The 136,303-nt window shown below is 51.5% G+C and overlaps 4 protein-coding genes across 4 annotated transcripts; 2 read left to right on the top strand and 2 right to left on the bottom strand.

The window, feature by feature from the left end:
* Positions 1–3,539: 3,539 nt before the first annotated feature.
* Positions 3,540–16,401, top strand: PEX19 (peroxisomal biogenesis factor 19). Its single transcript, XM_081891920.1, has 8 exons — positions 3,540–3,699; positions 6,322–6,431; positions 8,257–8,422; positions 11,747–11,832; positions 13,188–13,349; positions 14,382–14,558; positions 14,652–14,696; positions 15,227–16,401. The coding sequence occupies exons 1-8, from the start codon at positions 3,630–3,632 to the stop codon at positions 15,311–15,313; spliced, it is 903 nt and encodes a 300-aa protein (XP_081748046.1). The 5' UTR covers positions 3,540–3,629; the 3' UTR covers positions 15,314–16,401.
* A 1,812-nt stretch (positions 16,402–18,213) lies between these two features.
* Positions 18,214–44,158, top strand: DCAF8 (DDB1 and CUL4 associated factor 8). The gene is made up of 14 exons (XM_081891557.1): positions 18,214–18,366; positions 22,097–22,173; positions 28,362–28,432; positions 31,598–32,289; positions 33,128–33,268; positions 34,770–34,864; positions 35,944–36,054; positions 37,800–37,872; positions 38,927–38,984; positions 39,310–39,417; positions 40,258–40,388; positions 41,263–41,382; positions 42,320–42,436; positions 42,879–44,158. Exons 3-14 carry the CDS (start codon positions 28,384–28,386, stop codon positions 42,996–42,998), a joined length of 1,815 nt encoding a protein of 604 aa, XP_081747683.1. The 5' UTR covers positions 18,214–18,366; positions 22,097–22,173; positions 28,362–28,383; the 3' UTR covers positions 42,999–44,158.
* Positions 44,159–48,335: 4,177 nt separating this feature from the next.
* On the bottom strand, positions 48,336–102,577 carry PEA15 (proliferation and apoptosis adaptor protein 15). Its single transcript, XM_081892102.1, has 4 exons — positions 102,390–102,577; positions 58,337–58,510; positions 54,011–54,166; positions 48,336–52,900 (listed from the first exon to the last, which is right to left on the bottom strand). The coding sequence occupies exons 2-4, from the start codon at positions 58,506–58,508 to the stop codon at positions 52,836–52,838; spliced, it is 393 nt and encodes a 130-aa protein (XP_081748228.1). The 5' UTR covers positions 58,509–58,510; positions 102,390–102,577; the 3' UTR covers positions 48,336–52,835.
* Positions 102,578–111,070: 8,493 nt separating this feature from the next.
* On the bottom strand, positions 111,071–135,404 carry CASQ1 (calsequestrin 1). Its single transcript, XM_081891766.1, has 11 exons — positions 134,709–135,404; positions 126,940–127,024; positions 124,702–124,802; positions 123,831–123,942; positions 121,137–121,210; positions 120,748–120,878; positions 117,302–117,347; positions 115,801–115,855; positions 113,831–113,931; positions 113,494–113,568; positions 111,071–112,333 (listed from the first exon to the last, which is right to left on the bottom strand). The coding sequence occupies exons 1-11, from the start codon at positions 134,949–134,951 to the stop codon at positions 112,169–112,171; spliced, it is 1,188 nt and encodes a 395-aa protein (XP_081747892.1). The 5' UTR covers positions 134,952–135,404; the 3' UTR covers positions 111,071–112,168.
* Positions 135,405–136,303: the final 899 nt, after the last annotated feature.

The raw sequence follows: 136,303 nt of genomic DNA, 5'->3' as shown, positions 1-136,303 counted from the left end.
TGTGGGTGTAATGGACTGTTATGAAGAGTCCTAACTTGCAGCCTTTCTCAACCAATGGGTCCCCAGATGTTGTTGAACTACAACTCCCGTCACCCCTAACTTTCCGAGCACAATTTAAAGTGTTGGTGCTGACCTTGAAAGCCCTAAGATAAAGGTCAAGGGACCCCTGACCGTTAGGTCCAGTAGTGGCCGACTCTGGGGTTGCGGCGCTCTTCTCGCTTTATTGGCCGAGGGAGCCGGTGTACAGCTTCCGGGTCATGTGGCCAGCAGGACTAAGCCGCTTCTGGCAAACCAGAGCTGCGCACGGAAACGCCGTTTATCCTACCGCCGGAGGGGTACCTATTTATCTACTTGCACTTTTGACGTGGTTTCGAACTGCTAGGTGGGCAAGAGCAGGAACCGAGCAATGGGAGCTCACCCCGTCGCGGGGATTCGAACCACTGACCGCCCTAAACAGCCTTCCCTGCGAGAAGCCAAGTTACAGGGAACCAGGCAGAGGGCCTTCTCGGTGGTGGCACCCACCCTGTGGAACACCCACCCACCAGATGTCAAAGAGAAAAATAACTACCAGACATTTAGAAGACATCTGAAGGCAGCCCTCTTTAGGGAAGCTTTTAATGTGTGACATTTTAGTGTATTTTTGGTCTTTGTTGGAAGCCGCCCAGAGTGGCTGGGGATACCCGGCCAGATGGGCAGGGTACAAATAATAAATTATTATTATTATATTATTATAGCTAGCAAGGCCAGAGCTCAGGGATGATGGCAGCTGTAGTCCAACAACATCTGGGGACCCGCAGGTTGAGAACCAATGTAAGGGATGAAGTGAGAGGGTCTCCCTGGAGAGGAAGGATTTGAGGAGGGGGCTGGGAGCTCCGTGCCCACTTTGGGGGGAGCACGTGACAGCCCCATCTTCGCCTCAGCTGCTCAGGAGACCCAGGGCAGGAGACCCCTCAAAAGTGGGCTCAGGCTTTGGCCTGAGTAGTGGGCCGCAGTTGCCGTGGCAACCAAGCCCTGGCAGCACCCTGGCCCATTCTCCAAAGGCCCCCCCACCCCCGTAGGGTGGGCCGCCCATTGCCAAAGCAGCCTTCCAGGGGGCTCTCTCGGTGAGGCGGGTTGTGGGGCGCCGAAAAGGAACAGCAACAAAATGGGTTTTTCGTTGTGATTCCTTCCATCGTCCCACCAGGAGTTTGAACACTTTGCAAGCGACTTTCAGTGGAGGGGGTGTCCCTAAAAACACGCAACTCAGGGTGTCCAAAGGCGGGGGGGAGCCCCTCTTCTCCCCCCTGAGCTGATGAAGATGGAAGATGGTGATGAAGACACCTTGGGCAAAGGGGGAGGAGGAGGAAGGCGTCCCGGCTGGGAATATCTAAGCCGTGGCGTCCAAGCTTTTTTCAGAGGGCCAGATGTGATGAAATGAAGGGCCATGGGGGCCAACCAAAGTTGTTGACCTCTTTTTTAGGATTGAAGTTCTTGAGGGTTTTTTAGGATTTTACCCCGGATTCAACCAACCGATGGGCCGGATTAGGCCCCCGAAATGGACTTTGGACATGCCTGATCTCATGCAACCACCACAGCTTCCCTGAGCTCCTTAGAGGAAGATGAGAAGGATAATTTCAGAGGAGGTCCTGCTCCTCTGGCCGGTTCCGCAGTACGGTTGTTCCATGAGTGTTGGAAGGGAGAAGCCTCATTCATACTGGCAAACATGATTCAAACAAGATGGGATCTGCCTGAGATAAGATAAAACCCCCAAGTGTGTTTTATAAGCTGGTCTCCGACCGTAATAAATAAGTTATCTATTTATCTAAACTTCATTCGCAATAGCCAATGGCCATAGCAACAGTAAAACATTACAGTATACACAGAAAAGGAAATTTGATATAAGAGCACAATTTAAAGTCCTGAATCAGCAGTCAGTGGCCCTTATTCTGATTGCCCCAGCTAGGAACCTAGCAGCCTTTGCTGTTATCTGCTCTTTTTGATGTGAGCTCCTTGGAAGAAATGCAAAGGAAGGGAGGGGAGCAGCCCTGGGTTCAAAGGCGTCCTGGGGGTTTTTGACCCTCCTCTCCCAGCTGAGGCTTTCCTGAAAACGAGTGTGTTTCGCATCCCGACCCGACTCCCCCTTTCGCCCGCCTTGCAGAAGCGACTTGCACCCTGGGGAGACATGGATCCCTCCCTCCGGGTGCCTCCAGGGAGTTCATCTCTCGGCCGAAGCGGATCCTTCAGCTGCGACCCCTACGCTTGCAGCGGGTTGGGCTAAATGACCTTTGGGGGGGTCCCTTCCAAACTACGATTCCTTCCCATTATAATCATATTTGGCTTGTTAACGGAGAAATCTGAGGGCTCCCTTGGACGAAAAACCAGGACACCAGCCAGGAATACCAGAGCAAAACAGCAGCCAGTCGGCTTGGTCTTTATGGAAAGCTGTCACAACAGGACTCCCACCTGCCCCCAGGTGGAACAAGATGGGAGCCCCAAACAAAAGAGCCCCCAACACTTTTATTAGCTGCTAATCCCCATGTTTAGGGACGCAGGTGGCGCTGTGGTCTAAACCGCAGAGCTTAGGACTTGCCTATCAGAAGGTCGCCGGTTCGAATCCTCGTGACGGGGTGAGCTCCCGTTGCTCAGTCCCTGCTCCTGCCAATCTAGCAGTTCAAAAGCACATCAAAGTGCAAGTAGATAAATAGGTACCCCTCCGGCGGGAAGGTAAGCGGCATTTCCATGCGCTGCTCTGGTTCGCCAGAAGCAGCTTAGTCCTGCTGGCCACATGACCCGGAAGCTGTACGCCGGCTCCCTCGGCCAGTAAAGCGAGATGAGCACTGCAACCCCAGAGTCAGTCACAACTGGACCTGATGGTCAGGGGTCCCTTTACTAATCCCCATGTCATGCCCCCCAAACTACATCACTCATACATCACGGGTACATCACGAAAGGGGACGTCTGGTGGCCGTAATCTGAGCATCCTGGACCCTGCCCCATGGTCCCCCTTGCCCTCCACCAAACACCCATGGAGTGTAACAAAAGAGATATTTACATTTCCCTCTTTCCCAGCCAAGTTCATCCCACCCTTTTGTCCTCATCTGGGTTTGTTATTTCTGGAATGGCTACCTGTCTGGCACTCAGGTATCAGGATGCCAGGGATTATCCCTCAGGCAGAGGGGCTGCTGAGGAGCTGAGCTCACAGGTCTATAGGAATTTCTGAAGTTTTCCCAGTGAGCCAGTACAGAGATTTATCAGCGAATTCTTACATTTGGTATTGTGCAGCAGGGGCCCTTTGAATAGATAGGAGGAAACTGTGATGAAGTGTTTTGTGGGGACAAATCACAAAAGTAATGGTGCTGGTTTTGGTAGTGGGCTGCATGTGCATGATATCTGCTGGAGGGGCAACCCCCCCCCAAAAAAAACCCTATGCACAAATGCTCGCCACGAGAAGCTGATCCCTGCTCAGAGTAGACCCATTGGGCTCCGCGCGAAGCGGAAGGGCCCCGATCCCGGAGGGCGGAGCTGCGGCGGAGGAGCGGAAGGGAAGGCGAGGCTCCGGCTGGCTCCGCCCGGAGAGGAGGAGGAGGAGGCGGAGGCCGAGGCTTCGTAGCCGCTTTCCTGCCCGGCTTCCCCGCCTCCTCCCGGCAGACATGGCGGCGCCCGCCCCGCAAGAGCAGCAGCAGCAGCAGCAGGACGCGGAGCTGGAGGAGCTACTCGAGAGTAAGGAAGCGGGAGACTCCGGGGTGGTGGGGGGTAGAGGGGGACCCACCTCCGAGCCACACGCAAGCCCCGCCCCGAATCTGCCCTCTTCACTCCCCCACCCCCTTTCACACGATCAGGGTCGCGACACGCGTGTCAGGCCGTGGGGTGAGAAGGGTCTGGGTCTGCCCCACCCCGCAGGGGGGCAGGGAGGAAGAGAGCCTCCCCGCAAAGGACCTTGACCTTGGGGCTGCCGCCTGCCAGGCCTCCCCGGCTGGTTTGGGGGGGCAGCTGCGTGTAGGTGGGGGGCGAGGCTCCCCCCTCAATCCCCCACCTTCCCCCCAAAGTGTCTGACACGGGGGTTGACCCCTCCATGCCTCCCCTGTTCACACATCCCAAAGAGAATCCCCGATGCGGGGGCCTTGAAAGAGACTCTCCCCACATTTTCTCCCTAAGGGGGGCTGCCCCATATGCTGCTTATTTCTCCCCCCCCCCCCCACTGGTTAGAAGCCTGTATATGTGTGCGCGCACGTGGGAAGGTCTCTCATAACGTGTCCCAGCAGGAAGAGTCGAAACCCTGCCCCACCTCCCCAAATTAAAATAAATGCCCTCTTGGCGGAGTGGACAGAGACCCCCATCGCTGGGCACAGTGCCCCCCTCCCCGTCCCCACATGACGCTCTCCCCCTGGGGATTTTAAAGCAGAGGTTGCATGGCCTTGTAAGATTTAGCTGAGATTCCTGCATTGCAGCGGGTTGGCCTGGATGACCTCTGGGGGTCCCTTGCGACTCCACAGGTCTAGGGTTTCGGCATGGGCTGGCTCAGGGGGGTGAGGCTGCCCTCGGGCTCCTCTGTGGCAGCAGGTGACCCTCCTCCCTGGGGGCTCACCTGGCGCTCACGACTGACGTTTGTGCCTTGCCCTTTCTTGCTGCCCTGGCAAATTCAGGATATTACAATATAAGCCCTTAGCAGCTTAGGACCAGGGATCATCTTACGCCATATACGCCCGCTCTGCTCAATCAACACAATCTGGAGAGCTGGCACCCATTCTGCAGCCGTAAGAGACCAGCATCTTAGTGTGTTGGCAGCCACCCTGTGGAACTCCCCGCCTCTTGACAGGGGCCTTTGCTGTGCTCTTTACAGCGCCTGCTAGAAACATTTTTGTTTAAACAAGACTATCCAGATAGGCGGAATGTTTACATGTGTCTTAATTGTTAGCTTATTGTTGATTTTAATTATTTTTTTAAATGTTTCCAACAGCTGTTTTTAACCGTTTTTCCCGATAACTTTATTGTTTTGCTCTTTATGAGGATCAGTTTTTTAAAACACCATCAGCGGTATATCGATTTTATGAATCAATACCTAAATAGCATAAAAATAATATTACCATGCGCGTTTTGCTGTGGGGCACATTTTGACCCACCTTTTCCCCCAAGGGGGTGTACGTTGCCCCCCCTCACTTTATTCCCCACGGCCATCTTGTGAGATTGAAAGGCAGCGGTCACACTCCTCCCTGGCGGAGCGGCAAGATTTGAACCCGGGCCTTTCCCAGGACCTCATTCAGCAGGGATTGTTGTTGTTGCTCAACACAAGGCGGGCAAGGTGATCCTCTTGGGTGAGGCAAGAGTCTGGAGGTGGTTCTCTCTTTCAGTTGCATCACTGCTTTGAACTTTTATCTCCTTTCGTAAGGACTTTAGTGTGTCGGAGAGAATCGCTGCAGATTTTCTGTCATTTTGCAGCCCTGCCAAATTGAACGTTTGGGCTCTCCATTCTTTTCAAAAACCCGCTTTTGCTTAGGCAAACTGGAGCCAGGATCTGCCTTGAGCTCAACAGGGGCAGGATCCTGGCCTCCGTGTCTCCTCTTCCCACAACGCCTCCTCGCACTCGCTCCTTCCTTCCCAGGTGGAGTCTGGAAAAGAGATTCTGCTCAGGATCTGGGCAGTTTCAGGAGGAGATTGGAAGCGGATGCAGCAGTGACAAATCTGTGTTCTTTTATGTATCTATATTTCCACCTACGTCCTGCAAAATAAAAATAAAATAAAAATAAAATAAAAATAAAAAAATAAATAAAAAATAAAAATAATAAACAATTAAAAATAAAAATAGTAAAGAAAGAAGTTGTAAATAAGGCACCTTGGAGCTTGAAATTATAACATTATTTATCAAAACGTGGCAACATTTGGCCGACTCGGCTGCTGATCGGTTTTGTATAACTTGTATTTTGTGTGTTTATTTGGAAAATAATCACTGTGACTTTGTGTTGCATCAGTCAGCATCATTATGCAACAGATGAAATGTGTGCAAACGGTTGTTCAAAATTTTATTCTTCCACTGCTCCCTTATTTTTATTCAACGCCCCCCCCAGTTGCTGCTCCCACCCCCGGATCATTACAGTGCCCCCCTAGGGAGTGATATTGCCCCCTTTGGGAAACACCGGGGTGGGGGGGTCTTCCTGAACCATTGTGTGCTGGGAAGCCCCCAGAAGGTGCCTCTTCCTGGGCCCCCCAGCAAAGAAACCCCTCTCTTGCCTTCTGGATTTCGGGGAGATGGTACCTGCTCACGTCTGCTCCCTCGGGAGGGGGTGGCTGTTTCAATAATGCCCCCCCGCCTTGCATCATCACTCTTCTTTCTCCCCCCCCCCCCAGGTGCCCTCGATGACTTTGATAAGGCCAAGCCAGTCCCATCGCCGCCCCCTTCAACTGCCTCCGTGGGGGACGGCAGCGTCTCTGAGAAATCGCCTGGAGATGCTGCCAAGGTAGGGCAGGGGACCTGAGTGCCCCCCTGGGAACGTGGGGATGTGTGGGGCAGCTGGGGGAGAGAGGGCAGCCCCTTGCTCCCAAGCAGATGGGCCTTGGGGGTCTTGGCTCGGCAGGGGTTGAGGGTCGCACAGGGACAGGACCTCAGAGAATCAGAGAATCCTAGAGTTGGAAGAGACCCCAAGGGCCATGGAGTCCAACCCCCTGCCAAGCAGGAAACACCATCAGAGCACTCCTGACACATGGTTGTCAAGCCTCTGCTTAAAGACCTCCAAAGAAGGAGACTCCACCACACTCCTTGGCAGCAAAGTCCACTGTCAAACAGCTCTTACTGTCAGGAAGTTCTTCCTAATGTTTAGGTGGAATCTTCTTTCTTGTAGTTTGGATCCATTGCTCCGTGTCCGCTTCTCTGGAGCAGCAGAAAACAACCTTTCTCCCTCCTCTATGTGACATCCTTTTATATATTTGAACATGGCTATCATATCACCCCTTAACCTCCTCTTCTCCAGGCTAAACATGCCCAGCTCCCTTAGCCGTTCCTCATAAGGCATCGTTTCCAGGCCTTTGACCATTTTGGTGGCCCTCCTCTGGACACCTTCCAGTTTGTCAGTGTCCTTCTTGAACTGTGGTGTCCGACTGCCTGTTGCTTCTTCTCCCTGTTGCTGAAACGGCCCACAGCTTCTTGACCCTGAGAACAATTTGCAGTTCCCACTCTGTGAAATGGGTCCATTGGGCCACACAAGAACGTGTGCAGATGTCAGAGAGGGCTGAGTGTGGCGCTGATTTGAGCTCCTAAATAGCTCCTTGCCCTGCTCTCCTCTGGTGAGTGAGTTTTGTTTCCAGGCGAGTGGACAGGAAAGTTCTTATTTTATATTTATATATATATTTATTAATTTTTTAACATAGAAGTTCCAACAATCATTTAACGTAACTTCTTATCTTACACAGTAATTTAGACTTCCGTCAACAACCTCTAAAGATTTTCCGTTCTTTATCACGTGTTCTGCATTTCTTAATTTCTTATTACTTTTAATTGTCCTTAACTAACAATTCTCTTCATTATCTCTGCAGTATTTTGCAAAGTCCTCCTTAAACAACTTCTTGCAGTCCTCCTAGCGTAATCTGTTTATCACAATTGCTTTCCAAATAGTTAATATATTTACTCCAGTCCTCCAAGAATCTCTGATCCCGCAGGTTTCGAATCCTTCCTCTTAATTTATCTAATTCTGCATCGTCCATTAATTTCATTTGCCATTCTTCTTTCGTCGGTAATTCTTCCTACTTCCATTCTTGTGCGAATAAATATTCTTGCTGCTGTTGTTACATATAAAAACAATTTATAATCCTGTCTGTTAATATTCTCCCCTACAATGCCAAGTAAAAATGCTTCTGGTTTCTTAGTAAAGGACAGGAAAGTTCTTAAGAACAGATTTATTTACCATATTTTTCACTCTATAAGACGCACCAGACCACAAGACACACCTAGTTTTTGGAGGACGAAAACAAGGAAAAAAATATTCTGAATCTTAGAAGCCAGAGCAGCAAGAGGGATCTGGCTTCTGGGATAGCTGTGCAGCCTGCATTCGCTCCATAAGATGCACACACATTTCCCCTTACTTTTTAGGAGGGAAAAAGTGAGTCTTATAGAGCAAAAAATACGGTATTTTCCTTTTGCTCCTGGACTTAGCCAGCTGCCTAGGCAAATGTTTGGTGGGCTATTCATGTTGGTCGGTCAGGGCAAGACTCAGGGCTTCCCCTCTGCTTTAATCCAGGGGGGGCTGAGCCCCACTGCTCGTCTCACCCATTTTGCTTTTCTCTTCCTAGGATTCCCTCTTTGCCTCGCAGGAGAAGTTCTTCCAGGACCTCTTCGATAGCGAACTGGCCTCCCAGGCTACTGCCGAGTTTGAGAAGGCCATGAAGGAGTTGGCCGAGGAGGAACCCCACTTGGTGGAGCAGTTCCAGAAGCTCTCCGAAGCAGCAGGCAGAGTCGGTGAGCGAGTGGCTTTGGGGGAGTTTCTTGAGCTCCTCTTTCTTCGCCCCTCTTCTTAGCGGAAAGCCAGGCAGGGTCTGAACTTGCTCTCTCCAGCTGGACATTGCTAGAAAGAGAAGAGTCTAGTGCCCAGATCAAGGGAAGGGATAAAAAGGTAAAGGGACCCCTGACCATTAGGTCCAGTCGTGGCCGACTCTGGGGTTGCAGCGCTCATCTCGCTTTACTGGCCGAGGGAGCCAGCGTACAGCTTCCGCGTCATGTGGCCAGCAGGACTAAGCCACTTCTTTAAGCCATGCACGGAAATGCCGTTTACCTTCCCGCTGGAGTGGTGCCTATTTATCTGCTTGCACTTGCTTTTGAACTGCTAGGTTGGCAGGAGCAGGGACCCAGCAACGGGAGCTCACCCCATCGTGGGGATTCGAACCACCGACCTTCTGATCGGCAAGCCCTAGGCTCTGTGGTTTAACCCACAGCGCCCCCCGCATCCCAAGGGAAGTGATAGTCCCGCTCTATTCTGCCTTGGTCAGACCCCGCCTGGAGTCCAGTGTCCAGTTCTGGGCACCTCCGTTGGAGGAGGATTTTGAAAAGATGGAGCATGTGCAGAGGAGGGTGACTGAGATGGGTCTGGAAGCCAAGGAATGGTTGAGGGAGCTGCAGATGATAGAATTCCTACTCCGTGATTGCAGTTATGGGATTGTTCTCTATCACATGACAGTATATGTTTTGACTCCACCGAGAGGGAAGTGACGGAGGCAGGATGTTTGTTTTACTGTGTTCCGTGAAGAGGGACTATTGTCCTTTGTTCTTTTTCTCTTTGCTGTCTGATGCTAGAGAGAGAAGGAGCCATGTTGCAGTGCTCCGTGTGTGTTTATATGTAAATAAAGTAGATTAGCCAAAATGCTGGGTTGCTGAGGTCTGTTACGTGAAATGCACAAACTCTGCGGATCCCTAAGTGTGCCGGTGTTTGTTGGCATCGGTCGCTGTGATGTTCAGGCTGAAGAAAGCTTTTGAAGCTCCCGAACGATCGACCAGGAGGGAGGGAACATGCCAGTTGGGCATGTGTCTCTGCCAGGGTCCTACTCGAGTGTAGGACAAGCTCCTGACAGCTTAGCCTGGAGAACAGATATCTTAAGGAGGAGGGAACATGCTTCTTTTCTCCTGCTCTGGAGGGCTGGACTTGCACCCATGGCTTCAAGTTACAAGAAGGGAGACTCTGACTCAACATCAGGAAGAACTCTCTGACAATAAGAGCTGTTCCACAGTGGAATGGTCTCCCTTGAAGGTTGCGGACTCTCCTTCCTTGGAGGTTTCAAAGCAGAGGTTGGACGGCCATCTGTCAGGGATGTTTGAGCTGGAATTCCTGCATTGCAGGGGGCTGGACTAGATGAGCCCTGGGGCTCCCTTCCAACTCCACAATTCCCTGAGACAAGATCCCAAAATGTGCAGTGCCGCCATCTCTGGAGGACACATTTATCACACATTTATGAAGCAAAGCTAAGGGGCCTCCGTCTGAACATGAGACCCAGCACCTTTCATGCTGCTTTACATCAATCAAGAGATCTTACCGCTATGCTGTTACTTAAATGAAAAATATGTGTTAAAACTGACACTTTGAAAGGGGCTCTTTGAAACGAATGCTCTTCAAAACACACACACACACACACACACCCCGGACTCCCACTGGTTAGCTAAAAATACCTCACTGCCCCAAAGAGATCCATGCATTTTCTAACCTGCATGAGTTCAAACTGGTGTTGCTTTGAAAATGCTGTGTGGGCTTCCAACTTCTGCTTAAAAACCTCCAATGAAGGACAGCTGAATTTGAATGAATGAATGAATGTTATTATTATGGCCACAGACCAGTTCTGGCTCACTTACAATATCAGGAAAATCACAAAACACAGCAGGAATACATTGAATTGCAATTGGGTATAACAGAGACAATTCGGATATAGTGGCAGTTAAAAATATACATTAAATCTTGATCACTAAAATAGAACCTAAAATTGTCATTTAAAACCTTAATCATTTTGGTAGTTCCCTAAGTTTTATGGCAGTCGCACAGAATTTGGCCCGGAGAACTGCTGCTGTTGTTGCTACACGTAGAATTGCAGAACTATATGTGGGGACGCAGATGGCGGTTTGGGTTAAACCACAGAGCCTAGAATGTGCCGATCAGAAGGTCGGCGGTTCAAATCCCCGCGACGGGGTGAGCTCCCGTTGCTCAGTCCCTGCTCCTGCCAACCTAGCAGTTCGAAAGCACAAAAAGTACAAGTAGATAAATAGGTACTGCTCTGGCGGGAAGGGAAACGGCGTTTTCGTGCGCTGCTCTGGTTCGCCAGAAGCGGCTTAGTCCTGCTGGCCACATGACCCGGAAGCTGTACGCCGGCTCCCTCAGCCAATAAAGCAAGATGAGCGCCGCAACCCCAGAGTTGGCCACGACTTGACCTAGTGGTCAGGGGTCCCTTTACCTTTACAGTTGGAATCACAGCTAAAGGTTCCTGGCACGATGCCCATCCAGCCTCTGAAAGAGATCTCACCCACCACCTTCCGAGGTTTCCTGCTCCACTATCCAATGGCTCTTACCCCTGGAAAGTTCTTCCTGAACTTGAGTCAGAATGCCAGTGTTGCCAAACTTCAAGCAACTTTTCCGACAGATGGATTTGGGGCACCCGGGCAACTCAGCACAGAATCGCGACCTTTGCCATGGCAGCTCATGGATGTTTTGTGGGAACCCCTTCTTCCCTCAAGCGAGTCTCAGGCCCTTGGGGTCTCCAAATTCCCGTTGCAGGATTTCTGGTGCCCTTTCAAAATAAAGACGGGGGAGCGGTGAGGTTGCATCCCTTTTCAGGCTCCTGGGTGAGAGCAAAGAGGCCGAGAGGGCAGGTGTGTCAGAAGCGGAAGGAACTGAGGCTGGGTTCTTTATTTCGTAAAAATTGTACACTGCTTGATTGTGTAAACAAACGACAACCCTCAAAGCGATTTACCAAAAAGATAAAACAGTAAAATCAAGAAAAAAATCACGACAGTGCTTTAAAACTTACATAAGTTGAAATATCAGATCAGATTAAAACTGCTTCAACTTTCTCAGGAATTACGTATATAAATGTGTGTGTGGCTTTATATTTTTGTAGCATTTGTTCAAGTTGTTAGTCGTCGCTTTAGCTTTTCGTGCACCACTGAAGAGATTTATATATTTAGGAAAACTTACTAAGTGGTGTAGAAATGGTCTAAATATAGAAATAATATTTTTTCATTTGAAAACCAAATGCATTTTCCTCTCCCGGGGTCTCTTAAACACTTTTCTCCCTCGCTTTTTTGCAGGAAGCGACTCCAGCTCCCAGCAGGAGTTCACTTCCTGCCTGAAGGAGACGCTCAGCGGCTTGGCAAAGAACGCAGACGACCTCCAGGTAAACCCCTGAACCCCTTTCTGCCTCCCTGGCTTCTCCGAAACGCTTCCTCTGCGTTTCCAGTGGCGGATCCACTCTGCAGACCCCGTTTCGTCGACGTCTGTCCCGGTTGCTGCTCTAACTGCAAGCAGGGAGAGCGCTGCTGCTTCTCTTGCACCCAGGGCCCGCTTGCGGGATTCCCTTTGGGGCATTTGCTTGGCTGCTGTGAGAACAGGAGGCTGGGACTAGACGGGACGCCGGCCTGATCCAGAAGGCCAGGCTCCCCATGCGGAGGTCTGCTGTGATAGCAAAACCTCCATGCCCAAGAGCAATCTACCACAGAATAACAGGTGGCGGGGAACTGCGGAGCTGCTCTTGTGCTCAGGGTCCCACTTGGGCTCCCAGCTGGCCACTTTTGAGAAATAATAATAATAATAATAATTAATTTATTTATACCCCACACATCTGGCTGGCTTTCCTCAGCCACTCTGGGTGGCTTCCAACCGAATATTAAAAACAATACAGCGTCAGACATTAAAAACTTCCCTAAACAGGGCCGCCTTCAGTTGTCTTTTAAAAGTAAAATAGTTGTTTATTTCTTTGACATCTGGTGGGAGGGCGTTCCACAGGGCGGGCGCCACCACCGATAAGACCCTTTGCCTCGTTCCCTGTAACCTCACTTCTCGCAGGGAGGGAACCACCAGAAGGCCCTCGGAGCTGGACCTCAGCATCCAGGTTGAACGATGGGGGTGGAGACACTCCTTCAGGTCTACTGGGCTGAGACCATTTAGGGCAGGCATAGGCAAACTCGGCCTCCACATGTTTTGGGACTACAACTCCCATCATCCCTGACAACTGATCCTGTTAGCTAGGGATGATGGGAGTTGTAGTCCCAAAACATCTGGAGAGCCAAGTTTGCCTATGCCTTGTTTGGGCTTTCAAGGTCAGCACCAACACTTTGAATTGTGCTCGGAAATGTACTGGGAGCCAATGCAGGTCTTTCAGGACTGGTGTTATGTGGTCTCGGCGGCCGCTCCCAGTCCCCAGTCTGGCTCCCACATTCTGGATTAATTGCAGTTTCCAAGTCACCCTCAATGGTATCCCCATGGAGAGCACATTGCAGGAGTCCAAGCGGGAGATAACCAGAGCATGCACCACTCTGGCAAGGGAAAGCCCCAGAGCAGGATCCTCCCTTCCTCCATGAATCTGTCTGATTCCTCTTTTAAAGCCATCCGAGTTGGTAGCCTCCTATGGGGCAGTGGACTTAGAACGTAGCTGGCAGGGCTGGAGGCCATCGCTTGCCTTTTCCTTCCGTGAAGACGTTGGCTTCCTCTCCCGGCCTCCTTAGCAGCCGTCCCCCCTTCCTTCTCCCGCAGAACTCCAGCGTCTCCGAAGAGGAGCTTGCGAAGACCATGGAAGGCCTTGGCTTGGAGGAGGGAGACGGCGAAGGGAGCCTCCTGCCCATCATGCAAAGCATCATGCAGAACCTGCTGTCGAAAGACGTGCTCTACCCCTCCCTGAAGGAGATCACCGAGAAGGTAAGGCGTAACCCGGTGGCAGAGCAGCTGCCTTGAATGCAGAAGGTCCCAGGATCAGCCCCTGGCATCCTAAGCAGGATGGGAGAGGAGAGCAGGTGGGCTCAAGGGTCTTAACTCAGTGTAAGGCTGCTCCCTACATTCCTGGAAAAAACAACACTAGAACCATGAGGAGGGATGCGGGTGGCACTGGGGGTTAAAGCACAGAGCCTCTTGGGCTTGCCGATCAGAAGGTCGGCGGTTTGAATCCCCGTGATGGGGTGAGCTCCCGTTGCTCAGTCCCTGCTCCTGCCCACCTAGCAGTTCGAAAGCACGTCAAAGTGCAAGTAGATAAATAGGTACCACTCCGGCAGGAAGGTAAACAGCGTTTCCGTGCGCTGCTCTGGTTCGCCAGAAGCGGCTTAGTCATGCTGGCCACATGACCCGGAAGCTGTACGCCGGCTCCCTCGGCCAATAAAGCGAGATGAGCGCCGCAACCCCAGAGTCGGCCACGACTGGACCTAATGGTCAGGGGTCCCTTTACCTTTACCTTTTGAACCATGAGGACTAGGGACCTGCTTCACTTTTAGTGGAAAGGGCCATCGCTCAGTGATAAAGAGCAAGCAGAAGGGCCCGGGTTCAGTGCTTCTCCAGGTGTGGCTGTCCGAGAGATACCCATCTGAAACCCTGGAGACCCACTTAGTGTAGACCAGGGGTCAGCAACCTTTTTCAGCCGTGGGCCAGTCCACTGTCCCTCCGACCATGTGGTGGGCCAGACTATATTTTGGGGGGGGGAAACGAACGAATTCCTATGCCCCACAAATAACCCAGAGATGCATTTTAAATAAAAGGACACATTCTACTCATGTAAAAACATGCTGATTCCCAGACCGTCCACAGGCTGGATTTAGAAGGCGATAGGGTCGGATCTGGCCCCTGGGCCTTAGGTTGCCTACCCCTGGTGTAGACAGTCCTGAAGAAGATGAGCCCAAATCGGGCTTCCTACGGTCCATGCAGGAGCAGCCTGGCCCACCCTCCCCTCTTTTCCTCCCCCAGTACCCGGAGTGGCTGCAGAGCCACCGCGACTCCCTGCCACAGGAGCAGTTCGAGAAGTACCAGGAGCAGCACAGAATCATGGGCAGGATCTGCCAGCAGTTTGAGGCCGAGCTGCCCACCGACGGCGACACGGAGCACAAGGCCCGCTTTGAGATGGTCCTGGACCTCATGCAGCAGGTGGGTAGCGGGGAGAGGGCACGGAGGGCAGGAAATTGAGCCCCTGCCATGGTCTCCTTCCTGATGCCGCTGCCTCTTTTGTCTGCCTTCCAGCTCCAAGACCTCGGCCACCCCCCCAAGGAACTGGCAGGAGAATCGGTGAGTTTGGGCCGGGGGCAGATGGTGACCCGTTTCCCTCTCTCTCTCTCCTTCTCCCCTGTCTCGCCGGCATTCCCTTCCTTCATTCCTCCAGATGTAGCTGGACCACAGCTCCCTTCTTAATTCTGCCCACACCTTTCCTTCCTGCAAGCCAATCAAAGAATTGTGGGGTTGGAAGGGATCCCCCAGGGCCATCTAGTCCAACCCCCCGGAATCGCGGCGAAAGCATCCCTGGCAGGTGGCCAACAAACCTCTGCTTGGAAATCTCCAGCGAAGGAGAACCAGCACTCAGACAGGGCCCAATCCTCTGCCAAACGGCTCTTGCTCTCAGAAAGCTCTTCCTGAGGTTTAGTCAGAATCGCCTTTCTTGCAATTTGTTGGTTAATGTCCTGCCCTCCGGCACAACAGGAAATAGTCCATAGAACCGTACAGTTGTGAGGGACACCTGCGGGTCATCTATTCCAACCCCCTGCAATGCAGGGGTCCCGGCTAATCTCCCCCTTCTCTCCATCTTCTTCCTCCTCCTGCAGCCCCCCGGCCTGAACTTCGACCTGGAGGGAATGAACCTGCCAGACGCAGCCAGCTCGGGAGGAGGAGACCAGTGCCAGATAATGTGACCCCACAGAGCGAGCGGACCGGGAGGAACGCGGCAGAGGGGTCCCCAGAGGGGCGTTACTGTGTCCGGGGTTGGGGGCGCTGACTCTCTCCCCCTCCCCACCTCCTTTTATTTTGGTTTTCTTCAATCACCAGGTGCCTAAAAGGGGCTGGGCTGACTGTGTTAATACGTATGTGTGCGGGGGGACTTTATAAGAAAAAATCCAAGTAGGATGATACAAGTTAGAGGCTTTCAGAAAGTCTCAAGGGATGTAAATGGACATGCTGCTGCCACCTCTGGGGTCCTGGGGTGTGTGTGTGTATGCGGGGGTGCAAGAGAACCCCCTCACTTCTTTCCTTTTCCTTCCCTGCCCTGGACCGACTCACAGATTGAGCTCAGCTGCCGTGTGTGTGTGTCAATTGCTCCCCTGGTTAGCTCTTGAGGGAGCCAGGCAGGTGAAGGGGGGATGCTGGGGGGGTCAGAGAAGGAGACTATCCCGCCAACGGACCACCGTCTTAGGCCTGCAGTTCTCAGTAACAGCAGGTCCTCCTTTTTTTGCCTGGGGTTCCCTGGAATCTGCCTTTTGGAAGCTGGCTGGCGCCGCTCCTTCAAAGTTCTGTGACGGTTTTGGGCCACGCAAGAAGTGTTGCCACTGGACCAGGATCCCCTCCGCACCTGGCAGGGAGGAAGAGGCCCCACCTGAGCCCCAATGGGGATGCCTGGCCGAGGCCATTTTCAGAAAGCACTGATTTAAATGGAGGCATTGAAAACGTCCCTGCCCCAAACAGCTGCTGGGTGCCCTCTCTCCCCACTTTTCAGTACTAACCCTCCCTGCCCCTCTGGTTAACACTGCCCCTCTCTTGGTGCCCCTCCATCTCTGGGCCCCCGGGAACTTGGGCTTGGCCAGAGAGAAAGCCAGGAGAAGTCAGTCGGGGGCGACGGGCGACGCCATCTTCATCCCTGCCAGGACTGGTGGGGTGGGCTCTGGGGTTTGATGTCTGCTCTCCTTCCTGAGACTGGCAGAACCTCAGAGGGAGGGGTGTGTGTGTGTGTGTGTGTGTGTAAGGATAATTATTAAAAATAAAGGTGGAAGAGCTGATCCTGGACCTCTTTTTGCTTCCCTGCGTTTTCTTTTGATGAAACACTGTGTTTGTGCAGAGAGAGAAGTCAAAGCTTACTCCGGACACCCTGTTTTGTGCGAGAATAATATTCCCTCCTCCTTTTCCTCCCTGCTTTAAGAGCCGGATGATGCTAGGCTCACCTCCGAAGGCGATATTGCAGAGCTAGAAAAGGTTCATACGATCCAGGGGTAGAGCAGACATAGGCAAACTCCTGGCCACGGTTTGGATATGGATCTTCTTGACATTGAATACAGACGTCCACGTCTGGAAAAGAAAACATGGCTTTCGATATATACATTAAACAACCCTTAGCATTCAAAACCCGTAATTTTATTACGTACATTTTGTTGTAAAATTTTCGATTTTGTTGATATTTTGACAAGTTTTCCTACATACAAATCTATGGTGCGGCCGCATTTGCAATACTGTGCCCAAGTCTGGTTGCCTCACCTCCAAAAGAAGAGGGTAGAGCTGGAAAAGTTTCAGAAAATGGGCAGCAAAATGATCACAGGAAGGAGTGAGTCCCCCGTGAGGAAAGGCTGAAGTGTTTGGGAAATTATAGTGTAGATAAAAGTTTTAGTTGAGAGAAAAGGTGAGTGATAGGTATCAGCATGATAAAAGTTTATAAAATTATGCCTGGCATGGAGAAAGGGGAGAGAGAACGCTTTTCCTCTCCCTCTTGTAACTCTGGAATAATAACAATAATTTATTATTTATACCCTGCCCATCTGGCTGGGCTTCCCCAGCCACTCTGGGCGGCTTCCAACAAAAGATTAAAAATGATTAAAACCTCCGTCATTAAAAGCTTCCCTAAACAGGGCTGCCTTCAGATGTCTTCTAAAAGTCTGGTAGTTGTTCTTCTCTTTGACATCTGGTGGGAGGGCTTTCCACAGGGCGGGCGCCACCACCGAGAAGGCCCTCTGCCTGGTTCCCTGTAACTTGGCTTCTCGCAGGGAGGGAACCTCCAGAAGACCCTCGGAGCTGGACCTCAGTGTCCGGGCAGAACGAAGGGGGTGGAGGCGCTCCTTCAGGGATACTGGGCCTTTGAGGCCATTTAGGGCTTTCAAGGTCAACACCAGCACTTTGAATTGTGCTCGGAAACATACTGGGAGCCAGTGCAGATCTCTCAGAACCGGTGTTATGTGGTCCCGGCGGCCGCCCCCAGTCACCAGTCTAGCTGCCACTTTCTGGATTAATTGTAGTTTCTGAGTCACCTTCCAAGGTAGCCCCACGTAGAGCGCGTTGCAGTAGTCCACGCGGAAGATAACTAGAGCATGCACCACTCTGGCGAGACAGTCCGCGGGCAGATAGGGTCTCAGCCTGTGTACCAGGTGGAGCTGATAAACAGCCGCCCTGGACACAGAATTGACCTGCACCTCCATGGATATTCTGTGAAGATGAATGCGGGGCAAATAACAGAAAGCCCTCCTTGAAACAACCCAGAGTTGAACTGCGGAACTCTCTGCCACATGAGGCAACCTGGAAGCCTTGAAAGGACTGGAACCTAGAAATAAAAATGGGGGAGCCTGATCGTGGTGGTGGTTGAACAACAACAACATATTATACTATATAATAAAACAATACGATATATTTTGATTATTGGTTTTATTGTTCTTTAGGAGCTGCCGCTCTGCGCGCGCCTCTCTATGGCCCTCCTTCCCTCCCCTCTCGGCGCCTCTCCCCTTCCAACCCGGAAGCACTTCCCTCGCGCGTGCGCCTTCCTCCCCCCTCCCTCCTTCGGGGTCGGTTGCCTGGGAAGTGTCGCAAAGTGTCGTCGTCGGGGGGCCGTAAAGCGCAGAAAGGGAAAAAAACACACAGCCCAGCTCGGCGGCGGCGGCGGCGTCCGGGGAGCATCGGCGGCTGGGCGGCCCCATGGCGGCGGCGGCGCCGGAGGTGGTGGCGGCCCCCCGGCCTGGAGGCGGCGGCGGAGGGGGAGGCGGAGCGGCCTCCAGAGGTGAGGGGGGAGGGGCAGGGGGAGGGCGCTTGCTTCCCCCCCCAGAGGGCGGCTGAGGCGACCGGGAAACCCCCCCCCCCGAGAAGGAGGGGGAAGGGAAGGAAGGGCAGAAAACGGGGGGGGGGAGGAGAAAAGGAGGAGAAGGGGGGTTGTTTGTTTGTTTGTTTGTTTATGGTGTCGCCCCCCCGCCTCCTTTCACCCCTCCAAATTGGGTTGAGAAAACGCCCCTCCTGGGGGAAGGAAGAAGGACCCCCCCCCGAGAAGGCCAGGAGGGGGAAGGGGAGAAAACGGGGGGGAGGGGCCGCTCCCCTCCCCCCATAGAGAATGCCCTGCAAAAAGGAAGAGGGTGGTTTGTTGGTTTGTTTATGGTGTCGCCCCCCCCACTTCTTTTCACCCCCCCCCCCAAAGTTGGTTGGGAAAACGCCCCTCCCGGGGGAAGGAAGACGCGGGTGGGGGAGGGGAGGAGGCGTTTTCCAGGAAGAGCCCCTCCCCCCCCCAAGAGGAGGGGGAAGGGGCCGGGGGGGTCGAAGGGGCTCCCCCCCTCTATATGTCTATTCCGTCGGGGTTGCCCCCCCCCCCCGCGTGGCCCTGGGGTTCCCTTCCCTGCTCCTTCTGGCCTCTCTCTCCCCCCTTTGCCCCCCTTTCTGCTTCGCCTCTCCATCCCTGGCTTGTGCTTAGTTCTGCCATTTGCCCATTCTCTCCCTGGTCGCTGCTATTACTCACTTGCCCTTAAGGTCAAAACAATTAAAACACAATAATATTAAGAACAGGTTGCAGCCGCTTCCAGTCGCCAAAATGAGGTGGAGCCTTAAAATATACATCTGTTTCTAAGCAGGGCCAATCTCTCTCTTCATCCGCCCTCGTAACTTTATCTCAGTTTATGTTCAATCTCTGTCGTGTATTTATATCGATATTTATTCACTCATATCTATGTTTATCTATGTCACCTCTCTGTTTATCTCTGTTAGTCTGCTTAAAAAAAAATCCTTCCAGTAGCACCTGAGAGGCCAGCTAAGTTTGTTCTTGGTGTGAGCTTTTGTGTGCATGCACACTTCTTCTGATACACTGAAACAGAAGTTTCCAGACCCTTCTATGTAGTGGGAGGGTGGGGAGGGGGATTACTCAGAAGGGGGGTGGGAATGGTGGATTGGTGTGGTAAACCTGTTGGCGACTGTTAACGACTGCAATTGGTCTTAGAGGAAAAAGCAAGGGGTGAGATGGCTAAAAATAGCTTTATCATGTATAATGAGAGAAGAATCCAATGTCTCTATTCAGACCAGGTCTCTCCATGGTTTTAAGTTTGGTGATAAGTTGCAATTCAGCAACTTCTCTTTCCAGTCTGTTTCTGAAATTCTTTTGTAGCCATGTTGGTCTGCTGTAGTCAAAACAAAATTTAAAAAATTCCTTCCAATAGCACCTTAGAGACCAGCTAAGTTTGTTCTTGTTATGAGCTTTAGTGTGCACGCACATGTGTATCTGAAGAAGTGTGCATGCACATGAAAGCTCATACCAAAATCTTAGTTGGTCTCTAAGGTGCTACTGGAAGGAAAAAATTTTACCTGTAACTAGTTTCTGTTCATCTATTCATCTGTCATCTTTATCTGTACTTATCTTCCTACATTTAATCTCTATCATTTCAGCTAAAGCTGTCCATTTATATTTTATCTTTCTGCCAGCTATATCATTTCTCTATATATTCATCATATGTTTATATTTACCTTTTTTAGCTATTCATATTTAATTGTATTTATCTTTAGCTTAAGTCTGTTTACATTATTTTTTCCTATCTTATCTTTTTTATTCGTTCGCTACACTTTTGTCCGCCAGGGAGCTCAGGAGCTCCCTGTTTTATTTTGACAACAACCCTGTGAGTTAGGTTAGGCCTAGAGAGGAGAGACTAGTCCAAAGTTCATGGGTGAGAGTTCTAGCTGAACAGGGATTTGAAGCAGATTAATGGGCATGGCTAACTTAGATCCATTAACATTTTAGTTCAGTGGTTCCCAGTTAGCTAAGTACTGAGGACCCCTTGTTTTTCAAAAGCCAATCCGTGAATCCCCCTACTTTCGAAATTTTTGATATCTCTAGGTAGTTTTTGTTATGTGAATGGTGCCATGGACTCCTTGGGTGGGTTATGTGGACCCCCACCCTGGGGCCTGCGGACCACCAATTGGGAACCACTGTTTTCGTTAAATACAACTCAGAGCTTTCTCAGCCCAATTCTGGTTTTTTATTAATACATCAGCACCTCACATTTCTTCCAAGAAGTCCAAAGTAGAAAATATGGTTCTCCCTATTTTTCCTCCCCTCGCAACAACCTGGTGAGGAAGGTGACCAGCTGTGAGAGAGATTCCTTCAAATCTTGCACTCCAGTGAAATCCACAATATGGTTCTCAACTTCATGGAAGTTATGAAAATACATAATTTAGGATTGAATATATTTAGTAATGTGTACATGGATATGAAATAATTAGGAGCACATTTGTTTGCAATTTGCCATCCTTTCCGCTTCTGTGTGTATATCTGTATATGTGTGAGTGGAGAGAGAGAGAGAGAGAATGCACACAGAGAGATCTGCACACATAAACAGATTTATATCCCACTTTTCAGGGTGAGAAAACTTTCTTATACAATGACTTACAAGAGTTTGAAGCAGCAGTGTACAAAGCCCGAAGGCAAGAGTTGTTGGTCCTTAAGAAGAATTTCCCAGTCCATACCTGGCCAGAATCTTAAATCTTGATTAGGACCAAACCAAAATGTCACAAAAAGCAGACAAGTCTCCAGAATGGAGACTGACTGTTAAATGAAACAGGAGTTGGAGGAGCTGAAGGTGGGTGGGAGGGGAAGAAAAAATTTTAATGGAATTAGTCAGGATCTTGAGGTCTGCACTTGAGACTCTGAAGAGAAACCCGAGTATTAATAATATAATTTTATTATTTATAACCCACCCATCTGATCGGGTTACTCCAGCCACTCTAACATAAGTGAGCATTGATACTTAAACGTACATGTCTTTGCTTACACATAAAAACTGTGTGTTTGCATCTGTTGCTTTTACACTTAGTTCAAAAGCAATGCAACAGTGAAACCAAGTCTCAAGAAAGGGAGAGAAGAGGGAGCAAGAGAATCAGTTATCTGTTACCCCGAACCTATTAGTGCACGGGCAAAATAAAACTGAGATAAATTAGGTGTGGCTGTAAATTTATTGATCCTTAAGGTGCCACAAGACTTGTTCTAACCATATGTATGAATTTCACTCCCTGTAAATTTCTCCTCCTGTCTTTATTTGCAAAATGGGCTCTCACAGCCGCTTTGGATCCCTGTAGCAACAGGAGTGCTAAGGTGCATCATCGGTGGACCATCAACTGCCTGAGCCTTGAAAGTCATAGAATCAAAGAATTGTAGTTTTTGGAGGAGCCCAAAGAGCCAAAACAAAAAAATACCTTCCAGTAGCACCTTAAAAACCCAACTAAGTTAGTTCTTGGTATGAGCTTTCGTGTGCATGCACACTTCTTCAGAGCCATTTAGTCCAAACTCCTGCAATACAGGAGGAGTCTTCCAACTGAGAGAGGCAACTCCACACAAATAAATGTGTGACTGTTTACCTGTTTCTCCACCAGCCACCCTTAACCCTGGTACTAAAGAGATCCTTTGCACTAATGTGGAGACCTTTCAGGAAAAGCAGGATTGATACCGCCCCACTTCAAATTCCATCTTCTGCTTTTTTCCCCAGTCTGACGTCAGTTCTACAGCGCCAGTTCCCAGAGAGTTCCTGGATCTACTCCTGCTTGAAAAGGGAGTCGGGGAAAGGTAAGTTTCTGCCTTGAGGCTCCTTAGTCCCTGCCCAAGAGCACAAAGCAGGGAGCAGAACGTTTGGGTGTCCAGCGTTTCTGGAGGGTGGCTTGGCATCCCTCCCAGATAAGTGTGTCCTTCAGTGCTGTCCCACTGCTGACCGGTCCAACTTACTTCACGTTAAACGCTTACAAAATTGGGAGCGTTCATCTTGTGTTGGAATGGAAATACAGCCTTAATAGATGCGGAGGCCTTTATCCAGTGACTACCACGAATGATGGGTGTGTGTTGTTGTTCAGTGTTTCGCTGGTGGTGCTGCTCTTACCAAATCGTGCGTCAGTAGAAACCCAGAGGCAGGATTGGAGCGCAAGAGCATTCTCAGTTGGTATTCAGAAGGACTACTGCCTCCGACTGGGGAGGGTGGACGCAGCTGTTGTGGCTAGCAGCCATTGATAGCCCTCTGCTCCTCCTCCTCCTCCTCCGTGAATTTGTCCTGCCCTTTTTTAAAGCCATCAAGGTTGCATGGTGCGTGGTTTCTGTAATCTGCTAATTCTGCGGATGTTGAATTCTGTGATGTTTTGCTAGGGTTCCTCCCTATTTTGCTTTTTATGATTTTTTTTTACGATAATCTTTATTGTCATTGTCCCATACAGAACCACAAAATTGAAAAAAACTAAATCAGACATTCAAAAATCAACAAGCCTGCTATCCCAGCCGGATTAGCCCCCTAAAAACTCTGATACCCCATAATTAAATGCAATATACTCCCTTAGAGACTCCTTAAAGGTAAAGGGACCCCTGACCATAGAGACTCCTTACACTGCATTTAAAACCAAAATCACATTTGGATAGAAACTGTTTCTCAGGCGGCTAGCCCTAGTCTTTATAACCCTGTACTTCTTCCAGAAGGCAGAAGCTGAAAGAGATCATTTCCGGGGTGTGCACTATTCTGCGCTATCTCTGCAGCTTTCTTGTCGCACCTGGAAGCATAGATTTGATCCAAGGCATTTATATCCCAATCTTCAGCAAAAGGGGTTCTCAGAGTGAATTACAAATATTGGTGATAAGACGGTCCCTGTCCTCGGGCTTGTGGTCTAAAATTCACAAAGGAAAAGGAATTGGGAGCGAAGAGGGGGGAAAGCAAACTCTGGTGCTATTCCCTAGAGCACGGATAGGGAACCTCAGGCTCAGGGACCCCCCCAGACCTCTCCGTCCAGCCCCTGGGACTCTGCCCTCACTGACCTGTGCTTTGCACCCTCCTTGAGTGTCTTTGCCTGGCCAAAATATGCCCTGGGTCTCTGGTAATTCCTCCCATTTGCCTGCATGGAGAATAGAGACGGGTTTGCGTGTAGAAAGTCTTTGGCGATCGCTCACAGGTGAGTAAGATTGTCTTCCACGAAAACGGTCTTAACAGTGAATCCGTAAGTGACTGTGGAGGCCAATTCTGGATCCACACATCCTTCCACAGTGGGGACATAGGTTTCTGGGCAGGAGTTGATCATGGTGAATGTTTGCTAAAGGTCAATTTGCATTTGCTGCTCCGCCTGCTTTTACTTCTGACCCTGCCCACTGGCTCATGGCCCCCAGAAGGCTCCCTAGAAGGGAATGTGGCCCCTGGGCTGAGAATGTTCCCCGTCCCTGCAATGACCAGCTGTGGCCTCCCATCTCTGTCTCTCTTTCCCTCTCCTGCCTGGTGGAGGGATTTCAGGCTGCTACGTCCCCTGGTAGGGGAGCCTTCAGGGGAGAGGGGCTTTGAATCCCACCTGCCCTTGATTCTGGGGCTGAGCAGTGGCTCAGGGCAGGGGACGGCCCTGACTTCGCCTGGGGAATTCCCCCTGGAGGGGAGCGTGGCCTTGGCCTCGGCTGCCTTGTGTGATGCTTCCCTCCTCCCCTGTTGCCTTCTGCTCAGGCCAGGGCTCCTGGTTGGGCCTTTTTAATTCTTCCAGCAGCCAAAAGCCCTCGGAGCGGCTGCTGACCTTGGGTGGCCGCCCTCCTGCTGCCTGTTCCCTCCCTTATCTGCTTATGAGCAGTTCTGGGGCCCAGCCAGGATGTCTCAGGGCCTCAGCCGGGCTGCCTCCACCTCCTCTAATCGCTCCCTGCGCAAGCCATAGCTTCCCTTTCCCCCCCTTTCCTCTGGGCTTCCCTTGGCACTTCTTCAGAGTGAAGCTGTCCAGGGTCTCAGCTTCCCCAGCCGCTGTGGGGATTGGCCAACTGGCTCTACTGATCCCACCCCCTCCCAGACAAAAAGAGGGAGGGGCAAAGGAGGAGGAGCTGCAGGTCAGCTCAAAAGGGTCCCGGGTCTTCGGATGCTGTGACTTTGGATTAGTTTCAGTTGAAACCAAGGGCCAGTTCCTCTTGTCGGTGACATTAATTCCTCCCCCCACCCCCAGCATTGGCTGTGGAAAGCCACATGTCTGTTGCCCCACTTGGCTCTTCACCAGGGAAGGTGGAAGCTGGGGTTCCTGCATGGCAGGGGGTGGACTAAATGAACCCTGGGTGCCCCCTCAACTCTTCCTCTGTGCTGCCTCTTTGTCACCTGCCCCCAGCCAGCAACTCTGATGCCCGTCTCACTCTCATTTCCATGTGACAGCCGGCCTGTAGAAGAGGGTGAATCAGCCAGATAATAGTCACTTTCGCTGGCAATTAGGCCAGCAGGAAGTCTCTTCAGAGCCGGGCGATACCTCCTGCCCTTTGTCGTCTTCTTGAGCCCAAGTGACTTCCCTTACACCTCACTCTGAACTTCCTTCCCCGCAGAAACGGCTGAAGGCTAACCCCCACGGGGTCTCCAGAGTTTATGGCCAGGTACCAAGGAGCTGGGCTGCTCCCTCGGTCTGCTCTCGATCGCTGACGGGCCTCTTATTTCAGAAAACAAGCAAGAAATCCCCCATGCTTTGTAGATTAACTTAGTGCTTCTCCTGCCAGTTATGGATTTACTTAGCTGGCAAATGTAGGAGCGTTCTTTGTACATGAGCAGGATGAAATCCAATACAGTGGCTTCTCCGGTTGCGGACGGGATCCGTTCTGGAGGTCCGGCCAGATCCTAAGGTTTCCACAACCGAAGGACCGCTTCGGCGTACGCGGCAAAATGCTGTAAAATACTTTGGGGTTTGCCGCTTACGTATCCTGAAGTTTACGTAAACGGAGGTACTATATATAATAAACACAGCACCAGCAGTGTTGCCTCTTCATAAACCAGGTTGGCAATGAAAGAATGAATGCTGGCTGTTTTCGGATGCATGCTGGAAGTCTCGGGTGAAAGACACCTGTGTCGGGCCAGCAAGATATAGGAGAGAGTGGCTGCTTTGGGAGTTTTTTTGCGGACGGTGCATGGCAAGGTGCCACCCTCTGGTCATTCAGATGTTGGTGGGAGAGGGGGCATCGGAGGCAGATTGTAACACTCAGGTCGGCTCATGCAGAGGTGTCCCAGGTAGCCAGGCTCTTGGCAATTGGGGCTCTCCAGGTAACAGCCGGCACTTCTAGTTGTGCCTTGGAGCTCAGAGCGCCAGGCATTGAGGAGCTGCTTGTTTGAACCACTTCTTGGACACTGCAGGAAGGGAAAGTGCTCTTGTTCCCGGGTCCTGCTTTTGTGAGGCATCTGCTTAGACGTTGGACTAGGTGTCGTCGTCCGTCCGTCCCCCCCCCCCCGCCTGATCCAGGAGCCAGGCTCTTCTGATGTTCATATGGAACCTCCAGGTCCAGGGGTAGTCTATCTGGATTTGTAGGGGCATTTGCCCACGCAGAGAACAGGAGCCTGGACTAGGTAGGCCTCCTTGGCCTGATCTTACATTCTTGTGTTGTTATGTGCCGGGGGGCAGGGAGGGGTTCTTGCCTTCACCCTCTTCTCAGGCAGTTCCTGCAAGTTGTGGAGTTGGCCACAGGTAGTAGTAGTAGTAATAATAATAATAATAGTAATAGTAATAATAGTAATAGTAATAGTAATAAATTTTATTTATACCCTGCCCTCCCCAGCCAAGACCGGGCTCAGGGCGGCTAACAACTGATATAAAACAAATTGATTGAAATACAACTTAAAAACAAGATTAAAATGCAGCCTCATTTCAATGGAAACTCAAATCAGAAACGTTTTTTGGGGATGAAAACATCAAGTCTTCACCAAGGCCAACTATCCAGACTGGTCCTACGTGGGCCAGAAAAAAAGCCAGGGAAGTCCCTAAATAGGAGTTCCATCACAGAAGGAGAAAGGAAAAAGGAAAGAGGGGGAGGGAATCAAATTGATTCCAAGCCAAAGGCCAGGCGGAACAACTCTGTCTTGCAGGCCCTGCAGAAAGAAATCAGATCCTGTAGGGCCCTGGTCTCATGAGACAGAGCGTCCCACCAGGCTGGAGCCAGTGTTGAAAAGGCCCTGCCTCTTGGTTGAGGCTAATCTGACTTCCTTAGGGCCCGGGACCTCTAGGGTGGTGCTCTTTATGGACCTTCAGGTCCTCTGTGGGGCATGCCCCACAATACCTTCCCTGCAGAACTACCCCCCAGATAAGGAACTGGGGCCTGTGCTCCTTTTGGGGAGCTTGAGGAACAGTGCCAGGCCTGCGTCTTCCACTCTGTGTGCCTCTCCTTGCAGATGGCGCCTGGCACTTGGTCTGCACCACCAGAGCCTCTGTTGAAGGAAGATGCGATGGGCGGCTGTGATGACTCACCTGACCCCCTGCTCTGTGGGAAACGGCTGCGGGGGGGGATGGGGGTGCAGGAGGAGGAGGTGGTGGTGGCACCGGGCCTGCCCTCCGCCTTGCTCCCTCCCAGGCTCTGTCATCTCTGTGCTAATGCAAAAGTGACAGCTGACGGGGTGCGAAGAGGCACTTTCAGGGGAGGCGCATGAGCTCAGAGCAGATTTGCTTTGCCGGAAGAAGGTCCCAGAGTCAGCCGCCCCTGACACCTCCAGGTGGCGCCAGGGGAGACCCAGGGCAGTCCTTGTGGGTCAGCACAGGAAGTCCTGAGCAAGGCAGGTCAAGGGCCTGACTCTGTTTCCAGTGTTTTCCAAACACGCATCTTAGGTATTCAAAGTCTTCAATGAGGAAGGAAGCTTCAGAGCAGTATGTGGACCCAAAATGTTTTTAGGCCCATAAACCCACCCCCAGTATAGCCCCTGCCCTACAGAAAAGTATTATTCAAAGTATTGGTTTGCGCAACATGCTAAGGAAGGTTACGGCACAATAAAAACAGTCACAATTTATTCACAATCTCGTTGAAGCTGGCTTAATTGATTCACCAAAACAGATGGACTTCATCCAGTGATGTCAGCTTTTCAAAGCCCAAAAGTCATTTGCCCCTCTAGCACCTCTTAGCCCCCCCTAGGCAATCCCACTGCCCCCCGAGGGGGATGCTATCCTCACCCACTTTGGGAACTTCTGGCCTGGAGCTTCCATGCTTCTATAGCTGAGAGAACCAGAGTGTGAGAAGGTTTCTGGGAGGGAGAAGTTTTGCTAAACCAGCCAGGGAGCTTGGGAGTGGCACCCCGGGGCGCTGGGGGGGGGGCGGTTGGCTGCCCCACCACATAGGAAACGAGCTCATCAGAGAAATAACGGGAGAGTTTGTGTGTGTGCCGAGGGAGCGTCCTGCTCTAAGAGGCTTGGAGGCCCCCTTGGTCCTTTGCATTCCGTGCCGGACAGAGTGACTGTTGGGGAAGGGCAGTTGGGCCCAGGGTCTCGGGGGGGGGGGCTTCAGGAGGAATGGCTGCGTTGTCACTGCTCCTGCTGGCCTCCTCCTCGCGTTCGCAACCGTTGTTCCGGCTTTTCAGCTAGTCAGTTCTTCCCCGCTAAGCAGGTGTACTTCTGAGGGTGCTTTTGGAAGGCCCGAGTTGAAGTTCCTGGTGGGCCAGTTGATTTAGGGGATGCCCTGGCCCCAAACAATGCCCAAGCACTTTCAAGGCCACCCTTGGGTCTTCGGATTGGGGCCTGGGAACGAATGGGGAGCCGGGGCCTCGTTTTGGCCGGGGAGCCTTGCACAGATCATGGCCCCCAGCAGGAGGGAGGAGAGGGTCCAGGTCTTTCTGGCGGCCACGGATCAGCCTGCCTCTGGGGGCCAGCACCCCTTAGCCTTGCCTGGGGGGCAGTTTCAGCAGGCTGTGCCCCTCTCATCTCCCAACAGAGGCTGAGCCCCATGCAGAGCAGCTTCTTCCACACAGTTGGGTCCCCCTTGTTGGCTCTGATGTTTACAGCCTCCTCCTTTTCTCTCTTTACTGAACCTCTTAGGGCGAATTCACGAAAAAACGCGATGTCAGACGCAGGAAGTAGCACGGATGGGAAAACAGATTTACCCAACGGTAAGAGGAGCAGGGTGGAGGGACTACTGAAACTTATATTGGCCTGAGTTCTTGGTTTGCTTTTTTCCAGTGGCTTCCAGCCACGTCGCTTTGGACTTGCAGGTCCCTGAATTGCAAGACCCACAACTTGCACATGGGCTAGATTCCCACAAACCTTCCCAACACATCCCTGGAGTGCCTCCTGCATGTGTGTTTCTGACACAGGAGAAGAGCCTTCTCACCCGCCTTGTCCAGTGAGCTCAGGATTCCTCGCAGCTTGACCAGAGAGAGGTTCTGAGCTCGTGTTTCAGGCTGTTGTGGATGCAGAGTCGCCAGGAGAAGTCAGAGCCGCAAAGGCTGGGCTGGAAGAAGAAAAGCCCTCCCTTTTGGTTTGGCACACGCCCACTCTTGAGTGCAGTGTCCAGGCCTGGGCAGCGCAACATGATCTCTTTGGCTCTGGGTTTTGAATCCCAAGTTGCGCGGTGGCGGCGGCAGCAGCTCCTAAGCTGAGTCCTTGGAGACTGCTGGATCTGGCTCCACAGTGGAGGTGGTGAACGCAATAGGTGCCCACCCAGGGGTGCGTGTGTCCCCTCACCGAACCCATGGGTCCCATTGCTCATACTCCCAGTTTCTTAACCCACCCCAAAGCAGCTCTGCTGTGTTACAGTCATACCTCGGGATGAATACTTTTCAGGTTAAGCATTTTCAGGTTGCGCTCCACGGCGACCTGGAAGTAACAGAGCGCGTTACATCCGGGTTTCGTCGCATGCACAGACACTCAAAACGACGTCACGCGCATGCACAGAAGCAAAAAAATGCGACCACACATGTGCAGCCGTGTGTTATGTTCGCTTCAGGATGCGAACGGGGCTCCGGAACAGATCCTGTTCACATCCAGAGGTACTACTGTATCTGCCCCTCCAGCTGATCTGGGGCACAGCCTGGCCGTCAGTCTTGGTGGTCCTGCCCCCTGGCATTGTGGCATGCAGCACCCCTCTGTCTCTAGAGCTCCATTTGCAGCCATCCCGTCCACAAATTATATAATTTTAGAGGTGGAAGGGACCCCCTGGAGGTCATCCAGTCCAACCCCCGCAGTGCTGGAGAATCCAGGTGCCCCCTCCCCGGCCTCTGCTTCAAAACCCAGTGAAGGCGAGTCTGCCATCTTTCGAGGGAGTCCTTTCCCCTATCAAACAGAAAGTTCTTCCTAGCATTGAGTCGGAATCTCCTTTCTGGTTTCCTCTCCTGGAGCAGCAGAAAACAAGCTTGCCCCGTCTCCCTCCAGAGAGTTGGAGGTGGCTCCCATGCCACCCTCAGCCTTCTCTTCTCCAGGCTAAACATCCCCAGCTCCCACGGCTGCTCCTCCTTCATCATCACGCCGTCTCCCAAGGCCTTGTCGCCAGACCCATCATCATCTCGGTCACCCTCCTCTGCCCACCTTCCAGCAAACACGGCCCTTTCTCTTGCCTTAGGGAAGGGCTGTCGTAGCTCCTCGGCAGGGCACCTGCTTGGCATGCAGAAGGTCCTGGGTTCAGTCCTGCTGGGGCTGGGGAAGCCCCAGAGAGCCATTGGTGGCTTCCAGTGTAGAGAACAGTGAGCTAGGTGGAGCCCAGGGACCCCGACTCAGTTTAAGGCAGCGTCAGCCAAGTCAGGGCGAAGGGGAATGTTTATTTTCTGAGGGAAGCTTTGGAGCTCAACGGCTGAGCCCTTGCTCTCAGTCGTCTTTGGCTGGGAAAGTTCTCCTCGCTTAAAACCCCAGCGAGCCATCGCTCCCTGTCAGGACGGAGAGTCCTGAGCTGGCCGGACCTGATCGGGTGCAGGAGGCAGCCTTGCTCTGTTCTTGAGTGTCAGCCCCAACAGAGTTCGTGCCGAGCGGACGGAGCCTGGCGGCACAGAGGGCAAACAAGCAGAGCGGCATGACGCGTCTCGGGTGGGCGGGAAGAGTGTTGGCAGCTCTGCGGATCCAGCTGGCAGCGAGGGAGTGGATCCATCCTCCCTCGGCAGCTTTCCCCCACAGCCGGAGCAAAGGGGAAGGTTTTTGAGTTAGCCCCCCCCCCCGCAAGTTCTGGGTTGCAGCTCAGCCCCTTCTGACCGACTTGAGGAGCTGGGACTCTGACTCAGCCCAGACGGCGTGGAGATGACTCCCTCTTTCAAACAAAACAATGATTTATCGATCGCCTTCTATGCCGCCCTCTCGATTGACACAGGAGGTAACGGAAAACAGCTTTAGATGTTTAAAACAAGACTAGCAAGTGGATAGTCATGACAAAGACCCATTTATCCTGCGAGGAAAGCCTCTTGGGGCAAAAAGTGAGCACCTAAGCAGGGATGTTGTGCCACAGAACAGGGGCAGTCACCCTCAAGGCCCTGCTCTTCTGAGCTACTAGCTGAAGGAGCTTCTGAGATCTTCAGAGTTTGCAGGAGAAACTCACCCACAGACTGCCCTGATTTGTTGTGTGGATAAGGGATGAGGCAGTCTCTCAGCTCACCTGGTCCTGGGCTGTATAAGGCCTCATGCTTTACTACCGGCACCTTGAATTTGGCCCGTTAGACGAACGGCACCCAGGGCAAATCGCACAAGTCAGGTGTTAAATGCCGGCAGTTGGTTTTCTCCACAGTTGCAACCTCTGGACCAACCCCGGGGGTAGCCCCATGTTAGAGACATAGGGGTAATCCAGAGCAGTTCCTTTGGAGCTTTCCTGCATTGTGGGGGTTGGGCTAGATGACCATGGGGGGTCCCTACAGAACCTGCAGTTCTATGAGTATCCACAGATATCGAGCGTGGTGCTGTTTTCTCCAGCCTGAGGCGGAGAGGGGTAGGCAGGATGCCAGAAAAAGAACTGTTACTGCTTCTTGAGCAGCTGTGAGAGCGATGTGGCTGTGGCACCTGTCACCCCACTGATCGCCAGGGTTGATTCAGTTGATCTGGCGGGTGCCCCCTTCCTCCCTCCCTCCCTGCGCGCTTGGTGGAAGAGGATGGCCATCCCTGATAGAAGGAGTGTTTTCAAGGGTATACGATCGCTGCTTCTTGAGCCATCCCCTTGTGGTTTGATAAACCTCTGCGGTGCTGGGGGCGGTCCCAGACTTGTGCTGCCTGAAGCAGTCTAGCAGGGGCTCCGATGGGAACGGAAACCTGGGGTGGGGAGGACGCTTTCCTGCGGCTTCACCACCTGCCTCTTCCCTGCGCAGGAAGCTTATCCAGCAGCCCGGAGGAGATGTCTGGCGCCACGGAGGGCCACGAGACGTCCTCGGGGGTGGAGGTCGAGGCTTCTGACCTGAGCCTGAGCCTCACGGGGGACGAGGTGGGGCCCAACCGCACCTACACGGAGAGCTCGGCAGAGGAGAAGGACTCGGACAGCATGGACGACACGGGCCACTACTCCATCAACGAGATGAACCGCACCTACGACCGCTCCCACTCGGAAGAGGAGGAGGAGGAGGAAGAAGAAGAAGAGGAGGAAGAGGAAGAAGAGGTGGAGGCGGCCGAGGCCCAGCGGTCCCGCCGGCGAGCCCAGCGCAAGCGTCCCAACCGGGACCGGGACTCCTCGGACGATGAGCGGGCCCTGGAGGACTGGGTGGCCTCGGAGACGACGGGGCTGCCTCGGCCGCGCTGGCGGGCAGTGGAGGCGCTGCGGGAGAGGGCTCTGGGCTCCTGCGCCCGCTTCGTCCACGAGGCCTGCGGCGCCCAGGTCTTTGTGCAGCGCTTCCGGCTCCAGTACGGGCTGGAGGGCCACACGGGCTGCGTCAACACCTTGCACTTTAACCAGCGCGGCACCTGGCTGGCCAGCGGGAGCGACGACCTCAAGGTGGTGGTCTGGGACTGGGTGCGGAGGCAGCCGGTGCTACAGTTTGAGAGCGGCCACAAGAGCAACGTCTTCCAGGTGAGGGGGGCTCCTTCGCCCAGCCTTGTGGTTCCTTGGTTGCAGCATGAAGCAAAGAATTCAGAGTATCGTAATAGTAAAAGGGGGAGCAGGCAATTTGAAAGGGCGTAGATGGATTAGCAGCTCAAGACCTGGGTGAAGAGGAATGTTTTCGCCCAGTGCTGGAGCCACTGCAGGAAAGGCCCTGTGCTCATGCTGCCCCCCTCTGGACCTCTCATGGAGGAGGCACGCAAAGGAGGACCTGGGTCAGTCGATATGGGGAGATGCAGTCCATGACCTATTGGGGTCCTGAGTCTCTCAAGGTTTTGTAGGTCAAAAGCAGCACTTTGAATTGAGCCCGTAAACAGGCACCCTTTGCTGTATGCTCTGACCGCCTTGTAAGCAACCTGGCCACCAAATTCTGCACTAGTTAAAGTTTCCGAACCAGGGAGCCCTGTGCTTTTCAGTGGGGCAGGGCTCAATCGAACCGTGGCTTAAGCCCACGGGGCCCCTTCCTTTGTCAGCCAGTACTTCCAGGCGTTTGAGCTGCTGATTAGTGGGTTTTGGGAGAGGGGGTGGGCCCACACTCCTGCTAGGGGCCTTCCCTGTTCTAGCAGCTGCTCCTGGGCAGGCCTTGAGTTCCTCCAGCTCCCTGGGTGTCACTCAAAGCCTGGGGAACCAAACTCTCCGCCCCCCTTCTGCATCTCTCCCCCTGCCTCGCTTCCTGCGACCTGGAAGGACCCCTCCTGGCTGGAGGGTGGAGTCACTCTGGGGTCATTTTGTGTGCGGGGAGGGGAGGGTCTCCTTGTCCATCAGCGGGAGTCTCAGGGCCTCCTCTTTCTCTCTCCTGCCCTGCCAGGCCAAGTTCCTCCCCAACAGCGGGGACTCCACCCTCGCCATGTGCGCCCGGGACGGCCAGGTCCGCGTAGCCGAGCTCTCCGCCACCCAGTGCTGCAAGACCACCAAGCGGGTGGCCCAGCACAAGGGGGCTTCACACAAGGTGAGTGGGCCGGCTGGGGCGGAGGGAGGCCAGGCAGCCGGGCAGCGGGCTTCTAGTCCTGGGGGAGGGGGCACAGAAAGCGAGAGGGCAAGAGCTTGGGCCCATCTGCAGACTTTGCTTCCCTAAGGGGTGGTGGGGAAGGTTTGACCCAGTAGAATTGATCTGAAGGCCATCTGTCATGGATGCTTTGCTTGAGATTTCCCGCATCACAGGAGGTTGGGGTCCCTGCCATCTCTATAATTCTATGAGCCTTGGAAAAAGCCCCTTAGAGACGAAAGAGGAGGTGGGAAAGAACAGCACCCCTCCATCTTCCTCTTTCAGCCCTCTCCAGGGATTGATGCGGGGCTCATGAGCAAGGGAGCAGCGCTGTGGGGTGCTATGGGGCATCACGGATGCCAGGGGAAATTCTCGAAGATGCCATTTTGCCCAGGAGCCCCAAATTATCAGGCCCTTCCTGGTGTCAGCGGCACTGAGGGCTGGGAAGGGATGTAGCCTTGCAAAAGGGCTTCAGGGATGTTTATATAGCTCGGAGGGAGATTTCCCCCGCTTTATTTATTTTTCTTTATTTCATAAACATTTGTACACCGCTTGATTGTAAAAAGAAACAAAAAAGGCCTCAAATTGTTTGCAAAAAGATTAAACAATAAAGTAAAAAGAATTGCAACAGTACAACATGCAAAAGTTGAAATACTTAAAGAGGGTTGAATTTCTAATCACCTGGTAGGCTTGTCGAAACAGAATGCTTTTAGCAGGCCCTGAAAAGAGGGCAGTGCTTGCTTGGCATCAATAGGCAGGGAGTTCCAAAGGGCAGGTGCTGCCACACTAAACGATGGACTTGGTGTTTGTATTATGTGGCACACCTAGTAGTGCCATTTCTGTCGATTGAAGTGCTTGTGTGGGCACCTGTGGGATGATCTTGCAGGTAAACTGGTCCCAAGTTGTCTTTATTGACTGATAGTAACACCTTGAACTTGACCTGGTAGCAGATCTCAGAGCAGGGGCGGTGCACGTTGCAAAGGCCTCACCCCTGCCAGCAATCGTGTCGCAGTATCCTGCGCTAGCTGCAGCTTCCGGATCAAGTGCAAGGGAAGCCCCACAAAGAGTGCCTTGCAGTAATCCAGTCCAGAAGTGACCGGTGTGTGAACTGGGGTGGCCAGGCTTTCCGGGTCACGAATGGCTGTAGCTGCCAGCTGCAGTTGGTCAAAGGCACTTCTGGCCACCGAGGCTCCCTGATCCTCAAGGGACAGTGCCGGGTCCAGAAGCTCCCCAAACTGCGAGGCTGCTCCAATTTCTCAGACCCGGGAGCTGCTCACCCACACTGCCTCCATCTTGCTAGGAAGTCTTTGGTCCTCGAGTTGCTCTGGCCTGGCAGCTTCTTGGGGATTGGCAGCTGGGCAGCGGGTCCCAAGGGAGTGCTGTCTGAGGGCACACAAGGGGGGATGGGGAGAGGCCTCGCTGCAGCTCCCCCCCTCAAACCAGCCCGTCTCTATCTCTCTCTCAGTTGGCTCTCGAGCCAGACTCCCCCTGCACTTTCCTCTCAGCTGGCGAAGACGCCGTGGTCTTCACCATTGACCTGAGACAAGACCGGCCAGCTTCGTAAGTGTCTGGGGCCCCCTCTCATTCCTCTAACTCTTGGACTGCCCCCCCCAGTAGTTCTCCTGCCCCTTTCCCTACTTTAACCCCAGCCCCCCTTGTTCCACACTCCCTCTCTGGATCAGTCCACCCAAGCTCTTCCTGCTCTCTTGAGCCACGGTTTGGGCTCCTCTGTCTTAAAGTTGGGCTGGTTTCATTTCAATAAGTTGTCCAGATGTGGAGCTCCCCCCCCCACTCCGCCCCTCTACTGTGGTGTTTTTTTAAATTTTTGTCTCAGATTTCAGTGCTCCGCTTCCATTGAGACTGGGGCCAGATCCTCCATGTCCTGCATCTCTTTAGGGTTGCTCTTCTCTGGGGTGGGGGGATTTGGGTTCAGATTTTTCCACCTCTAGGCTGCTGAGCATTTAGGGTGGCGGCTGTTTTCCTCCCGCTCTGCCTTCCTGGCTCCACTGGAGCTGGTGCAGAAGGGCCCCCCTCTCTGGTTCTCTTCCTTGGAGCCAGGAGCCAGGAAACAACTCCTTGCCACTTTTGAGCAGGACACGGCTGGGTCCATTGGGGTCTCCATGCTGGAGCCTGAAGGGGCGGGTGGGTTTTCTCCATCGGGACCCATAAGCTGTGGGGGGGGAGGTGTATTTGTGTACCGTATTTTTCGCTCTATAAGATGCACCAGACCATAAGACGCACCTAGTTTTTGGAGGAGGAAAACAAGAGAAAAAAATATACTGAATCCCAGAAGCCTGCAGTCGCTCCATAAGATGCACACACATTTCCCCTTACTTATTAGGAGGGGGAAAGTGCGTCTTATAGAGTGAAAAATACGGTATCTAGCCTTCTATCTCTATATCCCACCTTCTTCTAAGGAGCTCAAGGTGACAGAGCTTATTTCTGCCTGCAACGACCCTGTGAGGTCGCTTCTGCTGAGAGGCAGTGAGTGGCCCAAGGACACAACTGGGGAACTTCATGGCCCAGTGGAGATTTGAACCCTGGTCTCACCCAGCTCCTGGCGAGAAGGGGGTGAGGAGGCTCTTTCCACAGAGGTGAATTCAAGCCCCCTCCCCTCTCTTTCTGGTTTGCATCTTCAGGAAGCTGGTTGTGACGAAAGAGAAGGAGAAGAAGGTTGGCCTCTACACCATCTACGTGAACCCGGCCAACACCCACCACTTTGCTGTCGGGGGCAGAGACGAGTATGTCAGGTGAGACCCCTCCTGCCGGGCGCTCTCTCGGGGACCACTGAGCCCGCCCCCCGTCTCCTAGAACCCCGCTGTTCAAGCGAAGGCAGGGGAGGCCGTTGTCATGGCTGGCGTTGGGGTGAGGCATTGGTCCACTTTGGGGTTCTGGGGGCCTGTGGGGTTGAGGGGAGGGAAGCGTCTTATTGGCTGGCTGTTGGGTCCATTGTGCCCCCCTCTTGGGCACCCGCGTCTCCCTCCTCCCGTGCCCCCTGCGGACATGTTGCCAATGTGCAAAGGGATAATAATTTATTATAATAATTTTATCATTTATACGTCACTCATCTGACTGGGTTGCCCCAGACACTCTGGGTGGCTTCCATTGCATATACAGTGGAAGCTCAGGTTGCGAGCAGGATCCGTGCTGGATGCACGTTTGCAACCTGCAGTGTTTGCAACCCGCAGCAGCGCGTCTGCGCACGTGCGGGTTGCGATTCAGCACTTCTGCGCATGCGCGACTGCCGAAACCCGGAAGTAATCCGTTGCAGTATTTCCGGGTTTTGGCGGGTGTGTAACCCAAAAAAAAACGCAACCTGAAGCAGCTGTAACCTGAGGTACGACTGTAAAAACATAATGAAACATCAGTCGTTAAAAACCTCCCGATACAGTCCTGCCTTATGTGTTTTTAAATAAAGAAATTGAAATGGCATGCCTTTCCTTGCTCTAGGCGGGTGCCTGGATGTCGCTCTCAGCCACCTGCTCGCTGCGATGTGACCTTGGGGCAACAGCCGTGAGCAAGGGAAGCCGCCCTGAGCAACTTACAGGCAACAGCCCCAGTGGCACCCATGAGTCTCTCTCTCCCCCTCTCCCCGGGCACCTTCCCTATTAGGTGGGGAGCTCCCTGCGTGACACGATTCCAGTTATGCGCACGGGGGCATGGAACATATCCCCTGCGTAAGTGGAGGGACGCATGTAGAAGTAAACGAGGCTGCTGCTTTGCATAGTGTCTTCTTAAAACTGCAGTAATATCCAAGGCAACACAATGACTAAGTACAACAATGCGATGTCAATATAAACTCTTTATATAATCTATGCAGAACATTAAACAGTATGAAATATATGAAACATGCACTCTCTGCAAAACCAAATAAAGAATCTGACCCATTCCTTCTTTCAGAGACTTGCATAGTCTTACAAAGACTTTCAGAGACTTATAAGACTTGTTTATTTGGTTCTATTTTTTCAAGAGAATCCATCAAGAGTGCATATTTTGTGACTTTCAGAGATTTCTGTTTATTTGGTTTTGCAGAGTGCATGTTTCATATATTCCATACTGTTTAATGTTTTGTATAGATTATATCAAGAGTTTACTGTATTTTTCGCTCTATAAGACGCACCAGACCACAAGACGCACCTAGTTTTTGGAGGAGGAAAACAAGAAAAAAATAATTCTGAATCTCAGAAGCCAGAAGAGCAAGAGTGATCGCTGCGCAGTGAAAGCAGCAATCCCTCTTGCTGTTCTGGTTTCTGGGATAGCTGCGCAGCCTGCATTCACTCCATAAGACGCACACAAATTTCCCCTTACTTTTTAGGAGGGAAAAAGTGGGTCCTACAGAGCGAAAAATACGGTATATTGACCTAGCATTGTTGTATTTGGTCGTCGTGTTGCCTCGGATATCACTGATAATTATTTGCAACACAGGGGTTTAATTGTTTTGGTTACTTCTTAAAACTGCAAGCTGACCCCCTTTTCCCTTCTGGCGTTTCCCCAGGGTCTACGACCAGCGGAAGATCAACGAGAACGAGAACAACGGTGTGCTGAAGAAGTTCTGCCCTCACCACCTGGTAAGGGCCCTCCTGGGGTCCATATTCCTTCTTCCCTGCCAGGGTCTTTGCCCTTCGTCCCCCAGTCCTGCGGTGGTTCTGGTAGCGGGAACACAGCCTTCAAAGAGCACCCAAAGAGCCTGGCTTATGGATCAGGCCAAGGGGGACCCGCCCAGTCCAGCCCCCATGGAAAAGCTCCCCTAAGCGAGTGGGATGCTGGATTGTTATGGGCTGCCTCTCTGAAATCTTAGCCTGCCTGCCCCAGGTGCAAAAGCTGCCTCTGTGCTCAGCCCACGTGGCTCTTTGGCATAAGAACCATAAATAGCAACACTCTAGAGCAGTGTTTCCCAACCTTGGGCCTCCAGCTGTTTTTGAACTACAATTCCCATCATCCCTGACCACTGGTCTTGCTAGCTAGGGATGATGGGAGTTGTAGGCCAAAAACATCTGGAGGCACAAGGTTGGGAAACACTGCTCTAGAGGTCCCGGGCCCTAAGGAAGTCAGATTAGCCTCAACCAGAGGCAGGGCCTTTTCAACTCTGGCTCCGGCCTGTTGGAACACTCTGTCTCTTGAGACCAGGGCCCTGCAGGATCTGATTTCTTTCTGCAGGGCCTGGAAGACAAAGTTGTTCCGCCCGGCCTTCGGCTTGGAATCAACTTGATCCCCTCCCCCTCTTTCCTTTTTTCCTTCTGTGATGGAACTCCTATTTGGGGACTTCCCTGGCTTTTTTTCTGGCCCACGTAGGACCAGTCTGGATAGTTGGCCTTGGTGAAGACGATGTTTTCATCCCCAAAAAAGTTTTTGATTTGAGTTTCTACTGAAATGAGGCTGCACTTTAATGTTGTATTTTAATCTTGTTTTTAAGTTGTATTTCAATAAATTGTTTTTACACCTGGTGTTAGCCGCCCTGAGCCCGGTCTTGGCTAGGGAGGGCGGTGTATAAATAATAATAATAATAATAATAATAATAATAATAATATTATTATTATTATTATCATCATCATCATCTGGGGCTGGAGGGTCTTTGGGAAGGCGCTCTGCTGAGCTTTTCTATGCTCCCCGATTCCTCCGTAGGTGAACAGCGATTCAAAAGCCAACATCACTTGTTTGGTCTACAGTCACGATGGATCAGGTACGTGGGGCAGAGGGGGAGCTCTCGGGGGGGGATGTTGGCTCCCAAGCTGGGAGGGTTCCTCTTCTGTTTTGTTGGGGGCCAGGACAGCCCTTGACCAGGAGAGCCTGGGAGAGGAACCTTCCAGGGTGTCACGGACAAGGAGGCGCAACAGAGTGGGGGGGGGGTTGCCCTGTCCCAGTGCCCCCCTCCCTGGTGAAGGCTGGGAGGTTGTTATGTCTTAGAATCTGCTGGCCGGCCTCCCCCCCCCCCAGGCCAAAGAAAGCTCTCCCCTCCTGCCATTTCCCAGATGCAACTGAGCTTTCCCCAATGTGTCTTGCTGCAGAGCTTGTGGCCAGCTACAATGACGAGGACATCTATCTCTTCAACGCGTCCCACAGCGACGGAGCCGAGTACCTGAAGAGATACAAGGGGCATCGGAACAACGCCACAGGTGCAGGAGCAGCCTCTCTCCCCCCCCCCGGCCGCCACCCCTGGCAGGGGGAAATGCCCCCTGACCTTAATGCCCTGTGGGGCTGGCAGATCGCCTGGCCTGGCCTTGCTCAAACCCCAGGCCCTTTTGCTAACGTTGAAAACTTCCAAGAAGGGGCAGGTCCGAGCTAGGTATATATATGTAGGCAGGCAGTAGGCTCACGACTTACGTGAGGGTTATATTCCGGGGGGCTGCATGCAAAGGAGAAGTCACACAAAGTCGGGAGGACCCAGAATGCCCCACATCTCTGTGTGACTATCGCTCCTTGGGTAGATTGAGGCTTCTGGAAGGCTGTGGCTGGCTCCCAGGAAATCTCAGGTGGCCCCTTCCGACTGGTCCCCCCCTCCCATTTATTTCCCCTCCACCCACGCAAAGCTGCGGTTTCATAAGTAAATCACATGTGAGTTGTAGTGTTCCTGTAAATGTAATTATAAATGCATTCTCTGGCCAAAATGAGATTGATTTTGCCAGGGACCAAGCAGATAAGCAAGTGAGGAAGGGATTCCAAAGTCATCGTCCCCCCCAGCATCACCCCCACACTCCCCAATCGGCCCCTGCCCCTGTTCTCTCCCCACATGGCCCCCTTGATGGCCGCAGGGCCCAGAGTCACAGCTTTCACGGCGCCCCCTGAGCAAGGGAAACTCTCCTGGGAAAGGAGGGAAGGAAGGGAAATGCAAGGGGGAGGCAGGGTCACCTGGTCCCCCAGTGCAGGGGGGGCGCTGCTGTGCTCTTGCCAAGAGGTGGCACTGGGGGGGCAGCGGCTTTGCCGGGCACTCACCCAGACCACTTCTCTGCCTGCAGTGAAGGGCGTCAACTTCTACGGCCCCAAGAGCGAGTTTGTGGTGAGCGGCAGCGACTGTGGGCACATCTTCCTGTGGGAGAAGTCATCGTGTCAGGTGGTGCAGTTCATGGAAGGCGACCGAGGAGGCGTGGTGAGGGGCGGGGCTGGCCGGAGGGCTGCTTGGACGGGGAGGGGGCACGGCTGGGCAGGCTTGGTTGAGGGGGCGGGTAGAATTCAGAAGGCCTCTCCTGTTGGCTCCTGGAAGAAATGGGTGCAGAGCCTGTCAGCATCGCCCTTGAGCCAGTGCCACCAACTGGACTCACACACTTCAGCCCCGACTGGGCCAGGCGAGCTGGGTAGCACTTCCAGAGACCACCTTCTGCACAGGAACAGGTCAAAGTGCTGTGGACTCACAGCTTAGAGTTGTGAGCACCGGATTCACTTCCACAAGAAGACAGTCGTCGCACAGCAGAGTACAGCAGAGCATAAACGACTCGGAGAGCAGCTCTGTAGAATATCTTCTTTATTCTATCTACAACTATAATACACAACTATATACAGAGCTAAATAGGTCTAAGCATAAATGAATGCTGCACTGCACTGAGTGTCTGCAGCTGCTCTTAGCAGCAACCTTATCTATACACACAATCTCTAACACTCGGTCTCTCTCTCTCCGACACACTGACTGACTCGTTAGGCTGGAGCAGAAAAAGTAGAGAGCAGAACACCGCCCCTCCTCTCTGGAAAATCACCAGACTCAGCAGATTCTTGGATATGGGAGGGGTGAAATCTCCTCAGAGCCCACCTCTTTCCTGAAGCAAATCTGCCATCCCTTCTTATCCTTTGGGGGGGGGACACAACACACCATCTTTTCTGCCTCCCCCTGCATGTCTACTTTTGGACTGGCAGGAATGCAGGACAGAGCAGTGACTCCTCTGCTACCTTCTTGCCCTCTCAGCTGTTTCTGGGGCGACCCAGAGCCACAACTCTGCTCCAGAAAAAAAGGTTTTTGGATATTCTTTCAGGTCAACTGCCTGGAGCCCCACCCTCACCTCCCAGTCTTGGCCACCAGCGGTTTGGATCACGACGTCAAGGTCTGGGCCCCAACGGCGGAGGTGCCCACCCAACTCACCGGCTTGAAGGAGGTGAGGGCCGCCTTCTCAGCCCCATGGAGACTCAAGGGGCCCCTGCTGGCCAAGACCCTCTCTCCTCCGCCCTGCAGTCTGGGGGAAGCTAGCATGGCGGGTGGGGTGGGGGCTTCCAGTTTTGGTTGGACTCCCAGGGGGGCCAGGGATGAGGGTGATGGTGGATGTCAGAGGAGACCACATAACACCGGTCCTGAAAGACCTACATTGGCTCCCAGTACGTTTCTGAGCACAATTCAAAGTGTTGGTGCTGACCTTTAAAGCCCTAAATGGCCTTGGTCCTGTATACCTGAAGGAGCGTCTCCACTCCCATTGTTCTACCCGGACACTGAGGTCCAGCTCCAAGGACCTTCTGGCGGTTCCCTCCCTGCGAGAAGCCAAGTTACAGGGTAGCAGGCAGAGGGCCTTCTTCATGGTGGTGCCCTCCCTGTGGAACGCCCTCCCGCCAGATGTCAAGGAAATAAACAACTATCTGACTTTTAGAAGACATCTGAAGGCAGCCCTGTTTAGAGAAGCTTTTAATGTTTTATCGTATTCTTAATATTAATATTATTAATATTCTGTTGGGAGCTGCCCAGAGTGGCTGGGGAAACCCAGCCAGGTGGGTGGGCTATAAATAATAAAGGATGCTGCTGCTGCTGATGTCCGGAGGGCCAGGGATGCTGGCTGGGAAGGAGGTGGCTTGGGTTGTCCTTCCACACCTCTCTGGGTGGCTTCCTGTGCTTGTGGGAAGCTCCTCAGTACTGGAGCCAGTGGCCATTCAATGAAGCGGAGGATTGGAAGGTTCAGGACAGATAAAATGCCGTCCCTCTTCACTAGACGGGCCACTGAGTCAGCAGGGACACCCAGGACCATCTAGTCCAACCCCCTGCTGGTTCTGAATGGGCCCTGGGCAGCCGAGTGACCCTCTCCGTCTCCTCCTCCTCGTCCTCCTCAGGTGATAAAGAAGAACAAGCGAGAGCGGGATGAGGACAGCCTGCACCACACGGACATGTACGAGAGCCACCTGCTCTGGTTCCTGATGCACCACTTCCGACAGAGGCGGCACCACCGGGTAGGGCGGACGGGCCAGGCTGAACCGGGGGGGGGCAGGGGGGAGGACGGCGTGTTGGGAGACTGGGAACGGGGGCCTTGAAGCTCACCCCATGGGGGTTTCGGTCGGTTGGGAGGGCGTGGGGCTGCTCTCACTGCCCCCCAGTGGGTGATGGGGACACAGGAAGTTGCCTTAGGCAGAGTCAGGCCAATGGCCTATCCAGCTCAGCACTGCTTACCCTGACTGGCAGCAGCAGCGGCTCTCCAGGGGATCAGACCCGAGGCCTTCTGCATGCCGGCAGGTGTCCTGCTGCCGAGTTGAAGCCCTGAATGACGCAGCCGTGGGGGAGCCTGTTTTGGCGATGGGCTGATCCTGAGTGCGCTGAGCCCCCTCTGCTCTCCCCCCCCCCCCGCCTCCAATATGGGAAATGGTCACAGCCCCCTACTCTTCCCTTTCCCCCCAGCGCCGAAGAGATCCAGGCACCGGGGCGACGGACAGCGACTCGGACGAATCCCCCAGCTCCTCTGACACGTCGGACGATGACGAGGAAGGCCCGGATCGGGTGCAGTGCATGCCTTCCTGAGACCCCCCCCCCTCCGAGGATGAGGAAAAGGTGGGGGCGTAAAGAGTGTGCAGACTTGAATTGGCAACGAGATGCCCACCACTTTGAATTGCCATCTATCCCCCCTCCCTGCTTTTTACTGAAACACCAAGGAAAGCCCCCCCTGCCCCCCGCCCTCCTTGTCGCTTGCCCTCCCCCAGGGGCAACCTGCTTGGCATTAATTGCACTTGGACTTTGCTTGAGGGGGGCGGGGGGGGACACACACGGGACGCCCTGGGATCCCCCTCTGCTCTCCCCCTCCTCTCTCTCTCTCTCTGCCTCGGTTTTGGCATGGGGAGGAGGGAGGCCTGCCCCCTTCCACCCCCCACTCCCCCAGAGGCATGGGGTGGGGGGAGTGGGAGGGAAGGGGCTTGGTTGCTGCCCCCCCCAGCCATTCCCTGTGAAGCTTTCTTTTGAGTAAGCTGAGTTCGGGTTCTGCCTCCCTCCTCCTTTCCTTTAAGATGTTGGTGTGAGCCCCAAAGGGGGCCTTTTTTTGGAGGTTTTGTGCTTTTTTCTCCCGCCCCCCCCTCCCGTTTTTGAGGAGCGCCCTTGCTTGCCTGCTTCCAGGATGAGCAAACTTGGACTCTTTGCTTTATTTCTGATTACATTTTCTTTTTCTAGAGGGGGGTGTTCTTCTCCCTCCGCCTCCTGTTTTTTGTGTTCTTCCTTCAGCAGAGTTCTAGCGGCATGAAGAGCCCCCTTTTGCAGTCTAGAGCTTGCCTTGGCCCCCTCGGACGCCCCTTCGCCCAACCTTTTCGGAGAGTAAAGGGTTTTTTTGTTTTTGTTTAAGAGAGGTTTAAATGCAGAGGAGAGACATGGGGCTGATTCCCCTCCCCCTTTTGCGGTGGGGAGGGGGGCTCCTTCGTGCCCTACGGAGGGGGGGGGTTCTCGTGGGATCCCCTCCATTTGCCCGAAGGTTCTTTGTGTTTCATTTGCCCCACTCCCCTTTCCTTTAAAAAATAATCTTAATTGTTTTCGAAAACAACTGCCCTTCCCCCCCTCCCATCGCTGTTTAGAGGCCTAATTTTATATGTATTAAACAAGACAAGAACCAAATTAAAACTTGGATGTTATCAAGTTAAAATTATTGTAAAAGTTTAAATATATATATTATATAAATGCAATAAAAGAATTGAGAGACAGGCCTGGCTGTGTGTGAAATGGGTCCGCTGGGAGCCTGGCCAGAGGTTCCTCTTTGGCTCCGTGGGGCTGGTTGCCTTTGCCCTCCTTGGGACAGGAGGTAGGGCTCTGGCCCCCCTTTCTGCGGCCTTGTTCGCCTAATAGACTGCACAGGCCTGGAGGAGGCTTTCGCCTCAGCCGTCCCCCCTGCTTCCTCCTGACCCTTCCTTGCCTTTGTCCCGTCTTTCCTAAATCACCTTTTTACTTTTTGCTTTGCTGGCTGTGCCAGCACTTGTGTCCCCCGTTCAGCTCCTTGAGTCAGCTAAACTGCTGGAGCATCTTGCCTTCGTGATAAGGACATCTTTGGCATCAGCAATATCGAGATCTTCTTTCCAAAGGCAGCCAGCCAGCCAGGGGCTGAACTCTTCAGCCTCGAATCCTGGTTTGGTTTTGCTTTTTTGGGGGGTGGCATCCCATAGGAAGAAGAAGAAGAAGAAGAAGAGTTTGGATTTGATATCCCGCCTTTCACTCCCTTTAAGGAGTCTCAAAGCGGCTAACATTCTCCTTTCCCTTCCTCCCCCACAACAAACACTCTGTGAGGTGAGTGGGGCTGAGAGACTTCACAGAAGTGTGACTGGCCCAAGGTCACCCAGCAGCTGCATGTGGAGGAGCGGAGACGCGAACCCGGTTCCCCAGATTAGAGACTACCGCTCTTAACCACTACACCACACTGGCACACTAGGGATGTGGGTGGCACTGTGGGTTAAACCACAGCGCCTAGGTCTTGCTGATCGGAAGGTCGGTGGTTTGAATCCCCACGACGGGGTGAGCTCCCATTGCTCAGTCCCTGCTCTTTCCCACCTAGCAGTTCGAAACCACGTCAAAGTGCAAGTAGATAAACAGGTACCACTCTGGCGGGAAGGTCAACGGCGTTTCCCGTGCGCTGCTCTGGTTCGCCAGAAGCGGCTTAGTCCTGCTGGCCACATGACCCAGAAGCTGTACGCCGGCTCCCAAGGCCAATAAAGTGAGATGAGCGCCGCAACCCCAGAGTCGGCCACAACTGGACCTCATTGTCAGGGGTCCCTTTACCTTTACCTACCCCATAGGGGCAGTGCAGAGTTTGCATAGTGGGAGAGGACTCAGTAGCTGTGCCCACCCCCTCCCTTCACCTGGGGTCAAACAGACTAACCCCTCATTTTAAATGTATTTAAATGTATTTTAATATTGTGTTGGAAGCCGCCCAGAGTGGCTGGGGAAACCCAGCCAGATGGGCAGGGTATAAATAATAAATTATATTATTATTATTATTATTATTATTATTATTATTATTATTATTGAGAGCCTCAGGCTGGCTTTTTTTGGGAGCGAAAGAGTGAGTTCTTCGCTTTGTCAGAGCAAGATGCCTTGGACGCTTTGGCTGCATCCAGAGATCAACTTGGTTCCCAAAACAAATTAATACCCAAACAGTAAAGGCGAAGGGAGGAGCGTGTCGCTGGTGGCCTCAAGCAAATTATAGACTCACAGAGCTGGAAGGGGCCCTCCCACGGTCATGTAGTCCATCCCACCGCAATGCGACGATCACAGCTGAATCATCCCTGGCAGGCAGCCATCCAACAGATGCAGCCCTCAACCCCCACCAAAAAGTTATCTTTGCGGATGGTGAAATGGCCCTTTCGGTTCCTACACACAAACACCCCCCTCCCAGTGCCCAATGCTGCCTGGCATTGTCTTCCTCCTCTTCCAGTTTGAGTATGGGGGGCGGGGGGCTTAGCTTACTTGCACCAAACACCCAGGAACTGAGGGGGGTCCTTCTATGCTGTTTGGCTGCAAGGGGACCTCAGGAGGAACAATCGCTCCCCTTGTCTCCCTCTCCTCCTCCACCTGCTTAACAGAGAGGGGAGAAGGTTTTTTTAAAAAAAGAAAGAACACAGTCATCACGTACACAATACCTTTGACTTTTATTTCCATGATTAGCACAATGACTCTCATTACATTTTGGAGAGAAAATTCGAGGGTGGGGTCAGGGGAGAGTAATCAAAGCAGGAGCTTTTATTCCTTTACTCTAAAAAAACAAAACAAAAACCCTTAAAAAATTAACTTTGCAGTTATGACAAGTTTTGATTAAAGAAACATTTTTCCTTTTAAAAAAAAAAAAAAAAAAGCTGCGAAGAACATCGCCGCTTACAGGAGAAGGTAGGAATGAACAGTGCAAGTCAGCAATCCACTTGGGGGGACGGGGCACCCATTTGGGCGCAGCTCAAGAGCTTGGGGGGGTGGGGGCTGTGGAGACCCCTGACCCCTTGTGTTGACTTGGAAACATGGAATTGGAGAGCGGGTGGGTGGGTTGCAGGCGGCCGAATCCAGAGAGCCCTCCCCCTGGTCAATGCAGGACTTGGGCTCTCCTTGAGAGCTACTCCTTTTAACTTCCTTTCTGCTGGGCAGAAAGACTGCCATCCATCACTTCCACTGAACTGTTAAAACACTCGCTTCAGTGGTTTTTCTGAATCTGGAGAACGGCCCCGATCCAGCGCGGTGGAAGCGAACCCTGCATCCCCCCCCCCCATTTCATTAGGAACACTTAACCCACAACACTCTGGCGGCATTTATTTAGCACCCCTGGCTCACTTCCTTGTCATTGGCCATCCTGGGAGTACTGGCTTCCCCGATTTTTTTAATGTACATTTTCCATTTATTGAAGCTGGCAGTGTTTAGCCTAGGCATAGGCAAACTCCAGCCCTCCAGATGTTTGGCACTACAATTCCCATCATCCCTGGCCACTGGTCCTGTTAGCTAGGGATGATGGGAATTGTAGTCCCTAATATCTGGAGGGCTGGGGTTTGCCTGGAACAGATTTTTTTCTTGCCGGTGTGGCTACAGTGATGGAGAGTGGAGTTGCCATGGGGGGGGGGCAGGCTATCTTGCTGCGGGTGAGGAAGACTGGCAAAGGAAAGGCAAAGCTGTTCATTTGCAGAGTAGTGGGAGAGACCTCAATGGCCATCTCGACTAGCCCCCCGCAATGCAGGAATTGGAGGCGAAGAATCCCTGTCAGATGGCCATCCAGCCTCCTTAAAAACCTTCAAGGAAGGAATCCATAGCAGAGGATGGTGCAAACAAGGCTCAGGGGCATTTCAGCCCACGAGTAAAATACCCCAACCTGCCCATAACAGCCAAGTTCATTCACTTGCAAGGGGTGGCGGCAAATATTTTCCATTGGTCCGCTTGATTTGAGTGATCACAAGAGAGGCCTGCTTCTTACCCCGACTTTACACAGAATACTGCCTTTTTCAATAAATCCTCACAACAACCCTTTGAGGTAGTCCTTCTCCCTCCACCGTGTATTTTTGGCTTAGCCAAATTGTATGCAAACCAAATACCCCATCAGCTATACTGAAGTTATGCTTATTTATCGTTTTGTTCAAAGAAACACACTTCTTTAATCAAAAATTGCGTTGAGTTAGAAACTAATACTTTGTTACAGTTCCTGTTTGCTGTGGTTTTGTTTTTTGTTTTGGTCCACTTGACAAAAAAAGAAAGAGAGAATAAGTTAACACTAAACACTCAATATTATATTTAATATACATATATTTATAATATATATGTACACACAGTTAGCACGGTCTGAGCATCAGGGGTCAGGGACAGCTGGGGAGGGAGGAAGTAGAGAGAGCTGGCGGAGAGGCAGGATTGGGGCCTGGCTGTTTCCTTCCCCTGTTCTGGCTCCTGGAGCTTCTGTCCGGCTGCAGCGGACTACAATTCATCCACCTGAACTTAACACGGAGGGCGGGTTTGTACTATTTTAAATCTGAGACACCAGAGGTGGCACACTGGTTTGACTGGTAACATTCTGTCTGCGTGGAAGCTGCCTCTTTGTGCTCATCTTGGAGGTGAGAAAGTGTTGTGGGGTTAATTTAACATTACAGTCATGCCTCAGGTTACAGATTGTGCAATTTTGGGTTGCCCACTGCACAGAACCCGGAAGTACCGGAATGGGTTACTTCCGGGTTTCGGCGCATGCGCAGAAGCGCTAAATCGCTCTTTGCGTATGCGCAGAAGCGCCAAATTGAAACCCACCTGTGTGAAGATGCGCGGGTCACAGGTTGCGAACACTGGGTTGGGAATGTGCCTCCTGCACAGATCACGTTCACAACCCGAGTGTCCACTGTATGTGCAAAGTTGCTTTTGTGTGTATGTGTGTTTATATATATATATGTGGCTTGGTGGTAAGAGGTTCTTTTAAACATTGCAGGGCCTTGCTCATTGGTGGCTCAGCAGCAGAGCACATGCCTGGCTTGCAGAAGGCCCCAGATTCAGTCCCCAGCAGTGTCTCCAGTAGGGCTGGGAATCTCCCCTGCCTGACATCCTGGAGACCCAGGGTGTGTGTGTGTATATAGCGCAGCCACAGCTGGAGGGCCACACAGGGGTGTGTCTGCCTCTCCACCCCTAGCCCTGACCTAGCAGAGAGCCTCCTTTCTCTCTGGCAATGTCACTGGCCTTGCAAAATATTTGAGGCGTATTCATCCGGAGACCAGGCAAGGGCTGCCCTTTAAGAGCGGCGAAGGACTTGGCCATGCCAAGGGTGGTGGGCATTTAGCCCCGAAGCAAGAAAAAAAGTGTTTTCTGCATCCTGTGATTCTGAGCTGCCTCCTAATCAGCCCCTTTGTTCTTCGCTTTGTTTTGAGCTGTTTGTTCGCTTTTTAATTCCAGCCTCACCCCCCCCAACCACCACCCTGTTTCTTTTTTGACACTATTTATACCCGCTGCCAATTTGCTAATTTGCAATGACATCACCACCACCAACTGTTCAGCTTTAAACATCAGAAGTGTGTGTCTGTGGGGTGTGGGTACTTAAGGGCAGCTGAACCAGAGACCACCCTTCTGCCGAGGTTTTGGCTTTGAGAAGGCAGAGGCTTCCCGGGGCTGATTTTTGTTACGGTAGGACCTTGGAAGGAGTCGGGGGGGGGGGGAGAAAGAAGGCAAAGGCGGCAGTAGCAGCCCCTTCCCCTCCTGCGCAATTTTTGCACCTCCAACAGCGTTTGCTGAAGTGCTTCTGCACGTCTTCACACAAAGGCTTGTCTTAGGAGGGCACCAAGCAAGTGCAAGCAGCCCAGAGCCCTCCCCAGTGTCCCTGACCCCCTTCTCTCTGCTACCGCTCCTCATAGCTTTTCCTCAGGACCCCAGACTCTATATATATCTTGATTTGAAATGTGGTTGACCTCTGCAAGAGCAAGGAGGCTGAGAAGCCCCTTCCAGAGTCCTGAAATTGCTGAATCAGAAGCAACATCTAGTCCAAGCCCCCACATCTAAATCGCAACGAAGGCATCCAGGACAGATTGCCCTCCGCTTAAAAACCTCCGGCGAAGGAGAGTCCACATGCTCTGGCCCATTCCTCTAGGCTTGGCCCAATCCAGAAGCGTAACAAGCCTGGTGCTGAGAGCCCGGCTGAGTTTGCCATGCGCCCTTGGAGTCGTGTCCAGATGTGCACGGCCAACCTTGCGAGAAGGTGCTTTGTGGTGCATCTTGGAGACGGGGCCCCACCATGCCAAACTGAAGGCAGGCAGGGGGGGGTGCAGAGTGGTTGTAGGGACGGCAGCCTGCCTCTCTCGAACGGGGGCCATTGCCTGTCTCTCTCCTGCCGCTGACCCCTTGCCTTGCTCCAGAGGAGCCCTCCCCACCCCACCTCGCTCCCCCTTTCCGCCAGCTCTCTGGACTTCTGAACAGTCATTGCACACCAACACGCACCGAGGGAGTTTTGTGCCAGGAATGCATCTGGTTGGGCAGGAACGACCCACTGCGGCCGAGATCCTGACCCAGGGAATGGGGGGGGGGGGAGAGATTGAAGGCAAGGCTCAGGCTGTGTGTGGTGGGAAGAGAGGCAGCGGGATTGCCAAGGGGGTGGGAAGGGGAGACCTAAACAAGATGCCTTGTAAGAAACACAGACCTAGCCCACCTGTTGATACGTAACACAAAAGAACACAACACTACCTGCAAGGGGGAAGGGCAGAAGCAGGTGGTCTCGTTTTAAGGTGGGGGGGGCAGGGAGAAAAGAGGAGGAAATGCCACCTGGCCAACAACACCAGGATTCACAGCGCAGTTTTTCAGCGTTAATTAAATAATATATATATATTTCCTTTTGCAGTCTGATGCAAGTTCCACTGTTTGGGTGGGTCTCTTTTTTAAAAAAACAACAACTGAGAAGCGTTTTCCTCCCCCCACCCCAGAACAGGTGCAGTTAGTTTAATGGCAATATATGTGCAATGGAAGCTGCAGCAGAGAGACGAACGCAGCAGCCAGGATCACAGCTTTGGGCGCCAGAAACAGTCATGTGACCCCCCTTCCCTCCCTCCTCCTCCTCTACACTCCCAGCAGCCATGTGAGGCGGGGAGACTGTCTTAATCTGGCTCCATCTGGAAACAAACTGGGAGGGGAGACAGAGAGAAGCAGACAAATCCCACTTGCCTCCTTGCTGAATGTGGATTACTGTTTCCCCCTCCCCCATTTGTTCCTTAAACATTTAAGCCTGCTTACACACACACACACACACACACACACACACGCGGCAGCTACTCGGCACCCAAGGGGGCTGCAGGGGGAGGCAACACGTATTTCTCTGTAAGCAGAAATGTGGCCCCTCAGGACTTCCCTGATTTACTTAAGACACGGGTGTCTCGATGATCGTATGCAGGGATGCAGGATGAGTGCATGCAAGCAGTGTCACCAGCTCTCTTGGGTCTGGGCAGGTGGGGAGGCTGCTGGTAGCCTTGGGTGCTGCAGAGGTGCCCCTGTTGCAACCTGGGAGCATCAAGAGGCCTGCCCTCCACATCAGGCTGTCTCCTGGGTGTGTGGAGGGCCAACAGGCAGGCAGGCAATTCCACAGGGAAAGCCTCAAGGGTCCCACCATCCCCATGGGGAAGAGGAGACCTCCAGGCCCCCGCCCAACCTACCAGTCCCCCCCTCATCTATGACAATGCAGCCACTGAGCAGAACAGCAAGGCGGTCCACGAGCGGAGGAGTAGAAATCACGGCAAAGAAAAAGACGTGGCGGTTAAGGGTTGGCCCCCTGTGGAAATGGCCTTCCGCTCAAGGTGAGCCAGCAGGCAGGGGGTGCGGGGGGTGGACTGAATTGGGGCAGAAGTGGCACCAAGTCAGTCCCCTGAGGAAGGAGGAGGAGGAAGGGGTCAATGTCTCTGGCGACAAGGGAGGAAGAGGCACCCACGGAGCAAGTTGAAGGAGAGGCGGCGGCAGTGGCACAACCAACACCGAGGAAAGGCACAAAGTCAGGGGGGCAGGCAAGGAGGCTGGCAGGCCAGTGGGGGTGGGCTGGTGTGTGTCCCCCCCCCAGGTTGCCTCCTGGTGAAAGGCCTGCTCTCCCACCCCAGGGTTAGCACGGACTGGCAGGGAAGGAGCAGACCCCCGAATTGAACCTGGCTCTCTCCACACAAACTTTTGTTCTCCTCTCTCTCAAGCTGTACCCCCCCCCAACTCCTGCTTGTCCCCCTCCCTGCTCAGCAGGTACTTAGCACCCCTGCCCTGGGACTCCAGCACCCTAGCCCTCCACCTCAGAGATAACACCCTGGGAGAAAATTTAAATGCCCTCCCTCCGCAGCTCGCCTCTGCAACCAGCTGCTCCCCCTAAAAACCCTTTTAGGATGTCTGGCTCAGCCGAAATAAGTCTTGGCAGTTTGCGCGGCTGAAGGGGAGTGTGGCTGCCGCGACCTGAGATGCGCAAATCTCCAGTGCGCCGCTTGTTCTGTGTGTGCATTGAGTCGGGATGTCAGCAAAATCTTAAACTGCAGTACTTGGCTGACTTTGGAGGGGTCAAGAGTGGTAGCGAGGCCTCACGGGCGACTGGCAGGGTATATAGCCGGGGTGACAATTCTGGAGGGGATACTGCAGGGCCCGGTTCTATGGCCCTAGGGGGGCCCCCAGCACATCTAAGCAACTAGGGGCCCCCTCAGGCTTTCCCACTGCAGCCCCACAAGCAAAGCTGCTAGGACTTCTTCCTAACCCTTCTCCATCCTGTTCCCTTCCCCTCCTTGCTTGCTGAACTTGCCCCTCGTTGCCCAGTCCTTTCTAACACCCCCCCCCCAAATCTCTCCCCTGCAAACTGATGCCTCAATGCCAGCTCTGCACTGGGGGGCTCCCAGTGGCTTTTTAAAACCAAAACACCCACCCACCTGATCTCATCTCCCCCTGTCCAACTTCCTCTGCCGATCCTCACCTCTTCCTTAACAACAACAAGGACAACGACAACAACAGGCCAAGGCTCTTGATTTTGTTGGGGTGTCAAACTTGGGGGGTCTGCCCCTTCCCGGTGGGTGGGTGTGTGGAAGGGAGGGAGTGGCAACTGGGGAGAGGTGGGTGCCATGTTTGCATAGCAACAGTCCTGCAGCCCCCTGGCCGCCCCCCACCCGTCCCAGCAGCCCTCCCGAGGGTTCATCCACACCAGTCAGTGGCAAGGGGGGGATATGTATGTGGGGAGGAGGGGTTGGGGAGGGGGGATTGGAATTAAGACTCCATTAGTGGCCAAGGCTGCTCCCCACCCCAGTCCCACAAGACAGGCGGACAGTCACAGAGAAAGAGCGGGATGTAGCCAGAAGGGACAGCTGGAACCGTCAGGGCACAGTGGAGCAGAGGGGTGGGTTGGTGGGGGGGTCATCCTCCTCCCAGCTGCTCCCTTCCTCCCCCCTCCCCCCCCCCACTTTAAGCTTTTTTGGGTGGCGGAGCCAGTTTGATTATCTCTTCTTCAGAGGGCTGCCGGATGATGTCTGTGGGGAGAAAAAGAAGGGAGACAACATGAGAACAACGTAGGAGTCACCTGGTGGGATTGTCTTATCCTTAAAGAGTTCTGAGTTGGTGGCCAGAAATACATCTTGTGGCAGAGAGTTCCACAAGCTTGTGCGGACCTGTGTGAAGAAACTGCGACCTGAATCTACTACCCAGTCTAATTTCTATGATTAGGACTTGAAGGTTTCCAAGTGATATTTAACAGATTGAAAACCTAAATGCAGTCCCTATAAAGACGGAACCAGTGGAGAGCTTAGGGTCCGAGGGGCCCCACATGCAGCCCTCTTTGGGGGGGGGCTGTTTGTTCACTTAAATACATGTGACTATTAACAGCATGGCTTATCTTTTTTACTATGATTAAACTCAGTGTTTCAAAGGTATCCTCTCAGCTAACGATGTATGCTAGCAACTGGGAGCCACTCAGCCTTGCAGAACACTGTTTCTGGGCTGCGTATAAATCTGCCTCAGAACGGAGCAGAGCAAAACCAAATTATTGCTTCCCCTCCCATCCTCTTCCTCATGTTAGAAAGCTGTACCGTTGGCGCCCTGAGTCATGAAAGGGGCAGGTCCACGACCTGCTTTTGCCTAGCTGCCCATCTTTAACCTCAGAGTAGAAAAACTACGCCCTGGAAAGGTTTCCTGCACAACCAACCATTTATCTCCCCCACGGCTTCATCTTGCCCCTTGTGAGCCAGGGAGGTTTGGGGATGGAGTTGTTGGCGGACTCTGGACAAAAGCATCCTCTGTCCACCCCCCATCGCCCTTGGGCGGACGTGGGGCATGTCCCTGCCTTCAGGCTGGAGATCTGAAGCTGGGTTTCTCCAGCTGTTCAAAGTGGGTCTGGAAAAGGGAGGGGAGACCAAGTTCTCCCCTCAAGGTCAGATGAGAAAGGCGAGTCTTCCCAAAAACCAGCCTGCTGAGCCTCTGGAGCAGCTGCATCCCGCTGAGAGAAAGATGGACAACATCCAGCCCCAACCCCAGGGTCTCCATGCAGGAAGAAGGGGTGAGACGAGACCCAGGGGCGGCTACAGGGGGTTTGGGATTTGGGGGTTGCTGAGGGCATGTGGGGGCTGAGCAGGGAGGCCCCCGACCTTTGTATTTCTTGGCACTGGGGATACGGGTCAGCTTTGTATCCACTTCATCCTCCTCAGAGATCTTCAGCACTTGGGTGCGGTACTCGACCACCATGGTGAGCAAGTCAGGGCGGCGGGAGATCTCAAAGATGTGCTCGATGTAGGAGAGGTTGTCTGCACAGGAATAATAATAATAATAATAATAATAATAATAATATTTATTATTTATACCCCACCCATCTGGCTGAGTTTTCCCAGCCACTCTGGGCGGCTCCCAATCGAGTGTTAAAAACAATACAGCATTAAATATTAAAAACTTCCCTAAACAGGGCTGCCTTCCGATGTCTTTTAAAAATAAGATAGCTGCTTATTTCCTTGGCATCTGATGGGAGGGTGTTCCACAGGGTGGGTGCCACCACCGAGAAGGCCCTCTTCCTGGTTCCCTGTAACCTCGCAGGGAGGGAACCGCCAGAAGGCCCTCGGATCTGGACCTCAGTGTCTGGGCTGGACAATGGGGGTGGAGACGCTCCTTCAGGTCTACTGGACCGAGGCCATTTCGGGCTTTAGAGGTCAGCACCAACACTTTGAATTGTGCTCGGAAACGTACTGTGAGCCAGTGTAGGTCTTTCAAGACCAGTGCTACGTGGTCCCAGCGGCCGCTCCCAGTCACCAGTCTAGCTGCCACATTTTGGATTAGTTGTAGTTTCCAGGTCACCTTCAAAGGTAGCCTCACATAGAGCGCATTGCAGTAGTCGAAGTGGGAATAAGCACAGGGAAGGAGGTCAGCTGTGGGGAAACAGGAAGGCAGTGGCAAGTGCCCTGCCTGTTGAATCGGCTGAATTGCGCCTGCCTTGCCCCGCCTGCAAAGATGAAAGGGCTCGGGTTGCCCTGCCTCTTGCATCCCTCCATGATTTCAATGCAGACAATCAGCGCAGGGACTTCTTTCTTTCTCCTTCTCCCCCCTGCCCCCCCCGGCCGCCCCCACTTAGGATGGCACCATGTCAAAAGCAGCCCACTGTTTCATGCTAATCGTCACCTGAATCCCACACCTGTTCCATTCTCTACGTGTGAATTTAACTTGACTCTTTGTGTCTGTAACATACCAACTCCCTCTCTCTGTGTGTGTGTGTGTGTGTGTGTGTGTGTGTGTTGGTGCCGCTTTCCTCAAGGTGTGACTGACGACTGCGAACCTCTCTGGAGGCACGGGGCTGTCTTGCGTGGGCACAGCATGGCAGTGTGAGTCTGTTCACGATGTTGCTGGTGCGTGGGCAGAAAGACCAGTGCAGAGGTGGATGTGTGTGCATAGGAGAGAGGAAAGCAAGCAACCAACAGCAGGTTGCATTGCCCTGAGAAAACAACTTTATTTTTTTAAAAGCACAAAATGACATCATCCAGCTCCACAGCACCATCTGTAGCCTTCCTCCACAAGAGCAGCTCAGGGTAGGGCTCAGCCTTGTGTGTGTGTGTGTTGGGGGTGTCTCAGCTCAAGAACATGGAAGGCTGAAGTGGGCAGGATGGGTGCAGGGTGGGGAGACCAGCAACTCTGCACAAGAGCAAAAGAGAGCTGGGATGCAGGTCTGGTTGTGAAGAGCATCTAATGCGCTAGGGCGATATTTAGATATATTTGGATATTTGTCCTTCTGTGCCCACAGCAGCTTCTGCTCCTGTTTATCGTCATACTATCCTTGTTGAATGCTGAGGACACAACTTTTTACCCCGGCCTTTGACACCTGAGATGTGCATTTTTAGGGCTCACCCTATTTTTGTGTGATTTCATTCTTCACAGTTACAGTGGTACCTCGGGTTACAAACACTTTGGGTTACAGACTCCACTAACCCAGAAGTAGTACCTCGGGTTAATAACTCTACCTCAGGATGAGAACAGAAAATGCACAGCGGCGGCAGCAGGAGGCCCCATTAGCTAAAGTGCTACCTCAGGTTAAGAACGGTTTCAGGTTAAGAACGGACCTCCAGAACAAATTACCGTATTTTTCGCTCTATAAGACACATTTTTCCCTTCCTAAAAAGTAAGGGGAAATGTGTGTGCGTCTTATGGGGCGAATGCAGGCTGGGCAGCTATCCCAGAAGCCAGAACAGCAAGAGGGATTGCTGCTTTAATAATAATAATAATAATAATAATTTATTATTTATACCCCGCCCATCTGGCTGAGTTTCCCCAGCCACTCTGGGCGGCTCCCAGTCAGTGTTAAAAACAGTACCGCATTACATATTAAAAACTTCCCTGAACAGGGCTGCCTTAAGATGTTTTCTGAATGTCAGGTAATTCTTTATCTCTTTGACATCTGATGGGAGGGCGTTCCACAGGGCGGGCGCCACTACCGAGAAGGCCCTCTGTCTGGTTCCCTGTAGCCTCACTTCTCGCAATGACGGAACCGCCAGTAGGCCCTCGGCACTGGATCTCAGTGTCCGGGCTGAACGATGGGGGTGGAGACGCTCCTTCAGGTATACAGGACCGAGGCTTTCACTGCACAGAGATCCCTCTTGCTGTTCTGGCTTCTGGGATTCAGAATTCCGCCCCCCCCCCTTGTTTTCCTCCTCCAAAAACTAGGTGCGTCTTGTGGTCTGGTGCGTCTTATAGAGCGAAAAATACGGTAAGTTCATAACCAGGTAAAATCATAAGATTTTTTTATGTTGTTATATTTAGTTGTATTCTCTGTGGATTTGTCCAATCCTCTTTTTACAGCATCCAAGTTGGTGGCCACCCTGCTTTCTGTAGAAGTGAGTTCCCTTGTTTAACTATGTGCTGTGCAAAAGACTCTCTTTTATCTGTCCTGAATATTCCAATTTCCAGCTTCATCCATGAGTTCTAGGGTCATGAGAGGGTGTTTCCCCCCCTTGTTGGTGAGTGGTGTGTGTGTGTGTGTCTGTGTGTGTCTGTGTGTGTGCCACCTGGCACAATCTCTTCTAGAGCTGTTCATTCCTACAGCCACATACGCGCACCTCCCAAACACACACCCATTTTTGTAATGGGCACCCCACAGTTGCACTGAGCCCCCTGAAAGAGGTGGAGGTTTGGGCTCCTGGTTCTGTCGCACAACTCGGCATCCACACCTTCTCCCTGCGCTCATGCCCTGTCATATGGTGCCGGGTGACAGGTCTTCATCTCCCTGCCCTAGCCTCCCTCCTGGGGACAGAACAGAAGTGATTGCAGAGGTGCTTTGTTGGTCTGGAAGTGTCAAGCCCTTGGATGAGATCTGAACCCTGAGCGGACCTGCCTGGCTGGTGCCTCTTTGCTGAGTCACTGGTTCTCCCGGGAGCCCAGCCGTCCGTTCCTCTTGCCTGGAGCTGTCACAGCCAGGCGGGCAGGCGGGCTGCTCCTCCCCGCTCCCCAACCCTCCTGGAACCTCAAGCCTGCCAGCTCTGAGTCACTCAACTTGATTCTGCTGCTCTTGCCTTCCTTCCTTTGGAAGGAAAGCAAGGTGAAAGTGGCGGGGAGAGAGGGCTGAGCTGCTTATTGATATGTCGGCATGACTTGGTGTACAGATTCTTCTCCCCTGACCCTCTTCACTGTGTTTGTTTTAATCCCATAGATTCAGATACAGTGGTAGCTCTGGATGAGAACGGGATCCGTTCTGGAGCCCTGTTCGCATCCTGAAGCAAATGCAACCCGCGTCCGCGTGTCTGCACGTGCACAGGTCTCAATTCAGCACTTCCGCACATGCGCATGACATCATTTTGAGTGTCTGCGCATGCGCGAGCAGCAAAAACAAAACACGTTCTGTTACTTCTGGGTCGCCGCAGAGCGCAACCCGAAAATGCTCAACCCGAAGCTACTTCAACCCGAGGTATGACTGTGTAGGCTAGGTGCAGCCGGGGGCACCAAGTTGCCCCCCCCATTAAGGGGGGCCATGTGATTCATCACGTGATGCCACCCAGGATGTGTGGGACATGCAGAGGGTGATCTTTGGCCTCACTCATCCCAGCCTCATCTTGGGTTCCCAGGCAGAGGCTGGGGCCAGCAAAGGCAAAGATCACATCCCAGCACCCCAGCACCCCAGCACCCCACCCTCAGCTCCTAGGCCCCCATCCTGAGTGATAGGCTGGTGCAGAAGGGGCCTGGGGCTGAGCACACTCTCTTCCTCTCCTGCTCCTGCTCCTCCTCATCTCCTTCTCCTAAGAGCAGCAGAAGAGCCTGCTGGATCAGGCCCAGAGCCCATCTAGTCCAGCATCCAACCAGATGCCCCCATGGGAAGTCTACAAGCAGGATTCGAACACAAGAGCCCTCTCCCTTCTCCAGTTTCCAGCAACTGGCCTTCAGAAGCAGTGCTGCCTCCTTCCATGGGGCAGAGCAGAGCCATCTCAAAGGCCAGTGGTCCTGCTCACCTTTGTCCAGTTTCTTGTGCTTTTCCAGGAAGCTGAACCAGTCCTTGCTGGTGGTGATCTCCTCGTTCTTTTCGCTGGGGATGTCCTCCTTGCAGGCCGACTTCAGCTGGTCCAGGTCTTCGTTGGTGATGTTCTCAGCCAGCTCCTCCAGAAGGCTGCTGTATTCTGCCATCTCTGCAAGGGGTGAGGAAGGGGGAACAGGGCGAGTTATAGGAAGGGGTAGGCAAGACGTCACACCTGCAGGATCTGTCCACTAGGACCCTGATATCTACCAGCTGGAGCCGGGTGCAAATCACACACACATTGAATGAAAGGACCCTGAGCCTAGGAGTTGGTTTGGACTGCCGAAGTGAAAAGAGCTTGCAACCCTTTGGCATTAAAAAATAAATTTAAAATCCACTCATGGTTACCCAGCTTTTCTTCAGTTGTGCAGCATTTGGGGAGGGAGGTCAGAGGTCAAATGGGAGTCAGAAACCCTTGCTGACTTTGTGCAAATCACCCAGAGACCCACCAGCAGATCCCTATCTACCTTCTGCACATCCCTGAGTTCAAGATCCAGATGCAGCTGATTATTATTGTTATTTCATTTAGATCCCATCTTTCCTCCAAGAAGCTTGAGGAGGCATACATGGTTCTCCCCTTTCCCATTTCAACCTCACGACAATCCTGTGAGGTAGTGAGCTTTGTTACGGAGTGGGGATTCGAACCCTGATCTTTCTCTGGTCCCTAGTCCAAAACCTGAGGGCCCTGAAATGGCCAGTGATGAATTCCTGTGCTCCACCTTGGAATCTGGCTTTCTGTCATCAAATACTGTGTTTTCGTTCTTCTTTCCTAGCGTTCCTGGAAACCAGGTACGGTTCTTCTTTGTTCTACTTTGTGTGCCAATTGTTGCAGCTGGCTTAGCATGTTCTTAACTGACCTTCCTTTGCTAGGGAGATGGTTTCTTAGCAGCCTCAAGGTCTATGCTTTCTCCGTTGGGAGATAGCTGGCAATCGTCCCCTTCCAAGTTTGGGGGAGAAAGGACCTACAAGTGCACAGACCCCAAGCTCAAGGGAGAGAGGGCAGCTGCATGGGGGGTGAAGAAACAGGAAATTGGAACAGGCAAGACGCATGACCCTGGAGTGGGGGAGGGGAGAGTTGGAGGCATCTTGGAGTGCGGTGAGGTTCAGGGGTCTCTGTCCTGTATGGGAATGCCTGACGTTTGCCTCCCATTCAACATTATGCTTCAGCCTTTGTAAATAAATCAAGCACAGTGGTCCCTTGGTTCTCAAACTTAATCCGTTCCGGAAGTCCGTTCCAAAACCAAAGCGTTCCAAAACCAGGATGCGCTTTCCCATAGAAAGTAATGCAAAATGGATTAATCCATTCCAGACTTTTAAAAACAACCCCTAACACAGCAATTTAACATGAATTTTACTATCAAACGAGACCCTTGATCCGTAAAATGAAAGCAATCAACAATGTACTGCAGTCACACAATCAATCAATCAATCAATCAATCAGTAGCTGAACTGGGTTTCACATAGTCACAAAAACAAACAAAAAGAGCCACAAAAACACAAAATAAATAGCAAAACCAGACAGACCTCAGCATAACCCTCAAAACGGAAGTGTGGCACTCAAAACGGAGCACGTTTGGCTTCTGAAAAAGGTTTGCAAACCGGAACACTGACTTCCGGGTTTGCAGTGTTTGGGTTCCAAGTTGAGTACCAAGGTACCACTGTATTGCAGAAGGCTGCAGACACACTGTGCGCATTGCACAGCTCATGTGAAGTATGCGGCTCCCCACCCAAAGAATCCTGGGAACTGGGGCTTGCAAGGAGGCTCTGAAGTGTAGCTCTGCAAGAAGCTGTACACTAGTTTGACAGGTGTTGCTATACGATGTTCCTGATAGGGATGACACTATGTACTGGATCCTCAGAAATCTTTTGCCTCCTCTCCGGGGCGGAGAAGGGTGGAGAGTCATCCATCCCTTCTCCAAACTGACCCTGCCTGGAATTGGTGAATTTTACTTTCTCTGATAAAATTCCTCCTCCTCTTTAGCCTTTCTAAGGGACTGTCCACACTTCCCCTTATTCCGTGCCTCGAAAGCACAGGGCCCAGACGTTTTCCACTTGTCACAGGCCCCAACAATTTCTCCTGGAAAACCCACTATGGTAAAGGTAAAGGGACCCCTGAGCATTAGGTCCAGTCGTGAACGACTCTGGGGTTGCGGCGCTCATCTCGCTTTATTGGCCGAGGGAGTCGGCATACAGCTTCCGGGTCATGTGGCCAGCATGTCTAAGCCACTTCCGGCAAACCAGAGCAGCGCACGGAAACGCCGTTTACCTTCCTGCCGGAGTGGTACCTATTTATCTCCTTACACTTTGACGTGCTTTTGAACTGCTAGGTTGGCAGGAGCAGGGACCAAGCAACAGGAGCTCACCCCATCGCGGGGATTTGAACCGCTGACCTTTTGATCAGCAAGTCCTAGGCTCAGTGGTTTAACCCACAGCACCACCTGCGTCCTATTTAGTGCTAAATCGGAGCAAGCATCAATCAGGAGAAAACCCAATCAATGTTCGCTTCAATTCAGCAGTAAGGAGTGGGTTTTCCCCCTGGAAAGCAGCAGGGCAAACAAAAATCTAGATGAGCCCTAAGTGTTTGCTGAGGTCAGTTTAAGGTTGGCAGGCAACCCAAGACACTCTCCAGTGCAGTCTTTCCCTCTGGCTGTTTCTCACCCGAAGGAAACCAAACTCAGGTTGTTCTGCCCTGGAACATCTCTCCCCCTCTCTCCGTTGCTGCTCAGTCGAGTGTAGAGCACACAACAAATATCATTAAACTGATGCTGATCCTCCCAGTGGAACTATTTGGTCAGGCAGAATACCGGCTGCCTGGTTTTTTTGTTTTTGTTTCAGATTGATTTGCTGCTGATCTGTGAAGCTGCAGCCATTCTGAAAAGTCCTGCCATTTATGAGGCCTCCTGATGCAAGCCTGTACTTTTCAGTGTGGTGCGGAAGAGAGACTCCCGTTCTGGAACGGTGGTTTATGGGAGACTGGAATGTGCAACCACCAGGCTCCATAATCAACACCCACACCCTGCATGCATGTGCTTTTGGTTCTCTATTACAGGTAAAACAAGAACATCTGCTTTCCTTTGACAAACACTGGAAAGAACTGGGAGAGTTTCTAAGACAACAGAACCAAAAAGCTCCCCACTCCCCACAAATTCACAACCTGAAGACAATTCATAAAAACAGCACAAACGTTTTTTCAACAGGGTTTTGTTATGGACTGCGATTTGGGCTTGCCCAAGACATTTTTTTCCTGCTGGAGGCAAAGGTTTCGGCAGCTAACTAGACTGACCACTGCCTCTTGCTTCAACATTTATGACCGGACAGAACTCTCCCCACTGCACCTCAGAGGGCGAAGGATTGGCTCTGGGGGCACAAGCAACTCTATTTACCAACACATCACTGCTTTCCATCAACATCTGCTGCCAGAGGCAGCCACCTCACTCAACCTCCTAATGGAAGGGCTGGCTCTGCTGGCTGCTTTTCTTTTAAAAAAGGACAGCCCTTGGCATGTGTTGTAATTTTATTCTGCATTAAACACTCCAACCACAGCACAGAGCTTTAGAAGGCTTGCTGGGACATCAAGGCCTTGGACTTTGGCCTCCTAGCTAGAGAAAAGCACTTCTGCATCTGTATGAAAGACAAAATACCTCTCCCCCTCCCTATTTGGAGCTTGTTTGCATAGATGGCTTGGTAATGGAGATTAGTGTGTGTGTGTTTTCTCCTCATTTAAAAAATGAGGGCACTGGGAAATATAATTCCCAGACAGAGACATCACCCAGCTTTGCAGGGCTTTCTAGAATCCCTGACAGTTCAGGGACAATGAGCAATTTGGCCTTGGATTTGGAGAGAGGGGCTCATCTGTGGATAATGAGAACTTATTTGGAAAAGAGGAGGGGGCCGGGAGGTATTATTGCAGCAACAGCTGGGTCTCTGCTAGGGATCTCCAGCCACAGGCCTCAGGATGGAAGGAACTGTGGAGGGAGCAAGGAGAGGGAGCGAAAGAAACTGCTACCCTTCAAATGCCTTTAGTGCCACAAATGTCGAGCATCTCAACAGGTACTGTGAAGTGTTTACTAGCTGCATTCAAATAGGAGAACTCTGTGGTCCATCCAAGCATCACCTCTCCCTGCCCCTGCTCATTAGTATATGCATTCCTAATTTCATCAGTGCTTCCTGCCACTGCCCCCCCCAAAAAAACCCAACACATCCCAAAAAGTGCCGACAAATTCTGAAGGGAAAACTAAACCACTCTGCCCAAACCCGAGTCTGATTTGGGAACCTTCAACAAAAACCAGAGGAGTAGTCTGGGTCAAGCTGAATGGTCCAGGAGTCAAAGGTCAGCTGGATGAACTGTAGGGGGGAAGTTACAGTTAGGTAGCCGTGTTGGTCTGCCGTAGTCGAAACACAATAAAAAAATTCCTTCCAGTAGCACCTTAGAGACCAACTAAGTTTGTTCTTGGTATGAGCTTTTGTGTGCATGCACACTTCTTCAGGTGCACTCTCTCTCTATATAAGGATCTGCTGACTTCGGTTTCAGGGCATCTGAAGAAGTGTGAAGAAGGGACGCGGGTGGCGCTGTGGGTTAAACCAGAGCCTAGAACTTGCTGATCAGAAGGTTGGCGGTTTGATTCCCCACGACGGGGTGAGCTCCCGTTGCTCGTTCCCTGCTCTGCCAACCTAGCAGTTCGAAAGCACATCAAAGTGCAAGTAGATAAAGAGGTACCGCTCTGGCAGGAAGGTAAACGGCGTTTCCCTGCACTGCTCTGTTTTGCCAGAAGCGGCTTAGTCCTGCTGGCCACATGACCCGGAAGCTGTACGCCGGCTCCCTCGGCCAAGAAAGCGAGATGAGCGCTGCAACCCCAGAGTCGGCCACGACTGGACCTAATGGTCAGGGGTCCCTTTACCTTTACCTTAAGGTGCTACTGGAAGGATTTTTTTTATTTTGTAGGGTGGAATTTACAGTCGTACCTTGGAGGTCAAACGGAATCCATTCTGGAAGTCCGTTAGACTTCCAAAGCGTTCGAAAACCAAAGTGCGGCTTCTGACAGCCAATCGGAAATAGTTTGCAAACTGGAACACTCACTTCCGGGTTTGCGGCATTCGGGAGCCAAAACATTCGAGAACTAATCTTTTCGAAAACCAGGTTACTACTGTACATGGTTTTGGTTCCTCCACTCACTACCATGAGAGAAGAAAACATAGATTTTTTAGCATTCAGGACTGTCTCTACTATTTCCAGCAGGTTTTGCTTGTTCTCTCTCTGGGTTTTGTAACGTTGCTGGTACAGGAGGAACTAATTGATTTGTTACTCTATGCAGTACAAATGAGAAGAATGGGTTGGAACCACACCTTCCACTCCCCCAGCCCAGCCCAGCCCCCCCGCCGCCTCAGTCCAGTTTGTTGTTTGCTATCTCATTGCTGTTGCTTGTTAATTCTCCTCAAATCCAGTGATTAATTATCCAGGGATTTGGGAAATACGGCAGCTGGATTTCCAGACAGTGTTTGTCAGATTAAGGCAGAAGCTCTCAATCCACCAACCTCAATGCTCGTTCTGGTTATTAACTAACATTTGAGGGTGTTTTTGTAAAAAAATAAAAATAAAACAAATGCAGCCATGACTTAAGATAGAGAAGCTTTTGTTCAGCAGGTGGGAGAAGATCTGGAGTGGTAAGGAAAGTGGATTATCACGCCTAAACAGCCTTGCTCCAGAACGCAGATCACCTTGTAGGGAACAAATTTAGTTACACAAGCTTTTGCACCTCTCTGGAGAGCCACATTCTTACACAACAAAGGAATAAAGCCATGTTATATGTGATCATCTCCTAAAACTTCATCACTGTCATAACTCCTGTGTACGGTGAAAATACAGGGTGGCATTATTGCACCCTTAGGAAAAGCACAATTCATGTGCGGACATGTATACAAACCCCCACACAAAAGCACACATTCTTTGCCCCCAAGCATTCACACAAATGAATCCTTCCCTTCCAGACTGACAGAGCTTGGCCCCCTGGTCTACCGAGGGACAATTGCACCTCACTTTTCAATGAGTGACCCAAATCTACAGCCAATTGCATGGGATTTGTTGGCTGGCTGGCAAGCCTCAAATCTCAAGTATTTCCACAGCGGCACAACATGTGCCATCAATCTCCTGCATCTTCAGAGCCCTTCCCGACCGGAACATGCTCATTAATTAATTCTCTGCTGTGCAATTAAACCTGTGCCCTGGGCACAGCTAATCATTCCAACACACACAAAACCACAAACACATTTTATTCCTTTTTTGTTTTGTTTTGTTTTCCAGAGTGCCACCCCCGAGTTAGTGTTGCCCTTAAGGGGCACATTCTGTACTCAGTTCTATAACACCCTGTTGAGAACGTAAGCACCTAGGAAGGGCCTGGCTGCTGAATCAAACCAAAGGGAGTGGGGCATCTAGTCCAGCATGCTGTTCTTACTATGGTCAACCAGATCCATACGGGGAGCAGGAGAAGAGCAATATCGAATAGGCCATCACTATGATGGAACTGGCTGCCACCACCACCACATGGTTCCCTTCTTGCTCTCCCCTCAGTCTGAGTTCAAAGTGTCCACAGGGCCAGTCCACTCCCATTGATCTTCTCTTGGGGGTGAATTTGAATTTCGTTCTTCTGTCCTGTGGGCCTGCCAAAGCCAGCACCACCCGCTCTTGGGGGTTGTTGTTGTTGTTCTTTTAATAATAAAAAAATCAGAGGCAGAGGTTTTCACGGCAGGGAGGGATATGGCCACAAACCCCAAACCATTTTCTGTTCATCTGGCTGCTTGGGGGGGGGGGCACCACAGGGCAAGAGACAGCAGTGAAAAGATGGACCATTATCCTACCCCATTGGTAGGCAAACTAAGGCCCGGGGGCCGGATGTGGCCCAATCGCCTTCTAAATCTGGCCCGCAGATGGTCCAGGAATCAGGGTGTTTTTACATGAGTAGAATGTGTGCTTTTATTTAAAATGCATCTCTGGGTTATTTGTTCATTCCCCCCCCCCCAAAGGTCTGAGGGACAGTGGTTGGCCCCCTGCTGAAAAAGTTTGTTGTCCCCTGTCCTACCCTCTGTCCTACCCTCTGGTCCCCTGTTCTCTCTCTCTCTCTCTCTCTCTCTCTCTCTCTCTCTCTCTCTCTCTCTCTCTCTCTCTCTCTCTCTCTCTCTCTCTGTCACACACACACACACACACACACACACACACACAGGCCTGTCCTGTTTTGGGATTCTTGTCGTCTTCCCTTAGGAAGAGGAAATTCCGGCTGTTCGTTTGAAGCAAAAAATCTTCCCAGATGGCTGCCCCTTCCTGAAACAATGAATCGCTGATAGAAAAGGGGAGAGATCCTGGCTCCAGCCAGTTCAAATGGTACTTCCACTTTCCCCCCATCACTCCAAGCTATTTATTTACGCCTTCCCCTTTGCACTCTGTATTCTGGGTGTCAGGCAGGGAGCAAGCAAGCAAGTGGGTTGCTGTGGTGTGGGGCCGCTCGTTTCTCTGCCTGCCAGCCCCACTTTATCCCCTTTCCAAGGGCTGGGGTGGCATGCATATTCCCTCCCTTGCTTATTCACGCCTTTTCCTCTGGCTCCCCCACCTTTCTTATTTAGCCCCCCCCCCCCTTCTCTCTCTCTTTCTGTGCCAGGGGCATTCAGCAACCCTTCAAGAATAACAAACTGCCCACACTGGGCCCGCTGCCCATTTCCCAGGCCCGCTGGGTGGTATGAAGAAAGGAAGAAGCAAGCAGGGGATAATGGCAGGGAGCGAGTGGAGGCCCGGGGCTACCAACTGGCCAATAAACAAATTGGTTGCAGACAGCTCCTGTGCCTGGAAGGGGCTGCTGGAAGCAGCAGGTGAATCTTTCTAATGGCATGGGCAGAAAACAACAACACTGGTTTAAGAGCATGGGGGGGGGGGGGAGCCAGTTTGTTGTTTTTTAAAAAGTTTATAGGAACACAGGGCTCCTTCGGAAGTTGGTTGTCAGGTGTGCATGCAGGAGCCAGGCCCTGTGACTAGTAGGGCTTCGCAGGACTGGGGCCTTCCTAAGTTTGTTCTGGAGAGGCAAGGTGCAGCCTCACAGGTGAGGCCACTTGGTAACTCACAACACCTGGTGGCAAGAGCCAGGAAGGGATATAAGGTCAGCATTTCCCTTCGGCTCTTGGCCACAGCAACACGTTCCCTGCCTTGCTTCCTGACCCTTGGACCCATGGCTTCTTGACTCCCGGCTCTCTGACCCTCGGACTCTTGGCTTCCTGGCTTCTGGACTCCCGTTCCTGCTCCCACCCTGCCATCTTGCCCCCGGTCCCGACGTCTGCTGCCGGGACTTCGCCCGTGAACTGGACCGGGACATTGGTGGAGTCAACTTCACTGGAGGTTTCAAATGCAGGTTGGAGGGCCACCTGCCAGGTATTCTTCAGCTGTCATTTCTGCACTGCAGGGAGTTGGTTGGACCAGGTGACCCTTAGAAACACAGAATCGTAGAGTTGGAAGGGACCTCTGGTGGCCATCTAGTCCAGCCCCCTGCAATGCAGGAATCTCAACTGAAGCTTCCATGTCAGACGGCCATCCAACCTCTGCTTAGAAACCTCCAAGGAAGGAGAGCCCATTCTCTTGTGGGATGTCAGGAGTGCGTGCAGGATCCAGGCCCTGGGACCAGTAGGGCTTCGCAGGACTGGGGCCTTCCTAAGTTTGTTCAGGAGAGGCAAGGTGCGGCCGCACAGGTGAGGCCGACTGGTAACTCACTGCACCCGGTGGCAAGAGCCGGAAAGGGATATAAGGTCAGCATTTCCCTTCGGCTCTTTGCCACAGCAACACGCTTCCTGCGTTTGGCATTTTGCTTCCTGATCCTTGAACCTCGGCTTCGTGACTCCTTGCTTCTTGATCCTCGGACCCTTGACTTCATTACTTCCTGCTTCCTGATCCTTGGACCCCTGGCTTCTGGACTCTCGTTCCTGCTCCCACCCCGCCATCCTCAGACGAGACTTTGATCGCCCATAGACCGGACCGTGACATGGGAGTCCATTCCACTGTTGGAAAGGTTAGTTGGGACCTCCTTTCTTGTAACTCGAATCCATTGGTTTGAGTCCTACTCGCCTGAGCTGGGGCCTGGCTGCTGGATCAGGCCAAAGGGTGCCCCCCCATTGTAATTCAGCATCCTGTCCCCACAGTAGTCAGCCAGATGCCAGGGAGCTTGCCCACAAGCAAGACCTGAGCACAACAGCAGTGATTCCCAGCGGCTGGTACCCAGAGGCATGTCTTGGAGAGCCTAGCCGTTGACATGAGGCCTGCTTGTTTCCTAGAGAAGGTGGAGTCTGTGGGAATGTGAGTTTCTGCCACCTCCAGCATTGCAGATTCTCCAGCTCTGCTCATTCTCTCCCCTCCTCATGCACACAACTAAATCTTACAGGATTGTTAACAGAAACCGCGCCTTCCCATAGCTGGAGAAGGAGGAGAGCAGAGTCCAAAAGACCACACAGCCAGGGCTCATCCTGCACGCTTGACATAACCTACTTCACAGGGTGGTTGTGAGGATAAAAGGGCAGGCCATGAATATCACCCTGAGCAAATTTGAAGGTGGGTCAGGTTGTTTTCCTTTTTTAAAGTAATAAACTATTGGGTGATGTTCCCAGAGCTCCCTGCTGTAGACAGAGTGTTTGATGCTCTGATCCAGAGAGGAAATCCTGTTGCTGTTGTTTCTTTAGGCCTGGTATTTTTTAAAGCCGCCTCTCTGCCCTGAGGCACCCAAAGTGACACCATGATGATTAAAATTCAGCACAACCCCATTGTGCAAATGTTCATGTGCATGCTGGATTTGTACTTAATACTGATATGCAGCCTCCAAATCTCCACATTCAGCTCTTAGGATTCTTGTTGACATAATTTGCTAGTCTATGTGGAGTACTGGGGGATTTGTGGCCTAGATTTGTCAGGAACAGGGGCAGGGAGAGATAGATTTGTGGAATTGTGGGTGGAAACATAATTCTAGGTCATCTGAGGACTTACGAGACCCCAAACCCACTTTTAAATCCCAACTTGCAACATTAAAATATTTCAGTGCATGCATCCGTCTTTCTCTTTTTCTCCTCCTCTCTCTATCGCACGGGTGCCTAACCTGTGGCCCTCCAGATGTTGCTGGACTTCACTTCCCACCATCCCTGGCTGCCAGGACTGAGGGGAGCTGGACTCCCCTAACATCTGGAGGCTCCAGGTTAGCCACACCTGGTCTCAGGTGACCAGGCCCAGAGGAAGGGGAGACTCCTCCAATTCTGTGAGCAATGGGGGAACTTTCAGCACACATCATGTGCCACATCAGGAAGAGATGAAAAGTTGCATCCAATGAAATAAACGCTGACAGTGAATTAGACGGGTGGCGTCAAGCATTTCCATCTAATTCAGCACCATGTTCTCATGGTGAGGAGAGAGACTCCATCAGGCAAGGCCTCCTTCCACCTGCTTTGCTCCACCCTCTCGTCTCTGCTTCTCAATTTGTATTGTATTTTATGCACTGTGGTTTGCCATTGTTTTATTGATTATAGTTTAGAAATTATTTATTGTAACTGTTGAATGGATTTCTGCTTAACTTTTATATGTTGATATTATTATTTTATACTACTATAATGTTGGATGTTACTTTTTGATGTAGGTTGCTTATTTTAAAGTTTTGTTTTATTATCACATTTTTGTATTGCATTAGATTGCTAGATCTTCAGCTTGTAAACCGCCTTGTGTATTGTAAGATAGATGGTATACATTTTTTTAAAAAATGATGATGATGATGAAAAGAAGCCCACCACAAGGAGTCAAATGGCTCTCACATGCCTGAGTTGCAGGTTCCTCTGAACATGGAGTTGACATGGTTAATCGACCCCTTTGCTTCTTAATGAAATTGTGGCATCCCCTTTTAAAATAAGCTTAAGGAAATTAAAATGGTGGTGGTATTGCCCCTGGTGCAGCCCATTGAAGGTCCTATCACAATGCTTTTGCTTTTTCTGATTTATTTATATTAGTATTTATCCACAAACGAGGCCCATATTTGCTGAACTGGGCTTTGCTAAGAGTGTTTCCCTCACACACTCATGACTTGCGTGGCAATTTCACTTGATGGCTGAGGGGAAACGCTGCCTTCCAGCGACAAAGAATGGCTTCCCTCAGCGCCCCTGGACTTCCTTCAGCAAGTTCCCTGCCTCCTCCGAGAGGCACGTGGTCGTGATTCTCCTGGGAACGAATTCCTTCAGCTTAGGGACACTTCATAATAAGCAAAAGAGGAAAAGCTGCTTTGAAAAAGAGGACATTTCCTCAGGAAAGGAGACGCAGAGGAGCTGGGTGGGAAGGAGAGCAGCCTAACTTGACTTCATCTTCCGGCATCTCTGCAGAGGGGGCTCCAGGCAACATGGCGGATCCTGAGGAGAGTTTAATTCCCAGACAGAAGGCAGCAGGATTTGCCATGCAAGCCCCCTCGCTCAGTACAGATGGGAGAGGCAGAGGAAGGGGATTTTGTTGAGACTGAGGGGAAAAGGGGAATTCGGTTGAGGGGGGGGGGGAAGAGAGGGGAATTGCTCAGGAAAACAGCAGCACAGTTCTAGAAGTTTCCAGGGTGCCTTTGCTTCCTGCTATTTTATCCCCACTGTTGAAATAAAAAATGTAAGGTCTTATATATATGATAAATGTTCATAAATGTACCAACCAAGCGCATACATAGATGTGTGGACCACATGTCTGAAGCAGCGCAGGAAAACAGTCCTGAAACCATTTTGACTCCCAAACTGACCAAATGACTTCTCTGCAAGGTCAAGGAAAATGGAAAAGCCTCCCCACTGTCTTTTCCCTCACAAATCCTGTCTTAAGGGCATGCCTGTGTTTGAATAGGGAGTGAGCCTGTGACCTGGCTCAGGAACTAGGTATTTATCAACCGGCCAGGCTCCCCAGGCAATCCTGTCAAGTGACCATTCAACAGGTAACCTGCCAGACAGGAGGGAAACAAAGCACTCAGATTTCTGCTGTAAACCGCCTTTTCTGTGATGTAGGTATGATGTATGGAGGGGTGGTCTTGAGCTCCAGGGCAGGGAATTTAAAATGTCTATATAAGGGTGGACAGACCTGGATTCTGGGTTCCTCCTGCTTTCCTGCGTGTAAGGGGAGCACCCTGTTGCAACAGTTCAATAAAGATCAGACTTACGAGCTGCTTTTCTTCTCAATATTCTCTGGCTGGCCTCTGTTATTTTCTCCCACCAATGGAGAACCCACAAAGGACTCTCTAAGGGCTCTTGTGTTCCCCATAAGGGAATAAGGGCAGATTTCCATTTATTACACTGTAGAGACAGGTAGATTCGATGGAGTATTTCCAAAAGGAAGGGAAGAGTTTCCTCCTTATAAAAAGCATTGCCAATTCTTGGGTCAGAAGCCTGGCCCTTAATGAACATGAACTAACTGCTAGAGGGAATCCTTTGGGGAGGCTTGAAGGGGTGAAGACTCAGAAGCCATTTATAGAAGAGGAGAACTTTGTTGGGAGGCAATAAAAATTTGAGACTGCGATTTCTTAGGAAATAAGTAGCAGCGGCCTTGCTTCATGTTCCTTTATCTACAGAAAGGTTCAAAAATGAATTCTGAGGGGAGGTTTTTCCCCACTCACAACGTCCCAGACCTCACTATTTAGTTCTCTCAGATGCCATTGAGAGGTAGCTGAGAGGGGTTTATTTTGTTGGACAAGAAGTGGTTTTTTTAAAAAAAAATAGAGGCAGTTTTCTCATAAAGAAGGAAGCGGGGGGCACCCTGTATTTATGGCAATATAGCTCCCTGTTCCTTGGAAGAAAGGCTGTTGTACATAAAGAAATAAATGCATCTGCAGAGTGGCTCCAATACAGTATATATATTCTGAGGGAAGGCTAGTTTCTAGCCAGGCTTCCTTCATGACTTGTGGAAAAGGCCATTTCCCCTAAATTCATGAGGGAAAACTGCACTCCAGGAAGGGAAACTCCCAGCGTTTCTGTAATCAGGAGAGAAATAATAACTATTTATTTTATTGTTATCATGATTTGCCGAAGAATTTCTTAGCTCTGTGCAAATAGTTTTCCTTTTCCTCTTGGTAAATGACAGGCAAGCCCTTTTGTTCTAAAAGCAAGTCCATGAGCGCTGAGGGCAGCCGTTGCTTGCAGATATGGACAAGCGGATTCTCTGGACTTAGAGACCTTTTGCAAATGGAGGGTTTTCTTCAGAAAGAGGGAAGACACCCTAGAAAGTACCCCAGCTTTCAAGGTGTCTGCAGGGCTGCTATTGACATCTCCGCAGTGGTTCCAAAATGCAGTCTGAGGGGAGGCTAGTTCCCAGTCACATCGCATTAGGAGCCTCTGCAACTTTAATTTCTCTCTCACACTCCTGCCTTGAGGAGGAAGGAAATACTCAGAGGTTGAGTAAGGACAAGGCCTGAGGGATGCATCCAGTGCTTTAGCTGCATTTTTTCACTACAAAAAGCTTGTTCCAGTAACCTCGCTGCGTATCTGGTTGGAAATAGCACATTGGGGGAGCATTGCTTGCTTTTATTTTATTTTATTTACTTGTACACTCAGTTGATCTTACACGCTGTGCAAAGAGAGATGTGCTTGAGCAAAGAGTGAGGGAGAGATGGATGTGCAGCTGTAGAGGCTTAAAATGTTGAAGCAATTTTTATCTGTTTTAGTATTTCAACGTTTGTATGTTTTAAAGTAGGGTGGTTAATTTTTCTCCTATTTATTGTTTTGTCCCTTTGTAAACTGCTTTGATCTTACACGCATGGCGCTTATGTATACGGGAGGAAGTAGCATGACCCAAAAGTCCATAAGAAGGGGAAATTATGATGATGAAGTAACTCCAAATGGAGCAAGAGCCTGATTTGTTGTGTCTCCCCTTCCAGGGCTACTGAGGAGAGGGAGGAATCGTAAAGGGACCAGAAGGTGCTCTAAACCCAGCAGCCCAAAGTATGCCATGCCCTAAGCCACAGGTTTTTAGAATATACTGTATATTGTTGTTTAGTCATTTAGTTGCATCCGCCTCTTCGTGACCCCCTGGACCAGAGCAGGCCAGGCCCTCCTGTCTTCCACTGCCTCCCTCATGCTGGTAGCTTCCATGACACTGTCCCACCATCTCATCCTCTGCTGTCCCCTTCTCCTTGTGCCCTCTTTCCCAACATCAGGGTCTTTTCCAGGGAGTCTTCTCTCCTCATGAGGTGGCCAAAGTCTTGGAGCCTCAGCTTCAGGATCTGTCCTTCCAGTGAGCACTCAGGGCTGATTTCCTTCAGAATGGAGAGGTTGGATCTTCTTGCAGTCCATGGGACTCTCAAGAGTCTCCTCCAGCACCAGAATTCAAAAGCATCAATTCTTTGGCGATCAGCCTTCTTGATGGTCCAGCTCTCACTTCCATACATCACTATTGGGAAAACCAGAGCTTTAGGACTGGAACTACCCCCTGCCTAAAACCCCAGAGGACCACCAGCAAGTCAGTGTAGAGAATCCTGAGCTGTTTCCGTACAGAATAATAATCATGTCTTCAGCACTCCAGATGTTTGTCATTTTCAAGTCAGTAACCTATTTTAAGCCAGTTATTGCACAGGCTGGCGAATGCAATGCATCAAGTAACAATAGACCAAATAACTATTTATCCTCCTCCTCCTCACTTTTTAAATTTGGTGTTTCGGAGCCTCTATGTAGGTCAGGCCCTTCTTGTAGTAATAAAATCTACGCTCAGATGCCTACGTTGACAGAAACACTCATGGCCTGGTTAACACATGTTTGCTTGCTGCGTCCCCCATGCAGCCAATTAACTCAGTGTGCGCGCCTGTGTGTTTAAACATGTGTTTTGAACAGTTCCGATCTATTAACACGCCACAGTCGAGGCACGCACAGAGAGAAAGCCGCAACGCGAGGCTCAGCCCTTCATCTGCTTCTGAGGAAGTGGCGGTGCCTGGTGCTATCAGACCAGCTGTGCCTTCTTCTTCTTCCTTCTGTTTCACACCCCTCCCGGGACACGACTTTACTCCTTGTTAAACCCGCTCCTGGGCAGGCTGTGGAAATAAGGCGATAAGAAGAGCCAAGGGGTCTAGCATCCTGTTCTCACAGAGGCCAACCAGATGTCTCTTTCCGGAAACGCACAGGCAGGGTTCAAGAGCACTCTTAGAAGCACCGCCGCCCGAGACTCACTGTCATGGCGAGTAGCTATCAATAGCTTTCCCCTCTGTGAATCCCCCCAGTCCTCTTTTAAAGCCATCCAGGCTGGTGGTGAAATAAAAGAATTAAGGTCTTATATATATAATAAATGTTCATAAATGTACCAAGCAAACATGTACAGAAATGTATGGGCCACATGTCTGAGGCAGTACAGGAGAGTAGCCTTGAGCCATTTTGGCTCCCAAACTGACCAAATGTTTTCTCTGCAAGATCAAGGAAAATGGAAAAGCCTCCCCATTGTCTTTTCATTCACAAATCCTGTCTTAAGGGTATGTCCGTCTGTGTTTGAATAGGGTGGGCCTGTGACCTGGCTCAGGAACTAAGTATTTATCATTACTTAAGACTGACCAGGCTCCCCAGGGTATCCAATCAAGAAAGCATTAATAGGTAACCTGCCAGACAGGAGGTAAACAACGCACTCAGATTTCTGTAATGTAGGTATGATGTGTCTGGGGGTGGTCTTGGACTCCAAGTTGGGCAATTTAAAAGGTCTATATAAGGGCAGACACACCTTGGTTCTGGGTCCTCCTCCTTCTCCTGCGCGTGTGAGGGGAGCACCCTGTTGCAACAGATCAATAAAGATCAGGCCTACTAGCTGCTTTGCTTGTCAATATTCTCTGGTTGGCCTCTGTTATTTTCTCTGACCGATGGAGAACCTGCAAAGGACTCTGTAAGGGCTCTTGTGTCCCCCATAAGTGAATAAGGGCAGATTTCCATTTATTACGGTGGCCATCACCGCTTGCTGTGGGAGGGAGTTCCGCAGTTCAACTATGCACCGTGTCTGATGAAACACTTTCTTTTATCTGTCCCGGCTCTTCCAACGAAAGATGGGACACTGACAGAAGCAGCTTGTAGGATGTGTGACTTTGTACAAGGTACACAAAGGCTGCGAAACAAATCTGTGTGTCAGTAACCACAGTCGATGTAACATATGGTAAAACTGCAGCCCTATCTAGGTTTACAGCGATGGTGATAAGAATACCGCTTGCTATCACGGCTTGTTATCAAAGCAAGTGACATAATCATTGCCCATCATCATGTGAATGAGGTTCATTTTACGAAGCTGCCTGCAGGATCAGCGGTAGAGCTTGCTGCTACCCTCAGCCGACTGGGGCACTTCTCTTTTTATTGCAGATCTTTTAACTGGGTTTGCATCCTGACCCCCAAGTGTGTGTGGGGGGGCACTCTAAGACTAATCCTATTTTAAGGCCATCCAAATTGGGGGCTGTCACTGCCTCCTGTGGAAATGAGTTTCATAGTCTAATTAAGCACTACAGGGCCCCTGAAAGCCAGAGCAGGAATATATTAATCTTCAAGGGAGGGGAGTACCTTGCAAATATAGCAGCCCTATCAATAATTATTGTCTTATCCAGACCTTTCCTTCTTTCTTGCTCTACAGCCTGGATTTTACACTTCCCCTTTCCTCCTCCTCCTCCTCCAACAGCTTCTTCTTCTTCTTTGGCCATCCCTTGTAGCCGAGTAAGATTTTCTTCCATAAGCACAGTTTTAACAATGAGTCCGTAATTGACTGTGGAGGCCAATTCTGGATCCGCACGTACTTCCACAGTGGGGACATTGGTTTCCAGGTGGGAGTTGATCACGGTGTGGATTTGCCAAGCTTGCCTTCCTCTTGGCACGTTTCTCCCTTGCATCCTGAGTTCTAGTGTCTTCAAAGCCCATGACACCTTTGGTCAACTGGAGCGCTCACAGGCCAGTGTTTCCCAGTTGTCAGTGTTTATACTACATTTTTTAAGATTTGCCTTGAGACAGTCTTTGAACCTTTTTTGTTGACCACCAGCATTATGCTTTCCATTTTTAAGTTGAGAATATAGTTGTTGCTTTGGAAGACGATCATCAGGCATCCGCACAACATGACCAGTCCAACGAAGTTGATGTTGAAGAATCATTGCTTCGACACTGGTGATCTTTTCTTCCTCCAGTACACTGGTATTAGTTCGCCTGCCTTCCCAAGTGATGTGTAAACTTTTTTTGGGAAACACCGTTGGTGGAATCTTTCGATGAGTTGGGAGATGGCATTTATAAGTGGTCCATGTTTCACAAGCATACAGTAAGATTGGCAGTACACCTCCAACAGCACCCTGCTCTCAGACACCAACAATTTCTGAATGGGGGGATTTCTAAGCGCCTCTGAGCTACCCTCCCTCAGCTCCGGCAAAGGATCCCGTAGCATTAATTAATGGAGACACCATCCATCCCCCATGGGAAAGGAAAGTCAGGGGAGGAGAGTCACCAGCAAAGGAGGATATAAACAGACACACAGGGGACAGTCTGTAATTGCTCTCACGAGCTAAAGCGAGTTGCAAATCGGAAGTGTCCTGACTCAGCTCATTTAATTTGAGAGATACCAATGTTTCCGAGTCACATAAGAGGCCTTGCATGTTGTTCTCGATGTGGAGCAAAATATTCTTGCATGCTCAATTACTTAGCATCCATTTAGTTAACTTGGCCCGGAGCCAGAAATGTTGTGGGCGGAGGGAACATTGTGAGTCAATGGAAAACAGTAAAAGACAGATACAAATAGTCTTACACGACTGGATAATTTAATTTTAAAGAACCTTATTTAATTTGTTTGAGAGCTTCAAGTCATTTGCCTGTGGACTGGCCTCAGACTTAAAAGAGTGATAATAATAGCAGTCATAGGGAATTCTCAGTAGGGAATTGTTTTTGAAAATGCCCCACACCCCTTAAAAAGACCTACCTAAGAATCCATCATCGATCATTTGCCAGATTCTCAGAGAGTAAAAGACTTCGCAATGGGCTATTTGAAAAATATTTTAAACCCTGGCCACGCAGGTTGCTAGAACGATGACACATGCAATGATATCCAGGAGATAATTTTGTATCAAGCCTTAAATCCAAAAGCCTAATGTTGGTGAGGAATTGAGTTGCTCGCGTGTGGCTCCCTTTAAGGATCCCTTTTGCAGTTCTAGTTCTTGGTTTGCAGTTCTACTTTTTCGAGATGGATAATGAGAACTCCACACATTTCAAAGGGAGGCAGACAATCAAACACACTGTCCTGATAGGGCCATTTTTTTTCCTTTTCAGTTAAAAATAAGTGTAAATTGGTTTTTCTAGTTTGGCTTTCTCAATTTCATTGTAAAGTAGAGCAGCCACTGAGAGGATCTGGAAGAATTAAGCCTCTCTCTCTCTGTCTGTTTCTCTGCTGGCCTGTAAGTTTCCCACCAGCTGGTGGGGGCTTTTTGGAAAAGATGCAAAAACAGGCCTGCAAGGGATTTTGGGTGACAAATTTCAGAGCTTTAAAATTTGCATCCTCAGAAGCAAGGAAGATTCTGCTGCAATAAACCCATTTTAGACTTTAATAATGTGCCGCAAGACTCTCATGCACACTCTCTTTTTTTAATAAGGCATTTGGTGAGTTTCTAAACTTAGAAGTCCACAAAGGAGATGATGATGCATTAAATTCCTCCATGCTTTACACTCTCTCTCTCTCTCTCTTTTGGGATCGAAACAGCTGCTTCCATGACTTGCAAAGGCCCCCAAAGTCACGAGCAAAACTCAATCGAAGTACGGTATCTCATTTTCCCTCCATGAACCAAGCTTTCTGTGGCTAATTGCTGCGCCTTTTCCTTCCCATGGCTGTGTCACTGTTACAAACCCATCCATAAGGAAGCTGCTTTATACTGAGTCAGACCATTGGTCCATCTTGCTCAGCACTGTCTACACCATGAGTAGGCAAACTAAGGCCCAGGGTCCGGATCCGGCCCAATCGCCTTCTAAATCCGGCCCGCGAACGGTCCAGGAAACAGCATATTTTTACATGAGTAGAATGTGTGCTTTTATTTAAAATAATAATAATAATAAATGCCTATCTGGGTTATTTGTGGCGCATAGGAACTGGTTCATTTTATTTTTATTTTCAAAATATAGTCCGCCCCCCCTCCAAGGTCTGAGGGACAGTGAACCGGCCCCCTGCTGAAAAAGTTTGCTGGCTCCTGGTCTACACTGCCTACCAACCGCTCTCCGGGGTTTCAGGCAAGGGAGTCTTTCTCACCTGAAGATGCCACCAGGAACTGAACCCAGGACCTTCTGTGTGCAAATCAGATGTTCCCCCGCTGAGCCACAGCTCTTCCCCCATGCTTCTGAGTGGCAAAGGAAACGCAATAGCCACCAGCTAGGTGGCTTACAGGGCTTGCTAAATTGTTTGCAGCATCACAGAGTGCTGGGGAGTGAAGCTCTATCCACGGGCAAGTTTTGGACCCAGCCTAACTTATTATTATTTATTGAATTTATATACCGTCCTATACCCAGAGGTCTCATAAAAGGTAAAGGGACCCCTGACCATTAGGTTCAGTCGTGGCCGACTCTGGGGTTGCGGCGCTCATCTCGCTTTACTGGCTGAGGGAGCCGGCGTACAGCTTCCAGGTCATGTGAGCAGCAGGACTAAGCCGCTTCTGGCGAACCAGAGCAGCGCACGGATATGCCATTTACCTTCCCACCGGAGCAGTACCTATTTATCTACTTGCACTTTGACATGCTTTCAAATTGCTAGGTTGGCAGGAGCAGGGACCGAGCAATGGGAGCTCACCCCGTCGCGGGGATTCGAACCACCGACCTTCTGATCAACAAGCCCTAGGCTCTGTAGTTTATCCCACAGCTCCACCTACGTCCCTATACCCAGAGGTCTCATACATACTCTTTTTTTATTGGCCACGATACAGTGGTACCTTGATACTCGAACGGCTTTGCTCCTGAACAAATTGGCTCCCGAACGCCGCAAACCCGGAACTGAGTGTTCCGGTTTGTGAACATTTTTCAGAAGCCGAACGTCCGATGCGGCTCCTGCAGGAAGCTCCTGCAGCCAATCAGAAGCTGCACCTTGGTTTTTGAATGGTTTTGGGAGTCGAACGAACTCCCGGAGTGGATTAAGTTCGAGAACCAAGGTACCACTGTAGTCCCCAAAATATTTAGCATGCACAAGGTGTTGTCTGTCTTTTGATTACTTTCACAACACGGCCGCGATTATATATCCATTTTCCGGTTGGTAAGAACTGTGCCTTGTTCCAGCACCTGTGAACAAGGTCCCCTCCCCACAGCACATTTAGAACACATAGCTCTGCCCCCCCCAATAATCCTTAGGCCCTGTAGCTTATCCCTAGCAGAGCTGCAATTCTCAGCACCCTTGACAAACTACAGACCCCAGGATATTTTGGGTGTGTGCTTGTGTGCACACTGTGCTCTAAATGTCCTGTGTGGACGTAACCCAAGTCCTTTTATTATGGGGTGTGTGGGGAGGCAACCCTCACAGGCTCAACACCGAGGAACTGCCAGCAAATGGGAAGACTCAACCAGGCACTTGCCATTTTTTAAAAAACAAAACCAAATTGGCCTCCATTCATGGCTCATATGCAAAGCAGGTCATCAATATGCATGAGGGGGTTCATTCATGAAAAGAAGTCGTTTTGCATACACAGCAGCTGGGCTGCAGCGCAGGGAGGGGAAAGAATTGTGATGAGAGCAATTATTTTTCCCTGTGTCCTGCCAAGAATATTTTCTCACAGACTCGAGAGAAAAGAAGGAAAGCTGGAGTTGGGGGTGGGAGGGTAGGGAAATAGGAGCTTTCATAGCTTAGGTTGAATATAATCTCCCTTCCCTCCTGACATCATAATTGTCACCACCACTGCCGTCATTAAAGTAATAAGAAGAGCCTGCAGGATCAGGCCAAAGGGGCCCCATCATAATTCAGCATCCTTTTTCCACAGTGGCCAAGCATTTGCCTCAGTGGGAAGCCACAAGAAGGAGCTGAGAGCACAATGGCAGTTTCCAGGAACTGGTACAAAGAAGCATCACTGCCTCTGATTCTGGAAGAAATCTAAGGTTTTTGAATAATATATATATATATATATATATATATATATATATATATATATATAGCACCATCTTCTGTAGCTGGGTGTCTTTAACAAGGGTCTTCATGGGCTGTTGTTTGTTTGTTTGCTTTTCTTTTGCTCTTGTGATTAGAGCAGGCAAATAGGTAAAGAACTGGGAGTTGGTTCCCAAATCACACTGGACAGTCAATGTAATTTCTATAAAGAGGCTGTGGATAAAAGCTGCGCCCATTTTACAGACAAGAACTCCAGAACACAGGAAGAGCCTGCTGGATTAGGCCAAGGAGAGTCCACAGAGTCCACCATCCTGCTCTCACAGAGGTCGACCAGGTGCCCCAAAGGGATTAGAGGACTAGAGGACTCTCTCCTCCCCCCCTGCGGGTTTCCAGCAATTGGTGTTCAGAGGTATTTGGGCAATACTTTGACCACCTCATGAGAAGAGAAGACTCCCTGGAAAAGACCCTGATGTTGGGAAAGATTGGGGGCACAAGGAGAAGGAGATGACAGAGGACGAGATGGTGGGACAGTGTTCTCGAAGCTACCAGCATGAGTTTGACCAAACTGGGGGAGGCAGTGGAAGACAGGAGGGCCTGGCATGCTCTGGTCCAGGGGGTCACAAAGAGGCCGACACGACTAAACAACAACAACAATGGCAACCTAAGGCCCATGGGCCACAAGTGCCCCACGGGGGGTCACTGTATTTTTGTTTTTTTATGGAAGCCACCCAGAGTGGCTGGGGAGGCCCAGCCAGATGGGCGGGGTATAAATAATCAATTATTATTATTATTATTATTTAACCGGCCCATGAGCCGCCTCCAAACTGAGCCACCTGCTCAGCAAGTCCCCATGCGCTGCACTAAACCGGCTGAGCACGGCGCAGGGACTCGCTTCCACGGTGCCAGAAATTGCATCTGCGCATGCTCAGATGCCGAAAATCATGTCTGCACAGACGCCGATGCCAGAAATCGTGTCTGTGCAGACGCAGACACCGGAAATCGCGGCCACACGCACTCATGTGCGTTCCAGCCCACGGAGGGATCTCTGCTGAAGTGAACCGGCCCAGGCGAGGTAAACCTTGCCAACCCCTATACAGTGGTACCTCGGGTTACATATGCTTCAGGTTACAGACTCCGTTAACCCAGAAATAGTGCTTCAGGTTAAGAACTTTGCTTCAGGATGAGAACAGAAATCGTGCTCCAGCGGCACGGCAGCAGCAGGGGGCCCAATTGGCTAAAGTGGAGTTTCGGGTTAAGTACGGACCTCTGGAACGAATTAAATACTTAACCCGAGGTACCACTGTATTAGGGTTTCTGACTGTGGAAGGCAGGGCATAGCCATATGTGCCCAGAGAAGAAGCCAGGCAGACAACGAGCAGAAAGAGGGGAAGTTTGGAGACCAGAAGTTTGCGGGCATGTGTGTGTGTGTGAGAGAGAGAGAGGGGGGGGGGGATTTTGCAAACGCAAGGGCAGATAATAGACCCTGTTAAACAGAGAATGATGGGTTGAAATGAGGCTGGGACTTTAACTGACACATGAATAGTTAGGTGGGGGGAGAGGGGTGGGACAAAAGCCAGCATGTCATGTGGGCAGGGAGAGGCTCCAGCCGTTCTCTTCCTTGGACCTCCTTTCCCACTTCAGCAATTCGGAGAGCGGATTTAAAACCGCTAGTCCCAAATTGCACACGAAAGGAACGTTAAGAACTGCCCTGTCAGGATCAGGCCAGCGACCCTGCAAGCCCAGCATCTTGTTCCCGCGGGGGGCCAACCAGTTGCCTGTGGGAAACACAAGCAGGATTCGGGCACAAGAGCAACTCTCCCCTCCTGTTCAGTTTCCAGCAAGTGGTACTGGTAAAGGATGGAGAAATTAAGAGTGTGCCTAAACTGGAGACGGGGTGGGGTGGGGTAAGGAGCAGTGCAGCCAGGATGGGGAGGAGGGGAAGGAAAGTGATACAGCGTGAGTTTATAGGAGCAAGAGAAATCACCATGGCAACAGCTAAGCTTGACATGGTTATGACTCTCACTTCTGCTTTGCCTTTCCTTCTCTCAACTCAAAGCACATCTCCTTTCCAATTAAATCTGAAGTCCTGAGGAGTCAGGGACATTTTCGGATCACAACTCCCATCATCGTCGTCGTCGTCTCTGAGCACTGGACCTACTGGTGGAGATCGGGGGCCAACATCTGGAAGGCGACAGATGTTCCCCATCTTTATTTCTCCCACTGGCTGCAGGATGGGTGTGGAAGCAGTTTTAAAACGCCAAAAGTCAAGAACATAAGAAGAGACTGCTGGGTCAGGCCAACAGCCCGTCCAGCCCAGCGTCCTCTTCTCAGACTGGTCACTCAGGTGCCCTAAAGAGAAACCAGCAGGCAGAATTAGGGCACAATGGCCATTCTCCCCTCCAGCAACTGTATTCAGAGGCAATGCTGCTTGCAATGTGCAGGCATCGTGGCTATTGCTATTACTTTTTATTATTATTGTTCTTGTTTTTTAATTTCGGTGCTGCCCTTCATCCGAAAATCAGTTTTATAATATTAAAACACAAACATGCCATGATACCAAACAAAAACCATACCCCCACAGTTTAAAAGGCCATTGTTTGTTTAATTAGCAAAAGGCCTGGGAGAAGAGGAATGTTTTTGCACCTAAATATATGTAATGCTCCTGGGGGGAGCATTGCACAAACAGGGAGCCACAAGAGGAAGGGTCCTGCATTCTCCATGAATTTGCCTAACCCTCTCTTAAAGCCGCCCAGATTGGTGGCTATTCACGGCTTCCTGTGGGAGAGAGTTTAATAGTTTAACTATGTTCTGCGTGGGAAAAAATCACTGTCTTTTCTCCCAAATCTCCCAGCATTCAGCCTCATTGGATAGTCACAAGATCATAGGTCCAGCAGGGCAGAAGCAATTAAACATCTCTACTGATCACTGCTAACTAAGATCATGGCCACTGGTCCCATCACCTCCTGGCAAATAGAAGGGGAAGAAATGGAGGCAGTGAGAGATTTTACTTTCTTGGGCTCCGAGATCACTGCAGATGGTGACAGCAGTCACAAAATTAAAAGATCCCTGCTTCTTGGGAGAAAAGCAATGACAAACCTAGACAGCATCTTAAAAAGCCGAGACATCACCTTGCCAACAAAGGTCTGTATAGTAAAAGCTCTGGTTTTCCCAGTAGTGATGTATGGAAGTGAAAGCTGGACCATAAAGAAGGCTGATCGCTGAAGAATTGATGCTTTTGAATTCTGGTGCTGGAGGAGACTCTTGAGAGTCCCATGGACTGCAAGAAGATCCAACCTCTCCATTCTGAAGGAAATCAGCCCTGAGTGCTCACAGGAAGGACAGATCCTGAAGCTGAGGCTCCAAGACTTTAGCCACCTCATGAGAAGAGAAGACTCCCTGGAAAAGACCCTGATGTTGGGGAAAGATGGAGGGCACAAGGAGAAGGGGACGACAGAGGACGAGATGGTGGGACAGTGTTCTCGAAGCTACCAGCGTGAGGGAGGCAGTGGAAGACAGGAGTGCCTGGCGTGCTCTGGTCCAGGGGGCCACGAAGAGTCGGATACGACTAAACGACTCAACAACAACAACTGGTCTGTTATGGTAGACACCAAGCCAACCCACCCCACCCACTTTTTCTGCTGAGGATGGCAAGGCAGAGCATCATGCACACTGCAGATGGTCGGACTAGATGACTCTTTGTGCCCCTTCCAACTCTATAGTTCTGTTTCTCTAGTCCGGTTGCAGTGACAGCACACCCGGTCAAAGGGGCAAATTTTGGCTCTCTTGCAGCAAGGGCACCTAAGGGAGAACAGCTCCCCTGTATCATAGTTCAAAAAAACTTCCACCATAAAGCTAAGAAACCCTCTTTCCGTCCTTGGCCCACCCCTGTAGCCGAGTCCTTGGCCTTCGTCTCTGGGGCAGGGGTCTCCCCGTGGCCTTATCTGGAGGGTGAAGACCTCTGACCTTTCTCCATGAAGCAGTAATTTAATCTGAGACACAATATGACTGTTAAACAAGCCGGCCTTTGACCCCTCTGCCTGACACCCTTCCCCATTACAATCGGCAACCCCCCCTCCGGTCTTTCCCCCAAACAGTGGCCTCTCTATCTGTCAAAGTGCGGAGTGGTCAATTTTCCTAACCCCTTGGCTGCTATGGGCTTGCCAGGGCTTTGAAACAAGATCGCCCTCTTTCCTAAGCGGCCAGGCGTCCGCACGTGGTCACTGAGGCACAAGCCAGACTGAAAGCAAAGAAAATCACAAACCAGGCTACGGAACAAAAAGCGTCATTTACCACTGAGGAAGCCACGAGTCTTGAGGACTAACAAATTGATTTTGCCATGCATTTTCCTGAAGCCAGGGGTGGTTTAATCCAGCGCAAGAATGTTTAAATGTTGTGTTATCACTTCCAAGGGATGGTGACAGTAAGGGTAGAGAATGAAGGCTTAATAATAATAATAATCACCACCACCACCATCATCTTCTAGACCAGGGGTTGGCAAAGTTTTTGTGGCTTGAGCCGGTTCATGGTCCCACAGACGCCGCAGTGGGCTGGAGTGTGCGCGCACACACGCATGCATGAGCAAGCACCATTTCGCGGAGGAGGTGTACACAGCTTCCTATTGGTTGCAGGAGCTTCCTGCAGCCAGTGGAAAGCTGGCCAGTGTCACGGACGGCGGTCCTCGCTCTCCTCTGTGCCAGTTTAGTGCAGCGCACAGGAGCCAACCGAGTGGGCAGTGGGGGTCCCCGGGTGGGTGGTGGGGGTCCATGGGCCAGTTAAACGAACCCCATTGGCCGCTTGTGGCCCATGGGCCTTAGGTTGGCGACCCCTGTTGTAGACATTCAACATGCCACTATTAGTTTATCAAGCCCATAACTTGGGACCAGTTAACCGGCAAGATCGCCTTACTCCAAATGCGCCCACTCAACCGCTTTGATTTGTGGAACCAGAACTGCATTGGTAAGATACCAATTTTCTAGTGCAGCTGCACCTACACTTTGGAACTCCCTGCCTACTGACTCTTTTGGGTGCCTGTTAGAAACATTTTTGTTTAGACAAGCCTTAGGAATGCCGGTGTGTTTTGGGGCGTTTTTTAAAGGTTTTTTATTTATTAGTAACTTCAACATAACATTTTATCCCCGCTCCCCAAAATATAATATAGAATATAGAAAAATATAGAATGCCGATGTGTGTTTTAATCTGTTTCTAGTTTTTTATATAAAAATGATTAATAGTTGTTTTTACCGATAATTTTCTTGTTTTATTCTGTTAGTAAACTGCTGTGAGTTTGTTTTTGTTTGTTTGTTTGTTACAATCAAGCAGTGTATACACATTTTATGAAACCTAAATGAGAGGGCACTGCACTGGCTATGCGAAACTAAGCCAGACGGAGCCGATATCTACTCCTCCCAAGGAACCTTTCGTATTTCCCTATCCCTCAAAGATGCCATCTCCTGTCCGCTCCTCAGTCCGTCAGCCTGCTTAGCATGTTACCATGAGAGCTGCCAGTCACTCCGCAACAAGATGACCCATTTGGACTAGACTCCTCACATAAGATGTTTGTGACAGCTGCAAGTAGGCGAGAGGGAGAGGGAGGCAGAAGCCAGGAGAGGAAGGCGCTTCCTTCACAGGCTGGGGTCCGGTGCAGCCCCCCACCCCACAAACTACCCCAGGATGTCACTGCAGGAACTGGGATTCAGGAAACCCGCTTGCAGCACAAGGAGACAGCTTTGGGTCTTGTCCCCTCCCCAGTTTCCTTCCTCCCTCCCTCAGGCCTCATCCTGTCTTTGTCCAGTTCCCTTGTTCTCTCCCTCTCCCTCTCCATTGCTACCCACAGGTGTCAGGTGGGAAAAGAACAGAGAGGGGGGTGTAGGTTGAGACCCCCCTTTAAAAAAACCCATTAAGAACAGGAGGCGGGAGGCCAGCTTTGTTTGTGTGTTTAATCTCGCAGCTCTCAAGCACTCTAATAAATTTCCGAGGCTTCGTTTTCATGACATTTTGAAACCCCTGGGATTAGCTAGGCTTGTTTGCATCTTGCCTCTGAGGAAATCTGGGGCAGGAGGCAGGCCATGCCAATGGCAACGCCAGTGGCGTAGCGTGGGGGGTGCACGGGGGCCCGGCCGCACTGGGCGCAACATCTGGGGGTTAGGGTTAGGGGGCGCAAATCCACGGGTTAGGGGGTGCAAATTACTTGCCTTGCCCTGGGTGCTGACAACCCACGCTACGCCACTGGGCAACGCAGACCCCTTGCTGCCCTAAAGCGCCTGTTTCTCATTCACAGCTCCACAAATGTCCCCAGTTCTTTGCCGTATCCTATTAGGCACCAGGGTGAAGCGTCTGGCACGCTCTGATTCTGGCAACTTTCCCCATGGTGGTCTCTGTGCGCCTTGAGTTTTGGTCCATTCCTTATCTCTGCTGTTTTCTGCTTTGTGAGTGCTGTTTACGCTCAGAATGGCCCTGTGAGGTAGGCCTGGCCAAGAGAAACCAGAAGGAGGCACTGCAGCTGGATTCCCCTCGTCCAAATTCATCATCGTAAGGAGATAAGAAGAGTCTGCTGGGTCAGGCCAAAGGGGGTCCATCTAGTCCAGCCTCCTGTTCTCACAGTGGCCAACCAGATGCCCAGTTCTCTTTCACAGCCATCTAAGTTTGGGGCCTCCTGCAACAGTGAGTTCCATCGGTTAACTCTGTGCTGCATGAAGAAAGACTTCCTTGTAATCTCTGAAAACCTCCTGGAAGGGAGGAGAAAGTAACTCCAGGAACAACAGACGGGACTGCCAAAGTTTGATTCAAGACAGAGGCGGCCCCCGAGTGCAAACAGGCAGGCCCCCAGAATCTTCTACTGTTGCCCAGATCTCCAGCCAACAACCAGAACTTTCACCTCTCTGCAAAACCAGCCTGAGCTTTCTTTGACCTCACCCCATTCCTAGCTAACCCATTATTTTTCCTTAATAAGATTCACACTTCCTCTCCTCCGCCCGTCATTAAAATTAGAAACTTGGGAAATGCTGTGTAGTCGAAAGGATGCTGAGCCACCGTGGATCCGGCCCGCTGCATCCTCCTCGCAGAATCCTTGTTTGCAAAACAGGCAGGGGCTGGCTCTGGTGCTTGAGGAGGGTGGGTCTTGGGCAGTTCGTGGGGCCTTACCAGGTGGAGGGGCACAGGGCATTCACATACCAGGCCTTTTCTCTCTCCCCCTCCCATTTAGCTTGTCCTGATCTATGTTGTAAGACACCCACACAAACACCCCTCTGCACCCCGTACAGGAACTGAGGAAAGAGTTGAGATCTCTCATAAACAGGATTATAACTGCAATATGTTAATAAAGGGTAAAGGGACCCCTGACCATTAGGTCCAGTCATGGCCGACTCTGGGGTTGCGGCGCTCATCTCGCTTTACTGGCCAAGGGAGCCGGCGTACAGCTTCCAGGTCATGTGGCCAGCAGGACTAAGCCGCTTCTGGCGAACCAGAGCAGCGCATGGAAACACCGTTTACCTTCCCGCCGGAGCGGTACCTATTTATCTACTTGCACTTTGAAGTGCTTTCGAACTGCTAGGTTGGCAGGAGCAGGGACCAAGCAACGGGAGCTCACCCCGTCGCGGGGATTCAAACCGCCGACCTTCTGATCGGCAAGTCCTAGGCTCTGTGGTTTAACCCACAGCGCCACCCGCGTCCCTCAATATGTTAATACTGCCCTGTAATTCTCGTGGAATCAGTGCCATCAGAGAGCCAGTGGGGTGTAGCGGTGAGAGTTTCGGACTACGACTTGAGAGAGCAGGGTTCGAATTTCTGCTCAACCATGAAGCTCATTGGGTGCCTTTGGGCCAGTGTCTGCCTCCCAGCCTAACCTGCCTCCCAGGGTTGTGTTGGGGGTGATTTATTCAGGAGGCGAGACAAGCCGTATATGCCACCTCGAGCATCTTTGAGAAAGAAAAAGTTGGGATAGAAATGCATGAAATACTAAAATAAAAATATGCAAGGCAGGAACATTTTAAAAGGTGTGCAGCATCAGGGCTGCATGTAGCAGAATTTAGGCAGGTGAGAGAGAAGGGGTTGTATATGCCCCACTCCAGTCCAACACGCTCTGAATGTATTCTTGTGGCAAGCCCTAAGTTTCAACAGAGAGGCATTCCTTTTTGGCCATCCTGTTTTCGGACTCTTAAAAATAAAACAGACCAAACCCCCTCCTCCGCGAAGTCGGTTCCCCCAGACACAGCCGAGCAAAGCGATCTGATGGGAAGCTGGGCGCACCGAGAGCCACGCTTCCGCTTTCTGGGGCTGGCTTGGCGCCAGGCGGCAGGCATCTTTCAGTTCTGCACAGCTGGGCTGTTAAAAGATGGGCTCCTTCCCAGAGAGAGAGAGAGAGAGAGAGAGAGAGAGAGAGAGAAAATGCTTCATGTGCGCATGCACACACACACACACACACACACAACTCCCTGCTCAGAATTCCTTTCCCAACAGATGTGGAGCATTTCAGCCCAACCCCAGAGCAGAGATCCCAGCATTCTGCAAAGGGAAAGGAACAAGTAGTTCACATTTCCTTTACACAGATGGGAATCGCATCAGGGGTTTTTAATGCACTAGAGTCTGTTCTTCCCGGGGGGGGGGGTGTGTCTCATTTATTCCTTCCACAGTTCCTTTTACCCGCCTTTATTTATTTATTTTTCTACTTTTAGCTTTTGCACCTTTCACTCTCCTTGCTTTTGCAGCCGCAAGCCCGTCTCCTGCACCCTGGGCCCGCACCCTGGCAGTTTCCTTCTGTCCTCTCGCAACCCCCCCCTCCACTCCCCACCTCTGGAAATGCAATGGAATGTCCGGTTGGCTGCTGTGAAGCCACTGGGGTGTGTGCAAAAGAGAGAGAGAGAGAGAGGAATATTCAGGGATGGAACAAAGGCGAGGCAGGACAGGGGGATACCAGTGTAAGTGCCCAAACAATAGCCCTTTTGTCCAGCTCGCCCCAGCACCCAAATCCCGAGACAATGGCAAGCGGCTGGCTGATGGTGCTGACACCCAGAGACAGACGCAATTCAGAAGATATGCTGAATGGTCCAGCTGTTTTCCACCCTGGCTACTGAGGGAGGGGGATGTTGCTGGGGGAGGAGTAGGAAAGAGAGTGTGTGTGTGTGCCCAGGCCAGCTCAGGAATGAGGGATGCAAGCAAGATAGCTGGGCCACGACTCAAAATGGCAATTCTGGGTTCCCTAGAGCAGCTGCAGGCTCGTAGAATCTGCTTTGTTGTTTGCAAGAGACTCTCAGGATCCACCAACCCGAGCCAGGTGCAAGAGACATACTGCACATCCTTAAAAACAACAACAACAATCCCAAATGAAGCCCAGAAATTTGTTTTGAGCACAAGAAGACGAATGGAACTCACAGTCCTTAAAAAAACCCAAACCACTCCTGGTTACCCCTCAAGTGTTCTTCATTTCAGCGGTATAATTTGCAGGTGTGGGGAGAAAATGATTATTTTGTCGCTACTCTTATTAAACAAGTGGAAGTCAGGCATCCTTGCTGGTCAACTTCAACCTGGGGATCAACCGGTTTTTCTGCCAGCCTCTGCCCTTGGGGTTTTCTGCAAGCTTTTAGGCGGTGATGAGGCTGCCTTGAAAGCAGGCCTGCTGGGTTGCAAGTTCCTTGAATGCAACATGTAAAACTTGCACACTTCTCCTTGGTTCCCCTCTGCTCCCCGCAATATGTCTGGACCTGTCCAGAAGAGCATCTGTGTGACATCACCTCTGCCACTTCCCTCAAACCCCTTTTCCACAAAGCCTTCTGCAACAAAACCCAAGTGTGTGTAATAATTCAATCTGCCTTGATTGTGTAGTGCAGGAGTGGAGAAGCCTCAGGCCTTGGGCCCAAATGTGGCCCTTGAGACCTTTCTGCCCGGCCCTTTCAGCTCTACCCAGACTACACTTGCATAACTTTATCTGTATGCCGCCTTCCTATGGTGAAGAGCATGCTCAAGGTGACTTACAACGTAAAAAAACATAATTACAAAGATAAAAAGTAGTCATGGACAACAGGTGAAGCATCAAAAAGTACACAACCCAACTGAAACAGTTTCCATATAATCCACAACAACATCTAATATAAAGATACAAAAAAATTAATATCAGTAACAGGAACAAAACACAAAACAATGCTGTTCAGCAGCCTCAGCTTTTGTAGATGGAGTCCGTCCAGGTCCCACCCTCCCAGGCCAAGTGGGAAGGTCTTCCAGGTCTTCCGGGACTCACACCCCTCTCTGGTTCTGCTGTGAATTCTTCTGGAGTGTTTCTGCCGAGCCACCATGTGTCCTTGAGCTCAGATTGTGCTTCTGGCATTGCGGAGGGATGCGGGAGTAAATTGAGATGTCTTGCTCTGAGCACTTTCGCTCCCGGCCCCACCCACCCCTGGCATCCAGCCCCCAGGCCGCCAAAGGCATTTCCCGCCACCTGCTAGAGTCCAAGTCCGTCAAGGCAGAGAGCTGCCCTATTGCACAAAGTGCCACATGTACATTGACGGCACAATATTTAAAACCCTGCAGCAACTGCCTTCTTGTGAGGACGTAGGAAGCTGCCTGATCCTTCCTGTAGTTCACCAGTGTCTCCTCAGAGTAGCAGTGGCTCTGCAAAGCACCTGCCAGGCCTGCGAAAATCACACCGGGCCAGACCAGAGAGGCTCCCTGGCCTTCTGCATGCCATGCAGACTGAGCAGGGTCCCTGCCCCAAATACTGTTCCAAGTCGCCAAGAGGGTGGTGAGCTCAAAAGCATAACAGCCAGAACATGGAGCTGCTTGTGGCAACATGGACAGAATGCCAAGCCACAATGCAACCTGCAACTTTATTCTTATTATTCCCACCCATCTGAAGGGGTTGCCCCAGCCACTCTGGGCAGCTTCCAACAGAATATAAAAATACAACTTGACTTCCTGCTACTCCGTCCTGGAAAGAGATGCTTTTGGTTGCACTTTTGAGCTGAGCATCAATGGACTCTTAACTCTCAGCGCTTTCCTCCAAGGCTATTCCACTGAGAGTCAGCCTGTGTGTGTATGAGGAACGGAAAACCAGAAAAGTATGGCCCCCGCCCGCCCTCCCCGGTAAAGCTTGGCTTCCTCTTTGATTCTAAACATCACAAAGATCAGCACAGGAGTTTCTCCAGAGTGGGCTGAAGCAACACCCATGGAAATGAATAACACTGAATTGGAAAGGAAAGGAATTTATCGTGGAGGATAAGACTAGCAATGGCGACTGCCTGTGATGACTTGGTTCTGTCTTCATGGTTGGAGGCAGCAATGGTTCTGAATGCTGGTTGCTGGAAACCAAAGCACAGGAAAGGGCTGGTCTTGCACTCGGATCCTGCTTGTGGGTTTCCCATTGGGGCATCTGGCTGGTCACTGTAAGAACAGGTAAAAGGTAAAGAGACCCCTGACCATTAGGTCCAGTTGTGGCCGACTCTGGGGTTGCTTTATTGCCTGAGGGAGCCGGCATACAGCTTCCGGGTCATGTGGCCAGCAGGACTAAGCCGCTTCTGGCGAAGCAGAGCAGTGCACGGATACGCCGTTTACCTTCCCGCTGTAGCGGTACCTATTTATCCACTTGCACTTTGAGGTGCTTTCAAACTGCTAGGTTGGCAGGAGCAGGGACCGAGCAACGGGAGCTCACCCCGTTGCGGGGATTCGAACCGCTGACCTTCTGATCGGCAAGTCCTAGGCTCAGTGGTTTAACCCACGTCCCTGTAAGAACTGGACTAAATGGGTCCCCTTGGGCAGCTGACCCAGCAGGCTCTTCCTCGAGTCTTATGTTCTCGCAAGTTGCTTACCAACTTAACCATCGGCCTCAAGGCTGAACTACACCACACTTTCTGGGTGAGAGACATGCATTTTGCGTTGGACTCTGTTGTTGAACTGGAAAAAGAAGGAAGAATTGGGTAAGGGAGCCGCCTTGCACTCCTATGCGTTCCCATTCCGTTATGTGTGGCAGTTCTGACATATATATATTTTTAAATCTCACTTAAATGAAGAGGATTAAGCTCTGGATTCTTCCTATAGTTTCTGAGCCTGAAAATCTCCAAAAACAAGTATTTGATGAGCAAAGGTAAGATCTTAAAAAACAAAACAAAGCAAAACCACTCTCTGGGAGACCCAATCAAGGATGAGCAAGCCCATTTCGCTTTTATTCACACAGCCTCCTGCTGATGACAACAGATGAAGCCAGGTAGCTGCCTTGATATCAAATGGCTCTTGAGCGCGAGGCAAGTGCTGTTGAAGGAGGAAGGTCTGATGCTCTTGGAGATGCTCTGACATGTGCAAGATTCTCTCCCTGGCATCTGTCGGCTAATCTACTCTGCAGAGCAAATGGTTTATAAAATGCAAGAAATCCTGGAGAGGGTGCCTGAAGGAAAGGATATGGGGCTGGTTGAGGCTACTGATGGCTGCAATGCTTCTGCATAAGTTGCTGGAAACTGCAGGAAGGAGAATGTTCTCATGCTCAGGTCCTGCTCACCGCCTTCCCAAGGCCACTGTGAGAACAGGATGCTGGTCTGGCCTGAGAGGCAGACACCAGTTTCCATGTTTTAAATAAAACATGATAAGGGATCTCTTTGGGGGTAGATTAAAATCCATGCAGCACTCCAGGGAAAGATGGTTGCAACAGGAGGCTGGGGCGATGGTAAGCAGCCCCTGCCTGAGCCGCCAGTCACTGTTTGGCGAAATGAACTCAGCCCCTAGAATGACAGGCAGCTCTGCTAAGGTTCTGGGACAGCTGGGTCTGGGAGCCAGGGAGGTGAGCAAGCAGATGTGGAAGGAAGGAGTCAGGGAGACAGCTCCGCGGGGACTATTGGGAGGGCAGAACAGGCACCTGGATGCAAAGGGCCTCTGACAAGGGGTGACACTCGCTCCAAGGGAACAGAGAGGAGCGGAGATGCACAGAGAGAGAGAGAGAGAGAGAGAGAGAGAGAGAGAGAGAGAGAACATGGAAGTGGGGGGGAGAGAAGACTGGTGAGGAGAGACGGGCTTGCAACTGAACAGGTTCAAAGCAGGGCTGCTGCGATTTCCAGGCTCACAAAAGGGGCGATCTTCCTTCGAAACCCACCCGACGACATCAAAATGTTCCAGCATGGGGTTGGGGAAAAAGTGCTTTGCAGGAGGCAGGGCTGGGAAGGCTTGTGTACTCGCCATCAAAGCTTCCTGTCCAAGAAACTGAAACTGAACCGAAACCAGATTCTGCAACTGTTCAAGAACATTGCACAGATTTGCTCCTTTTGCACGACTTATGGGTTCAGGATCAAGTGTGAGAGAGAAAGAGGGGTGCGGTGGGGGAAGAGGGCAGGAAATAGATGCCGGGCAGGAAGACACAACCACACTTTGACCACTGGAAAGTCCACCTCAGCCTCTCCAGATTTCCTCTGAGACGGCCAGGCTAATCTTGATGGCCATAAGAGCTAGAAACTTGCATGGGCTGTTTATTTAAAGATGAAAACATCCACACACGTGAAAGAAATCCCCCCAGGTTCCTGGACACAACCCATGCTTGATGTTCACACAGGTTACATGGATGGCATTGGCAGCTGGAGGAGCAGCATGGTTAAAGAGCAAGTCCTGGTTTCAAGCTGAAGATCAGCTCTTTCATGGTGGCCTCAAACAATCCTTTGGCTGCAGTGGGAATCCCTCCCTCCCTTAATTCAGGATGCTACAGTCTACACATGCTGTGGCTGCTGCCCTTTCCCCTGAGCTGTAAAAGCACCTTCAATAGGGTGATGGGAGGTGACAAAGTCGTCTTCCAGATGTGCAAAGAACCACCTTCGCCACACTAAACGGGACAGCAAGCCTCACACTCAGATCTGAAGCATAAATGGGAACCTAGGAAGCTGCCTTATAAGGAGTCGGACCCACTACTCCATCTAGCTTAGTAATGGCAACACTGACTGGCAGCAGTTTGCCAGAGTTTCAGGCCTGGAAAAGCCGGGGATTGAGCATGTGGTGTTCTGCATGCAAAGCTGCTGAGGTTACAGCTGGTCCCTTTAAAAACAAACTAAGATTGTAGTCCTCATGGTTCTGAAGAAAGAGCTAATTTAACAGGAACAGAGGGACCTTCCCTGTACCAGACAGGACCGCTGAGCCCATTTAGCTCAATTTTGTCTTCGTAGATGGGCAGAGGTTCGCCGGCATTTCAGGAGACCCACCCTCAGCCCTATCTGGAGAAGCTTTCAAGGACTGGACTTGGGATCTTCTTCATGCTCTCCCCAGTTCCAGATAGGTAGCCGTGTTGGTCTGCCATAGTCAAAACAAAAAATTTTTTTCCTTCCAGTAGCACCTTAAAGACCAACTAAGTTAGTTCTTGGTATGAGCTTTCGTGTGCATGCACACTTCTTCAGATACACGGTGTATCTGAAGAAGTGTGCATGCATACGGAAGCTCATACCAAGAACTAACTTAGTTGGTCTTTAAGGTGCTACTGGAAGGGGGAAAAATTATGCTCTCCCCATTGAGCTATGATGGCTCCCTCCCTCCTCCTCCTCCTCTGAAGGAGGCCTAGCTTAACTTGTCATTGTTGTTGTTTAGTCGTTTAGTTGTGTCCGCCTCTTCGTGACGCCCTGGACCAGAGCATGCCAGGCCCTCCTGTCTTCCACTGCCTCCTGCAGTTTGGTAGCTTCGAGAACACTGTCCCACCATCTCGTCCTCCGTCGTCCCCTTCTCCTTGCGCCCTCCATCTTTCCCAACATCAGGGTCTTTTCCAGGGAGTCTTCTCTTCTCTTGAGGTGGCCAAAGTCTTGGAGCCTCAGCTTCAGGATCTGTCCTTCCAGTGATCCCTCAGAGCTGATTTCCTTCAGAATGGAGAGGTTTGTTCTTCTTGCAGTCCATGGGACTCTTCAGAGTCTCCTCCAGCTTGTCATTATAATGTATATACACCAAGGGCTTTGAGATGCATATAAAGTCAGGCTCAGCATTATTAACTGGACTTAGATAAGCAGCTGACTTTTAAATGGGCGAGCTGAGATCAAACAATCTGGCACACCCCCATTAAAAGGAAGAGAAAAACCCCCAGCTCTGATGTGCAGTTTGTCAGCCAAGAGGCAATGTCCCAGGAAGGGCAACGCTTTGGCCCAAGACGGCTCCAGCCTCCAGCTGACCTTCTGAGCTGGCTTTGAGCTGCAGGGCCTCCCTCTCATTTTTGCAATATTTTGTCCTGGTTCTGCCAGGCAAGAGGAGGTTTTGTGGGCGCCAACGCCTTCTCAGCCTCCGACATTTCTAATCCCACAGGTATTCTGCTCTCCCTGCCACCCAGGTTATCCTTTTCCTCCTGTAGCAAAACACACTGGCTTATTTTTGCCAAGCTTTTCTTCCCAGAATTACTGACTCCTGTCCTGGAATATTAGTGGAAACAGGAGAGGGAGACATCTGAATTGTGCACCCAGTCAAAAATCTGGGGAACGGATGAGGTCAGAAGTAAGTAAGGAATTCTAGTTTAGTATTTTGTCAAGATGATGCAAATGCCTTAATAGTTAGGCGGGTGGGGGGGGGGGAGACAATGCACATTTTGTAAAGTTGCATCTCGCAAAATGCACTGGAATATTTTTTAGGATTCTGCAAGCACGTTTATTAACTGCAATGATGTCTTTTTGATGGGGGTCTGATCCAAAGGGAGACACACACACAGAGCTGCCCCTCAGCCTTCTTCCTTGCCAATGAAGCTGATCCACACAGCAGCAACTCAGAAGTATATAATTGTAGAATTGGGAGGGGTTCCCCAAGGGTCATCTAGTCCAACCCCCGCAGAGCAGGAATCTCAGCTAAAGCATCCCTGACAGATGGCCATCCAACCTCTGCTTAGAAACCTCCAAAAAAGGAGAGCCCACCACCTTCCAAGGGTGCCCTTACCGTCATAAAGTTCTTCCTAATAATGTTTAGTTGGAATCTCTTTTCTTACCATTCGAACCCACTGGTTCAGGTCCTGCAGCCTCAGAAAACAAGCTTATTTAAGGGACTGCCTTGGGAAGTGGAGGACTCTCCTTCACTGGAGGGTTTTATGAGCGGTTGGGTGGCCATTTGTCATGGATGCTCTGGTTGCAATTCTTGCACTGCAGGGGGTTGGACTAGATGACCCCTGGGGTCCCCTTCTAATTCTACCATTCTATGATTCTATGAACTTCAGAGGGAGGGCTTTAGTGCGCTTGAGTTACCTGCGCAGCGGAGTTCGCTTGCAGAAGTGGCCCCGGGGGTCTTGGAACGAGCTCCTCCGAAAGCCAAGCGGAGGCGAAAACTTTCTGTCCACTATCGGAACCCGAAGGAAGGAAGGATGAAAGAGGACTGGAAGCTGTCAGACGAACTGGGAGCCTTTTAATAGGCACAAAACTGCCTGGGGGTGTGTGGAAAGGGAAGAGGCTGAACGTGAAGGATCAAGGATGTCCCCACTTTGGAGAGCAGGCCATAGACGGGCCACCTGTGCCTCCCAGCACAACCACGAAGGATCTGACGGAAGGCGAGGCAGCTGAATCACCACAGAGAGGATGACAGCCCTTGTCATGAGATGCAGAAACCACGCGAGTCCAAAGCAAGGCAGGCAGAGAAAAGGGTTTCAGAAGTAAGAAGGATGTGGATAAGATTCAACCGAGGGGGGAAGGGTAATTGCCGAATGACGCACACAGGGGGGAAAATATATATAAGCCAATCTCTTATTTGCCTGCTATCAGTGGTGTTCTGAGTTGGCTGCTGTCAATCAAGGGGAGAGATCTTAAGGCTGCCTTTCCCCCACTTTTTAAACCTGAAAGCAGTAACTTTCGAATGAAGGAACAGAGGTGAGGAAAGGAGATATTTATTTATTAATTAACTTTATATTCCGATCCCCATCTGAAGAGCACACGGCGGAAGAGCATAAACTTACAAATGATGACATAATAAAAATGAAACAAAAACCAGTGGCTCTCCCCTCCAGCCAACACGCTGAAAAGGCCATCAATTGCACCTCGAAATGTGCAGTGAAGGGACCAGGTGAGTCTGCCTGAGGAGAGCACAGGTAGGAGACAGAGAGGCTTTGACCTGGCCTTGGCGCATCAGAAGGGAGGTGTCCTGCAAGTAGGGACAGTTTTGAATGCTTCTCAGTTTCTCCAGCTCAAGGGCCACATTCTCTTCTGGGCAATCTTCTGAGGGCCAGGGGTGGGTGGAGCCAGATGGAGATGTGGGCGGGGCAAAGGATGTGAATGTCCCCCTAGTACAGGAGGCTAGTTTCCTCGTACACACTCTGGTGTCCCTCCCTCTGCAGCCTCCATCCATGATCAGGGCTCAAGGACACATCCCAGCCAGACAAAAATATTTGGGGCTAGTGAGGGGCACATGTGGCCTGTCACATAGAGGAGGGAGAAAGGTTGTTTTCTGCTGCTCCAGAGAAGCAAACGCGGAGCAATGGATCCAAACTACAAGAAAGAAGATTCCACCTAAGCATTAGGAAGAACTTCCTGACAGTAAGAGCTGTTCAACAGTGGAATTTGCTGCCAAGGAGTGTGGTGGAGTCTCCTTCTTTGGAGGTCTTTAAGCAGAGGCTTGACAACCATATGTCAGGAGTGCTCTGATGGTGTTTCCTGCTTGGCAGGGGGTTGGACTCGATGGCCCTTGGGGTCTCTTCCAACTCTATGATTCTATGATTCAGAGTCCCAAAGGGCAGATCAGAGAGAGGCAGAAGAGGCTGAGAGCGGTCGCCCCAAGTTGTCAGGGGTGTGCGAGAAGCTGGAACAACTTGTCTTTAGAAGGGCAGGACAGCATTTGGGAAAGCACAATTAAAAGTTTGAAGACCACAAATTATTTGAGGGAAAGGCAGTTAAGGGCGTGAGCTGTGAACCAGGATGCTCGTAGTTTGAACCCTGCCTCTGTCTGCTCTTGTCCTTCTCTGTAATATGGGGCTGATAACTTTGCGGCACCCTGACAAGGTTGTTGTAAAAATGAACTGGCCTAAAGATGTCATTTTGGAGAATTTTGGTGCATCGTGTGAAACATTTTGAACAAAAGCGCTAACATAAAAGGAGGCCTGTGGGGCTCAGATCAAAGGCCCCCCTATTTCAGCACCCTGCGGTGAACACCAAACTCACAATAGGGTGTGACAACAAGAGCCCCCACAAAAACGACCTCCAGACCTAAACAAAGACTAAGCACTAAAGCAATAAAGCCCAAACTACGTCCTGCAAACAGAAGTCAATATAAGAACATCAGAAAAGGCTGGTGGCTGGGTCAGGACAAAGGGGGCTCATCCAGTCCAGTTCTCCCAGGGCCAACCAGCTGCCTTAAAGGAAAGTCCACAAAAACAGAACTGGAGTTCAACAGCGACTCTAGTCTCCCCTTCTTGCGATTTCTACAAACCAGCAGGACTGAGGGAGGGACCCACAGTGATAACTTGCAAGTCAGTTTATTAAGATGGTCCCAGACGGCAACTAAGACAAAGTGTGCCCTCTCTGGAGGACCCAGATGACAGCAGATCCCGCCCCCCACAACACACACAGCAATGACTCTGCAGCAGCAGCAGCTTCTCGTGGGACTGGGTTGTCTGAAGGGGCCCATTGTCTAGCAAGACTCCAACGCCGCTGTCCAAAGCGTGATGGTATCTGGACTCAGCGGACACAATGGGCCCCTTTGCTGGGGCAGCCCTGCTTCCACGTGGATGTTGCAGCGCGGACATTGAAAAAGTCAAAAGTCACGGCAGAGCGAGGAAGAGGCAAAACCAGCCTGACTCTGCGAATGACCCATGTGGGGCAGCGGGACCGCAGGAGGCAGTGACAGTCACCAACCTGGATGGCATGAAAAGAGGGCGAGCCATTTCAGAGAGGAGGTTTTGGAGCAATGTTTCCGAGTACCAGTTCCTGGAAAACACTGGAGGCAGAGAGTTGCTCTTTTGCTCGGATCCTGCTTTCAGGTTTCACACACCGGCATCTGGTTGGCCACTGTGGGAACAGGATGCTGGATGAGATGGGCTATGGGCCTGATCCAGCAGCCGGGCTCTCCTTACACTTTTACGACTTCAAGGGATGTGAGCGAGGCAGCGTGAGCCACCCAAGAGATAATCCTTTGCAAGCCCACCTGCTCTGCTAACATCCTCTGTGTTTGTCCTCTGCTGCCTGTAGCCATGATGGCTAAAGCGGCCCTCTCCTTTCTGTGGGGACATCCCACCCCCATCCTGACTCTGCCACAGTTCTTGGAAGTGATTCACGTCTGACAGGGGTAGCTAACGTGGTCCACTCTTCTGTATGTTGCTGGACTCCAGTTCCCATCAGCCACGGCCAGCCTGGCTAATGGGTCAGGAAGGATGGGCATTGGAGTCTGAGAAGACCAACATCAGCTACTGACCCTCACGCTACGGATGTAAGAATAGCCCTGCTGCTGTTCAGGACAAAGGGGACTCATCTAGTCGAGCACACTGTTCTTCTAGTGGCCAACCACATTCCCTGGGGGAAGCCCAACAGGATCAGGCCCAAAGGGGGCACAGCTAGCCCAGCATCCTGTTCCCACAGTGAAGAACCAGCTTCCCCCATGGGAAACCTGGAAGCAGCACAATCCTTGACACCTCCTGGTAGGGCCGGGAGAGATCCTGACCTGGAATCCTGGAGGGCCACTGCCAGTCCGTGTAGACATTACTGGGCTAGATAGACCAACAGTCTGACTCAGGATGAGGCGGCTTCCGATGTTCCTGGGACATGAGCACAACAGCTGTGTGATCCCAGCAACTGGTATTATTCAGAGGCGTGATGGTGGAGGAAGGAGGAGCGCAGCCATCCTTGCGGGCAGCTCATAGCCACGGCTGGTCTCCTCCTCTGGGAAGTGATCAGACCCTCTTTCCAAGTTTTCCAAGCTGGGGGCCATCGCTACCTCCTGGGAGAGCGAACGCCATAATTCAGCTCTGCACAGAGCGTGGAGGGCGGATTTCCTTTGGTCTCTCCTGAATCTCCCAACATTTAGCTTCCTCAGATGTCCCTGAGTTTAGTACAGTGGTACCTTGGGTTACAAGGGACGCGGGTGGCGCTGTGGGTTAAACCACAGAGCCCAGGACTTGCCGATCAGAAGGTCGGCGGTTTGAATCCCTGCGACGGGGTGAGCTCCCGTTGCTCGGTCCCTGCTCCTGCCAACCTAGCAGTTCAAAAGCACAAAGTGCAAGTAGATAAACAGGTACCGCTCCGGCGGGAAGGTAAACGACGTTACCGTGCGCTGCTCTGGTTCGCCAGAAGCGGCTTAGTCCTGCTGGCCACATGACCCAGAAGCTGTACGCCGGCTCCCTCGGCCACTAAAGCGAGATGAGTGTCACAACTGAACCTAATGGCCAGGGGTCCCTTTACCTTTACCTTTTTACCTCGGGTTACAAACACTTCGGGTTACAGACTCCGCTAACTCAGAAGTAGTACCTGGGGTTAAGAACTTTACTTCAGGATGAGAACAGAAATCGCACGGAGGCAGCAGGAGGCTCCATTAGCTAAAGTGGTACCTCAGGTTAAAAACGGACCTCTGGAACGCATTAAGTCCATAACCAGAGGTACCACTGTATTTTGAGAGAGGGAGAAAAGCTTCTCCCCATCCACTTTCTCCAAGCACGGACAGGAGGCTCCTGCCAAATGAGCCCAAAGGTGGCCCAAATTGCAAAGCATCACAGAAGCACCTGTCCAGCTATCCCTGAGGACCAGATGTTGGCTTAAATGCACCTTTTGGCCTGGTCCTGCAAGGCCCTGGCTTCTGAGGGAGTGTTATTAGAGGAGCCCATTTCAGCTTGAGCAGGGTGCATTTACCCAACATGATTTATTTATTCCGTCTGTGTGGAGAGCGCATCTCGGTGGCTGCCTCTCCCGCTCCGAGGCACAAGGTATCATCCCAGAATCCTAGAATTGTGGCCTTGGCAGGACCCAAAAAGGCCAACTCCCTGAGATGCAAAAGTATCCAAACACCGTTTGCAACGCCACAGCAAAACTCCAGCAAAGCGGGAACCACCGTCCCTGTCAATCAATATCAACTAAGCATCAAAAAGGAGGCAACAAATCTGCAAATCAGCAGGACACCAGGACACTGACACACATACACACACACACACACACGTAAACAGAAAATGACCATAAGATAAATGAAAAGTTGGTTATAGATAAAGAAGAGTCCCACCTCAGGGCTGTCCACAACAGGATGCCAAAAAGACAACGGCTTTTTCATGTTCAGTTGGTACCTCAGAAGGCAAAGAGATGCTCAGGAGGACATCAGGAGGGTGGGGAGGGGGAGCGGTAGTGGTGGAAGGAATGCTGTGCCAGGGAAAGGACTGAAGCTTGATCTGAATGAATGAGGACTAGTCCCTTGAATACTCTGAACCCAGTGATTGAGGGGTGGCCATCTGATCTGCTTCAAGTTCTCTCTTGGCTAGGGCAGGGAGAGCCGAGGGAAAGAGTTTGGGTGCTCTTCCTGCCGACCAGGGTGGACATCCCCATTTGCTGACTGAATTTATATCCTGCCTGTTCTCCAGGGAGCTCAAGGTGCCTTCTCCAGAGCACCATCCTCACAACAACCCCAGGAGGTAGGCTAGGCTAAGTGCGGGGGATTTGAACCCGGGTCTCTCCCACATCCCACACTCCACAGCCATATCCAGGCTGGTCCCCTTTACAGAAGGACTTTGCTTGGCCGTTTATCACCAGAGTTTAGGTACCAGAAACTCCCAGGTTCATATCTGAACGCAGCTGAGAGTGCTGGTGGCTCATTCCTGTTTTCCCGAAGTTTTCTTCCAGGGCTCTGCTAAGCCTGCCATAGAACTGTAGAGCTGGATGGGACCCCTGGGGGTCATCTAGTCCAACCCCCTGCACTGCAGGAATCGCAGCTGTTCTTGGGCCTTCTCTAGAGTAGAGAAGGTCTACCGTGGCTCCCTGGCAGAGCCCCTGCTCTGCTTGCAGACCATGCCAGGCTCAATCCCCGCTGGCATCGCCAGGTAGGGCTGCCGAGCCAGGGCTGCCAGCCCGTGTAGGAAACACTGAGCCAGGTGGACCCAATGGCCCGACTCACTAGAAAGCCGCTACCTATGTTTCCTAGATTTGAGGAGGAAGTGGCAAACTGGGAGGAGCCCCGCCCTGTGCCTGGTTCCTCTCAATTTCAATCTCCTTGGGCAGATGGCATCAAGTCGAGCTGACCAGGGGCAGAGTTAAGTCGCAGGGGGAGGAAATAAAAATGGGGGCCGGAGAAAGAGCTAAAGAGTTAGACTAGGCAGCAGGGACAATGCCCCGTTGGGCTCTGGCTGGCTCTCAAGGCGGTTGGCACTTTTAGAGTTTTGCCTGCACAATGTGGTTCACTTTGGGCTTTCTTTTTTAACGGGGGGAGGGGGCCAGAAGGGGAGAGGGGGCTGGCGATGGCCTGGGAGCCCCGAGAGCAAATGCGGCCGGCAGGGTGGGGGCAAAGGAACCTGGGGGTGGGGGTGGGCGCCGAGTCCGGGGCAGAACATCTGCTTTGCATGCATAAGGTCCCGGGTTCAAATCCCCCCTTGTCTCCATCGACATCTCCCTGAACTTAGAGCCCGGAGAGCCGCTGCTGCTGCTGCTGCCTGCCAGTGTGGACAGCCCTGAGCTTCTCTGGTCCGAGTCAGGCGACGGCTGCTGAGCTCTGTCCAGAAATCTGCCAGGGCAGCAGTCCAAAGAGGAAGCGGCAATGATTCAGCCCGGGATCTGGGTTTGAGTCACCCTCAGCGGGCGAAGGAGAGCCGCGCGGCGAAGGGGGCTCCCCGCCTTGGGCGCGCCCCGGAAACGGGCTCTCTGCGTCCCCATCGTCGCCCCCGACACCCCATCGCCCCAGCCCTCCATCAGCCCCACCGCCCCGACTTTGGTCGCTCAGACCCCCAGCGGGCGGGCGGGCGCGGGCGAGCCTCTGGCCATGTGCAGAGCGCACGGAGCGGCGGCTGCGCCCCTTTCGGATGGATCTCTCTCTTTCTGTCTCCCTGGCGAGGGATGTCTGGCCGGAGAGGCGCTGGACTTACCGGCGGCAGGAAGCGCCGGAGCAGGATGGGTCCCCCTGGGCACGGCGGGCGGCGGCGGCGGCGACCTCGTCCTCCTGCCCTCCCCGGACGGGACGCGCCCCTCGAGCCGGGCGCAGCGGCAGCGGCGGCGGCGGGCGAGCGTCTGTCTGTGCGCGGCGGCGGCGGCGGCGGCGGCGAGGCTTCTCCTTTCGCGCTGGGCGGCTCTCCGGGTCACCCCACCCTCCTCCCGCTCTGCCCTCCTCCGCGCCGAGTGATGTCAGCGGGGGGAGCCGCGGAGAGGAGGAGGCTGGCGGGCGGGCGGGCGGGCTGCCTTTTTGTGCTGATGCGCGAGGCTTGGCAAAGCAGGAACCCGAAACCAGCCCCTTTCACACGTGACGCTCCGGAGCGCGCGTCTCGCCAAACGACCCCCGGAGACGAAAGGGCTCTTTGGAGGGGTCAGGAGACGGGCAGCCGCCCCAGCCTGGCCGGGAGAAAGGAGCGCAGCAGCCGGCATCACCTCCCGCCGCCCCATCTTTTAAAAAACCAAAAATAGCCCTAAACAATTAGGGAAGACGCTGGTCCTTTCGGATGGCGGCCCCTTTGTCCTCTGCTGGGGGCAGAGTGGTCGGAAGCAGCCATATACCGAGTCAGACCTTGGGGGTGCATCTAGCTCAGCGTCCCCAAGAGAAACCCAACTTTTGCAAAAAGTGGCTGGAACAAGTCCTTCCGAACCAGAAATGCTTCCTGGTTTTTGGAGTCTGCATTTAAACCACTTGGCATCTGCTCTGATTGTTGCTGGTGTCAGGCCTGAAGAGCTGGTCGTTATCAAGGTGCTTGAGTAGATTAGCACCAGGACCACCGCCTCTTGGGCCTGATCCAGCGGCTTTATGACTCCAGGTGAAGATGCCCAGCCTCCTGGGAGACTTTTAAATCCACCTGATCTCAGATCTGTTCTATGCTTTTAGCTACCTCTTTGCATCTTCTATGGTTCTCTGCTCCCTGCTGCTAAATTTTTCATGCAGGGCTTCCTTTACTGTTTCCCATTGTTCCATGGCAGTTATTGTATTTTTAATGTTTTGTTGCTTGGCATCCAAAGAGCACATTGCGTTTGGGCAGCAAATGAGTGCTGTAGATAAATATAGTCAAAAATGCCAAATACTATTTCACACCAGCCTAAACATGCTGTTAAGAAATAAGGAAAGAGAATTGTAAAATAAATAAATACTAAATACCATTGCATGCCAGCTGTCAAACACAGCCAGGTGGCTGAATGCTGTTGCATGTTAACTTTCAAGAATAACATGGCATGGCCTCGGTGCAGTATTATTCAGTATTGAACTAAAATGCCATTAGGCATCAAATACAATTTATTTGCGGGATATTCAATAAAGGTTTGATTGAGTGAATGTGTAGGGCTGGGACACCTATGAATCTTTTGATACTGTTGGACTCCCACCTCCCAGCAGCTTCAGGATGGTCAAATATGGGAGGAGTTGGGTACATGTGACCTCCAAATGCCTGGGCACAAGTTTCATTTTGGCTGCCATTTGCTTGCTCAAAATCCACCAGCTGGGTTTGGAGGAAGCTAGCAGAGACATCACCTTGCCAACAAAGGTCCGTATAGTAAAAGCTCTGGTTTTCCCAGTAGTGATGTATGGAAGTGAGAGCTGGACCATCAAGAAGGCTGATCACCGAAGAATGGATGCTTTTGAATGATGGTGCTGGAGGAGACTCTTGAGAGTCCCATGGACTGCAAGAAGATCCAACCTCTCCATTCTGAAGGAAATCAGCCCTAAGTGCTCACTGGAAGGACAGATCCTGAAGCTGAGGCTCCAAGACTTTGCCACCTCATGAAAAGAGAAGACTCCCTGGAAAAGACCCTGATGTTGGGAAGGATGGAGGGCACAAGGAGAAGGGGACGACAGAGGACGAGATGGTGGGACAGTGTTCTCAAAGCGACCAGCATGAGGGAGGCAGTGGAAGACAGGAGGGCCTGGCATGCTCTGGTCCTGGGGGTCACGAAGAGTTGGACACAACTAAATGACTAGGTAAAGGTAAAGGGACCCCTGACTGTTAGGTCCAGTCATGGACGACTCTGGGGTTGTGGCGCTCATCTGGCTTTACTGGCTGAGGGAGCCGGCGTACAGCTTCCGGGTCATGTGGCCAGCAGGACTAAGCTGCTTCTGGTGAACCAGACCAGCTCACGGAAACGCCATTTACCTTCCCGCCGGAGTGGTATCTATTTATCTACTTGCACTTGCTTCCGAACTGCTAGGTTGGCAGGAGCAAGGATCGAGCAACGGGAGCTCACCCCATCACAGGGATTAGAACTGCCGACCTTCTGACTGGCAAGTCCTAGGCTCTGTGGTTTAACCCACAGCGCCACTCACATCCCGACTAAATGACTCAACAACAACAATTTCCCTCTCCCATCAGCTGATGCAGTTGCGTGGGCCAGGGTGGGTGGGTGGGACCTTTCCCATGTTAAGTTCTTGCCTTCCGTGCTGCCAGGAAACCTTCTCAGTGTGACTTGAGAAAGAAAGGAGGAACTCGAGGTCTGAGCAAGCTGCACCTCTTTCCTCCCACTGTTTCCCTGCGCACATCGCCCGGTGGCTGGCCATGAGACGGAGATGAGATCAGCTCTTACACTTGCACTTCCTGAGATCAAGCGGCAAGTTTCCATCCACAGAGGGATTCTCAGGGACCTTTCAAGACAAAAGAAGAACGGCAGACGAAATTAATGGACTATGCAGAATTGGACAAAATGACAGGAAGGATTCGAAACCTGCGGGACCAAAGATTCACAGAAGATTGGAAGAAGTATACGAATTATTTGAAGAGCAACTGTAATCAACAAATTATGCTAGTAGGACTACAAGAAGATTTGTAAGGAGAAATATACGAAGTGTTACAAAGTAGATAAAGAATAGAGATATTGGTTGTGAGTTTTAAATGTAATAGGGAAGATAAGAAATGCATACTAAGAGATTAGATTGGAAATTTTTCAGACAGGATTGATGGAAGTCAAAAAAATTGAATAAGATGTAAAAGTATGTTTAATTACTGTTGAAAATGATATGTTAAAACACACACACATAACCTTTCAAGACTCATGGCCTCTCCCCCTCTGTGGGTTTGTCCAGTCCTCTTTAAAAGCCATGCAGTTTGGTTGCCTCCTGCAGATGTGAGTTCCATAGTTTAAATTTGTGCTGCGTGAAGAAGGACTTCCTTTTGCCTGTCCTGAATGTTCCCACGTCCAGCCTCCTCAGACACCCTCAGGTTCTAGAGTTAAGAGAGAGGAAGGACCACGTTTCTCTAGCCGCTTTCCTGCAGAAAAGTCACTGCAAAGATGGTTTTGTTTCAGAGGCAAGTATGGAAATGATATCAGCAAAGTGCAAGTAGATAAATAGGTACCGCTCCGGCGGGAAGGTAAATGGCGTTTCCATGAGCTGCTCTGGTTCGCCAGAAGCGGCTTAGTCCTGCTGGTCACATGACCCAGAAACTGTACACCGGCTTTCTCGGCCAGTAAAGTGAGATGAGTGCCGCAACCCCAGAGTCAGCCATGACTGGACCTCATGGTCAGGGGTCCCTTTACCTTTTTTACTGGGGGCTTCTTAGGGCTTTGGACTTTTGTCCTATTTTTTTGCCTGTTGGGTTATTTGCTAACCCCTTCCCCACCAACCTTTTGGCATTAGGAAGGTGGGGGGGGGGTGTGGAGAAGCCCTGCGTCTCATCCAAAGCCCTGCAAATTAATTTGGTGTAAGAATCTTTTGCCAGGTGGTGCCTTTTTCACTAGGCAAACAGCACAAACGATGTCTCCCAAGTTAAACTCTTCTGTTTTTTTTAAAAAGAGGACAGAATCCAGAGCCCCCCCTTTCTCAGGAAATAGATCTCGGGGGGATCTTTCAGCTCCTCTGTGCGCCTCGCCGTCACACCACAAGATTAAGGGCATAAAAGGCTTTTACAAGGCTTGGTATTAATAGACTGGCAATGTTTCACATGCATTTTTAATGTAAATGTTGTCGGGGGGGGGTGAAGAATAGAGAAGAGAAGCAAAATCCCCCAAGATTCAAATGGCTTCTTTTTAAAACCACAGACCTTGTTCTCTGGCTGCAGCAAAAGATGTCCAGACCGCTGACCATAACGTTCATTTGTAGTGTCATTGGGGCGGAGAAAAGTTTGCATTAAATGAGAGATGGCAATAAATGGGGTGGAGGGGAGAGGACATCACTTTTGGTTCTTTCACTGAACTAGAAGGGCCCCCCCTTGGGCCTGATCCAGTAGCCAGGCTCTCCCTATGGAACCTCCGGGTCCAGAGGCAGTCTATCTAGAGTCCTGGATTCTTAAGGTTCTTTGGCCACGGTGAGAATGAGATGCTGAGCTCGATGGGGCTTCCTTGGGGCTGACCCAGCAACAGCCAAGCTGTTCTTAAGGGCTGCATGTGTGTGAGAGAGAGATTCTATCATAAGCGGTGCCAGATCTACGTATAAGCTAAACAAGCTATAGCTTAGGGCCCCACTCTCTTGGGGGCCCCTAAAAAAATTTAAGGGGGGATTTTTCTCTCCAAAATATAAGATAAAAAGCAAATAAAACAAAACCTACATACAGCAACAGTATTTTGTGTTGTGTAGGCTCCTATGAATTATGAATTATGTTTTGAATTCTGGTGCTGGAGAAGACTCTTAGAGTCCCATGGACTGCAAGAAGATCAACCGATCCATTCTGAAGGAAATCAGCCCTGAGTGCTCACTGGAAGGACAGATCCTGAAGCTGAGGCTCCAAGACTTTGGCCACCTCAGCAGAAGAGAAGACCCTCTGGAAAAGAACCTGATGTTGGGAAAGATGGAGGGCACAAGGAGAAGGGGATGACGGAGGACGAGATGGTGGGACAGTGTTCTCGAAGGGACCAGCATGAGTTTGACCAAACTGCAGGAGGCAGTGGAAGACAGGTGTGCCTGGCGTGCTCTGGTCCAGGGGGTCACGAAGAGGCGGACACGACTAAGCAACAACAGGCTCCTATGATGTAAGTAATGGGCCCCCAATCATTCTAAGTTAGAGCTTAATAATTATTTCACTATTAATATACTTCTTCTTAGTAGTATTTCACTATTAATATACTTCTTAATTGTATTTCAGTTCAACAATTACTTTGATAAAATACATATTTTGTTACGTGCAAATGGCTTTAGATACCTGTTAGGTCCATAAATTACCATATAGCGTATATTCAACACAAAAAAACAGTGACAATTTGTTGTTGACAAAGGACAGCTGGGCAGATAAAGGGCCCCATTACCTTCAGGATCTGAGGGCCTCATCAAACCTAAATCCAGCCATGGTCATAAGTCACCAAAACAGCAGAAGCCCAAATCCCAAGTCTGATATGTTTAAAATTCTTTAATGTGTTGATTTAATTCAGAAGAGGGTTCCTGTTTCCTGAAGCAGGCAAGCCCCCCTCTCAGTAAGCATAATATTCAGGTGAGACATTCCACAGGGTTTCATGGAATTGGTGACTCCGGTCTTACGGAGACGCGTTTTTACCCTAGAGCAGGACAAAAGAGACCCCTTGCCACCTGTCTCTGTGACTCAATGGGCCCCTTGGCCTGATCCAGCTGCTCTTCTGACGTTCTTGTGTCCCTTGCACTTTGATGAAGACAACCCCTCGCTCTCAGTCTCTGTCTTCTTTTAGCCGTCTGTGAAATGGGGCTAACCACAACCCACCCTTCCCACCAGGGCAGCCCACAGCATCTTGCTGTGAGGGAGAGACGGTTTTTAGTGTGCTGTAGGAATGATAGATCGCCGCTTCATTTCCAAGCAGCACATGATGCAAACTTGGGACTCTGAGCCTGAATATTCTGTTGCTTTAGCATACATTATTCATACGGACCCATCAATGTGCGCACGAAACTGCCTTTGCTGACGGTGGCGATCCCTCTGCTTTTATATTTTCCATAAGTGTCAGCCGGTGCTGAACACGGGAGGGGGGGCACTCAGATCACAGCAAGTGGGTGGCCTTGCCCCCTTGACCTGGGGGATGCTACGAGGCAAGGGTGGGGCGCTGGAGGAGGAGACGACTATCAGACTTTGAAAAGCCAGTATCACCAGGCCCAGCTCATCAGTTCTGTTGAATTGATTAAACTAAACCATTTTAATTGGGTCTTGAATAAATGTACTGTCGTTTCTGTTTTGAATTTTATTGTGTTATTATGTTCCTTTGTGGGTCGTGCAAACCGTGATTCTGTTTCTAGCGTAGGGTAGGGGGATCTGAGGATGAGTTTATGGGACCAGGGAGGTAAGGTAAAGGTAAAGGGACCCCTGACCGTTAGGTCCAGTCGTGACCGACTCTGGGGTTGTGGCGCTCATCTCGCTTCAGTGGCCGAGGGATCCGGTGTACAGCTTCCAGGTCATGTGGCCAGCAGGACTAAGCCACTTCTGGCGAACCAGAGCAGCGCACGGAAACACCGTTTACCTTCCCGCCGGAGCGGCACCTATTTATCTACTTGCACTTTGACGTGCTTTTGAACTGCTAGGTTGGCAGGAGCAGGGACCGAGCAATGGGAGCTCACCCTGTCACAGGGATTCGAACCGCCGAACCTCTGATCGGCAAGTCCTGGGCTCTGTGGTTTAACCCACAGTGCCCCCCCCCGAAGTTTGGGACCCATTGGACCAGCAACCGCATTGGACTCCTTAGAGTCTACAGGGCGCAGACCCTCCAGATGTTCTCCGATTCCACCTCAAGTGTCAAAGCCAGGGATGGTAATGGTGGCCGCTGGACTCCTAGAACATCTGGAAGGATCTGTCATGTCCCTGGCATGGGGGAAGGGCTGTGGCTCAGTGGCTGATCACCTGATTTGCTGGCGGAAGATCCCAGGATTCCAGACAGGGCTGGTAGCAACCTCTGGGCTGCTGCCAGCCAGTGTAGACAAGACTGAACTAGGTGAACCCCGCAGTCTGACTCAATACAAAGCAGCTTCTTGCATTCCTGTCTGTGGCGCGGAACGGATGGCCTTAGGAGATGGCAAGCTCTCCTCCCTCAGATGTTTTTAAGCAGAGGTTGGATGGTCAACCATCAAGGATACTTCAGTTGGGAATCCCTTCCAGCTCTACAATTCTGTGATATTATGACTCCCTGTTTGGCCTGATCTGGGGAGGCCTCTTCTCACGTTCTTCTACAGAGGACCTGATGCAGAAGGTGTCCACTTTCATGGAAAAGGGCTTCCTCTGGCAAGGCTGGCAAAATCCCTGGGGGAGCTAAGCCAGCAGTATTCTCTGTGCACCCATGATGGCGATGGTGATAATTTTATAATTTGTACTCTGCCCATCTGACTGAGTTGCCCAGCCACTCTGAGCGGCTTCCAGCACACTTAAAAACCTAACATCAAACATTAATTTTTTTCCAATACAGGGCTGCCTTCAGGTGTCTTCCAAAAGTCGGAGAGTTCTTTTTCTCCTTGACATCTGCTGGAAGGGCATTCCACAGGGAGGGCGCCACCACTGAGAAGGCCCTCTGCCTGGTTCCCTGTAACTTCGCTTCTCACAATGCGAGAACTGCCAGAAGGCCCTCGTATCTGGACCTCAGTGTCTGGGCAGAACGATGGGGGTGGAGACGCTCCTTCAGGTCTACTGGACTGAGGCCGTTTAGGGCTTTCAAGGTCAGCACCAACACTTTGAATTGTGCTCAGAAACGTACTGGGAGCCAATGTAGGTCTTTCAAGACCGGTGTTATGTGGTCCCAGCGGAGGCTCCGTCACCGGTCTAGCTGCTTAGTGCACCCAGATGTGCACAGGACGCTAGTGGGTGCATGGGCAGCCTCCCCCCACAGCACACATCAGTGCCCAGAGGTGCCCCCTCCCACCTCACCCCACCGGCCCAGCCCGGCTCACTGCTGGCAGCCTCTCTCTAAGCAGACCCCTGGCAGTGTGCTGTTTCCATGGCGCAGTTGACGGTGACCCTGGCAACCGCAGGAAAATAGAGGAGGACAGAAGAGCTGGTCTTGGGGTGGATCAGGTTCCCTCCCTCCCTCCTCCAAAATCTCTTTCTCTGCCCCAAATCCCAAAACAATCTCCCACAGGCCACGTAGGCTCCAAGGGAAGGTTCCCCCCCAACACCCACCCACCCCCCAAAATCACAAGGAAATAGGCCTGGAAACAAAACCCAGTGTAGCCTTTTGATCTGACAATACCAGGCATGGGGTCTCCTAACACTAGGATTCATGGGCATCCAGTGAAAGTGAATGTTGGGAGGTTCAGGACGGATAAAAGAAAGTCCTTCTTCACACAGCGCAGAGTTAAACTATGGAACTCCCTGCCACAGGGGACAGAGGTGGCCACCAACTTGGGTGGCTCAAAAAGAGGAGTGGAGGGCTTAAAATGGAGGAGCCAGCTGTCAATGGCTACCATCCAGGATGATCATACTGCAAACCCCAGGAAGGTCGGGGCTCATGTGTTCGAATCCTGCTTGCGGGTTTCTGTTTGGGGCGTCTGGTGGGCCACTGTGAGAAGAGGATGCTGGACTAGGTGTCCCCCTTTGGCCTGATCCAGCAGACCCTTCTCATGTTCTTATGAAGAAGAGTTATCCAGGATTAATTCCTTTCCCTGGCTCTTTTTGCCTTTAGGTCTTTGATGCCATCATCGTTATGAGAAATTTTGAGGGGTGGGGGAGAAGGGTAGCGGCGGCAGGCAGAAAATAATATCTCACCAGCATTGTTATTTGTTTTTTTTTTTAATCGCTTTGGTTGATCTGTACAAAGTTGTTGAAAAATATACAAATTGTACATTGTGTCACCCCCACTGAGTGCTGAACAGGTTGTGTGTCCCCCCCCCGATTGTCTCCCCGCTCCGAAAATATTAACAAGACAGTTTTAGCCCAAATATATTAACCCCCAAAGCCCAGGAATTACATTTGTTTCTATCCCCCCCCCAAAAAAAACACACACAGACGTTATTGGCTGATCTCTGCCCTCCCACTTCAGTTTAACTGATGAAATGATTTGGGGAGGTGTTTCCTGACAGAAACTCAGAGCCGAGTGAGTGATAGATTTAACAAAGTCCAAGAGAGACGCTAGCAAGGAAGACGGGGACTATTCCCTCGTGTCACGGTGAGGAAGAGGAAGGGATTGGTGGGAAGGCAGGGAATTTGGGAAGAGATGGTAAATAAGGCATCTGCTCTGCGTCCAGAAGGTCCCAGGTTTCACCCTCCCCACCCCAGTGGCATCGCCAGGAGGGGCTGAGAAAATATTCCCTGCCTGGACAGTCCCTGCCAGTCAGAGTGGACATCACAGGGGAAGCACACATAAAGAGAGAGGACTTAGGGATGGGTCACACACATCTCTGCCTGTGCTGAGTTGGGGGGCCATCAAGTGCCCCGTAAACCAGGATGCTGAGGGTTAGGAAGAGGCAAAGAGCCTCGCCCGTTCCTGGGATTCACCTGGAAAACCTGAGCCGGGCTTAACATCCCAGGGAAAACTGATGGTGCATCCAGGAACAGCCTGAAGGACACCTGGCGAGCCTAATGGGGAAAGGGGAGGGAGGGGTCAGCACCAACAACCACCCCTGCGCTGGCAGAGGGCAGAGCGGGGTCCCGGGGGGGGAACACGTGGGGTTCAGCACAGGGTGGGGGCCTTTGACTTAAATAGGATCAATATAAAAATACGTTCTTGCTAGGGTCTGGTGGCAAAGTGTTGAATTTTGCGTCGGCCAGAGGCGCCTGGCACTGCGGCCCCCGAGGGACACTCTGGGGACGGGTGTGACGCAGGTGGACCTCAAGAGGCAGGGTCCGCCTTCCACGAAGAACGGGAGCCTCTAGTCGTCATCGTCATCATCGTCGTCGTCATCGTCGTCGTCATCATCGTCATCGTCGTCTTCCGTGTTGATCTCTCCTTCCAGCACATCCTCAATCCAGTCTTCCAACTCCTCTGTGGATGGCAGGTCATCCTCGTCATCCATCTCCAGCCATATGCTGTCAGCCTGGGGGGGGGGGAATGTAAAATTCAGCTGGAGATCATCCTATTGATTTGTGATGTTCTGAAGGAGCGTCTCCACCCCTATCGTTCAACCCAGATACTAAGGTCCAGATCCGAGGGCCTTCTGACGGTTCCCTCAATGCGAGAAGCAAAGTTACAGGGAACCAGGCAGAAGGCCTTCTCGGTGGTGGCGCCCGCCCTGTGGAACACCCTCCCATCAGATGTCAAAGCGATAAACAACTACCTGACTTTTAGAAGACATCTGAAGTTTTTAATGTGTGACATTTTAGTGTGTTTTTGGTCTTTGTTGGAAGCTGCCCAGAGTGGCTGGGGAAACCCAGCCAGATGGGCGGGGTACAAATAAATAAATAAATAAATAAATAAATAAATAATAATAATAATAAGTGCAGGTTAAATACTTTACATTTACAGTGGTTCTCAAATGCCTTGGTACTCATACAACTTGGAACCCAAACACTGTAAACCTGGAAGTAAGAGAACTTTTTCCGGAAGCCGAACATGCTCCCCCGCAATGCAGGAATCACAAAACACTTTGTGTTTGATTCATCCCTGGTATAAAGGGAACATGCAGCGGGTGACTGAGGTGGCTCGGGGCTCTTTCTCAGATAACATTTTCCCCATAACTTCCCACCCCCTGCCTACATGGACGTCTTGACCCCTGTCGCTGTCTATAGCAGAGCTATCTGAAAGAAGGGGAGAGGGCTTGAAAGCAGGAACCTTAAAATGTTGCTTCATTGCATATTGGGGATTTATTTTTGATGGGGGCTTCCAGAAACAGGGGGTGTCCATAACTTGTTTGCCATACAACCGCTGAATTTCCCACCTTTGTTAAAAAAAGAAGAAGCTATGATTCTGAAAGGTACAGAACTTAATGGATTTACTGGGCAAAAGACTTTGTTCCTGCACCTGAGAGTGGACGCCAGGCCAAGACCAGCCCATCCCCATAGAAGGAAGAAGCTACCAGCAAAGAAGATAGGTAAAATAAATTAGTGAACTATGCAGGACAAATTAGACAATTTGAAACCCAAAAGGACACTTCCCTACAAATTCTACAAAAGCATTGTTCTCAAGAGGCATGCGCCCAGTTTGGGCTTCACAACAGCAGCAGAGGTGCCCGCCTCTCCCTGGCCCGTGGTCACTTACGTCTGTTACGTTGACGACGCCAATCTGAGGCCGGGACAGGTCAATGTCGAAAGTCTTCTCCCAGTAGGGAATCAGCTGAGAGAGAGAAAGAGAGAAGGGGGAATGAGGGTCCACAAAGACTTCCAGGCATGCGCAGCGTCCGATTTTGTGGAGGGTGAGTAGGGACAGAAAGTGGTTGTAGGGACACTGGCCATCGATAGTGGCTTTCTTCCAAGAAATGGGTCTAATCCAACTTAGGGGGGGTCTTGGTGGGGGGCCATAGAAAAAGCAAGAATAAGCCATGGCGGCCTTGACAGCCACCCCCCACCCCCGCTAAAGAGCACAACTGCCTGTTCACCAGTGGAAAGTCTTCGGGGTCAATCCAGATGATACTGAGGTCTGGGTTGTCTGTGTTGTCTTGGGCAACGTCCTTCAGAATTTCCAGGAACTCATAACCATCTGTGGCCAGAAGAGGAGAGAGGGAGGTTGTGGGATGTGAAACACAGGAGCATTCAAGTACAACCTTCCTAGAGTGAACCTGTTTACACCTGGGGAGGAATGTTTGTCCAGCCAGCAGGTCAACTTCCTGTTTCCTTCTGGGCTGGGACAGACTTCCTCTGCATGTGACTAGAGGTGGGGCTGGCCTCACCTGTGCAGGTAATGACAAAAGCACAGGGCAGGGCAGCCATCTCTCTCTCTCTGACTGCATGCATCAAAGAAGCAACATCTGCTTAGCCAAAGATGCTCTCTTGGGCTCCAGCCAAGAGAGGACAAAGGGACTGTCTCCTTATGAGGTAGTTTCCAGGTGTATGTTACTTTTCTAAACTAAGTCTGCCTTCTGGGATCCGACTGTGAACAGAATGTGAGTGAGTAAACTCTTTTTGTACTGTTATAGAAGACTGTGTCGTGTCTTATCTTTTATGAGGGAATAGGGGGAAAATACCAGAACAGTTATTCTAGAGGCTTTAGTCAGCCTCAGCAAACGCATCTGCTCTGAGTTTAAAAGGGGGAATGTTACTCTGCTAAATTGTGAATTTGTTAACACAAGTTGGAAAGGCTCTAATCTAACAATATATCCTCTCCTGCATCCCTGGACAATCCCACAGAGGTCAGAGGGCAGTCAGTGTCCACCAGCTTTCCTGTGCCAAGGCCTCCTCCCACAAATCAAGGCCCACCCCATCCATCCCCCTCCCTTCCTAAACAGAGCCACCATTTCAACCCAGTTTCATGGCTCCTCGCTCCCCACGAGGCATCCATGGGGCTCCAGTATGATAACAGCAAAGGGAGACAGCCGGAATCAAAAGAGTCTCATGGCAAAAATCTGCCCCAGTTACGGACAGCAGAATCACTTGATAGATTTTATCAAACTTCTCCATCAAAATCATTTCCTCTCTAGGAAGGCTGCTGCGGTTTCCACATCCATGCCACGGGCTTAGAGTACTCTTTCACCACATGACAGGGGTTTTCGGGGGAAGCCATGACTGTTAAAGTGGAATAAGAGCGCTTTAAATTTAGGGACGACTGCTCCCTTTGTACTCACAGCAAGCTAAAGTTTTGTGTTTCTGGAGATGCAGAAGGCAAGACCCATTGCTGGTTCAGGTGCTCTGTTAAAGAAACCCAAAGGCTCACCTTTTTAATTACAGTGGTACCGCCGGTTAAGTACTTAATTTGTTCCGGAGGTCTGTCCTTAACCTGAAACTGTTCTTAACCTGAAGCACCACTTTAGCTAATGGGGCCTCCCACTGCCGCCACAGCGTGATTTCTGTTCTTATCCTGCGGTAAAGTTCTTAACCCGAGATACTACTTCCAGGTTAGCGGAGTCTGTAACCCAAAGTGTTTGTAACCCAAAGTGTTTGTACCCTAAGGTGTTTGTAACCTGAGGTACCACTGTATCCTGTTTTGAGGGATTGTAGTGCAAGCCAGGGAAAACTGGGTTGGCTACTGGCAAATATAAATATATTATCTGTTTTGCAGCTGCGGAATGTGGGCAAACACTCTCTGCTGAGAATGTCTGTTGATGGTAAGACCGACAACCAGCTTCTATACTATTTTAATTCTGTTCCAGACAGCCCAATGGAGCATGAACTCTCTCAGTTCTTCCTCAGCTTCTTTCAATTGCTAGTTTGGATGTGTTTTTATGATATGTTTTGAATGCCCCCTTCTGATCTAATATTTACCATGATCCTTTCCTGTTTTTTTAGTTACTGTAGATGTGGAAAGATGGGGAAACAACCATTGGGGAAGAGAATGGAGACTGCAGGCAAGCCCCCCTCCCCTCCCCCCGTGGCCATGAAGCTCATATCTCAGTTCTCTGTAGGGGCAACTCACCAGGGTCGTCTTCCTCTGCAAAAGCCACAATATGGATGCCATCTATATCATCCTCCTGCAGGGACAAAGAGAGAGGAAGAGAGAGAGAGAGAGAGAGAGAGAGAGAGAGAGAGAGAGAGAGAGAGAGAGAGAGACGTTACTCGCTAGCAGGGGATGTAAGAAAGCATAGCTTTCTGTTCTGCCTTGTATCAAGAGTCAATGTGGTGTGGAGGCTAGAGGACCTGGGAGATCAGAGTTCAAATCCCAACTAGGACTCGAAGCTCTGTTCCCGTATTTGCCGGACCAATTTCCACCAAACATTCGCAATTTCAGCAATTTCATTTATGTCAGAATTTTCCCAGCTTGTGGCGTCTGTCTTACCACTGGCAGAGACCCTGCCCACGAGGCCCCATGGCAATTCCCCTATGCCAGTCCTGCTGCAAGGAATGCAAGTTGTCCAGGAGCATGCAGAGGAATCGGTGACATCCCAGGCACTAGCCACTCAGTGCTCTTCATGGTGACTCTCAAGTGCAGCTCTCCTTCATGGAAGAACTCCTTGGTGAAGGGCACTTTCCCACACCAACAGGGAGATTTTTTGAGGGACGTGTCTGCAACTTGATGACGACCTTCGGGAAGGTTTTGTCACCTACGCCCATAGGGCGAAGGGAGAGCTGGAACAAACATCCATGAGTTCAGAACAAAAGGAAGTTGGTCATTTTCAGCTGGCCAACACAGCAGTATCAGTTTGCACAAAGTTGCTGCCTTTGTGCTGTTTGCACCAGAGTGCATAATTTATGGTGAGGCCACTTGGTGTGTCTTTGTGAATAGCTGGGTGGGGTGGCAGGGTATATGTTTTTCTGAATGAACGAGGCTGCAGGCATCTTGCTAACACTGGCCTCGAGATCACCGTGTTTTATCAATGCACCTTGGTGGTGTAGCGGCGGAAGAGAGGCAAACACACAGAGAAAACAAAAGTCACAAAAATACAGAGACATCTTGGTATTTCTCAGTTTCCAGCTCATTAAACAAATAGCATGGGGCCATATGATGAAGTCATTAAAATCATCATAAAATTACAAAACCAAAGAAAGTTTGGCATTTGTACTGGCTGGGGGATTAGTGGTCAAATTCCCCTTGAAAATATCTTCTCTGAATTGCCCCCTGTCCGTTTTCTCACCTATGGGGGAGTTAGGCAGCTGGTGGAATACAGAATCACTCATACGTCTTGCTCAATTCCACCCAACTCCTTAATGGAAAATCAGTTCTGTTTATACTTGTGAGCAGACATTGTTAGAAAGATCTTGGCCACAGGGAAGGGCATTGCTGCATGATATAAATGCTGTCTGAAATCCTCACATTATTTCTGCTTCCAGCTAAGGGGGCGGGGTGAGTAGCATCAGCAGCACATCTGCAGAAACACTCCAGGAAATCCGAAACTCCAAAATCCAGGGACAGGTTTGGACGCAGATAATTCCAGAGGCTTTCCTCTTTCTCCCTCCCCCCTGGCTTCCCCTAGACGTACCCAAGTCTCATACATGCTTTCTGGCTGGAGCTTCCTCAGTGTGGGCCTGTAAGACAAGAGAGGCAGAAGAGAGAGTTTGAGGAAGAGAGGAAAACACACACAAACTTCTTTAAGGCTTTGGGTACTAATGATCTTCAGTGGAGCTTCTGTTGAAATCCTGTAAGATCCCCTCCAGCGCTGCCTTGCAAAACCCTGTTAATCATCAGAAGGAACCATCAGATCCTCATCTTTCAGTTAACCCAATCTGCAGATGTCAGCAAAAATCCTGGGGCTGTGAGTGGGTGGCAAAGACCTTGGCCGGACCGGAAAGCTGTTTGGTTAGGCTATGCATGCGAGTTTGGAGAAGACCAAAAAGGAGCCATGGGAGGGGAGAGAAGAGGCCACAACTCAGCGGTTATATAGGGACGCAGGTGGCGCTGTGGTCTAAACCACAGAGCCTAGGACTTGCCGATCAGAAGGTCGGCGGTTCGAATCCCCGCCACGGAGTGAGCTCCCGTTGCTCGGTCCCTGCTCCTGCCAACCTAGCAGTTCAAAAGCACGTCAAAGTGCAAGTAGATAAATAGGTACCGCTCTGGCGGGAAGGTAAACGGCGTTTCTGTGCGCTGCTCTGGTTCGCCAGAGGTGGCTTAGTCATGCTGGCCACATGACCTGGAAGCTGTATGCCGGCTCCCTCGGCCAGGAAAGCGAGATGAGCGCTGCAACCCCAGAGTCGACCACGACTGGACCTAACGGTCAGGGGTCCCTTTACCCTTAAGGAGTCTCCAAGCGGCTCACAATCTCCTTTCCCTTCCTCCCCCACAACGAACACTCTGTGAGGTGAGTGGGGCTGAGAGACTTCAGAGAACTGTGACTGGCCCAAGGTCACCCAGCAGCTGCAGGTGGAGGAGTGGAGACGCGAACCCGGTTCCCCAGATTACGAGTCCACGGCTCTTAACCACTTCACCACGCTGGCGAGTGAAGATCTACATCAGGGACAGGTGGGGGATAAATATGTACATCATTTGCAAGGGTGGAGGGAGACCCCCAGGGCCTCCTATTGGCTGAGAGCTTGCAGCAGAGGGGTGCTAAGGAGGCAGCAGCAAGAGCAGCAGCAGGCAATGCATCGCTTGGGGGCTGGGTCTGCTGCCCCTCTGGATTCTGCTGCCTGAGGCGCTTGCCTCAACTTGCCTCATGGGTGGGCCAGTCCTTGCATCACGGTGGGTTGGACTAGAAATTTCAGAGGTCAGCAATTTTTTTCAGCAGGGGGCCGGTCCACTGTCCCTCAGACCTTGTAGGGGGGCCAGACTATATTTTGAAAAAAATAATAAAAATGAACGAATTCCTATGCCCCACAAATAACCCAGAGATGCATTTTAAATAAAAGGGCACATTCTACTCATGTAAAAACATGCTGATTCCCGGACCGTCTGCGGGCCGGATTGAGAAGGCGATTGGGCCGGATCCAGCCCCCGGGCCTTAGTTTGCTGACCCATGGACTAGATGACCGTCAGGGTCCCTCCCTACAATTCTATGATTCTATATGTGGCCTGGAGAAAGTGGATGGAGGGGAGTTTCTCTCTCCGCCCCCCCATAACACCAATGCTGGGGGGGGGGACATCCAGTCAGGCTGAGTGTTGGAAGACTCAGAACTGATGAAAGGAAGTTCTTCTTCACGCTGCACATAGTTAAACTGTGGAACTCCCTGCCACAACGGCCACCAGTCTGGATGGCTTTAAAAGAGGAGACAAATTTATGGAGGAGGAGACGATTTGTGGCTCCTAGCCAGGTTGGCTCTACTCTGCCTCCTCGGTCAGAGGCAGCGATACTTCTGAGCACAAGTTGTTGGAAACTGCAGAAGGGGAGAGTTACTCTTGTGTTCGAGTCCTTCTTATGGATTTCCCTTTTAGGGCATCTGTTCGGCCCCTGTGAGAACAGGAGGCTGGACCAGATGGGTCCCCTTTGGCCTGATCCAGCCGCCAGCCTCTCCTTATATTCTCACGAAAGACCCCATACCCGCAAAACGTGCCTTTAAAATGCATTTGGGTGTGTACGCAGCCTTAGGAGCCTGAGCAAATCCTTTTGACGCAGGTAGCCAAGGGGGAGAGAGGGGGGGGGGGGAGTCAGTTTGGGGTCAGAGCGAGGTTCAGGGATAATGCCAAGGATGAGAGCCGGAGAAGCATCGCTGTGCAAAACAGGCCTAATCCGGTCCCGTGAGCGACTCGCAAAGGCCAGGCTGCCATGGCAACCGCACAGCCCCTCGTCGGCCCGATGTTAGAAGCAGCTGGAGGGAGATGCCATGGAGGGGGGAGTGCCTGAGAAACAGGGGCACGAAGCGCATCAACAGCACCCCCCAAAATGAGGAGGGGGAAAGGGGCGCAGGGCCTCCTTCCCCCAAAAGCGAGGGACACCCCCCCGCTCCCCTCACCAGGACAGAGAAGGGGATTTATGCCACACAATGCGCCCTGTTTGTGCCAGGGCTGAGGTCCCCTGGGAGGAGAGGGATTGGGGTTAGGAAACCTCCCGGTTAATCCCAGGGGATTAGGGTCAGCGGAAACATCTGCAGCAGAGCAGAGGAGAGCTTGGGTGGGGGGTAGGCCTCCCCATCAGCGCCCTGGCGGCGGTGAGGGTGGCAGTTTGGGGGCAAAGAGGGGGTGATTTGAGAGAGGATTTTTTCCCTAGGTCTTTGGCATGCATGGGCTTCTGAAACATCCCCAGGGCGACTGATTGCCATTTTGCCTTATTCCCCTTTCGCCCCCGGGGCTATTCCTCTGGCAGAATGGAAGAGATCCCCCCCCCCGAGGGTCGTGCAGTGCAAGGACCGCGGCTCAGGAACCTCCGCCGGGCACCAGAGCTGCAGGCTGCGCAACCTGTTTCCTGAGCTCCAGAAACCAGCTGGCTGCCGTTCTCAGCAGCCAGCCCAGCCGCCTTCTCCGCATATAAACGGGAAGGACTCGTACCATACAGGTCCCTTCCCTTCCCGAAAGCATCTCCAAGGAAGGACTGGGACTGGCCCCCTCCCCGCCTGACTGCTGCTGCCAGCCAGTGTGGACCGCAAGAGGCCTGGTTGGGGGATGCTTCTGATGGACAGCAATGCCATCTTTTGCGCCCCCCCCCCCCGCCCACCGAAACGCATCTCTCTCTCTCCCCCCCCCCCAGCCCCTGTTTGCAAATACTTCTCCGTTTGGGGCTTGGAATCTCAGCCAATAAATGTGCCGTTGCCATGGCAGCAGGAGAAGGACTTTGGTGTTGCTGCTGCCATGGCAACGGATGACTCTCCTCCCCATCCACAGCAGTCAGCCGGGAGAAAGCGCAAGAATTGCCCGTTTCAGAGTCTGTGTGTGTGTGCGTGCGTGCGTGCGCGCGCGCGCGCGCGTGCCTCTGTCTAGAGCCAGGAAGGCGGCGGCGGGGGGGGGGGAGAGCCTCCCCCTCCTCCAATTCCTCCCTCCCCCTCCCCAATTTTTCTTCACCTCTTGTGCTCCTCCAAAAACTGGACAATTTCTTCCTCGCTATTGGGTTTGTCTGGGATCGTGACCGGTTCCTCCATGAAAGGCTCATAGTAGTCAATCTCGTTCAGCTTCAGGGACAACTTCTTTGCAACCTGCGATGGGGAGAGAGGGGGGTGGAGTCCTAGAATTGCAGAGGGACCCTCAGCGGTCATCTAGCCCAACCCTCTGCAACGCAGCAATCAGTTTCTCAGGTGCGTTGGCTGCTCCTGTTTGGAAACTTGCAATCCGCTCCTAACTTCTCATGCCGCCATGCCCCCCCCCCTGCAACTTGCAAGCTTCCTTCCAACACAAGGTACTTTGCTGTCCTGCTGTCTGCAAAAGCGAGGTGGCATTTGTGGCCAGCTACGTACCTTGCTGTCAAAGGTGGCATAGAAATCGATGTAGGGGTGAAACTCCTCAGCCGCGTCTTCGTAGGCCTTGAAATCTGGAAAGGGGGAAATAATGCGATCAGTAGCACCTTGTTTTCCGGGGTGGCAAAGGCCGAAAGGCTGCTGGGTGTGTGGGTGAGCGAGGGGATCCTGCCTGCCTTGGGCTGATATTATTATTAATATCTACGATCAGAACATAAGAAGATCAGGCCATCGTATCATCATAGAGTTGGGACCCCAGAGAGGTCCCAACTCAGCAATGCAGCAATCCAGTGCTCCAGAAACTGCTGCTCAGGCGGGCACAAGGTTCTTGCATTTATTGAAAGTTTGGGTCCAGGATGCTTCAAGGACTGCCTGGTCCAGGGGTTCCCAAGTCTTTGGGGGAACCCTCCCAATATCCTATAAACGCACCCCCCAATCCCCTCCCACTCCCCTATAAGAAGCAATAATAATAATAATAATAATAATAATAATAATAATAATAATAATAATTTATTTGTACCCCGCCCATCTGGCTGGGTTTCCCCAGCCACTCTGGGCGGCTTCCAACAAAGACCAAAAATACACTAAAATGTCACACATTAAAAGCTTCCCTGAACAGGGCTGCCTTCAGATGTCTTCTAAATGTCAGGTAGTTGTTCTTCTCTTTGACATCTGGTGGGAGGGCGTTCCACAGGGCGGGTGCCACCACCAAAAAGGCCCTCTGTCTGGTTCCCTGTAACTTGGCTTCTCGCTGGACTAGATGGTCCTTAGAGTCCCTCCCAGTTCTCAAGTCCTGCAATTGCCAGTCCCCATCAGCCGCCCAGCCGCAGAGCTTTGCCCCCAGACCAGGCCCTCCAGGGCAGCCCACCCCCCAGGTTTCCTGAGAAAGGATCTGCGTCCCCACACCAGGCTTTCCGCCTGGGCGAGAGAGCGGCCGCTTCTCCCTCTCTGCCGAGCCGTGATGGGTCACAGGGCTGACATGTTAAGCTGGTTTAATGCGGGTGTCAGCTGGTCGTGGGGCTTCCGGCCCCGAAGCAGGGACTGGCGGGAGACAGAGAGGGGGGCTGACAAGAGCTGTCTGGGAGCACGCGAGGCATCAGTGCAAATCTGCAAACTTTTAACTCCGGGCTGCATTCTGTTTCTTAAAAAAGCAGCCGCGCAGCAAGGCGGCGGATGCACAGCACTGTGTGTCTCGTCCGGGGCTGTGTCTCTCATGGAGAAAACCCACAGCTGCAGAACCAACAGAAGGATAGATCTGTGGTGGTGGAGTAGTCCCTCCAGGAGCAGGAGCAGTCTACCTTGGAGCAGTGGAGCAGACTCCCTCGGAAGGTGGCAGAATCTCCCTCACTGGAGGCCTTTAAGCAGCAGACCCTCCCAGGCTCCCTATTTTCCAGGGACATCCCTGGTTTAGAGAAACCATCCCAGTTTCTGATTTGATCCTGGAATGTCCTACGTTTCCTTAAAAGGTAAAGGGACCCCTGACCGTTAGGTCCAGTCGCGGACGACTCTGGGGTTGCGGCGCTCATCTCGCTTTACTGGCTGAGGGAGCCGGCGTACAGCTGCCGGGTCATGTGGCCAGCAGGACTAAGCTGCTTCTGGCGAACCAGAGCAGAGCACGGAAATGCCGTTTACCTTCCCACTGGAGCAGTACCTATTTATCTACCGTGGTACCTCAGTTTAAGTACTTAATTCATTCTGGAGGTCCGTTCTTAACCTGAAGCACCACTTTAGCTAATGGGGCCTCCCACTGCTGGCATGCTGCCGGAGCACGATTTCTGTTCTCATCCTGAAGCAAAGTTCTTAACCTGGAGCACTATTTCTGGGTTAGCAGAGCAGCTGAGATTCAGAAGCATTTCTGCCTCCATCTGTGGAGGCACAGCAGAGCCATCAATCGCTCTCTCCTTCTCCTCCTGCAACCAGGACTAAGATGGGCTGCCTGCACGGTCCAACTGGTAGAGCTGTCCAGTGCTTGTACATGTGTGTTTTGTCGGATGTGAAACACAAGAGCAGTCAAGTACAACCTTCCTAGAGTGATTATGTTTACACATGGGGAGGAATGTTTGTCCAGCCAGCAGGTCAACTTCCTGTTTCCTTCTGGGCTGGGACAGACTTCCTCTGCGTGTGACTAGAGGTGGGCGTGGCCTCACCTGTGCAGGTAACGACAAAAGCACAGGGCAGGGCAGCCATCTCCCTCTCTCTCTGACTACATGCGTTGAAGAAGCAACATCTGCTTAGCCAAAGATGCTCTCTTGGCCTCCAGCCCAGAGAGGACAAAGGGACTGTCTCCTTATGAGATAGTTTCCAGGTGTATGTTACTTTTCTAAGCTAAGTCTGCCTTCTGGGATCCGACTGTGAACAGAATGTGAGTGAGTAAACTCTTTTTATACTTTTATAGAAGACTGTGCGGTGTCTTATCTTTTATGAGGTAATAAGGGGAAAATACCAGAACAGTTATTCTAGAGGCTTTAGTGAGCCTGAGCAAACGCATCTGCTCTGAGTTTAAAAGGGGGACTGTTACTCTGCTAAATTGTGAACTTGTTAACACAAGTTGGAAAGGCTCTAATCGAACAATATATCCTCTCCTGCATCCCTGAACATTCACACATGTTTGTGTTTGGGGGAGGGGATGCGTTTCAGCAGAGCCTCTTGGGGGGACCAGCACCCCTCTTCCCATTGCCCCAAAGAGGCACCTACGTTCCGAGTCTTCGTTCTTGAAGTAGCCGATCAGTTTGGGCTCGTCTTCAACATTCTCAAACGCCTGAAGCTCATGTTCCCCTTCAATGAACTCCACTGGGTCTTCCATCACCTGGAGAGAAGGATAAAGGGAAGGATCAGGCCGTTGGCATCACAGCACCAAAATCACAGAATCATAGTTGGAAGGGACCTCCACAGGTCATCTAGACCAACCCCTGCGGGGCAGGAATCACAGCCAAAGAAGCCCTGAGAGGTGGCCGTCCAACCTCTGGTTAGAAACCTCCACTGAAGGAAAGCCCAACGACTTTCAAGGTCGTAAAATTATGGAATCGCGGAGTTGGAAGGGACACCCAGGCTCATCTAGTCCAACCCCCTGTATTGAAAGAAAGCCCACCACCTTCCAATGCTGCTTCTTCCACTGTCCAACAGACCAGATCATTTTTTATCCAACGATCCGAGTGCTGTGGCTTTAGCAATGGAGCAGGTCTCCTTTGGAAGGCTGTTGGAAGTGAAGCAGGTCTCCTTTGGAAGACTGTTCCCTACAATTTCAAAGCTTGGCTAGTTCCTACAGGGAGGGTGGACTTGCTCAGCCATCAGGCCGTTTAAGGCTTTGCAGTGGGGGTGGGGAGCCTTTTTGGGGCTCAAGGGCCGCATTCCTTCATGACCAACCCTCCAGGGGCCAGGGGCTTGGAGGCCACGGAGTGTGCAGAGCCACGGAGTTACGTTCCAGCCACGCAAAGGATTCTAGGGTTCCGTCCACACACAAGCACGCCTTTCCGCCCCTGACCCAGGCGAGCAGGACTCCCTGGCCCCCCAGTCAATTTGGACAGGCTGTGGGGCAAAGCGGGGCAAGAGGAGGCCCAGGACTTACATCGAGGATGAACTCCACCAAAGTGTCGGCAGAAAACTCCCCGTCGTACTCGATGATTTCATCATCCTTGAACACATACACACTGTCTTCTTCCCCCAGGCCTGCACAGGGGAGACAGACATAGAATCACAGAATTGTTGCTTGAGAAGGGACCCCCAACGGTCATCTAGCCCAACCCCCCGCTGTAAGGTATGTGGGGCAGAGGAAAGAAAAAGAGAGAGGAGCTGGAGGGCAAGGGGGCTTATTTCACCCTTGCATATACCATGGGGACACATACTCTAGGCTACTCTTTGCCCACCGGGCACCCTCCAAAACCTCTGAACTACAATTCCCATTAGCTCAGGGGCTTGGGGTAATCTTTGGTAATATGGCGCCCTTGAGTGAGGTCTAGATTTGCCGCCCCAAAATGGATCTCCTCAATTTTGGATCATCTCAATTTTGCTTGGTGCCCTGTGCTGGGGACCTGCACCATAAATCAGGCGCTGCAGGGGCTGATGGGAGTTGTAGTCCAAGACACCTGCAGGACGCCAGCTTGGCAAAGGCTGCTTGAGGCTGACAGCCGCCTCTGGGTCAGGGACTCCTCTCTCTCATTCCGCAAAGCACCCGTGCATCTCAGCGGAGCTAGAATCCGGTTTATATGAATGGCTCCAGGTGTTTTGCAGGGATCTCTGAGCTTCTACCGCCCCCTGGTGGCTGGCACACCACTGACACTTCACAGGAACCTCCCTTCTCCTGCCAGCCAGACCCTTGACTCCTTTCGCTCCTGGCAGCACCTCCTGGGGTTTCCAGGCAGGCGCTCTTCCCCCAGCACCACCTGGAGAGGCCCCTGGGGACGGAACATGGCACCTTCTGCATACAAGGCAGAAATATCCATGTGCTGAGCCTTTAAAACCAAAGCCAAGTTTCCAGTCCTCATGGTTTTGAAGAAAAGGTTGATTTAAACAGGAAGCTGCCTTGATACTCAGAGGAGGCAGGTATAGCTGCCCAGCTCAGGACTGTCTGCACAGACCAGGGATTTCTACCTGGAGATGCTGTTCAGACGTTCTACATGCAGAACAGCTGCTCTAGCACTGAGCTATGGCTCTTCCTGCTTCGCTCACTTTCTCCCACCGGTGGTCTAGCCTGTTGCTGATGTTGTGTCACTCAAGTGTAGAAATGGCAGCCCTCCTGGAAAGGGTTACCAGACGTTCCCGTTTCCTGGGGACAGTCCCCAGATTTGTGAATAAGTTCCCAGACAAATTCTGTCCCCGGAATGTCCCCGGATTTCATCTAATGTCCCTGGGAAACGCGGCAGCAGCGGCAGTCTCAGCAGCCTGGAGCAGGTGGCTCTTGCTGGCTTCAGGATCTGCTGGGAAGTCCCCATATGATGGTGGTGCAGGGGCTCCAAGACGCAGCTTCCGGGCTGCCTCCACCTTCCCTGACCCCAGCAACTCAGCTGCGAAGGGAGGCTTCATGCTGCCTATCAGAGCAGCCTCCCAACTCCTCCTTGCTTGCAAGCAGGAGCAGGGATTTTCACGCTGCCTATCAGAGCATGTGTGCAAGCAGGAGGGTGCAGGGACGTCTCAGTAAGGCAATGGGAAGCCTCCCTTCCCAGCTGAGGGATCCCTGCTTCTTCTGGTTGCACGCAAGTAGAAGTTGGGATGGGGCTGCTCCGAAAGGCAGTTAATGAATTAAAGTGTCCTAGGATTCATTGAGGGGCGCGGGTGGCGCTGTGGGTTAAACCACAGAGCCTAGGGCTTGCCAATCAGAAGGTCAGCGGTTCAAATCCCCGCGACGGGGTGAGCTCCCGTTGCTCAGTCCCAGATCCTGCCAACCTAGCAGTTTGAAAGCACATGAAAGTGCAAGTAGATAAATAGGTACCGCTCTGGCAGGAAGGTAAACGGCGTTTCCGTGCGCTGCTCTGGTTCGCCAGAAGTGGCTTAGTCCTGCTGGCCACATGACCCAGAAGCTGAACGCCGGCTCCCTCGGCCAGTAAAGCGAGATGAGCGCCGCAAACCAAGAGTTGGCCACGACTGGACCTAATGGTCAGGGGTCCCTTTACCTTAGGATTCATTGAAAAAAATCTGGTAGCCTTACTCCTGGAGGGAAAGGTAGCTGGATGCCCTTTTGGTCCACAGCAAACCTCCCCCCCCAGCCCCAAACCTCAACCTGGTTTCCAGCAGCGCCTTGCAGCCCACCCACCCTCCCTGCCCTGGCCGGTATTGCCAGCCCCCCTTCTGCTCCCTGCCGGGCACTTACCTAATTTCTTGGCCACCGCGGCATCCTTCTCTGCGTCCACCAGGCCAAACCCCACGCCTTTGTCTTCCAGGACTTGGGCTGCTAACTAGGAGAAAGAGTCAGCAGGAGGGCAGGCGGACGAAGAGAGAGAGAGAGAGAGAAGAGGGAGAAGATGGGAATGAACAAGCTCCTGGATGTTGGCTTTTTGCAGAAAAAACTTGCCACCCCTTTGGACTTGTGTCTTCATTGCCAGCCATGGAAGGTGCTGCTTTCCAGAGGCTCAAAATCTGTCCTCTTGGTCCCATGAACTCATTCCCAAAAATCCCCCAAACCTATGCTTTAAAAGGAGCCGTTTGCACAAGCCACCAAGGAAGTTAAACAGAATAGAATTCAAGACAACAAACTGAACATTTATTCAAAATCCCAGGTCTCAAGATTGGTCTCAACTAGGGCCAGGGCCTTTTCAGTGCTGGCCCCAACTTGGTGGAACACTCTGTCACAAGAGACTAGGGCCCTGTGGGACTTGACATCTTTCCGCAGGGCCTGCAAGACAGAGCTGTTCCGCCTGGCCTTTGCTTTGGACTCAGTCTGACCCTTATGCTTCCCTCCCCTTACGGTCTTGATCTATGGGCTACTTTAAAATGAGGCTGCATTTTAACCTGTATTTTAAATTGCCCCCCCTTTCCCCCTTATTATGTTTTTACTGTGATTTTATTGATGTTAGCCGCCCTGAGCCTGGCTCTGGCTAGGGAGGGCGGGGTATAATTTTTTTTTTTAATGCAGTTAAAGCTTTTTAGCGAATTCAACAAAATCAAACTTGATGCAGTGACACCAGCTTCTCAAAGTCCAAGAGTCGCTCGTAATTTCGGAAAAGGGGAGAGGTTGGGGACTTTGCTGTGAAACTAGGCAGGATGCCCTTCCAGCAAATGGGTCGGCTTTGCCAAGCCCACCTTCCTCAGGGAGCTTAAGTTCTCAGCAGGCAGGCTCTGGTGGTCCGGCAGATCCGGCAATCGCATAGCACTTGACTCGGAAGCCTCATGGGCTGCCCCAGAGGTGTGTTTTGGCTGGAGGGGCTTGTTACTCAGGGATGCACAAAACACACTCTGCACATGGTCAGAGGCATGGTGTGCTTGGGCATTGTCAGATCATAGGGCTGTGATCTAGCACTGAAAGCCGATTGCAGTGTGTCTCTCTGTGTGTAAGAAATCACAAAAAATGAGCTAAGATGCTTTTTTTAAAAAGTTTGAATTTCCCCCTAAAATTCAAAAAGTTGCCCTCCATTTGAAATTTGGTTTTTTGGTTTCGACACCTGTTTTAAAAAGGAGAGCAGGAATTTCCTTTCAGGCACAGTGTCCTATATACACTAACTAGCAATCAACTAGCAATAAAATAAAAATCTGCCAGGGTTTCAAGCGTTTTCAAACACTGAATTCCGTGGGAAGGCAGCTATCGTCAAACACAAATGCTGGATATCGGATCCTGCTGAATATCAGCTCTGAAAGGTTGAGAAATATTGAAGGCAGTAAGTGTTGGATCCCAGATGCCTCCGCCCAAACAGAGAACATGTTGCAAATACTTGGCAGCTGGGAATCCAAAAGGGCAACCGTGTAAAGATCCTTATAGGGTTGGGGTTTGAGACTGGGGGCTTCTGCTTGGGGGCTTCCTGCAGGCACCTGGGTGGCCACTGTGAGCACAGGATCAGGTCACTGGCCTGATCCAGCAGCCGGGTTCTTCTTAGGTTCTGATGGAGCCTCCAGTTTCAGATGCAGCCTATCTCGATTCCAAGGTTCTCTGGGGTATTTGGCCACTGTGACGAGGACAGGAGGATGGGCTAGGAGGCCTCCCTTGGGCTGGATCCAGTAGGATGTCCCCTGTTTCTGAAACTCTGCAGAGCTGCTGCCAGCCGGTGTTGGCATCACTAAGCTTGATGGGCACAGGAAGCCACTCAGTGCCAGGTCAGACAACAGGATCCCTCCATCTAGCACTGGGCTTGAGGCAGAAAATGTCTTTGACCAACATTGGCTCCCTGAGATGTCTATTAATATATCTGAAGTCCAGTATCCCTGAAGGAGCATCTCCACCCCCATCATCCAGCCTGGACACTGAAGTCCAGCTCCGAGGGCCTTCTGGCGGTTCCCTTGCTGCGAGAAGCCAAGTTACAGGGAACCAGGCAGAGGGCCTTCTCGGTGGTGGCATCCGCCCTGTGGAAAGCCCTCCCACCAGATGTTAAGGAAATAAACAACTGACTTTTAGAAGACATCTGAAGGCAGCCCTGTTTAGGGAAGCTTTTAATGTTTGATGCATTACTGTATTTTAATATTTGGTTGGAAGCGGCCCAGAGTGGCTGGGAAAACCCGGCCAGATGGGCGGGGTATAAATAATAAATTATTATTATTATTATTAGTAGTATTAGTATTAACATATTAACTCAACTTTACCCTGCAGAAGCCCTGCATGAAATCAAAGAATAGCAGGAACAAAGCACGGAACCCGAACCAACAGATTCAAATTACAGGAAAGGGCTCAGCTTTAGGAGGGAATTCTGTGGGTAAGAGCCTCTCAACAGTGGAAGGGTCTCTCTCAGAAGGGGGCAGACTCTGGAGGTGTCTAAGCAGGGCTTGCATTGCCATCTTTAGCTGTGATTCCCTCCTTGCATGGGGTTGGACTAGATGACCCTTGGGATCCCCATCTCTTGAATACATCCGCCCTGTCCAGAGCCCAGGCAGAGGTGATCTGCCTCCATCTTGCAGGCCTCGTTCTGGGAAACCCATTAAAGGTGACTCCAATAACCCGGCCGGAATGAATATCGCCCTTCTCCTCTGAAGGCTAGTGCCAGGGAGCGGAGAATATTTAGGGATGGAAGCAATGACGACGTTCAGAAGCTGCCTTGGAATGTCTCTCTGTGGGGAGAAGGCTTCAAGGTGGGCAGCGGAGGAGAGGGTGTCCTTTTCCAAAGACCTGAGGAGCCCAGCTCAGCGTCTGAATCTGCCGTGGGATCTGGGCACCTAGAGTGGGGTGAGGCAGTCTGCTCACAGCATGCAACTCCCCTGGGAGGCTGCCCATAGGTGACCAGGCCAGGTTCAAGGGTCTTGTGTTAATTCACGGGGATACTTCAAGGACCGCCAGATCCCTTGCATCCTTGGCCAATTACTGCAATTCTTGGGGGAGACTGTGGCTCAGATGCACTGTGTGCGCTCCTAGAATCCTAGAATCGTATTCCAACCCCTTGCAGGAACCACAGCTAATTGTCTTTGTGGGCCTAAATTCTAGCCAAGGTCACACTGGCCCACTCTCCCTGTTGAACTTCTGATTCTTAAAAAGGTAAAGGGACCCCTGACCATGAGGTCCAGTCGTGGCCGACTCTGGGGCTGTGGCACTCATCTCGCTTTACTGGCCGAGGGAGCCGGTGTACAGCTTCCGGGTCATGTGGCCAGCAGGACTAAGCCACTTCTGGTGAACCAGAGCAGCGCACGGAAACGCCGTTTACCTTCCCGCCGGAGCGGTACCTATTTATCTACTTGCACTTTGATGTGCTTTCGAACTGCTAGGTTGGCCGGAGCAGGGACTGAGCAACGGGAGCTCACCCTGTTGTGGGGATTTGAACTGTCGACCTTCTGTTCGGCAAGCCCTAGGCTCTGTGGTTTAACCCACAGCGCCACCCGCGTCCCTGATTCTTACTGAAGACTTAAAAAGAATGAACTATGTCAAGCAATTTAACTGAAGCCTGATTTAATAATTTTAGCCAATTCCATTTCCCCAGGGTTTCATCCCTTGTACGCACATAGAGATTATTGCAATTAAGTGGTATATAAATTGTCGGATGGGATTAGGCATCGCCTCTGGCTGCCACTCAATGCCCCGCTGTCTGGAGATGTCAGCCACAGGAATCTCCAGTGTCTGAGAGCCACGAAAGACCCACTTAGTCCCCTGTCTGCCCCCCAAAGCTGCAATGAAGGAGAGTTAGATCTCTACTGCTCAGAATTCGCACTGTGTTCCTCCCTGGTGCCACCTGGGGACTGCTGCCTGTGTGTCCAGAAGTCTCCTAACCATCACTCTCCTGTTTGTTTGTTTGTTTGTTTGTTTGCTCCATCCGGGGACCTGTCTGAATCAGAGATGGCATCTGGTGTCAAAGGACAACGCTCACCTCGCCTCATCTCACAACCAATGAGGTTCTGCAGGGTTGTTCCTTTTTTTGCAAAACCCTCGAAATCTGGCCATGGATTAGACTGAGACAGAAACATTGGGCTTATACATTGAAGCACCTTTGGGAGAAGAAAAACCCCAGCCAGTACAATCCACGTCCAGCTGAAAGCCTTGTGGCCAAGATGATTATTTAGTGCATTTCTGCTTGGCAGGGGGTTGGACTCGATGGCCCTTGTGGTCTCTTCCAACTCTATGATTCTATGGGGGCTGGAAGAGAAGACCCTTTGGGTCCCTTTTGACTCTCCGATTCTATGACTTTAGACCCTTCCCTTCCTTCCCAGGCAGCCTAGTGAGGGAGGCCCTGTGTCCTGTCTTTGAAAGGCTGTGTGTCCAAGTCCCGTTTAAAGATAAATGGACCCTAAGAAGGGGGAATGGCCGTGTGTGTGTGTGTGTGTGTGTGTGTGTGTGTGTTTCCCTTGATGTTGTCCTCAACTCAGATCAGCAGTTGGACAGCAGCCTGGTCATCCCTGGGGTGAAGTGCGTTGTCTCCCTATTAAAGTTTTAATAATAATAATAATAATAATAATAATAATAATAATAATAATAATAATTTATTTGTACCCCACCCATCTGGCTAGGTTTCCCCAGCCACTCTGGGCAGCTTCCAACAAAGATGAAAAATACATTAAAATGTCACACGTTAAAAACTTCCCTGAACAGGGCTGCCTTCAAATGTCTTCTAAAAGTAGGATAGTTGTTTATTTCTTGGATGTCTGACGGGAGGGCATTCCACAGGACGGGCACCACCACTGAGAAGGCCCTCTGCCTGGTTCCCTGTAGCTTTGCTTCTCGCAATGAGGGAACCACCAGAAAGCCCTCGGAGCTGGACCTCAGTGTCCGGGCTGGACGATGGGGGTGGAGATGCTCCTCCAGGTCTGCTGGACTGAGGCCGTTTAGGGCTTTCAAGGTCAGCACCAACACTTTGAATTGTGCTCGGAAACATACTGGGAAGTCCTCCTTCAGGCAGCACAGAGTTAAACTGTGGAACTCCCTGTCACAGGAGGCCACCAACTTGGATGGCTTTAAAAGAGCAATGGAGGAATTCACGGAGGAGGAGGAGAGGGCCATCGGTGGCTCCTGGTCCGCTCTCCACACTCAGAGGCAGCCCTGCTTCTGAACCCCAGTTCCTGGAAGCCACAGGAGGGGAGAGTTGCTCTTGCGCTCAGATCCTGCTTACAGATTTCCCTTTGAGGCCTCTGGCTGACCACCAAGAGAAGAGGAGGCTGGACTGGATGGAGCCCTTTGGCCTGATCCAGCAGCCAGGCTCCTAAATTATAGCAATTGCACCCACATTGGATGCAAATCTGTGTAGTCTTTAGTCCTTTTTTGGGTGAGTGTGATGCCTTAAAGTGGCCCCCCTTTTCCCTTGGGGAATACAAAACAGCACTAGGTGGGGGTGGCACTGCAGCTTGTCAATTTTGGTTTCTATAACTTTTCCATTTTCCTCCCATTTTAATTTCTGTTCCTCGCATTTCCTCCTCAGTATGTCAGTTAAAAAATAAAATAAAAAGGTTTTCTGAAAATTCATCCCATTTCATTGTGAATTTATGCTGCACATTATTATTAATATTGTTATCATTGTCATTGTCATTATCCCACCTTTCCTCCAAAGAGCTCAAGGTGCTGTACATAGCTCTCCCCACTCCATTTTATCCTCACAACAACCTTGTGAGGTAGGTTCGGCCGAGAGACTGTGATTGGCCTAAGGTCTTCCAGGGAGCTTCCTGGCTGAGCGGGGATTTGAACCCTGCTCTCCCAGGTCTTCCTCTAGACCTTTAACCACTACACCACACTGCCTCTCTGCATTCCTTCCTCTGGTTTTTACCCCAGTCGATGTGGTTTTTCCCTGGAAAAACCCTATTGCAAAATTCAGAGCAGAGCGAATTCCAACAGGACACTTTCTTTTCAGGTTGTGAATTGGCAGCTGAGAATTCAGTTGAGAAACCGAATTAAGATGCACACCTAATTGAATTCCGCCTCTGTCTCTAAATAGCCCATTATTGCAAAACTAAGCCAGACCCTTCCGATCCCTTCTGGCTTCACAGCAGGCCAGATGGCCCCCAGTTTCCTGTTCCTAAGTGTCCCCACTTCTGACTGACCTCCTTTTCTCACCCCTCCCTCCTGGGGCCACCCAACTCCTCCCCCCCCCGGCTAAATTGCTGCGGTCTGAGGAATGCCAAAATGACGCTTCCCGAACAGAGACCATCTCTGAAATGTGTCTCTTTCCCCTCCTCCTTCCTTGGGGCCATTTTTAGAAAGTTCCACTGACCTGCGCTGGCTGCACCCCCTTCCCTGGACAGCCCTCGGCCCCCTCCCTGCTTTCCTGCCCCCCAGGCAAGATTCCTAAGGAAACTATTCCAAGGCTGCCTTTCTGGAGAGGAGGAGGAGGAGGTTCTTGCAGCCGTCCGAAGGCGCCAATTAAGGAGATGGCAATTTTAGCCCTGCCTGTTGCGCTCCTCTCTTGGGAGAGAAGCGCATGGCGCTCTGTCTGGGACAGGGAGACGCAGCCCTGAGCGGGCTCTTGCGGATCTGGGCCTGGGGGGAGGCAATCTCTTTCGCCTGCACCCCAGATTTGCACGGAGGTGCGATTGCGGCAGCGCACGTCAAGGACAGGCTTGTGTATCTCACGTGAAGATGTAGCCCTAAGCTCGGACCGGTTGCAGAGGGCAAAAGGTCACCAGGAAGGACTGCCTGAGCATTTCCATTAAAAAGCAATGAAACAGTATATAAATCTTATGAAATAATAATAATAATAAAGAGGTTTTCTGCCCCTGCCTTCCATTCACAAGGCAGACACACAATGAGGAGAACCTCCTTGTTGGATCGACCCAGATTTATGATTATATATTTATTTCATTTGTATCCCATTTCTCTCTCTCGAAGGAGCTCCAGGTGGCATGTGTGGTTCTCCCTCTTCCTCGTGGAATCCCCATAACAACAACAACCTTGCAAGGTGGGTCAGGCAGTGGAGTTCCACAGACTCCAGTATTACAGCCCCAGCAACAACCGACCCAAAGTTTGGCCAAGCGCCCCCGTTTATGGAGGGCACGGGGACAACCCCTCTTTGCCCACTCCCCGATCTTCCACAACTCCTTCCACACATCCAGGCTCCTCCCCTGAGACGGATTCAGAGCAAGGATCAGAGGAGGGGGGGTTGCATCGCACCCAGCACTGGGGTTTGGGGAGGGAGCAGGTGTGGGGGCAGAGAGGAGAAGGCTGGGTTTCGTCGTGGCAGAAATTCCCACAGAACACGGCAGGAATCAGAGGACTCAGCAAACCAGCTGAATGCCATTGCTTTTGGGTAGCCTCCCCCACGATCTACAGCACGGACCCCCCATATGATACTCCTGGGCCACCTGCCCCTTTGCCCCCCCCAGCCCTTGCACCACCCAAGCCCTGGAAGCACAGAGATGGAACCGCAGAGTTCTCCAAGCTCCTGAAATTCCTTGACCTCGCCCGTTCCCACAACCTGAGTTGCCTGTTGCCCGTCCTTGCTAAATGGCTATTTGGGGACAAGAGTTTCCGGGGGTGGGGGCACCTGTCCCCCCCTGCCGGCCGCCTCCCTCCATCACATCCCTGGTCGTTACCTCCAAGATCAGCTCCTCCAGCTCAAACTGCTTCTGGGATGCCTTGTCGTCCCCGATGGGCTCGTGGTAGAGCAGAGCCAGGATCTCGTACTTCTTCAGGACGTTCTTGTAGTTCTTGGCATTGACGTCGATGACCCGGTCGATGCCGTCGTACTCGGGGAAATCCAGCCCGTCTTCACCCCGGCCCAGAGGGCCAAAAGCGGCCAGCAGCAAGGCCACGAGGGCCACCCCAAGCCACTTCATCCTGCCTGACCTTCCCGAGAGAGCAAGCCCCAAACTGAAGGAGGAGAGAAGGAGACTGAATAGTGGAGACTTCCCTCTGGGCTCCCCGGTCCTTCGTCCTTCCCCCGGCAACGCAGAAAGTCAACCCGGCCCCTGGAAGATGGCTGCGGAAGGAGAGGTGGCCCTCTTCTCCTCCTCTTCCTCCCCCTCTCCTGCCTTTGCCTTTAAGGCGGCTGTCAGGGCAGGGGGCTCCGGGGGGCAAGGACGTCTGGGTTCTTTGCTGACACAGGCAGGCAGCCCGGAGAGTTGGCCGAGGGGGGCCCTGGCTCCGTCAGGGTGGCGACAACCTCTCCGAGGGGCGAGGGGCGTCAAAAGCAAAGGCAGGGACCAAGGGGCAGCCCATAAAAGCAGCCGGGAGGGGAGGTGCCCCGGAGATGGAGGGCTGTCTTATCCTCAGGCATTTGGCACTGCCCGCGAGAGACACCCCACCCCTCTGCTCCCTGCCTATATATGTATATGGGAGATGGAGGGGCCCCCGCCCTGAACAACAGCCACCTGCATCCCGGTCCGGGGAGCCTCTGAACCCTCACCTGCCCGACCGAACCACCTGCCTCTGGTTTATCACCAGGGCCTCACCTTGGACAGGTCTCCCTCTCTCCGAGGCTGATATCTGACAGCCTCTCCTTATTGCCATATTAAGGAAGGGGGGGCGATGGAGGGGAGGTATGTGAGGCTGGGTGGGAAGGCCTGGAGGCTTGGAGGAGGTCTAAAAATAAGAGACGATGAGTCGGAGGTAAATCAAGATGGACTTATGCGGATGGCAGGGAAATTAGAGAGCGTTGGGTTGGGGGGGGGAGATACTGTACGGGGCCCAGAAAGGAAGGCTCTCTCTCTTTCTCTCTCTCTCTCTTTTGGGTGTTCTTGAATTACACGGGGGGTGGTCGGATAAGGCTGTTTGCTGGGGATGCGTCCGGCTCTGAGAATGGTCTCCCCACCGGTCCCCTCCTCCTCCTCCTCCTCCTCCTCCTCTTCCTCGCTTTCTTCCAGCTGGCCGACGTCACCCCTTCCATGGGGAGGGATGCCAGGTTTCAGGGACAATGTCCTCATCCCAGGGCGTAAAGGGATCCGCTCTGCTGGAGAGCGCCTCTCGCTTGTGTCAGGGGAGGCTACTGTACGGCCGACGTCCCCACACAGAGCCACCTTCCGCAGGAGAAGTCAGCTCTCCTGCGGCAGAAGCCATCTTGTGCCCCATTGGAGGGGGGCAGAGAGAAGGCCTTCAAGAGGTCTAGCTGCTTGGCTTAGAGGACTGTGGGGTTTTTCAGGCAGTTGAGCCAGAGAGAGGGAAATGTTGGCCTGCTGGAAAAGGCACAGGT

The sequence above is a fragment of the Podarcis melisellensis genome, assembly GCF_964234715.1.
Source record: "Podarcis melisellensis genome assembly, chromosome: 16".
Classification (NCBI taxonomy): Eukaryota; Metazoa; Chordata; class Lepidosauria; order Squamata; family Lacertidae; genus Podarcis; species Podarcis melisellensis.
The sequence above is the reverse complement of the archived record's forward strand: the minus strand, read 5'-3'. Positions and strand labels throughout refer to the sequence as shown.

Bases quoted from the DNA above. Each gene is read 5' to 3' on its own strand.
- DCAF8 (XM_081891557.1), top strand. From the start codon at position 28,384: ATGTCAGACGCAGGAAGTAGCACGGATGGGAAAACAGATTTACCCAAC. The intron at 33,269-34,769 runs GTGAGTGGGCCG...TCTCTCTCTCAG, and splicing joins ACAAGGGGGCTTCACACAAG to TTGGCTCTCGAGCCAGACTC. The intron at 42,437-42,878 runs GTAGGGCGGACG...CTTTCCCCCCAG, and splicing joins GACAGAGGCGGCACCACCGG to CGCCGAAGAGATCCAGGCAC.
- CASQ1 (XM_081891766.1), bottom strand. From the start codon at position 134,951: ATGAAGTGGCTTGGGGTGGCCCTCGTGGCCTTGCTGCTGGCCGCTTTT. The intron at 123,943-124,701 runs GTAAGTCCTGGG...CCTTCTCTCCAG, and splicing joins TGGTGGAGTTCATCCTCGAT to GTGATGGAAGACCCAGTGGA. The intron at 113,569-113,830 runs GTGAACAGGCAG...TCTCTCTCTCAG, and splicing joins ACCCCGAAGACTTTCCACTG to CTGATTCCCTACTGGGAGAA.
- PEA15 (XM_081892102.1), bottom strand. From the start codon at position 58,508: ATGGCAGAATACAGCAGCCTTCTGGAGGAGCTGGCTGAGAACATCACC. The intron at 54,167-58,336 runs GTGAGCAGGACC...ATTCCTGTGCAG, and splicing joins GCACAAGAAACTGGACAAAG to ACAACCTCTCCTACATCGAG. The intron at 52,901-54,010 runs GTCGGGGGCCTC...TTCTCCCCACAG, and splicing joins CAGTGCCAAGAAATACAAAG to ACATCATCCGGCAGCCCTCT.
- PEX19 (XM_081891920.1), top strand. From the start codon at position 3,630: ATGGCGGCGCCCGCCCCGCAAGAGCAGCAGCAGCAGCAGCAGGACGCG. The intron at 14,559-14,651 runs GTGGGTAGCGGG...TCTGCCTTCCAG, and splicing joins TCCTGGACCTCATGCAGCAG to CTCCAAGACCTCGGCCACCC. The intron at 14,697-15,226 runs GTGAGTTTGGGC...CTCCTCCTGCAG, and splicing joins AGGAACTGGCAGGAGAATCG to CCCCCCGGCCTGAACTTCGA.